Here is a 110700-nt window from a genome sequence, read left to right on the forward strand (position 1 = left end):
TATTCCGGAATTTGCCGTGTACACGCTACTTAGTGGATTCCAGTCCCGCTCAGCCCAAGGATGAAGAGTTCCACCCTGTAGTGCTGCACAGGCATACATTGCATTGAGGGTTTGAGTCCACCCCGCCTCCCCCCTCCCCATTTTGGGGTTAAAAGTGTCCACTAAATGATTAATTAAATAAATAATTTAGTAACTGCCAGGGTTGGGCATATAGTGTAAAGATGCACGGGCCTTATTATGTGACACTTCTTGTATGTGACTTTGTATGAAAGATTAAACTCTTAAATAGACATTAAAAAGTATGGAACATGTCCAACTTGTTGGACTATGAAACTGGAGAAAGATACAAGTGTAACCAATGCCAAACAATAGTGTCACCAAAATGTCCTAATCTTTCTCAACTTTCAGTGCATATGACTGTTGTGATTAACCTTGTTAAAACATAATGACACTGTTTTTAATTTAAATTTCAGTTGCAGTAAAGTTTACAAAACAAGAATAAGACTAAGCTTATTAAGTCATTTAGTCATTTAGCAGACACTCTTATCCAGAGCTCTTATCCAGAGTGACTTAGCTTATAACATGAGCTACTGTGATATTACAAAGAAATAAATAACATATATATTCATGAATGACATACATTGACTTAAGTGCTATTTTGACAGAATGCCAGAAGTATTTAACATTTTACAAATATAAATATATATTTTTCATGGGAATCCATTTGTTGTGGTAGAACTATATTCACTTTGGTCCCATTTACTTGCAAAAATCTTGACATGCTGTTTGGAAGTTTGATACCATGTGGAGTTCAAAACATTATTTTGTGTGACTGACTCCGTTTATTCCAAATCAGTTGACGTTTAGGTTCTGAAATAACAGGTCAAACCAATGAATTTAATGAACTCTCCCAGACACAAAGCATGAGTCTTGCCATTTGAACTCCAATAAAGGGCTATGGTCAGGTCAGCTAGCTCTTTCAAGGGTTTGTACACAAATGTGACAGAATGCTTAGAATGCGTCCACTTCAGCATCTCCATTGAAAAGTTGTTCAAAGTGTTTGTGGCATCAGTGATATTGCCTCTCAGCCAAGGTACCTTTGTCTCTCATTCTCTTTCTAGTCTTCATTCACACCCAAATACTCCCTAACAACAGAAGTCGAAGAATGCAAGCTACTTTCACGAAACACGTTCCTTCCCCCTTCTCACATAAAGTCTTTTAAAAAACTTATATTTGCACAGAATTATGGCCTGTAACAAGTTCTGCCTGTCTTCTTCTACTCCTCCCCCCTTTTCACTGCTTTACTTCTCGGTTCCTCCCTCTCTGCCACTTTTATCTCCCCCCAGCCTCCTTCATTGTCAGGATTTCTCTCTCATCATCAGTCTTTGCGTGTCTCACGTCTCTCAAGCTGCATCAGTCGATGAAGAGAAAGACGAAGGGGAGGGGGGGATGTGCGTGACAACGAAGGAGGGAGACCCGGAAAAGGTAAACTGGGACTGAACTTCGAAAGTTCTTCGAAATGTCATTTGTAAAAAAAAAAACGAAAAAAAAGTTTTGTGACTGTACAACACCCCGCCCCTCCCCCCCAATACATTTACAAATCAATGAAGCTTTTTTCACACTAGTACACAAATACATGGTATTGGTTTAGAGAACTACATCTTTAGTCACATGGTTTTCTCCTGAGAATGAAAGCTGAAACTTCAGGGGTTGGGGGTAGGAGGTATATGAAAACAGAGGGAGAGCCCTACACATTATTTCCAAAACATTGATTTACTTTTACATTATAATTGCAATAGCAATTGTATATTGCTGCTTATACTTACTATTTCTTCTGATTATTCAATTCTTAATTGCGGTAATTGACTTGAGTAATGACTATAGGCAATTGGTTCAATGGCCTTGATGACTCCTTGACCTTTTGTGTACCTTTCAATCTCGAACCTTATTGTCATCCGCTATTGTTATCTTTTTCCTTCCTATTTAGTTTCCTGTCAGGCGTCTAAGAAAAGTATTTTATTATTTGTATTTATTATCTTAGGTTTTGTGTTATTGTATCCTTTGTGGTGGTCTTCTAAATATGCACACCAGATATGAATATATACATAACAGGTTTCATTAAAAGCAGTATTTATTGTGGAAATTCTGTTATTCAGTTTGAGCAGTTCAATGCAGAGTACATTTTTCTGGAAGTAAAACTGTATCCAGTGCTGAAAAGAGTGCAGCTGTTGCCAAGGCGAGAGCAACACTTTCAGGGTAATGAATGAGAAATTTAGAAGACATTTGCATGCTTAAGAATAGCCCCCTGAATCATTTTCATATCCCAATATCCTCTTTTCTTCCCAAATCTCTATGGCGAGCATTGTGTTTTGGAGCCAGCTTTTGTTTACGTTTTCGTTTGATTTTTTCCCCCTTCTACTTCATTGTTGTTTCTGACTTCTCCCCCCATCCTAATGACCAGGGTGATCGTTTCCCTCCTCCTCCCCCACTCCTCTCTTTCTCCCTCTCCGCGTTTGACAGCGTAGGGCTCTGTCCCTAGCTTTTTGTCACTGAGTTATGACGTAAGCGCTGAGAAAAAGCCCAGCTCTGTGGTTCTGGGGTATAAAATGTTTGTTTTTTTGTGGCTGCTGGTGATGGGTCACTGCCCATTTCGGAGGGTCCCCAGTTTTCTGCAGATGCGCTCTATTGAGGAGGCGACACGCGGCAGGGCGCTGCTCAGGGGGGCTGCTGCTCCCCCTACTACCATAGAAACCAATACACTGGCTTTCAGCTGGCCCGGGCCAGGGGTCCACTGACACCAACCCTTGTCCTGACAGAACCCAAACGGAACTCGGAGCTCTGAATAATACCCATTTGTACCCAGTTTGTCAAACATAACAAGAGCTGCCAGCATTGCTATGACAGCCTGTCTGCAGAGATGACTTTTATAAATGAGGCCTACTCTTTGGACGACCACTACCATGATGGTCCACATGGACCACAGAGACCAAGCAAAATACCTCCAGAACCGCACAGCAAAATACTCTCATGGCAGAAAATAAAGACTTGATTCAAAACGAATCTTACCCAAAGTCCTGGTTCTGTCTGTCTGTGGTCAGCCAGGTTTTGTGTCAGTGTTTTCAATATTATGGATGATACAGTTGAAAACGACCCTACAAATGTGTATAATCTTTTGCCAGTATGAAGTATATACAATGTACTGTAAGATGAAGTGCGAAAATGCTTTTATTGGTTGTGATACAGTAAAAATATTAGCAATCGTTTTTTGTTGGGGGGGGGTTTGAATGGAAAAATTGCACAAACTTGGTTTATCCCGTTATACAGCTATTACCCACTGTAGCTAGGTCTACTGTACTTAAAATATCATAGCCTGTTTGTGTATCGTTTGAGTTGTGGTGGTCATTTGAATGTCCTTTCTTTTGAGGCCTTTTCCCCAAACCCTCCCTCCCCCCATGTGCATGAGTGTGTTAGCGTGTGCACATGGGTTTACTGTATGCACATGCTCGTGAGGGAGCACGTGACGTGGGTCTGGCCCATGAAGTGAGTAGCCCCCCTCGAGTGTACGCGCGGTCAAAGTTCACCGTCGACACCCTCACCCCCTGGCAGGTGCAGCCTCCGGGGTCCAGGGGAGGCGGCCCCCTCGTCTCTCCCACCTCTTCACGCTGCTCAGCCAGAGAAAGAGAGGGGTGTGAAAGGGTGCACTCCAGAAAGCCATCACCTGCTCCCTCCGCCCTCCAGTTCCCCACTAAACCTCCCCAGCCCAGGCCATTGCTCCTCCCCGTCTATTCTGATTGCCTGAGATAAAGAGGGAGACAGATAGAAAGGACAAGTGAGAGATGTAGAGAGTGGGTCTTGGAAGCAAAGATGACACAGACTGAGGAGCTACGTTGGGGGGGGGGGGGGGGAACCAGTGGAGGTAAAAGTCAGACAAAAATCCACTGCGGCAATGACACGGTTTTGGTGTTGGTGTGCAAGTTTCGTTCCCTGGTATGTGAATGAAGTTTGGCAGCAGAAATGTACATTTGTCATGCCCATAGAGTGAATTCGATAGGGATCTGCATGTGGACAGAAAGCCTATGAGTGGAGGTTGTGTATTGATGGATTCTCCTCCCAGCCTCTCCCAGACTACCCTTCCATTGTGAGTTGAGAGAGTGTATCCTCCGACTCAAGGCACTGGAATGCATCTCCTCCATGCCTGTGATGGATGGGGCCTTGTTCCTCACTCCTTTTGCCCCTCCCTCTGAATCCCTCTTTCTCTCCTTTGGGCTTTGACTCTTTCATGACATCCTTTTCTTCTACACCAATAAAAGTCACCGATTCTTCATAGTCTGTTGTGTTGATCTGAGAGGCTCTGTGACTTTTCATCTGGAGTGTGTCACACATCACTATTCAAACCCACACACTGCCTCCAAAGCAGATAAATGCATGTGAGCCGAGCGGCTTGGACAGCCAGAGAACTCGCAAACATAAACTAAATACTATACAAGAGAAGAAAAAAAACGGGCTCAAATGATTCACATGGTTTTAAATAGATGTCTGATGCTTCCGATATATATAGTTTTACAAACATCCTCCATCAAGCTTGACATTGAGATGTTTAGTTGGTTGGATGAAGTGAGGCATGTGGCCTTGTTTAAAGGGATCATTGGTTGGTGCTCCATCAAACAGCATTTTCCACTGATCTGTGGAGAGGCTGTATTAAAAGTTGGACGAGGGCTGTTTAAAAACTATTATTAGAGAGTGTTACACAATGAGCCACTAACAGGAGCAAGGTGGACATGACTAATGCAATGAACTCAACACCATCAGTCATCATGACCCACCTCTGTGGCATCGCTCATCTCACTCGGAAATTATATTATATACACACTCGTGAAGCTCAGACATACACTTTCAGTCAGATACAGCTTCACACAATATTGTCAGATTCTGATTGCCAGTGTCTTAATTTTCATGCCAAGACACGCTCGCAAAGGTTCAATGGACCCTAGCCTTATCAGCCTTTTTTGGCTGTGCTTCTAACACAAGCTGTCAGTGTGTCTATCAACACTGAGTGGTCATTTATTACAGGCCAAACTGCAAGTCATTTTCTGCCTCGCTGGTCAAATCCATGAAATGATCTCTGTTGGTCTGCAGTTGCTGGCTACCAGTATTCACACACATTTCTCTGGGAATTTACTGCGACTTGATTCTTTGAATTTTTTTAAATAAAAACCTTTCCATGTTTATTCATTGATCTCTGTTTCTTGATAGACCAAAATGAACGGTTTAAAAATCATGATTTAAAATCCTATCTTGCCAACTTTAAAACAAGAACACTGAGAAGATGTGTGTAAATGCAGCATGACTACGGTGTGTGCGTGTGTTTGTTGTTTAAAGATGCCTTTAAACAAATAATTGAGAAGTGAATTCAATTTGTGTGTAGCCAACTGTGATTACTGGTCTATATTTATATATCCAGTGGTAGTGTTAGTGTTTACATAGATACTGTGTATATTGAAAGTCTACACATGCATGTATTAGTCAGTCCTTGTGTAGCCACTTGAAGCAGAGAAAAATGGCAAAAACATTCAAACAAAAAAGGGAAAAAGGGCAGTAATGAATTTACAGGAAAATGAACATTAATGGCACTAGCATTACTCATGTTCCATATAACAAATTATTGGAAATTTGACAAGCACACCAAATTATCTCCTCGTGGCTGCTGGGAGTGTGTTGAAGTCCTCTCTGCCTGCCATGGCAAGACAATTTCAGCTCATTTTACTATTTATAACAATAGAACCACCCATTAAGACAAATTAATGTCATTATCAAGTCTCTATGAAAATGACAACTACCAGCGTTTCGAGCAGCTTTAGAGGCTATTGACGATAATGAAATCCGCTGTACAGGTACTGAAAAGAAACACTCCAAGTAATTATTTTCTAGTAGCTTGTTTGTCTGCCGTCCGTTCGTTTGCTTTCAGCTCAATTATCTGACTCTGTGAGCGCGTGGAGGTGCGTAGTGTTCCGCGGCCCACAGAGCGAGGGGCCTAATTGGGCAATTACCGTCCCGTTTCAGGGCTTTTAGCTCTGCCAGAGTGGATGGAGACCAGGCCATGCACAACCAGGAGGACCTTACACTTACTGAACTACACATATCTGCACTGCACACACAAAAACACACGTCCACACACACACACTCACTCACTCGTGCACCATCTACACAGCAAGCTCAGCAAGGAGGGTCTTACTCAACCACATGGCATTTACACATGGAAAATCAGACCATGTCTGTGCAGAACTATATACACTTCTTAATATTAACAAATAAATGGTGTTTCAGTTTTACAGAAACAAGTTTTAATCCCATAAAGGGCAATTTAATCGGGGCAGACCTACCTAATATGTAAATCACTTCAGTGGCTGTGAGGGAATTTCGATATGGTTTGTGTATTTTGATGCTGCGTGTAATGGTATGTCTGTCTTTGTCCAAATATGAGTGTTTGATATTAAAAAGCAGTGAAAACACAGATGGCACAACACATTGTGCTTCCAACGCACCCCCATCCCTCCGCTTCCTCCCTCCTCTCACTAATTTTCACATTATCCCAGTGCGCTCTCCCCCTCACTCTAACATTATGTCTCTTCTGTTCTGGATCATGTAGCTTGTGTTAATTAAACCCTCTTTCAGATCATTCCCTTGCTCAAGTGGCTTCAGTGCAGCACCCATTAGTCAGAAAGCTCTGTCATCTGCATTTCGAAATGTAGCTCAACATTTATTAAAGTGAAATTCAACCAGTAATTGCCCGCCTTGGTGTGCCCTGTGTCTGACTCTCACCTCTGAGGCCACCTGCCGAAAGACACCGCCAAACATTTCCCAGCATGCCGCAGGGTAATTAGACCTTTCAGACCCCGAACACTGAGAGCCCTGTAATTGCGTTAACAAAAAGATTAACAGCGACAGCACAAGGATCATTATGTAAAAATACCTGATAATAAGGCATTAGCCTTGATTTTATTTGGATTAGAAAACTGCTAGAGACATGCACATCAGAGGTGTGTCAGCTTTGTGTGCAGAGACAACATCAGTGAAGATCATTTTCTGAAATGACCGGGAGGGAGTCCAAAAGTTTTAGTAGAGGTGACTTTCATCCTTGGATAACATGCACAACAGAACATTGTCCAACTTCTTGGATCCATTGGGTCCTAAAGTCCACACTTCTCTTGTTTAAAAGTAATTTCATGTGAATGTTTCAGTTGTTCTGTATTAACTGAATTAAAAGACCGTCTATTAAGCATTTACTTATCAGTAAGCTATTGAACCCACATCTCCTGCATGCCAATCTACACGTCTCATTAGACCAAGAGACATCCTTACCATAAGGGATGAGTGCCCCCTGTTGGCCTTCCAATACCTAGTGTATTAAAGTCATATTTAACGAATGCTTAATGAACAACATATATTTGGTGTTCATGTTTGTGAATATTGTACAGTTTGTAAAATTCATAAAATGTAGGCAAGTTTTGCTTTGGGGAGTGAATTTACAAAATATTCAATGTACAAAAATCACAAAATTAAAAATGATGCACTCTGCAACAGTGAAACTGGAGGGAAATTGATTATTCAGGAAAATAAAGCATATTCTGAAACAATTGTTGCAATTGCAAATAGTGTTTTACATTACACTGTTAAATTGTGTCCTGTTTATGTTTTATTCATGTCTATTGAATGTATCTCGACTCCTTATTTTAAGGGTACATTTTATTAAAGTTATTGATATTATATTTAAGAGATAGCAGCCCTTTGATGAATGACCCTGCAAGGCATTTCTTGTATGTTCAAACCTATAGAAGTCCTGTACTACCGATTGTTTGTAATGGCATGTACCTTCAGTATTTTACAACATACGTTTCATACGTTAATACCTTCATGCCTCAAATAAATGACAAAAATATAACTAACGAGATGATACCTTGTATTGTTTTATAGGGCTATTGGTTAAATCAGCACATATTTGAAGGTGGTCTTATAGATTTTACAACATTTTGCCAACCACATACAATTTTAAATGATCTGAAAAGTATTAAGGTTAAAAATAACTGAGCAACATTTGTACATGACAGCATCTTACAAAGATATCCCTATGTAGAACATAAAAGTCGTGTTACTATTTTACATAAAATCGTAAACTTGCTTTTAAATTGAGAAATGGTGCGCATGAGCATGATGTCTTAATATATCAAAACATGGGGAGGGTTCTAGCAAAAAGCAAAAGGTGGGTATTAAGGGGCGGGTGAGTTGGCATCTTGCATTCGTGTATTGTAGGTTATATGGTTCACTGGACGTGTCCTTGGGAAAAATCCGCCTCACATGCCTGTCCTGCATTGGTATTGAGGACTAAAGGAAAGATGTAAAAGACACATTGTTCCAAATTGTAACAGTCTCCTTTGAGAGGATACAGAAAGGTTCTCGCGTGGTAACTTACCTTTTTGTTGGTGTGTCTCAACTATGCAGGGTGCCAGCACGAGGATGCAGAGTTAGCGCGCTAATTAGGAAATGAGGAGACTCGAAGTCCCAGTCTTGAATGCTCTTTCGTGGAGCGCATCTTTCTTTCGAGTCAGTCAGGCGTGTACAATCATCCACCTGCTACTCCCTATACGACACACGTTTTTGTTCGCACTTTTTTTAGAATTTTACTTAGAATTCTCTACCATGGGCAGTTTTGTACCCCATACATACGCAACTATATTTTGACATTTGTGTGAATGACCTCAATCATTATATATTTAGTTGTGTCTGCAACACAGCACCGCAAACTGCCTAAAGAATCCTTCCTATTATGCTTAACATCAGAAAGTGCTTTGGCAACTTCAAAAGAATCCAATGTAAATAAATTCACGCCACAGCTGCCACAAATAGGCTAGGGCATATGACTCACGCTCATTAAATTAAAATAAAAGTTTGCAAATAGCCATGGCTCGAGCAATAGAACAAAGTCAAGAATAAAAAATAAACTTGTTTAACTGGAGTAGGCTACTCCTTAATCTAAAACCTTTCGTGACCGTAGGCCTAACACACATAGGCCTATACACCCTAACACATTAGGTGGCATAGACAATTTTTCTCTATGTTCGAAGTTTCTTTTGAACTGTGACAGTTTTTGTCACAGGCGAAACCGTTCACATGCTATCTTCATCTCGGTCCAGCAGTGAACAACCTTTCTCGTTCTCCATTGGTTTAGTTAGTCAATAGCCTAACGGGCAAGAATATAGCAACCCTCTCCCCTGCAACCCCTGACCTCGGCTGCTTTATTCATTTTTAGCTGAGCAGCGGGACATTGTGGATGTCTGAGTAAAGGGGGTGCACCTGTGGCTAGGCAGGTGACAGTTTGCTTTTGGAGAGAGGGGTTGCCAAAACGAGCTGCACCACTCCCTGACACTGGGGTTAAAGCCATTGAAGAATGCGCAGATTAGACTCTCTTTGTACCAGCCAGCGTTAAACAAATTAATCTATTGCTGCTCATCTGACTGTAAAATCTCTCGAATTACTGTTTCTATGGACCAAGGCCTAGACCGGGGGAGAAATATAGGCTACCGCAAAACAATCAGTCACTCCTTGTTCGAAGTCTATAATGCTGATCGTCAAATATGAATCCAAAAATAACTAGTTTACCCTCATAAAGTGTGGAATGTGATGGAAAACACACATTTCCATTCCAACATTGAAAGACAGACCCATACACAAAAACGTCTCTCATCCTTTCAAACGGTTTGCCTTTGAAGGCTATTTAGACACCACTTTTGTCTCTTGGCGTTTTTTTCTCGCTGCATTAAACGTACGAAGATGGGACTGCTTTTTATGATTGACCCCTACTCCGCCTTTTTGCAACAAATTCTGTAGATTATTACAACGAAAACGCATGGGATTGGGAACGACATGTTAATACATTGGAATAGTTTATAATTGTGATTTTATATGCTTATCTAATTTGCAACAATTTAAGATGCCGCGTATGAGAAAAATACAACACAAAGACGCGCAGAGAGGGGTGTTAGGCGGGGTCAAACTGTGTCAACCCGAGTTACGTTCAGATGAGCGGCGCTGTAGCTGGATTGCACGCACTGGCGCATGTATCAGTCCGTTTTAAAGACCGTCTTTTCATTTCAGCTTCTTAATGTCATTAAAGAGGCCTATCTGATTGTTAACTTCATGAATGGAATTTATTTTTGAATGCATAGCATGTAGACTAATTTCGTTTCCTCAAAGCCCAGGCTATTATAACCCATTGTAGGCCATACTGAAAAAAGACAAAATAACAGCTTCTAATGTTATTTTGACAATATTCTAAGCTTCAGAGGTAAATAATCTGAAACAGATCAAGGAGCAGAACATTCTTTACGAAATCAGACTAAAAGCATACCTTTACCAGCTCTCTGACTATGGTTTCAGAAATGTGGCCCCAGATGACGCCGGCTCTTTCTAGTCGTGGTACAGACATACATTCACATAATCACACATTCATCATTAACCACACATTCGACAGAGGCATCAATACCATTATAACGGTACATTTTAAGTAGCATGTGGTCGAATTATTTAGGGAATGTTTGCTGTTATTTAGGTTCTATCTGCATACCAAATCAATCGCTCACATTCAAAGAAAACTACAAATCCCAATGCGTTGCGTCGACGTCATCATGGTGCGCATACAGCACCAACCCACCATGTCATTAAGAGCAGTAGCAATGTATCAAGGTGCCAGTAGTATGACATAGTTCGATTCTTGCAAATCCCGTCTCAAATCCACGTATCATTTTGCTCTCGTACCTCAATCCGGTGGACGTTGCCTACGCGGAATACATTGTACTTTAAAGCGCTATCGTTATCCAGTAAGCAAAATAAGACGCCTTGATTGTATAGCCTAACACTTGCTCCCATGCTTGTGGCCTGTTTTGAATGCCAAATGTTTACTGCTTGTTTAAATGCACGCTGGTCATCTGTCCTCTATCTTCTTGTCTATCCTATGTACTTTTGCATATTTGAATACGGCAAACTAATTTCTGTAGCCCCTCATAGATATGGGAACCTCTGATAGAGGCTCTTATGTTCAACCACAGTAACAAATAATTATTTTATGGAACTCTTAATTCGTCCCCAGGATGTCTGTAGGCTGTCTGAGGTGGGTGCTGGGTCATGCTGTCAGGGTGTGTGTCGGCAGTGTCAACCCCTGGAGACCAACATCGGTTCTACTGTGTGGCAGTGGTAGATGCACTTCTGCACTCAATTGGAGATGGGTTCAATTCGCTCCTTTAACAACCACGGTTGATGAAACTGGAGAAGAACCGCTGCCCAAAAAGAAAAAGCAAGATTCCAGAGCCCGTGCTTCCATAAGCAGTGTTGGACGGAAGATCCACCAGCGCCACCTGCAGGTGATCAGCGAGATGGGCGAGAACCTCGGCACCATGCACCGAGCAGACGTCCTAAGACTCATGGACGAGCGAGGGCTAAAGCTGGTGCCGCTCAACGAAAACAAAGACCCACCCGTGTACCGCCTTATGAGTGGTAAACAGATCCACGAGGAGCAACTCAAGCTGCGTGAGAAGCAGAAAGCCAAGGGAGGTACATAACGTTGGGAAACACTTCCCGTTGCAATGCGAGAACAGTTAACAATCCCATACAGCAGGGGTGTTCAATCCCAGTCCTCAAGGTCCATTGTCCTGTCTGCTTTCGATGTGTCCCTGCTCCAGCACACCTGATTCAAATGAATGGTCGTTATCAGACTTCCACAGAGCTTCATGACAACCCATTCATCTGAATCAGGTATGTTGGAGCAGGGATACATTTAACATACAGGACAGTGGACCTTGAGGACCAGGATTGTACACCCTTGCCGTACAGAAACGCCAAGGTGTCCGGCCTAGTTTGACAATTTCAAAACCATCCCTCCAGGATGACCTCGCCACATAGATTTTAAAGTGTGCAAAGATGAACCCTACAGATTAACAGAAGGTCAATCGTTTAATGCCATTCATTATGCGCGACTGAATAGGGCACTCAAACCTAACGTGTGTCTCCACAGCCCCAGTGGAGGTGAAAGAAGTCCTCTTTTCATCGGACATCGCTGCACATGACCTCTTAACCAAACTGAACCACGTGCGGAGCTGGCTGAACAAGAAGAACCACGTTAAAATAACTCTGAGATCAGGACGCGTTCAGCAAACACAGCCACTGGTAAGAGCTTTGTGGAAGAAAAACTCATATTTATGTTGACAGGTAAATAACAAAATGGCATAACACAAAATGTGAACAAACTTGGCCCAAGCACTTTTCAAAGCTGTCTCTGGAAAACAACATGAAATACATTTTTGTATTTGTAACACACAACATCATTTTGTGTTTTAACCACAGGACACAGCCCTGGAGCACATGGTGCAACAAATAGAAGCAACAGTCGGGTTCGTCTCCAGGCCCAAAGTCATTCGTGATGGCAAATCCGCCATGTGTATCCTTCGTCCACCTTCTGCTAAAGAGCTGTTGGAAGAGAAGAACAAACCAACTGTGGCACAGCCCGGCGTCCCCGAGTCACAGCCCGGCGGCCCTGAGTCACAGCCTCTGAAGCCCACAATGCCATCGCCTGACAGTCCAAAAGACTCCCAAGACTGAACCAGGGCAGCGACCGAAATAAAGCGTTTTCTATTGAAAATATGGTGCATTTGATAACTTCAAAACAAGCTTGAAAGTGTGAACAGAGAAAAAAAAAAAAAAACACCCGATGAGGATGTTTAATTCACCAAATCACGTAATACTGCAATAGGGAAAGTCTTATGGCTTAGACAGTCAGGACAGGGTTACACAAGTTTGTGTCCTTCAGCAGAGATGCCAGGTCAGTGGGCTCTGATCCACCGGTGCTTATTTGCTCCGGCTGACGGCTTCCAATGGACTGTGTCGCTTGCTGCTGTGGAAAGCAATCTCTCTTCCCAGATTTGTATCCACTTAATCTGGAAACAAGGGATCTCTTCGGGCGATGCTTCCTCTGCAAGGAGAAGTAGTTTAAATGTTGGACCACAGTAGTGAACTGAGTGACTGGGCCTCATGGTTGTTTTGTTATAGAGGTAACATGCTAATACTGCTAACAAGCCCAAACAAGACCATGTACAACTTCTGGATGTAGTGTATGCATTATCAATCTGCCTCTCTGATTAAATAATGGATACCGTATTGCGGGGATAGTATCAAACTGCCTCACAACATTGAATTTCCCCCCCGTCTTCTGCCCCCTCTATACATGTAGGTGTTTCAGTGAAGCTACTGACTTTACATTTTAGTCATTTAGCAGACGCTCTTATCCAGAGCGACTTACAGTAAGTACAGGGACATTCAAGTAAGTAGGGTGAAGTGCCTTGACCAAGGACACAACGTCATTTGGCTCGGCCGGGAATCGAACCAGCAACCTTCTGATTACTAGCCCGATTCCATAACCGCTCAGCCATCTGACTCCTGACTTGATGCATGAAGGAGCACAGTCCAATAAGTTGAGACATTTAGTTGTAGCTGAGCATGAGGTTTTCACCATCAGAGGCTGGAGACAGTTCTACTCGCAACCATGTATATTATATAATTGTTCATTAAATATTAAAATCTAAATCAAGATAAGCACAGCAGAAACAATGCAAAGTGAGACAGTATTCTCACAGAAAAACCTAAATGTTTTCCTATTGAACGCAAATACAATGATCTAGTTTCGGTTTGATACCCAGGAGAAGTTGCTATTTTCCGCGAGTTTGGTAGAAAAAGAAAATCTAACCTGTTTCTTGAGTTCAGGATTGTGGACAACACCATGTCGATGTAAGCTTTGCTGTGGACGGAAAAGGGGACATGGGGTACAATTACATGCAACAGTGTATAGTATACATGTACACACTGTATACATGTTTACATTCATGTGTGTGTGTGTGTGCGTGACATGAAAGTGCGGTTCTGTGCTTTCCTATTCAAGAACATTTGAATTGCTAAGTGCTAGAAATAGCAAGAGCTACTAAGCACTAGCTTAGTCTCTGAGCAGGGGGACCAATTGGCCAAATTCATCTGAAAAACGATGGGAACGGAGCAACCTGCATCTCCGCACGCACGTTTTCTGAGATTCATAAACGCTGCGTACGTGACCGGTATGCACATTTATCCTTCTAGATCCCAATTTAGGGGTCATTGCGTGCACGTGAAGGAGCTCCTTGTCTACACCACGTCCACTTCCCATCCTTACATGCAGGGTGCGAATGACCCCAAAAGAGGTCAAAACAACAGGGCGGGAGGGGGAGTGGGGTCGATATATCGTTTTTACCTGTAATCGTAAATATTACTTTACGCCCTGGAGAAGAAGTTGACCCCCCCCCCCGATTGTCACTGTACAATTCTCACTCTGCTTACATGGTTGTTGACATGAAATGCCCATAATTAGTCTGGAGTCCAAAATAATTGTCTTGAAAGTCATTCTAAACAAAGAGCTCTTCATCGTAAAAAAAGGAATAGCCAAGGCAACAAAATAAAAGGTAAAGAGGAATGACACCGAATTGTCTCAATGACAGAAATAGAATCAGAGGAGTCATTTGTAGTGGGGTCTCACAAACAGGGCCAAGCAGCTTCATTAGAGCGATATTGTGGCAGCAATCAACTCTGTGGGTGCTGAGGTGTGCACTGTCGGCGATATAAAAACAGAAAATGATGCAACTTCAAACGGGAGGCACAAAAGCCCAGTGTGTCCATCGGCCATACATACAGCCACTGTACAGGGTTACAGACCTCCCTCATCTCTCTCCCACAGATTAACATAAAACTATAGCAGTAACGGAGGGGAGCCTAGTTACATTTACATTTAGTCATTTAGCAGACGCTCTTATCCAGAGCGACTTACAGTAAGTACAGGGACATTCCCCCGAGGCAAGTAGGGTGAAGTGCCTTGCCCAAGGACACAACGTCAGTTGGCATGACCGGGAAGCGAACTGGCAACCTTCGGATTACTAGCCCGATTCCCTCACCGCTCAGCCACCTGACTCCCTAGTTCAAGTTCAGTCTGCCGCTGGAGGGCACGGATGGAGAAGAATTGCAGCATGGTTGAGCGGGAAACTCCTTCCCTCCGAAAATGACCACCGTTAAATTAATCAGACATGTATCATTCGCTAGAGGCTCGATATAGCAACTTCTCTTTCACACACACACACACACACACACACAGAGAGATAGACCTAAGATACTAATGCATTACAACCATAGGCATCATTGCTATATTAACCATTGTAGACCTGGTCAAGTCCTCATTTTGACAACAGGTATACTTTCCTACCTTCATGGCAAAGGTCTTTCCACAGCCAGCATGAGGACAGGTGAAGGGCCTCAGCTCCTCATGGAAGGAGCCAATGTGGTTCTGCAGGTTGAATGTTGTGGTGAAGGACCTTTCACAACCCTCTCTGGGACATTTCAGCACCTGGCGCACCTCAGAGTGAACCTGCTGGTGCTGCTCCAGGAACCACGTATCCCGAAACACCTTGTTGCACTTGTTACACGGCAGAAGAACTTAAAAAAAAAAAAAAAGGCTGTCATTCCACCTCCAGCATAGTAGATCGTTTTCACTGCCTAATGGTGCAAAACAGAATTTGTTTTTAATTCTCAACACCTAGGAAGTTAAATCACTTACCCCTGTGTGATTCTCTTCTGTGCTTTGTGTATTCTGTCCAGGTCCTTCCTATAAAAGAACACTCTTGTTCCACACAGGGGTAACCTGCAAATAAAAACAAACAACTGAACAGTGAGTTTCACTGTGACAGAACATCCATGATTTTCACCCACCCAGCTGAACCGTGTCAGTCTGAAGATTACCTCTGTGAACCTTCTCATGACGTTTCAGTTTGTTGGGGAAAGAGAATCTTTTCTGGCAGCCTTCAAAGCTGCATCTAAAGAGAAATTTGAAAAGAGAAAGGGTGTTCTGATCAGGCAGACCACAAGTACAAAAGTGAACCAGGTTATGAAGTTTAGAGTGTATGAGAAACCTAATAGGTATAGCCTCCTAGCCAAACAACATAATGTTACACAATAGAGTAGGTCTTGGTTAACTTACTGATAGAGTGGCAGCAGGGTGTGCTCTTCACATTGGTGAGACTTCAACTGCTTGTTCTTTTTGAAAATTTTCCCGCAGCCTTCAAAAACACACTATGACAGATTCAAATCTGGTTAGTATCTTTTAATTACCGACAAGCATATACAATATAGTGCACGCCTGCTATTAAAATGTACTTACCGCATACTGTTTCTGTTCTTGGTTGTGAATGCGACTGATGTGTTTCTGCAGATTAGCATTGGTAGTAAACCCATTTGTGCATCCGTCCAACGTGCACCTGTCAAAACATAATGCATGACAACAAATCCATGCACTTGGCGTGAAAAAAAGAAGTATTTTCTATTTAATGATACGTCGTCAGTGTAGCCGATTGAGATTTTAAACGCACACACACACACAGGCAACAACACGCTCGCTGACAGCCTACTCACCGAAAGGGTCTCTCCCCGCTGTGGGTGAGCTCGTGGCGCGCCAAGTGGTACTTGGTGCAGAAGGACCTTCCACAGCCTTCGCGGTCACACACAAATGGTTTCTAATAAACGACAGCAACTGAATGAGTGAATATGCGTAAACAAAAGACTTACAAACCTTACACACTCTATTGCTAGCTACGTACTGGTGTACACTAGTTGTCAGATGGCTTCCGCATGGACCAATGCGTCTAAACTAGTTCCATTATGCTAGGCTAATACTGGCTAGCTACTGTTGCTTAAAATGTTTCTTACCACTCCAGTGTGTTTGCACATGTGGGCTTCGAGTTTCCATTGTTTGTTGTAAATAGCTTGACAGTCAGGGAATGAACATATGAAGCTTCTGAGCTGTCGTGGCTGCTGTTTGTCCATTTTTACACAGGAAATGTGTGGTGGGACTTCTTTTCCTTTTTCCTTTGGCGGTCGACGCTAAACAATCTGTTTGACTGCGTTCTACTGCCCTCCGCAGGGCAAGCTGGTCATAGAGTTGTCAGATGATACATTTTAAATCAGGCCTATGTACCAGAGGCTTAAAATGCTCGTACACGAATCATAACAAATTACAATGTGTAATTTCAGAAAACACATGGGGGCGTAACAGCTATCAAACGTCCTGAGGTTTAATTGAATATGTCCAGTGCTTCCTTTGTGGAATGTTGTGTTCTGCACAATATTGCTATGGTTAATGAATGCCACTTGGACATGACAAAGGAGACTAGGCAATGTGGAGATTTGAGGCAGACACTGTAGCACCTATGGGTAATAGTAATAAAATAGTAATAAAATGTGGTACGATGGCACAGTGTCTTGCACTGTCGACTCACAGCAAGAAGCCCCTTGCACTGTCGACTCACAGCAAGAAGCCCCTGGGTTCGGTCTCTGCCTGTGGCACTATTCAGTGCTCAGGTGGGCCTTTCTGTGTGGAGTTTGCATGTTCTCCTCGTGGTCACGTTTCCTCAGCAAAGAACTCCAACAAAACATGTGCAGATACCTGGCCAGAACGTGGGCGAGCATGACTGACTGGCCCACCGTTGCCTTGGTATGGCTGATCACAGCTCCTGGTGTCCCTTGGAGGAAGGACAGCAGGATGAGATCAAAACAGAGAGCTAATTCTATAGGTGGACACTCGAGAATGAGTGTGCGTGTGTGTGTGTGTGTGTGTGTGTGTGCGTGGCCACTCCCAGTGTGTCACATCGCAAAGATGTTTCTTTTTTGAAAACATTTGATTTGAAATGGTTTAATTTGAAGTGTAGCCTATGCATTATCAGGCAGAATAAATTAGATAAACCTAATCATGATACACATTTATGAGTGGTTTTGCATATGATCAACTATAGGTATCAACATAGATTTGGTGAATTTCCATCTCGGTCTTGTGAATTTAAATGGTCTTAATCTCACTCAGCATGGTACCTCATTTCTTTTCAGACAACTCCATTTTGTAGCATTGGGCAACGGATTGGTTGGCACCAGCCACTTACTCAATTATGCAATTATTCCACCCACATGGTGGAGCCTGTCTCAACCAACTTCCGGATTAATTGCCCGAGCAAGATACCAAATTATTTTTATTTTGCGAGCATCAGACAATAGCCTTAGACCACTATAGTCTACAACACCAGCGCCTTCGCTGTAACCGTGGAGTTTTAGCTGGTATCCCAAAGCTTTTGCAGTACCTTGTTCCTTCTGTAGCCTAATTACTTACAATTATCTTCCTTTTTTTTACGGAAAAATCTTACTTATTCTACCTTTAATTGTTCCCTAAATAGTGTAATATAGATGCAATCTGAAAAATAAAAACTGTCAACTGCCTTTTGCACCCAGAGAATCACTGTAAATGTTAGCCCCCCATCACTACTTCCAGCCTTGCCCATCCCTCTCATGAAATAGTCCTCCTTAGTTTTGTTTTTACAAGATCATTTATTAAGAAACTATAATCTGGTTTTGAAATGGAAAATACCACTCAAGACTACCATCCAGTGGTCACAGAGGGCATTAAAACTCAATACTGTCAATTTTTTGTAGAGTTCAATTGTAACATTCTTTCATTTATTGAGGTAATATGTTCTTGCAGTAGTCTGTGTCTCGTGTGTTTTGCTCTTTAAAACTAACTGGACTTTCCATGTTACTGTTATCATTTTACTGTTCATTGATGGACAACCTAAATCAAAATTGTAATGCATTCACAGAGCACAAAAACACGTTTACTTAATAAATACGTGAAATGTCAACTAAAGAAACAGTTCAAGTCAGATTCCATTCTCTTCAAGTGGCCAATCAGAGACCAAGGAGGCTTTTGCATGACCTGAAGGCCAAGCGGGTATTACCTGAATATTAAAACTTGTTCCCCCAATAACAGAGCCTGCAGGTGGGGCATCTAATATGAACCAAATCTGTGACCATGTTGGGTGTCTGTCTCCCGTATAGCAACACTGATATACCTACCATATCTTCTCCCACCCCCACACTTACACACGATGAGATTTGTGAATGCACACGGTCACAGGCTTTTAGACACTCATTAGCCCATGTTAATACAATAAGTGCCAGATCTAATTTCATGGTGCGGTGTCTTGGAATTTTACCCCCCACCCCCAACTTCACAACACATGATTCCAGCCCCCTTCTTTAAACAGCCTTCCATCTTTCAGACATTATCTTGCTCTGGTTGCCAATATATTAACAGAACACACGCACCAGATTCCCAACTATCTCACAAATTCACAAATGCTATATTCAAACACTGATTAAGCACACTAAGTATACTATCATTGTCATGGTCTTCGGGGGATCTTCATGGGCAGGCAGCTGTTTTAGGAGCTGATTACTCCACCCCACTCCAAGCACATCTTGTTGTCTTGTGTATAGACAGCACATGCTGAGTTATAACAAAATCTTAATTAAGGCTTCTAATCCTCCATGCCATCGCCTGACCAGCGCTGTGCCATCACGTGAAATTCTGGAAAGCGCAGCAGGGAGGGGGGTGGGCGGGGGCAGGGGGGGGGGGGGAGGGGAGGAGGATTGGACAGTCCTTCTGCCATTTTTGCGGTGGTTAGGTAGGCATGGGAAGGTTGTTTTTTGTCCGTGGGATTACAAAAATGACACATGAGCAGTGGTTTACAGGAGACTAGAGAAAATTCCCTTTTTTAACCCTAACCCTTTCTTTTTTTAACATTAGTGGTGGTAATTACATCGATATGTTCACAAACATAGTCTACTGCGAATCAGGATATCCAATTCCAAAACAATGAAAACGAGTGCAGTTGGTTGAATGTTGTTCCCCCCTTTATCTTATGATGTTCTGTGCTGCAGTTTAAGGTTATTTTAACTTGCCACATTTTGAAGGCCAAAATCGATCTGTGTGAACATCTTTAGTTATTAAAGAACTAATGGGTCTCCAATCACCCCTGCAATGGTTGGTTTTATGTGAACAAATATATTTTATTCAAAAGCTCACAATCTACAGCTGTAGGAGGTTTGAAGATTCTTCATGGCATCACCTTATCCGGCGATGAAAAAGGCGATGTGGTTCGGGAGAAATCGTGCCCCACCTCTCAATGGAGCAAATGCCCTGATGGAAGACCTGTGACAGACGAGTCCAAAATGAGCGTGACATGTCTTAAACAGGCGAGGCCTCATAGCCCTGACATTTGACAAGACGATGGGCACAAGCACTGATTATTGCCTCCACTTAAGCCTGTAATGAATATTCAGCACTGGCCTTTCTGAAAGACAACAAATGTCAGGATGCAAAAAATCTGAAAAGCTGCCAGTGATTGATTGAACCTTCTGAAGGTGTCCAGAAGGTGCCTTGTGGAATGTGATATTATTTACCGGTTAATAACATAAGTTAAAAGAGTTGAGGCGAACACTTTCCTAAAGAATCGTCTCATATTAGACTGAGGGCGAATTTAACCAATCTTAATGGCGGTCAGGAAATACTCCATTGAATAGAGCACATATATTCCACATTTTCACTTACTCTCAAAACATCTCAGCCATTAGTCCTCTTGTCTACCCCGAGACACCCCAGCCCGTCCCTCTCAACTGACAAAGGTGCCAATAATGGTGGGGAAAGGCCCGGGGAGGGACATGCCAAGGAGGTGCCCCCCCCCTCTTACCCACCCCCTAGAACCATGCGGACCACAGGGGCTGGGTTAATCACATTAAAGGCCAAGGAGAGAGATGGGAAGTAGACAGCACCGTGACAGCCGGGGAGGCACTGGCACAACTAATCCCGTTAGGCCAAGGAAAAAGGGGGACGCCGTCACTGCTACGAGGCTGGGAGGGAAAAAAACTTTTTCCCAGGAATGAGTTCACCTGTATGGTAACACAGAAAAGTTGGCCTTTTGATGCCTATTAGAATGAAACAATTACACTTGGCAAATACAAATAGATTTTTTTTTCTTCTTCATCCCGGCAAATGGATTGTCGAGGCATGAAAAAAGAAGAAGAATCGGTTACAGACAGTGGCATTGCCTGGACTCGTCTTTTATGCCCGCGGCACAGCAGTTCTTTGAAACCCCGCAGTCTCTCAAACATTGAGAAGACAAGGAGGGGTGCCAGTAGAAGGATAGGGCTTACTTTATCTGTCATTGTAAGCGCACCCGAGTTCAACCTTAATGTAAACCTTACCAGTCTGGATAAGAATAGGATGCGCTCTCTAAAAATATGTCCCGCTGTGTAATCCGGCAGATGGCCACAGCCGCGGACACTGCCTGAGCGGCTGGCCACTACGGGGATAACAGGGAAAGTCCGATCACAAGGCCTTCGAAGGCCTGGGAGACTTTCAATCAAGAGTCTTTACTACCCTCAGCAATGCTGGGAAACTGAGCCGTCAGTTTGGATCCGTCAAGTTTCTACTTAATCTCACACTCCACTTCTCTCTCCTCATTCTTTCTTTATTGTATCTTTCTCTTTGTGGGGGGGATTAAGCCGAGTGGTAAAACAGTGATTTAATGATCTTTCCCTGGCTGTGTGCACCACTTAAACCATGAGACAAACAAGCAGAGGGATTTTGGGAGTCACCCCCTCTGAGCGCTGAGGGAGACTGTGTGAGGCTTTTGATGCAGCTTAAGCTTTGGTTATTTTCTTCTATCTATGGTCTGATTTGTTGTGGTCTGGTCTGGGAATTTTTTTTTGGAATTTTGATACAAGTGCATTAGAATACAGGGGAAGGCAAACAGACATCCAGTGGAACAACAATTTTAATTGTTTGTTGATTATAGTAGGAGTTCATTTTAATGAAAATGGGGTTTTAAGCATAACTGCCACCAACCGACAGGATTAAATGCTAACTCTAATTAATTATCCATCCTTTTCGGATCTAAATGGCGCAACAGCATATACCCAGTGAAATTGTAAAAGGTTTCCTAGCAAATATGAGTTGAGTCATTAAAATGTGATTAAAACCTGCATAATACAGGTTTGATAAATAACAAATAACAAACAGCTCTGATTTTAGATCTGTATGTGGGGCTAAAAGGTTATCTGCTACCATGGAAAAGGGGGATCAGGAGTCATTAGGATGGCAGGAAAGGCCAGAGCTTTCTCTGCACCTGAAGAGAGACTTCTCAACACAGCCACACTGTCTAGGCCTACAGTCTCCGGGGCAACAAGACACACAGCCTCTCAAACTTGTCAAGTGTCGTCTGAGAACTTGGCCCTGTCCGTCACTGACTGCCTTTCAATTTCCTGGCCTCGTTGAAGTGTCTACCGTATTCATTGTACGATTGATCCCTTGACGGAATTAATCCCAGATGTACTTAGCGATGGCCTTTTATCCTGTGGTGTCAACAAGTCAATCCCGATGCAAAACATCATATGATGGAAATTAAACCAAAGCTTCCAACTCATGGACCCAAATGAGTGTACTTAAGGTTTAATAGGAGATCATTTATACATTGTCTTCTTGTTCGGTTTGGCCACTTTCATTTCTTAATGAATTGATTCACTCATTCATTTGTTCAGATAAAAGTAACTCTATACTCCTCCCTTTCTACATGTTTTGCTGTTACCTCTGCTCATAGTAAACAGCAGTCTCTACTATCTCACTATGTGGTATCTAGGTGGATTCATATTCAATTGCTACTGTATCAAAAAAATCTAAATGTCCAATATGCATAACCTATTTGAGAAAGAGAAAAGAGAGAGACAGAGAGAGAGACCACAGCTGAGCAAGAGCAGACTGCCACTCAGTGGTCAGCATGTAAACCTACACATCAGGTATTCCTTAACATTGGCCAGCATGTAAACCTACACATCAGGTATTCCTTAACACTGTTCCTCTGGCAACAGTGGGTAATGAATGACCAGTAAGGACAGTCCAGTTGGCTTCATCAGTCATTTCCTGATTCAGGCAGCTTTACAATACACTATGGGGACAGAAAGAGGTGTAAAGATGAGGTAAACTATGACTTGGGAATGACTGGAATTTTATTAAGCGTCTACACTGAGGGCATGATAGTGCAATATCACCACATGACACGCGGTAACACTCATTTTAGCTGTCGGGAAAGCATTACGAATCACAATCACAACTAATGGTACAAGTCAATTATTTGCATTCAGGTGGGGTTCATCAGTGGGTTAACTTTGATGGATTTAGGCTGAATCACATTGTGTATGATGATACGGATAATACATATGAAGCACTTATCTTCTCAGCCTATGGCTATTAGTATGTGTGTGTGTGTGTGTGTGCATGTGTGTGTACAGTATGTATGTATTTTACCTGACCATGTGGACTGTCCAAACCACACTCATCTACAATTTACATTTAGTCGTTTAGCAGACGCTCTTATCCAGAGCGACTTACAGTAAGTACAGGGACATTCCTCCCGAGGCAAGTAGGGTGAAGTGCCTTGCCCAAGGACACGTCATTTTGCACGGCCAGGAATCGAACTGGCAACCTTCAGATTACTAGCCCGATTCCCTAACCGCTCAGCCACTTGACTCCCACCTGACTCCCCAATAATACAATACAATAAACAACTCTGTTCTCTGTGGGAAGGCGAAGCCTGGAGGAACCCCCGTGTCCGTAGCTTGAAGCGTCGCTAAGGAGCGTCGCTAAGGAGCAGTATCTATGCGTCGCTAAGGAGCAGTGTCTATGTTAGTCTGACCACTCGTTTTCTTCCAGCTCAGAGTCGTCCTCAGAGTCGCTGTACTCGACCGCTATGCGACGAGACAAGATGGTGGCCACGTCGTTCCCCACGGGCTCCTTCTTGGCCTGCTGCTCTTGCTGTTCCTGCACCTTCTTCAGCTGAATGCCTGAAATGCCCACCCCAGTGCACGTTAGTACCTTATATAAGCACGCACACACACACAAAGACATAGACACACAAATACATTGTGCACATACACAGACACCCACAAATATAGAACATTTCCACACACGGACACACAGGAGCACATAGAACACAGACAAAAAAAACAAAAAAACATGCAGTGTATGCACACACGTGCAGCTTTAAATCCATCAACACCCATTTCAGAACGGGCCAACTCACCCATGCGAATCGCCGAGAGGAGATCGCTCCGCGCGTCCGCGGGGGGTTGAGCGTCGGCCCTCCTCCCCTCGCCGTGTCCCGCCGACTGGAGGAGGTCAGGGGGCATGGGTGGAGGTGGGGGACCAGGGGGAGGGGGTATCATCCGTGGGCCCGGGGGAGGTAGAGGGGGGAGAGGGTAGCCTGGAACCCCAGGTCCAGCGTGGGGAGCATGAGGGAGAGCACCCAGAGGAGTGCCGAAAGCCGTCTGTGCAGAGGGGATGAGTGGGGCTGGGGTGGGAGGTGGCACACCGGAGCTGCCATAGTACTCCATAATGCTGTCACACAGAGAGGAAAAATGCAAGGCTTCAGACTTCATACACAGGTAATGGATGTTGATACTGTGGGTAACATGTTAGATCCAGCTGCTTGTAATAAGTGGTTATTAACAGCTAATAACGTCCTCATAGGATGCTTATTAACATGAATATGTGATATTATATGTATAATATAAGACTGGCTAAAGCTTTATTAACTAACGCTTAATACAAGCACCATGATCTCAAGTGTTTACCATACTGTGTAATGAAGTATAAAATTATGTATATATATATATATATTAAGCTGTTTTATTACAGATGTAAGGCCTGCAGTACACTGCAGATGTCACAGTTTCATATTTTAGGATTTATTCCAAATCCTACCTGTAATCGGCAGGTGGAAGGGTGATCGATCCGTTCAGTCCGTCACAAGAGCGAGGCAGGGGTGGAGAGTGGCGTGGGTGGCTGGGGGCCTGTCCTCTGTAGGTGACCCCTATGCTGTGGTACTCGTGCTCCGCAGAGGCCGAGGAGGACCCATCCCCGGGCAGGTAGCCCTGAGCTAGGACATGGTTGTAGGGTTGCGGCATGGACACTGGAGAAGCTGGGAAGTCGGGAAAGTCCGTTCCATACGGCCTATAAAAGCGAGACAACATACAACCTTGTAGCGATCATCGTTATTGATATGACCTTTCCCAATTCCCCCCGAGTGTGAAAGGACATGCGAGTGCTTCGAAGGGGCTCGAACCTTTGAGCCTCTGCCGTCAGGGAACAAAAAAATCCCTCATTTTATTTTGTTTGTTTCTTTTTTTTTCAAATTTGAGAAAGCACTACTACGGTGTTACTAAATATGGTTGGTCATAACTGCACTGAGGATGTACAGAGAACAGACCTGCCCTCCGGAGAGAGAGAGCCCTCGGATGACAACCCGCGGTGAAGAGAGTGAGGGTGCCGATGGTCGGGACGAAGCTCTTTGTCGAAGGCCATCATGTTCCACTCCTGGCGGCGGTTCCTGGCTTTCCTCACCTTCTTCACCTCCCGCGGAAGCGTGCCATCAACACACCTCTTCTGCTCCTGCGACAGAAGAGTGAGACGAATGATCACAGGTCAGGTGCAAATTATTCTTTCGGTTATCTACAGGATGTAAAAGTATATATCAGTGGGTTACGTTTGAGTCATTATTTGGGGGCAAGAAAAACCTGGAAGGAACGTTGACACGTTTGAAAGAGATTCCATAAACATTTCAATAAATCAAATCCAAATCCAAATACTCTACACAAACGTAAACAAATTCCGTGTTTGGAACAACACTAATTTTTCAAGCGTCATCATGACATACTGTGTATGAAATGGCATGAACCGCTGCATGCCTGAGAATAGTCAAACGGTTTCATGGGTGTGAAAACAGGACAACGTCCTTGACTCTGCTCTCACCCTCTGCCTCCTCCTCTCCTTCCTCTTGTACTCTGTGTCCTGCAGCATCTTCTCCTTCCACAGGTCGAAGAAGTACGACGGGTCCGAGTAGAACTTCATCCCGTCGACGTGGTCGTCTCTGTGTCGACAATGGTCAAGTCATTGATTTACGGAACAAATTCGTGGGGGAGGGTTGGGGAGACAGAGAAGTCATATTGAAGGTTCGAGCTGGTGTTCAGGTTGGCTGCTGTGTGACTCGCCTGTAAGCAGAGAGGATGCTGAGAGGGGGAGGCTTGTCGCTGGTGTTGTACAGCTCCGAGACGGGGTTGGCAGCACTGCCCTTGGACACCACCTGCTGGTCCTGTGTGGTGGAGCTCTTGAACGCCTTCCTCATGTTGATGTCCTGCAGGGAGACTAGAGTGCAGAATTGACAGTGGGAAGGGTAATTCGTTGAGTTTATCATGTATTTTAGTAAATGGTTACTTGCAAAGAGAAAGTGCATTAGTCTTTCAAAACTAATATTTGACATGGGTATATTATTATTTGTATGTTCATATTTTATAACCCTTGACCTATGACTCCAACTGACCCTCCTCCACAGTGGAATCCAGCTGGGTGACCTTGACAGCCAGGCGGTCTATGCGGTCTTGGAGGGAGTTGGCCCGCGTGTAGAACGTGTTGGCTTCATTAAACAGCTCCCCAAAAACATCCTCTGCATGTTTACCTGAAGCCCGAGGACAAAAAGGAGGTGTCTATGGTTAGAAGGAGAATTCAACACCTCACTCGTGAAAGAAAGACACATATTATCATGAAAGTTTACATGCTGGCCACTGTTAAACTAAAACATGGGAGTGATGCCCTGTAGGTTTCTACAACTGGGCTTAATCATGGAGGGAAATGACTGAGATTTCAGAACTATACGGAGGAAAGAGCAATTGATTGTGTAAACTGTCAGTATACTCTCTCTGTCTCTGTCCTGCCTCACTCTCTTCTTTATCTGCTTCAGTGACACTAAGCTCCACAGTAATCCCTAATCTCTTGTGACTTCACAAAGCCCTACCCCACACATACAAACACACACATACACGCTTGATGCAGCCACATACAAACTCTACGGGGCTATCTATGGGCCAGATGTCTGATAAATTTGCTACCTCTAATACCATGTCTCTCTCTCTCTCCACAAAAAAACACACACCGCAAACACGTCCAGGCAAGTCACATCTGTCATTGTCAAAACCTACCAACCAAATAGAATCACTAACCGGAGAATCAGTATTACGAAACGATTCAGTGAAGTACATATCTCTGCTCCAGCCAGAGATACGTACTCAGATTGACCGTACATCAGATTGACCGTGTAACATGGCCAAACAAATACAAGAAGATGCTTCGCGCAACTCATTTCAGAAAGAAAACCAACAAAAAAAAGATGCCCACATAGGTGGATGGAAGAGATGAGTCACAATAATAGCCTACATGGTGAGGGATCCGAATAAAGCAAAGCAGAGCAGGGTAGAGTAGAGTAGAGTAGAGCAGACAGGAGCAGAGCAGAGGAGAAAAGAGTAGCACAGAGGAAAAAGTCACGTCATTTCATATGTCGTTTTGTCTTTGCTTGGAGCCTGTGTCATACTTAAACTGCTGAGCTGGCGTATGATGGCCGACAGTGTATTGTTGGTGACACACTCCAGCTCACTGCCGATGCCATCGGGCAGAGCACCACGGCACAGGTGGCGAGGCTCAATGTTCCTCTTGACTAGTGGCATGACCTCCTTTCGGGCCGCTCCTCTACGCCACCAAGCACACCTGCTGGAAGACACAGTGGAGTCAAAGCCCCAAATAGACACATGAAAACCTACGGACAATTCAGAACTATAGTGTAGGTTTTAAAACTTATCTAGACTCTGGCACTAATAAAGCCTTGTGTCATTCATCTTCATGTGACATTAAAGAGAATGTACAGGTTTGATCTGGCAAGTACCTGAGATTTAAACCCATACTCAGCTAATTATACTCAGTTTAAACCCTTATGTGATCTATGATCTGCACTTAATTCAAATAATTGATTAATTTAAACTCTTATTGTGTTTGATGTGTGTGTGTGTGTGTTTTATAATAATAACACAGTTCAAATTCAACAAAATACAATATCTCAGAAACACCCCTCTGAAGTAAAACCATTGAATATCTTTAGATTAAAGACAGGTATGGACTGACTACACATACTATGTACAACATGACATAGGAAGAGTGAAAACATTGTAAGTAAAAGCAGACAACAGTGCCACTTGGAAACATCCTACACAGTAACATTGACAGACAGTGTAATGTTTGGTACATGTAATGGGCGGTCGTTGGAGATGAGTTGAAGGAAAGAAGTAGGAGGATGGAATTGTTGAAAGGCACTAAAATCGAATGGCAACAAAAACAGCCTAATTAAGAACAGGTACCTAGATAATTGTAGTTATAGCTGACGAAAAGGCACATAACCGCAATCACAGACTGACAACCTTTGTAAAAACAGAACAAATAAAAGCAAGCCTGAACCAGGTGATTACAGGATAGGATCGAGTACGACCAGGTCCTGCGCACAGCTAAAGTACAGAGAAATCTAACTGTTCTGAATTGACGGTGTCGCAAAATGTATACATAGAGACTACTTAAGAAAATTAACCATGACTAAGCTTATAACGTTACAGCTAACATTTCGCGATATAAGAAGTCGGTAGCCTTATCATCATTACTGCAGTCAGGTTACTGTATAGGCCTACGAGTATATTGTGTAGCCTAATTGAGCGTTTTAGATAAATTGGCTGTAGAGGCGGGGTGTGAAAATTTAAATTAAAGAAGTTGAAAAAGAACGGACGCTCACCAAAAGTGTCCTAAACACAAAATTCCGATCTTGTCCCACGATTGAGTTTCCAACGCTATTCAGTATCATTCTTCTCGAGGCGGGACTTTATCCACTGTGAGTTACAATCTCAGGCGCAAATCAGCACTCAATCCCAGAGATTAGATTAGCAGATTTTGTTGTGCCATCCAATCAGTTTCGCATATCAACATCCTCTACATCGTTAAACAATTTGACAGTAAACAACAGAAGACAAGCGTCATATTTCATGATAGTCAAACCTAATTATTATTGACATTACTCTTTTATGTTTAATAAACTGCACTGGATGATTTCTATATTACAGTAATCTGTCCTGAATGTGTGAAAAAAACAATTTTGTAGTATACCATTAATGAGACGCTTTGACCATGTGACGGTAAATAACTAGCCTATCATGTTATACATTTTTGTTTGTCTATTGTTTACGTCAATCTAAATGGTGTAGAACTGCATTGGTTTATTTTTTATGTATTTATTGTAATTTTTGGCGGTGTCATTACTCATTTCTTGCATGTGTCCATTTTTATTTGATGGCTGGATTCAGGTACTATTATCTAATGCTCAAGTGTGTGAACCATTCGCACCACCCTAATCTCTGTACCCAATGCCTACTATGACAGATGGCATCTGGAATGGGCTGGGGGGTTGGTTGGAAGTCTAAGGGCTTAAAGGCACAGTTATATCCTAGGTCACTTCATTATTTATTATCCCACCGTCTATATATATTTTTTGTAGTAAAAAATAAAATATATATACATTTTATATATGCATACATATATCAAATTAAAATTAAAATGACATCTTAATAAGGTCATGTACTTCTCAGCATAATCTTCCAAAATTATTGTAAGTAATTCAAATTAGAAATTACCATGTTCAAAAAGGAGTAGGAAGAAGTTCATAACAAACTTTTCAAGTCCTACCCCCTTTCTCTATCTTTATCCTTTAGTTAAATACGAAACAATTTGATGCTTCTCTTATACATACATCTTTACATACACCGTAAATCTACCTACCTACTGTTCACATAAACCCATGCATTCACATAGATACAGATGCATACATACATGCATACACATTCACATTTTTTTCTTCTTTCTTTTCCATCTATCTTCTTCATTTCCGTCTATCTATAGCAAATCAAATAATAACACCTCCATACTAGACTTAATAAGTAGACCAAGGAACCTGTATACAATACTGTTGTATTGTACACGTATATGTTATCATATAGTCACAGGTGTCAGATGGCTGAGCGGTTAGGGAGTCGGGCTATTAATCAGAAGGTTTTTGGTTAGATTCCAAATTACGTTCGTGCCAAATTACGTTGTGTCCTTGGGAAAGGCACTTCACCCTACTTGCCTCGGGGAGAATGTCCCTGTACTTACTGTAAGTCGCTCTGGGTAAGAGTGTCTGCTAAATAACTAAATGTAAATGTAAATGACTAAATGTAACAATTCATCCTCTGGTTAGCACTTTTTACACAGTGCACATTCACCTGGCTAGCCTCAACCTTCCCGTTACAGTAACTGCTAGTGTTGGAAGACCTCAGGGTCCAGCAGACTTCGTCACTGCGCCGTTCCTCTTCATCTCCCTGGGAAGGAACCACATCAACAAACTATCTCATTTTATAATCTCTTCTCCTGAGTTCATAATTGTCCTTGGTCACTACTGGTTGGGGTTAGGGTTTAGTTTAGGGTTAGGGTTACCACAACCCACATATTGGATGATCTTTGGTTGTCTTCATCGAGTGGGGATCCACGTGCCATGCAACCTGTTATTCTCCAGCCCTCCCCTTGAGTCTCTGTCCTCTTTCTAGCAGTCCAAAGTGCCTTGCCTGAATATACTGGCCTCAAGGAGGTTTTCTGTAAGAAGAGGGCCATGTCTCTTTCACCCCATCAACAATATAATGAGCCATTGACCTGCTTCCAGGCCCTTGTCCATGGGGAAGGATTTTTGCTCATTTTTATCAGAGATTAATGCGGAATTTCAGCTCCATTGCTGCACCTCTCACTGCCCTTTCTAAAGGGCCGTCATCACAGTTCCACAGTTCCTTCTCTGAGAGGTTTGTGAAGCTTTGTCGATGAACCCGGAGGACTGTCTGGTCAGCTCTTCTGTAGGGCTCTTGACTTCAGGGTGGCCAATGTAACAGATGCCAGAGTCTCCAGTACCTGGTGGACTGTGAAGGATTCGGGCTTGAACAGTGGTCCTGGATTCCTGTAAGGAACGTTATTTGTTCCACCTTTGTTCCTTTGATTGTGTTGTATTCAAACCCAGCACTGAGTCTTGGCATGTTTCATGTCACTTTGTTCTTGGAATGTTTACAGTAAATATACATTTTCCCTGGCTACTTTCAGAGCTCTCAAATCAAAAGTTTGGTGTGAGATTACCATACTTAAAAAAAAATGTACAAAAAAATGTACAAGAGATTACCATACCTGTCAAAGTTTGGGTACATTATCAGGTATCCGGGAGACTAGACGAGGGCGGGAGGGGATGCACACCCTTATACGATCGTTTAACGGTTTAAGTCCACATGGGAAGAAGACTAGTTATCATCGTTAGCGAGCTAGAACTGCTACGTTTCAGTATTGCACGCAGTCTGTGTCAAACGATGAATAATGTTAGTCAAATGTAGCCTAAGTCATATACCTACTTTTGAAATGCAAATGGCCTGCGTGATTCGCAACTCGGAACGTTGCGTGGTTACACGGATCAGCTGACGGGAACAAGATTATCTGAACTTTTAACGGAAGCAATGTGCTCCGAAGATCCAAATGGAGCAATTCCGCTCCAGTTTCACTTCCTGATAGTAATTCTCTTGTTTTCATTTCCTAATTTAATTTTCAACACCTCTTCGAAAAATGTATATTTGTTCAAGTTTTCAGTAGTCCATTTTTATAACTAATGACTGGTGACATTACAAAAAACATTTACATTTCCTTTTAATCACAACCAACATTCAACTGGGTGTCCAGTTGGGACATGTTTAAATAAGAATATCTTTCACATGTTGAAATAGGACGACAAAAACAAAGACTGTCGGCGAGTACAGTATCTCTGTCGGGGTCTCGGCCATGTCTGTATGCACGGCAAAACTCGTAAATTTCGATAAACCTTTGCAAAAGTGTTTCTTTTCATCACGTAGGCTAATTATAACAGAATAAAGTATTCATAGAGTTTAAAGGGCATCATTCAAAGTAGGCTATGTAATGTTAAATTGCGGAAATGTTCAGTTTTTCTCAACGTAAAGGAATATTTCCCATCATGCTTTTCGCGTGTACGCAGACCAAATAAAAAGCATTCTATTACTGGATATACAACGAACGTTGCATATCTGTCACTTTAAACAAGTTGTATCGTACTTTTCAAGTACTAGCGTGGGTATCCTGAAAAACACAATGTTGAACCATCAAATGCAATGTCATGGCCGAGAATGGGTACGTAGAGGCTTTCCCATGAGTTTATATACACTCAGGTTTCTCTTCAATCGTATAAGCCTTTCGCCTTTTACTAAAGACTTCCCTTCCCCTGCTGTACGTCATCTACCTGGAGCCTTTCCTCCGTAAAATCAGAGCTACACACACCATCCAGGGTTATCACCTCCCGGGGGCCCAGGGAGAGAGGCTTCAGGTGGTGGCGTACATGGACGACATCACCATCGTCGGCACGGATAGTCGGTCCATCGCCGCGGCAACGAAGGTGGTGGACGACTACTGTGCAGCCACTGGCGCCCTGGTCAATCGAGGTAAGAGCGAACTGTACCTGTCGCAACACTGGAAAGAAGCGATGACCACCTCTTTCCCTGTAAAAACAGACAACATCAAGCTGCTCGGAGTCACCTATCAGAACAACGGGAAAGGGACCCTGACCTGGGCCAACACCATCAGTCAAGCCAAGCAGAAGATCGCCCAATGGAGTGCGCGGTCCCTCACAATAACGGGTAAGATCCTGATCCTGAAGGCAATAATCCTCCCCATTCTCCTCTATGTCGGTAGGGTGTTTCCCCCGGACAGGGTGACGAGCAAGACCATCGAGCGGCTGATGTTCACCTTTGTCTGGGGGAGCAACATGGAGCGCTTGAAGAGGACCATCATGTACAGCGCAGAGGAGAAGGGGGGGAAGGGGGTCCCAGACATCCTCAACATCATAAGGGCACAGGGCCTCTCCCAACTGGTCACAAATATCCATAAACCGGACAGGAAGGCAGGAGCCTTTGAGAGGTACTTCGCCACACCCATACTCAGAGCACTCCGTATCACCAACACCACCATCAACCACACTGTGCCCTACTGCTGGGACCCCCCGAAAGTATACAAGGAGTGGAAGAACTTTGCCTTCAGGACGGGTCTGCCCGCAGCCGGCCTGGCCTCCTGGAAATACAAGGACATCATGGCACACATCAGAGGGAAGGACAACATCACACCACCCAAGGCCAGGCCGGCCCTGGACATCCAATAGGTATGGAAAAACATTAGCCACAAGTGCATCAGCAATAAGCAAAAGGATTTAAACTGGTCAACTGCTCACGGCTGTCTCCCCACCAGAGAGTTCATGTACAGACGGCACATAGCCCGTACCGAGCTCTGCCCCCACGGTTGCACTGACACTGAAAACATTTACCATCTGTTTGTCAAGTGCACCGTGGCCAGGCGGGTCTGGGCCCTGTTTGTTCCCTCTGTCTCCCTCTACAGGAACATCATCTTGCCTCGCTTGGCGGCGGACGACATCCTGTTCGGTCCTCCGGGAGGCTGCACGACCCCCCGCCTACAACATCAGTGGAGGATCGTCAGCGCCGTCAAGCAGGTGATATGGGAGACAAGGAACATCAGGGTCTACCATAAACAGGACCAACCTCTCACCGTCCAGAGGAGGAGAATCACTCTCCTCCTCAGGGACTACGCCATCCTGGACTTCAAACACCACCCGGACACCGCCAGAGACACATGGGGGGTTGAAAGGTGGAAGGACGTGTCCATCTAGCTCAGCCCCCCATGCCACCACATCGCCACACCAGCTCTGCACTCCGCCCTCCGTCCCCGAAGGCCAGACGGCGTTCCCCTTTCAACACCCTCATCGCCCCCAACACCACCACCTTCCGGGCAGCCACCACTTCACCCGTTCCGGCACCAAGCCCGAAGACCCAGGGGCACCAACACCTGCCCCCAGTACGAGGGTCCGGAGAGGAGAAACCCACCAGGCTCAATGGGAAGTACACGAAACATTACACCTGCACCCCAGTATCCTTCCTCACCCCCTTCCTTCCTCCCCTCTCCACCATCTCCCCCTATCACCTCACAGGGTTCCAGTTGGCCACATCAGCCCAGCAGCAACATCCTCCACCCCTCAAGGACCGGTCAACCCCCCCACTCCATCTGCTGCAGCACCTGGAACCCTCCTCCCTGGACCCCCGAAAAGGACACTACAGCCCCCCCTCCCCCCCCCCCGGCACAAGGACAAGCCCCCCCCCCCCCCCCCCCATCTCATCAAGAAGACTGGCCCCTCCGCCCCCCCCCTTTTTTCACCCATACACCCCACCCTACTTACCCGGACACCACAGGGCACACTGCACCGCACCTGGACTGGGCCCGAACTGCAGCACCCCCAACCATCCCTGGAGGAGGGGATACCCCCTCGAATGGCTCCTCCCGAGGTTTCTTCGAAATTTTCTGAAAAGAGTTTTTGTGAGGAGTTTTTCCTCGCTTTCTTGGAGGGTTTTAGGTTGGCGCAGGGAGGGCCCACACTCTGGTGAAAGATTAATGAGTTTTTGAGGTAATTGTCATTGGGTGATTGGATATGTTTTGTATTATTTGCATTGGGTGAAATGTGGTGGAAGTTATAACATGTATTTGTAAATATTTGTTTTTAATTTTGGTAAAACCAATAAATACGTAAAATTTTACTAAAGACTTCCCACACACGCCCCTGCAACCTGTGTGGGCTTCAGGGACACCTCTACAGAGACTGCCCCCAGTCCTACGCCAACAAAACCAGGAGACCGGCCACTACCACCACTACGGCAGCTCCACCGACCCCCCCCCCCCCCTACCCCTGACCCCCCCAACCCCCCTACCCCTGACCCCCCCCCTTCAGACTCCTCCACACCCCCCCTTTTCATCATTACGGATCCCGACCCGGTTCCTGACTCCCCCACCAACCCCACCCCCGACCCAAAGACCGACATCCTACCACCGGGGGCAGTCTCCCCCCCACCGACACAATTAGGCCTACTGGACCCTCAGACAGACATACCCATCCCTCTCCAACCGACACCCGTCACGACAAATCAGCCAACATTACAGGACTCTGACTCCACTGACATGACTTCCCCGATATACTTACCCATACGCACCTCCACCCCTGCCGGGTCGGTAACCGTAAGGGAGCCGGCCCTGGTAGGGATTGTCACCCCCCACGACTTACCCCCACATTCCCAGTCACTGTACAACGAGAACAGCAACAACACGCCGCCCTCAGACTGGAACCAAGTCGTTCTGAAGAGGAAACGTAAAACCATCACTGCGACCTCCGAAGACGACTCCACCTCGACATCCGACTCCCCCTCCCCCCCGGAACCACCACCAAAGCCTCCAGGCCCCCCTCCCCCCCCCCCTCCTCCCCTTCCCCCACGTCCCCGCCCTTGCCCCAAGTCCAGACGCCATCCCCCCACAGCAGTCTCTGAGCCCACACAGGATCAGACCAGCCAGCCCCGGCCCACCCAAGGACCCTCCGTGCCGGCCGAACCTCCACCACCAGGCAGACGGTGGGGGGACGACGAAGCCGTGAGCAACCAGGGGGAGGTGCCCCATCCGGACTACGCACAGGAGGCCATCAGGAACCTCCAAATCATCGCCACAGGAATCGCCGGACCCGTCAAACCATCACAATCACCATGACCATCACAATAACATCACTCAACACCCGCAGCATGTTACAACAGGAGAAGAGGGCAACCGTTTTCAGACACCTCTCAACACAACCGGCCGACATCTACCTCCTCCAGGAGTGTGCCATTCCCTACAAAGGGATGGATGCACTTCTGGAGGGGGAGTGGACTCGGGGAGACTCTCTCTGGTCAGGTTCCAACACGGCCAGAGCGGACGGGGTCGGGATGTTGGTGGCCAATCCATTCCTCCGACAAACCAGCCATCGAGTCGTCGAGAGCGGGCGGATCCTGGCCGTCGACCTGGAGGTCCGGGGTTCCCCGCTCAGGGTCATCAACATCTACGGCCCCACCAGCGTCGCAGAGAGGGTCTCCCTCTACGCCAAGCTCCGACCTCTCCTGATGACCCCCATGCCAGTAGTGGTAGGGGGCGACTTCAACTGCGCTCTGAGGGACGAGGATCGGAGCAAACCCAGGAAGGACAGATCCACCACAGCACTACAGGACATAATCAACGACTTCTCCCTGGTGGACGTCGGCGGCACCTCCCCCCCAACACACACGTGGGTGAGATCCTCGGGCTCTGCCTCTTCAAGGATCGACATGTTCTTGCTCTCGCCAGGCCTGGGAGTGTGTTCCTTCAAGACCCAGGCGACGCACTTCTCAGACCACAGGATGCTGACCGTGACCCTGCGATGGGAGGGGCCAGCCAGACCAACGAGGGGGCCCTGGAGGATGAACACATCGGCACTCCAGGACCCCTCCACTAGCCACTCCTTCTCCAGGCGCTACCTGGAGTGGAGGACCCTGAAGGAACTATTTACATCCCCGATAGAGTGGTGGGAAATGGTTAAGTCCCGGGTCAAGGGGTTCTTCGGAGGGGTGGGAAGGAGGAAGGCTAGGGAACAAAGGGCCCGTTTTCACCACCACAACGAGGCCCTACAACGCCTTAGCCTCCTCCAACTCAGAGGATTCGACGTGACCCGGGAGCTGTCAGAGACCAAGGAACATCTGGCCACACTCTATCGGGAAGAACAGGAGAGGAAGACCTTCAGGGATAAACTCCGGGGCCTGGAGGAGGAGGAGAAATGAACAAGATCTTTTTTCCGCAGGGCACGGTCCAAACAACAAGGCATCCTGTCCCTCTATAACTCCAGCGGCCAGACCGTCACGGACAGCGACAACATCAGGGAGGTGACCGAGGAGTTCTACGGCCGGCTGTTTGACACCAAGCCGGCAGACGGGGCTCTGGCGGAAACCTTCCTCGACGGTCTGGACCAAATCAAAGAGGGGGGCGAGAGCGAGGAACCAGAGCTGAGCCTGGAGGAGCTCACCCGGGCCGTGCACTCCATGAACACCCGGAAGGCCCCGGGACCGGACGGGATCCCGGCGGAATTCTATCAGGCCTTCTGGGAACTCATCAAGGGCGATCTGGCCCAGGTCCTCCGGGCAGTCTACAGGGAAAGGAGGCTAGGAGAATCAATGCGACAGAGTACAGTTACACTAATACCCAAGAAGGGGGACCTCAAGGACCTTCGGAACTGGCGCCCCATCAACCTCCTCTGTTCGGACTACAAGATTCTCACGAAGGCCCTCATGTGGCGCTTCCAAACACACCTCCCCACAGTCATCAACCCGGACCAGACCTGCGGCGTCCCCGGAAGGTCCATCAACGACAACTTGCTCCTGGTGAGAGACCTCATCTTCCACTCCCAGGAGCGGAGGTCCCCCTTCGCGCTCCTCTGCCTCGACCAAGAGAAGGCCTTCGACCGGGTAAGCCATGGCTTCCTGCAGGAGGTGCTAGGGAGGATGAACTTCCCACAACACCTCATCCACTGGACCAGGCTCTGCTACAACAACATCACGAGCAGAGTCCTGGTCAACAAACAGCTCACAGACCCCTTTCCTATCCGGTCTGGGGTCAGACAAGGATGCCCCCTAGCACCCCTGCTGTACGTCATCTACCTGGAGCCTTTCCTCCGTAAAATCAGAGCTACACACACCATCCAGGGTTATCACCTCCCGGGGGCCCAGGGAGAGAGGCTTCAGGTGGTGGCGTACATGGACGACATCACCATCGTCGGCACGGATAGTCGGTCCATCGCCGCGGCAACGAAGGTGGTGGACGACTACTGTGCAGCCACTGGCGCCCTGGTCAATCGAGGTAAGAGCGAACTGTACCTGTCGCAACACTGGAAAGAAGCGATGACCACCTCTTTCCCTGTAAAAACAGACAACATCAAGCTGCTCGGAGTCACCTATCAGAACAACGGGAAAGGGACCCTGACCTGGGCCAACACCATCAGTCAAGCCAAGCAGAAGATCGCCCAATGGAGTGCGCGGTCCCTCACAATAACGGGTAAGATCCTGATCCTGAAGGCAATAATCCTCCCCATTCTCCTCTATGTCGGTAGGGTGTTTCCCCCGGACAGGGTGACGAGCAAGACCATCGAGCGGCTGATGTTCACCTTTGTCTGGGGGAGCAACATGGAGCGCTTGAAGAGGACCATCATGTACAGCGCAGAGGAGAAGGGGGGGAAGGGGGTCCCAGACATCCTCAACATCATAAGGGCACAGGGCCTCTCCCAACTGGTCACAAATATCCATAAACCGGACAGGAAGGCAGGAGCCTTTGAGAGGTACTTCGCCACACCCATACTCAGAGCACTCCGTATCACCAACACCACCATCAACCACACTGTGCCCTACTGCTGGGACCCCCCGAAAGTATACAAGGAGTGGAAGAACTTTGCCTTCAGGACGGGTCTGCCCGCAGCCGGCCTGGCCTCCTGGAAATACAAGGACATCATGGCACACATCAGAGGGAAGGACAACATCACACCACCCAAGGCCAGGCCGGCCCTGGACATCCAACAGGTATGGAAAAACATTAGCCACAAGTGCATCAGCAATAAGCAAAAGGATTTAAACTGGTCAACTGCTCACGGCTGTCTCCCCACCAGAGAGTTCATGTACAGACGGCACATAGCCCGTACCGAGCTCTGCCCCCACGGTTGCACTGACACTGAAAACATTTACCATCTGTTTGTCAAGTGCACCGTGGCCAGGCGGGTCTGGGCCCTGTTTGTTCCCTCTGTCTCCCTCTACAGGAACATCATCTTGCCTCGCTTGGCGGCGGACGACATCCTGTTCGGTCCTCCGGGAGGCTGCACGACCCCCCGCCTACAACATCAGTGGAGGATCGTCAGCGCCGTCAAGCAGGTGATATGGGAGACAAGGAACATCAGGGTCTACCATAAACAGGACCAACCTCTCACCGTCCAGAGGAGGAGAATCACTCTCCTCCTCAGGGACTACGCCATCCTGGACTTCAAACACCACCCGGACACCGCCAGAGACACATGGGGGGTTGAAAGGTGGAAGGACGTGTCCATCTAGCTCAGCCCCCCATGCCACCACATCGCCACACCAGCTCTGCACTCCGCCCTCCGTCCCCGAAGGCCAGACGGCGTTCCCCGTTCAACACCCTCATCGCCCCCAACACCACCACCTTCCGGGCAGCCACCACTTCACCCGTTCCGGCACCAAGCCCGAAGACCCGGGGGCACCAACACCTGCCCCCAGTACGAGGGTCCGGAGAGGAGAAACCCACCAGGCTCAATGGGTTCCAGTTGGCCACATCAGCCCAGCAGCAACATCCTCCACCCCTCAAGGACCGGTCAACCCTCCCACCCCATCTGCTGCAGCACCTGGAACCCTCCTCCCTGGACCCCCGAAAAGGACACTACAGCCCCCCCCCCCCCCCCCCCCGCACAAGGACAAGCCCCCCCCCCCCCATCTCATCAAGAAGACTGGCCCCTCCGCCCCCCCCCTTTTTCACCCATACACCCCACCCTACTTACCCGGACACCACAGGGCACACTGCACCGCACCTGGACTGGGCCCGAACTGCAGCACCCCCAACCATCCCTGGAGGAGGGGATACCCCCTCGAATGGCTCCTCCCGAGGTTTCTTCGAAATTTTCTCAAAAGAGTTTTTGTGAGGAGTTTTTCCTCGCTTTCTTGGAGGGTTTTAGGTTGGCGCAGGGAGGGCCCACACTCTGGTGAAAGATTAATGAGTTTTTGAGGTAATTGTTATTGGGTGATTGTATATGTTTTGTATTATTTGCATTGGGTGAAATGTGGTGGAAGTTATAACATGTATTTGTAAATATTTGTTTTTAATTTTGGTAAAACCAATAAATACGTAAAATTTTACTAAAGACTTCCGTGGAGAGGAACATTACGAGTATCAATCAATTTTTTGATGCCCTGCTAACGCAGGGCCACTTTCTCTGTTAAAAGTAGGAGTTGGCGGAGGGAAACATAATTTATATGGTATTAGCACATAGGCATTATATTGAAGAGGAATATTTGGGACAATACCGTCAACAGGCGGCAGGGGGCTGTACCTTACATAGCCTACTAACTAGTAGCCTACATACCAAATTAAACGATCGCATAACGGTGTGCCCATAGACTTATATACAGTAGACACAGCAAGCCTGCTCTTTCAAGATGGCGTCCCCATTCATTTCAATGAAAAGAATAATATAGACATCGTCTGGACAACAGCTACTGAAACTTCACCAACTAGAAAGAGGATGTATAAGAGGGGACTAGCAAATCAGAATCAGAATTCGGTTTATTCGCCATGTAAGTTATACAAACACGGAATTTACTGTGGTAGTGTAGCCGGTGTGTGGTGAAACTCTTCAAGTATGTAACAGGCCACTCGCGGCAACGAATTGCTAGCTTTTCGTTGGCGTAGTTGGTAGGGTTAGTCTTGAGAGCTTGGGAAGTCAGAGGTGGTAGGTTCGACTCCTGGTCCGGAGCGGACAGTGGCCCGTGTACCTCTGACGAAGCTTGCAAGACCACATCTGTTACAGTAGGGAGGTGCAAAACACTAAACATATACAAATCTTAAATTAAGTAAAAATACTAAAGTTTAACTATTTCTAAGAACTAAACTAAGAATAAAACAATTTAAAAATAAAATATATATAAAAATAAGAATAAAGAATGAGCTCTGCCCATACGGCTGTGGAGAAGTGGAAACGGAAGTCCATATAATGTGGGAGTGTACTAACTACAGCAAGAGTGACATGGAGGACATTCCAACCTCTTATTAACCGTCCATGCGGTCCTCTGGGGCGCTGTACGAGCCCCCGCCTACAACACCAGTCAGATGGGAGTGGGAGTCAGATGGCTGAGCGGTGAGGGAGTCGGGCTAGTAATCTGAAGGTTGCCAGTTCGATTCCGGCCGTGTCAATTGACGTTGTGTCCTTGGGCAAGGCACTTCATCCTACTTGCTTCGGGGGGAATGTCCCTGTACTTACTGTAAGTCGCTCTGGTTAAGAGCGTCTGCTAAATGACTAAATGACTAAATGACACCAGTGGAGGATCGTCAGCGCCGTCAAGCAGGTGATATGGGAGACAAGGAACCTCAAGTTCTACTACAAACACAAACAACCATTCATAGTCCAGAGGAGGAGAATCACTCTCCTCCTCAGGGACTACACCATTCAGGACTTCCAGCATCACCCGGACACCGCCAGAGACACCCCCATGCCACCACACCAGCTCTGCACTCCACCCTCCGTCCCCGAAAGCCCGACGGCGTTCCCATCCAACACCCTCATTGCCCCCACCACCACCACCTTCTGAGCAGCCATCACCACACCACACCCGTTCCAGCACCAAGCCCGAAGACCCGGGGGCACCAACACCTGACCCCAGTGCAAGGGTCCAGACAGGAGAAACCCACCAAACCAAATGGGTAGTACACTACACCTGCAACTCGGTACCCTGTTTCACCCCCCCTCCTTTCCTCTCCTCTCCATCTCTTCCCTATCAGCTCACAGTGCTCCAGTCGGCCACACCATCCCATCAGCAGCATCCTTCACCCCCCCAAGGACCGGCCATCACCCTCCCCGGCACACCCGCTGCAGCACCTGGAACCCTCCTCCCTGGGGCCCCGAAAAAGGACACCACTTTCCCCCCCCCCCCCGCCCCCCCAGCACCAGGACAAGCAACCCCCCCCACCCTGCCGCCCCCTCACCAAGAAGACTGGCCCCTCCACCCACACACCCCACCTTACCTACCCTCAACACACACACAGAAGACACGGCACACGCACCAGTCCCGACCTGCAGCATCCTCAACTGTCCCTGGAGGAGGAGATACCCCCTCGAGTTTTTCCTCACTTTCATGGGGGGTTTTAGGTTGACGCCGGAAGGGCGAATAAACACCATATTGCCGAAGTTTCCCTACGCAAACATTTACTTTTCATAATAAGATAAAGTGGCCCTGCGTGAGCAGGGCATCAAAAAATTGATTGATACTCGTAATGTTCCTCTCCACGGAAGTCTTTAGTAAAATGTTACGTATTTATTGGTTTTACCTAAATTAAAACAAGTATTTACAAATACATGTTATTACTTCCACCACATTTCACCCAATGCAAATAATACAAAACATATACAATCACCCAATGACAATTACCTCAAAAACTCATTAATCTTTCACCAGAGTGTGGGCCCTCCCTGCGCCAACCTAAAACCCTCCAGGAAAGCGAGGAAAAACTCCTCACAAAAACTCTTTAGAGAAAATTTCAAAGAAACCTCGGGAGGAGCCATTCGAGGGGGTATCCCCTCCTCCAGGGATGGTTGGGGGTTCTGCAGTTCGGGCCCAGTCCAGGTGCGGTGCAGTGTGCCCTGTGGTGTCCGGGTAAGTAGGGTGGGGTGTATGGGTGAAAAGGGGGGGGGGGGGGGGGGGGGGCAGAGGGGACAGTCTTCTTGATGAGGTGGGGGGGGGGGGGGGGGGGGGGGCCTGTAGTGTCCTTTTCGGGGGTCCAGGGAGGAGGGTTCCAGGTGCCGCAGCAGATGTGCTGGGGGGGTGGGGGGGTTAACCGGTCCTTGAGGGGTGGAGGATGTTGCTGCTGGGCTGATGTGGCCAACTGGAACCCTGTGAGGTGATAGGGGGAGATGGTGGAGAGGGGAGGAAGGAAGGGGGTGAGAAAGGGTACTGGGGTGCAGGTGTAATGTTCTGTGTACTTCCCATTGAGCCTGGTGGGTTTCTCCTCTCCGGACCCACGTGCCTCGGGTCTTCGGGCTTGGTGCAGGAACGGGTGAAGTGGTGGCTGCCCGGAAGGTGGTGGTGGTGGTGATGGGGGCGATGAGGGTGTTGAAAGGGGAACGCCGTCTGGTCTTCGGGGACGGAGGGCGGAGTGCAGAGCTGGTGTGGCGATGTGGTGGCATGGGGGGCTGAGCTAGATGGACAAGTCCTTCCACCATGTGTCTCTGGCGGTGTCCGGGTGGTGTTGGAAATCCAGGATGGCGTAGTCCCTGAGGAGGAGAGTGAATGTCCTCCTCCTCCGGCAACTCTTACTTTTAACAGTTAAAGGGCCCTGCGTGAGCAGGGCATCAAAAAATTGATCGATACTCTTAATGTTCCTCTCCACGGAAGTCTTTAGTAAAAGGCGAAAGGCTTATACGATTGAAGAGAAACCAGAGTGTATACATGCTCATCGGGAAGCCTCTACGTACCCATTCTCGGCAATGACATTGCATTTGATGGTTCAACATTGTGTTTTTCAGGATACCCACGCAAGTAGGGCGTACTTGAAAAGTACGCTAACACTTGTTTAAAGTGACAGATATGCAACTTTATATCCAGTAATATACTGCTTTTTATTTGGTCTGCCTACACGCGAAAAGCATGATGGGAAATAGTCCTTTACGTTGAGAAAAACGGAACATTTCTTCAATTTAACATTACATACTTTGAATGATGCCCTTTAAACTCGTATGCATAACTTATTCTGTTATAATTAGCCTACGTTATGAAAAGAAACACTTTTGCAAAGGTTTATCGAAATGTACGAGTTTTGATGTGCATACAGACATGAAAATGTTATCGTCCTATTTAAACCTGTGAAAGATATTCTTATGTCCCAACTGGACACCCAGTTGAATGTTGGTTGTGATTAAAAGGAAATTTAAATGTTTTGTGTAATGTCACCGGTCATTAGTCAAACAAAATTAACTACTGAAAACTTGAACAAATGTATACATTTTTCGAAGAGGTGTCGAGAGGATTACTATCAGGAAGTGAAACTGGAGCGGAATTGCTCCATTTTGGATCTTCGGAGCACATCGCTTCCATTAAAAGTAGGGGCCACAATGGTAATGTTTTCTTCAGATAATCTTGTTCCCGTCAGCTGATCCGTGTAGTTAACCTCGCTCCTGTCCTAACCACACGACTCGATCAGACGTTCCGAGTTGCGAATCACGCAGCGCATTTGCATTTCAAAAGTAGGTATATGACTTAGGCTACATTTGACAAACATTATTCATCGTTTGTCACAGACTGCAGCGCAATACTGTATCGTAGCAGTTCTAGCTCGCTAACGATGATAACTAGTCTTCTTCCCGTGTGGACTTAAACCAAAAGCAGCTTACTGGTTAGCCAGGGCAAGGCTTGCTAGTTGTTGTTAGACAGTACAGTAAATAAGTGGCTAACTCAAACTCATTGCCTGTAACTTATGTTCTAGCTATTCATCCTTTGGGTGGGCAGAATACAAGCTGGCTTTTGTGCCTTATATGTGATATTATGACAGCAAGAGCAATTAAGGTTATGTTAATGTATGTGTGTAGACAGATGGATAGTCTTGGCAAGCCCATTGTCTATACATATGACTACATTTTTCTAAATTCACTAGTGGTCAATAGACTAGTTTCAGTCATATGGCTGTGCAAAGGTAAGCCAATGTTTTTCTCAATCTTGTGCTTCTTTAACTCGCTAAAGCATGCCTGTCTGTGTTTTCAATATGTCAGCTTGGCTGTTACGCATACTTGGTCTGACAGATTGAACTTGCAGTATCAATGTATTTATCTTATTAGATAATCCTCTCTTTCTCTGTCTCTGTATTTTACAGGTCACACAAGTTTAGGATGGATACTTCCAAGCTTCCTAAGATCCGTGATGAGGAGCGGGAGAGCGAGTTTGGATATGTCCATGGGGTTTCAGGTCCAGGTCAGTTGTCTAGCAGTCATGTTATGTCAATCTGTAGTACAGTTTTCTTATATGCCTCTATAACATGTTGTTTCTATGAGAAAATCACTTTCATTCATTTATTCCTACTTATATTATTTGACCTCTCACCCCACAGTGGTTACAGCAACGGCCATGGCAGGAGCGGCCATGTATGAGCTGGTCCGTGTTGGTCACAGTGAGCTGGTGGGAGAAATCATCCGTTTAGAGGGAGATATGGCCACCATTCAAGTCTACGAGGAGACTTGTATCTTTTCAAAATGGCACCCATACTGTACATGATTGCGCCGTTTCCAAAAGGGAATTTGTCCCATGAGAAAACAAAGAAGAATCTAAAGAAAATGTAACTGTCATATCGGGAATAGTGTCAACCCCACATTTCTTGGACGGTCTCTGAACTTGTTTAAGATTTAAAGTGCGTACTTCTCAGTCTCATATCCACCTCCACCTGACCGACTTCTCCTCCCACCTTGGTATTTTATCTAGTATTGTTTCATGATATTTCCCTGAACTTCTGCGTCAGCTGGTGTGTCTGTCGGAGACCCTGTCCTCAGGACAGGAAAACCTCTTTCTGTAGAGTTGGGGCCGGGAATCATGGGTTCCATCTTTGACGGTATTCAGCGCCCGCTGAAGGACATCAATGACCTCACTCAGAGTATCTACATTCCCAGAGGGGTTAACATTGGAGCCCTCAACAGAGACCTTAAATGGGAGTTTTCTCCTGGACAGAGCCTCAGAGTAAGACAAACTTGATTTAGGCCTTTGTGTTGTGTACGGTGGGTCTGGATATGGGGTTTTATTCGAAAAAGAAGTATCTACATTAAAGCATCCATACTTTCTTCCTATCAGGTTGGGAGTCACATTACCGGAGGGGATATTTATGGCATGGTGTTTGAGAACTCCCTGATCAAGCACAAGCTCATGCTTCCACCACGGAACAGAGGCACGGTCACTTACCTGGCCCCACCTGGAAATTACGATGTTTCTGTAAGTGGTTTACTCAGAAATATTTCTGTCCAGAGCATCGCTGACCCTAAGAATAGGCAGATCCCGTTTTTTTTGTTTCAGTTCAAGAGCAGGTTTAATAGTGTTATATTGTCAGATTGATTGCACTTCTTATGTGTTCGTATGTCAGGATGTAGTGCTGGAACTGGAGTTTGAAGGAGTAAAGGACAAGTTCACCATGATGCAAGTTTGGCCCGTACGACAAATTCGTCCTGTCACAGAGAAGTTACCTGCCAATCATCCTCTGCTTACTGGCCAGAGAGTTCTGGACGCCCTTTTCCCGTGAATATAATTCTCATTACTCCAAAATTGTCTTCTTTAACACCTCCTCCTTTCACAGTTATTGTAGTCAAGCTATCATGCTAGCTAGGATTTTCTTTTTGAATGACAAATGTTCATCCTAAAACTGGAGAAACGATTGTCTTGGTATGGTTGTCTTGGTACACAGCTGTGTCCAGGGAGGTACCACTGCTATCCCCGGAGCCTTTGGCTGTGGGAAGACTGTGATCTCTCAGTCCCTGTCCAAGTACTCCAACAGTGACGTCATCGTCTATGTGGGCTGTGGAGAGCGAGGGAATGAGATGTCTGAAGTACTGCGAGATTTCCCTGAGGTTGGTGACTCTTGGGAAATTGATTGAATTGAATTGAACATAATTATCATTACTAATCATTGTTATTGTTGTTAAATACGATATACATTTACACCTAACATATTTTACCAGTAGGTGGGTGTGAAAGGAATATAATACCAGTTTAATGAAGAATTTACCAGGATGTTCAGCATTTGCTACATCTAATCTACTGTGCTCCCCTCCATCCGACAGCTTACTATGGAAGTGGATGGAAAGGTTGAGAGTATAATGAAAAGAACAGCCTTAGTGGCCAACACCTCCAACATGCCTGTGGCTGCCAGGGAGGCCTCCATATACACAGGTATCTGTCAGTCTGTCAAACAGTTTCAAAGTGTAACAGGTCATTTTAGCTGGGAAGACATTGCACGGCCGTGACGACGACTCCTACTCTTTTTGTGACACCTGGGACTTTCCGTTCTGCGTTTTAGGGATCACCCTGTCCGAGTACTTCAGAGACATGGGCTACCATGTGAGCATGATGGCTGACTCCACCTCACGATGGGCTGAGGCCCTCCGAGAGATCTCAGGGCGATTGGCTGAGATGCCCGCTGGTGAGTCCACTGAGCCAGTGCCGACGAATGGTGACCCTTCGAAAGCTAGTTGGTAGTGTTACTCTACTCAGTTTGAACTGATCACACTTCTGTGGCATGCTGTTGACAGATAGTGGATATCCTGCTTATCTGGGGGCCAGACTGGCCTCTTTCTACGAGCGTGCCGGTAGAGTCAAGTGCCTGGGAAACCCAGAAAGAGAGGGCAGCGTCAGCATTGTGGGAGCGTGAGTAGTACACCTGTCTTCCAGCAGGGGTCATTGTTAACCAACGATTAGCGCTCTCCAAACCTCTTCTTGTGTAAATAGCATCCTGTCATCTAGTATAACTGATTTGCATAAGAACTGCGGACATAATGTGACAGGTATGGTAACAGGTTCTGATTTCATCAGATCTCGCAAACTATTCTCATACAACTGGAACGTAAGGTCATGTTATTATTCTGTCCCAGTGTGTCGCCCCCTGGTGGAGACTTCTCAGACCCTGTCACCTCAGCCACGTTGGGTATCGTCCAGGTAACAAAATATAATGGCCTCAGAGTGGCGTTCAATTATTTGGGAAAGCTGTGAACTATGACACTCTATTCCTAACGGGCTCTTTATTTTTGCACCCTTCTCTCAGGTGTTTTGGGGTCTGGACAAGAAGCTGGCCCAGCGGAAGCACTTCCCCTCAGTCAACTGGCTGATCAGCTACAGCAAGTACACCCGCGCTCTGGACGAGTACTATGACAAGCACTTCCCTGAGTTTGTGCCGCTGCGCACCAAGGCCAAGGAGATCCTGCAGGAGGAGGAGGACCTGGCTGAGATAGTCCAGTTGGTCGGCAAGGTGAGGCCAGGTTTCGAAATATGGTTTTGTTGCGTGGCGGTGGGGGTCGCGATTCGCATTCTTTTGGATGTTGTCCGTATTTGTCAACCCCAATCTTAGTGAAGGTGAGGTATGTGGAGAGTTTAAGACAAAACTGGTATTCTTGGTAGGAATCCTTCTGCTTTCTTTATTACAGGCATCTCTGGTCTTGACATGTTTCATGTCACTTTGTTCTAGTGGACTGTTTACAGTGTACATTTTCCCTGGCTACTTTCAGGGCTCTCAAATCAAAAGTTTGCTGTGAGATTACCATACCTGTCAACATTTGGGTACGTTGTCAGGTATCCGGGAGACGAGACCAGGGCGGGGGTGGCACACCGTTATGCGATTGTTTAATTTGGTATGTAGGCTACTAGTTAGTAGGCTATGTAAGGTACAGCCCTCTGCTGCCTGTTGGCGGTATTGCCCCAAATATTCCTCCTCAATTTACAGTTTTTTACGATCGCTATGACAATTTTTCCAAAACTCTCAACGCACCAACACACCTACAACACACAATTGGCAAAACGGTTAATTTCATGCTCAAAGTCACACATTGTAAACTAAACTCCAACACTAATTTTCATAACACAATCATACACTAACATAAAACACTGTCTACCAAAACACTCACATGTTCTCTTCCAACGGGAACATTTAGTCAATCATAGCACAATGTCATAAAAACACTAACATCAGATGGAACTACAGAAACGGCATTCTTTTATATATGTCAGATTTCACAGTATATTGATCATAGATTGTGTTTTGCACAGCAGTTTTTTTTAAGCCTCTGTACATTTTTGTTTTGTTGGGTTTAGGAAATGCAGCATTTTGTTTCTTTTGCTGCAGATATTCAGTACAAAAAAATGAATGACCCATCTCAGAGTAGCATTATAGAATGTACGGTTTATGAAAAAAGAAGAGAGAGAATTGCTGCAGTAAAGGCTTCATTTGCAACAGGACATTACTGTAAGATAACAGAAATATGCAATATAGCTGCCATTTACAGTATTTCATCAGTTACCCTAGCTCTGGCCCTTCTGAGCGTCACCACGCATTCTAACTCCTCTCCCGCTCCCTTGTCCTGGTACTTGTCTTCCTCTCCCTCGTGCAGGTATTATTCTTACTTTCTTTGTGTTGCTCTATATTGTTATTTTTCCACACAAGATCAGCCCAAAGAGGTCCTCTTTATATACCATATGGTCATGCGATTGAAAGAACCTCAACACCTGAGTGTTTCCTAGATGGAAATCAGCTGTGATTTATTTGCATAACTTCAACCAGCTGTTTCTAAGTAGCAATGGAATAAAATACAAGGGATGTATTTGTGTTTCAATTCACGATATGAACAGCTGTTCACTTTGACTTTAGCCAATAAGTTAGGTTTAGAACATGATATCTGTTCTGACATACAGTGTGCGCATTGGTAAATTTGGCAGTAAAAATCGATTGTTTTGGTCTTGGTTGAGCTTGTATGTAAAAGAAGTTCAAGCATTTTAAATTTGTGTTTACTGTATGCATTTTGTCAAAGCAACAAGAAATGTGTTAATTGTATAGCCTACTCAGACAGATGTTGTGCTAACTGTGTTAACAGTTAAGGAAAATTGTTAAAAGTATTGAAAAAATTGTCATTGTGACAAACTGCAATGCTGGTAATGTCCGCCAACACCGTATTGCCGACGTTTTCCTCCGGCAACTCCAAATTTTAACAGATAAAGGGCCCTGCGTGAGCAGGGCATCAAAAAATTGATTGATACTCGTAATGTTCCTCTCCACGGAAGTCTTTAGTAAAAGGCGAAAGGCTTATACGATTGAAGAGAAACCAGAGTGTAATACTGCCAATGGGAAAGCCTCTACGAACCTATTCTCGGCCATGACATTGCATTTGATGGTTCCACATTGTGTTTTTCAGGAGACCCACGCTAGTACTTGAAAAGTACGCTAAAACTTGTTTAAAGTGACAGATATGTAACGTATGTTAGTATATCCAGTAATAGACGGCTTTTTATTTGGTCTGCGTACACGTGAAAAGCATGATGGGAAATAGTCCTTTACGTTGAGAAAAACGAACATTTCTGCAATTTAACATTGCATACTTCGAATGATGCCCTTTAAACTCTCATCGAATACTTTATTATGTTATACCTACATGGTAAAAAAAAAACTTTTGCAAAGTTTGATCGAAATGTACGAGTTTTGCCGTGCATGTGTTACAGACACGGCCTCGACCCAGTCGGAGTAAATGCAGTCGCCGACGGTCTTAGTTTTTGTCGTCCTATTTCAACATGTGAAAGATATTCTTATTTAAACATGTCCCAACTGGACACCCAGTTGAATGTTGTTTGTGAGGAAAGTTTAAAGGAAAGTTTATTTTTGGTGTGTAATGTCTTAATCATCATAAAAAATGACTAGACTACTGAAAATATGTATTCTTTCTACCTGGAACAAATGTATAATTTTTCGAAGAAGTGTCAAGGAAATTAATTTAGGAAATGAGAACAAGAGAATTACTATCAGGAAGTGAAACTGGAGCGGAATTGCTACATTTTGGATCTTCGGAGCACATCGCTTCCATTAAAAGTAGAGGCCACAATGGTAATGTTTTCTTCGGATAATCTTGTTCCCGTCAGCTGATCCGTTTAGTAACCTCGCTCCTGTCCTAACCTTACGGCTCGATCAGACGTTCCGTGGAGAGTTTAAGATAAAACTGGTATGCTTGGTAGGAATCCTATTGCCTTCTTTATTACAGGCATCTCTGGCAGAGACTGACAAAATTACATTGGAAGTTGCTAAACTCATCAAAGATGACTTCCTACAACAGAATGGTTATACTCCATATGACAGGTGAGCATTGCAATATTGGAAGATGGATACAACTACTGTTTTTTGGCCTTATTTATTATATACATATGAGTGACCGGTGTGTGTTATACAGTAGACCTTGACAAACAGTTTGTCTGTTAAGTGCCGCAAAACGCAGCCTCTCTCAATCCTAGTCCGAACCAGGATTGAGAGCGGCTGCTTTAAGGATTATTCAGAATGACAAACATTCCCCTTTCCCCTCCCCGAAGGTTCTGCCCCTTCTACAAGACCGTGGGCATCCTGTCCAACATGATCGCCTTCTACGACATGGCCCGGCACGCGGTCGAAACTACATCCCAGAGTGACAACAAAATCACCTGGTCCATTATCCGTGAGAACATGGGAGAGGTCCTATACAAGATCAGCTCCATGAAATTCAAGGTAGCCAACTCGATACGATCCAGGGATGTTTGATGTTTGAACTGCTCATTTGAATTGAACTCTTGACTCCCAAACCCTCCTGTCTTATTAACTCTTGTTTCAGGACCCAGTGAAAGACGGGGAGGCTAAGATCAAGGCGGACTATGCTCAGCTTCTGGAGGACATGCAGAACTCATTTCGCAGCCTGGAAGACTGAGCTCTGGTCCTTCTCTCGACATCCCTTCCTCTCCCAGCCCTGCTAGTTCTCCCAATGCCCCAGTGAAACACAATGTGTTGCTCCAGAGGCGCCCTGTTTGTGAATGTCTTCTTTGGGCCTGTGACCTCACTACAATCACTTCAACTCATTTCTATCCTTGGTGTTCCCCTACCCAGATCCACATTCCAATCTTATGTCCCTTATCACAACACTACACTCTTGTATGTTTCTTACAACCCTACTGTCGTTTACAAGGCAGTACTGGAATCCTCTGGGTTTAAACTTGAAGTGATCGGTACCAAATGTGACACGGAGAGAAGGACCAAATGTTTTGATTGTAGCAATAAAACTGCTGCTGCCCCTACTTGCATAGATGTGCAAGTGACCACAAGCCGTGACAGTACTACTTCATAGCCCCCTTGTTGCAGCCAGCCATTTATGGCCCCAATCAGGTGCAACACTTGCACTTAACTTGCTGCTGCAACAGAATGCTGACTGTCAGTTGATTGACACATGTGGATGTATACAAGACAGATTGTTGACTGAAATTGAGACATTTGGTCAAGGGATGGAGGCCTCCTGTTTGTTGTCAGGATGTTGAGACACTTGTCGTCAACCTTACCTCAGAGATGTGAATTTGTTTTCTCTGAGGATACATTGATGTTGGTTATTTGTCTCTGTGTGTGTGTGCGCGTGTGTAAAACTGTTAGTCCCTTGTGGCAAACATGTTCTGGTATATTTATGACAAATATTCTATTTGGTTTCAAAGATAAATAAATTGATAATGACTATTTCCATTCAGCCACAGTATCTCATATGTCAACATGAATGAACAATAAGACAGAATACATGATGTATCAGATGATCGGGCATTAGCTGATATACTGACAGATTAACCAACAACCCTTAACCGTAACCCACAAATTATACAGATGTGTTATTCAACACACAATAAAATATCTTCTCTTTTTCAAATAAACCAGACAAACAACATTCAGAATATGATTAGTCATAGGGACACTGACATCCCAGTTTATCACATTTCAATTATGCTGACAGATTTAGTCTTCTATCCCCACCTATGAATAGAGGACAATTGTTTAAACTACACATACAGTTGTGTTTGTCTATCACCTGTTTTTTTCTTATCCCTTCCCTGCTGGTTTGAAAATGTCACTTCATTGGGCCGCCTGCCCTCCCTTCTACAGTTGACTCTCTGGGGTCTGCTGTGCCAATAGGGCCCCCTCTCTTGGCAGAGAACTGTAGAATGAGTTAGGGATCGGTCTCTGGGTAGTGATACAAGGGTACAGTGGAGGACTGACCTTTCGAGAACGAAGCTCTCACTCTGGTGCTAAACTCAAAACACATATGCTTCCCCCAAAAACATCCAAATATGTTTGGTAGCACTCACCAACTTTGAGGGGAATAAGAAAATGAAAAACATTGACCATTGGCCGCCTACTTCTAGTGTGTACCTGCATGGATAATACAATAATTATTCGAACATATACTTTATATGAATGTAATCATATAATATTTCCAATTAAATGAAAATTCATATTGAATGAAGATGTACAATGCCCAACTTTATTTTAAAATCCCCATCAAATGTGCTTACTTGACTACAGTTCTAGCTATACACTGCTGAGCGTGGCTTTACACATGAGACTCAACCTATTACAGTGTGCTGTCTGCAGCTGACTGCATTACTCTGCAAAAATTGGATTAGTGTCTTTCTCTTGTTTAATGCATGTGGTTTAAGCTTTCAGTACTCCTTTCTTCTGCCTAATGGTAAGCAAGCCAAGGGAACATCAGTCTCTGAATTGATCTGGATCATCCACAGAAGACCACCAGAGTAGACAGTAGGAGGATTCAGCCATCTCTGCATCTCCCTGCTTGTAATATGAGTGTGTGTGTGTGTGTGTGTCTGTATGTGTGTGTGTGTGTGTTTGTGAGAGAGTGTGTAAAAGGAACATGCAGTAATTAGTGTACAATACAGCTCTGTCTTGAGGATCTCAAATAGTCCCTTCAAGTTACAGATGCAATGGGTTCAGTCTAAGAAGTATCAGAAACCCTCTTCAATACTGTTCTATGCGGAGCTGGGGGGAAGGGTCACATGGCTGGCTGGAGGAAATATGATGCCAAAGGGTGGGGCTACACTGTCCCTCAAATACCCCGACACCCTGGTCCTTGCATAACCGCCTGTAGCCTATAAAGTCTTCCCCACTTAGTGTCATTCAATCCAGTGTGAGCTGTCAAGAGTTGTAGCTGAAGATTTTTTAACACGTTGGTGTTGTGAGCAAATGAGAGTCTGAGATAACTATGGCCTGTGTTCCGTGCAGCTAAACACATCAAACCCTAGACAAAAGAGACCGAAAAACAACCTTCCCGAAATTGCAGCAGTATAACCAAAATGCGACTAAATAGGCCTACATTATCAGACTAAATGTACAAGCCATTAAACAAGATCTAACAGCGGACTAAAGAGAGAAAGGGTCGTTTTATTGATACCAAAGACATTTAAAGTAGCCTAATTTAGGTCCAGTAGCTATACCCAACCCATGTATTATTGTAATATCCGTAGACAAAAGATGCTCTTCAGTTGTAGGCTAATTGCTTTCACTTCTACACGTAGCCTACGTTATGTCTCTACGGCACCTACCACTGAGGCACTGTGGAGAAGCTGTCCGCCTGGGAATCCTTGAAATACGAACCCTCTCTACACGCTGTTCCACTGTCGCCACCACAGCCAGACGTGACTCTCTTCAAAAACCAAGAACTCTGACTTCATTAGTTCTTGTCATCAAACCGAATAGTAGAAGAACTATTTCAATTTATTTGGACATCAACATTGAAACGTAAGTTATGATCGAATACCCTGCGAAGGACTTTGAATATTTTTGGAAATGTTTAACTTACTTGTTTTCATGGTTGTGTTTGCACTTCATTTTACAATTTGATTTCCATTAAAACTAAAGGAAATGGGAAAATAGGTTTGAAGTTTCAAAAATGTGATATCACCGGTTTTTAAGTTTCCTATAATCAACCGTAAAACGATAAGTAGCCAATTTGGCCAAGCTGGGGGTAGTACAATTAGAAGAGGGTTGTTACGAAAGAAAACTTTTTTAACACCTTGTATGCGGTAGGCTAAAAGCATAAAAAGAAGGTACATTCAAATGCCCACCTAATAATCTATCCAGTAACAAGGTTTAACACCTGTTATAGTGGTCCACGTTACAACCAACAGGCTACTCACCACTGGGCAGGTTGCTTAGGATTCTAACCTCTAAAACAGAATAGCCTTTTAAGAATATTTTTCTTTTCAACAAAGTACTAGACTTTATAGGAAATTGCCAAAAAAAAAAAAAAAAGGAAAGGGGTTTCCAAACTCGTGGGCTAGGTCAAGGAGAGCCAGTAATTGTAACTTGTGTTATGTGTTCGATAACAAAGCCAACACTGGCAGTTATTCAGATGTTTCAGCCTGCCTTCATGATTGATGCCTACGTTGAGGACCTTTGTTCTTTTTTTTTGTCCTAGATAGATTTTCCCTGTGGACATATTGGCCTTGTTTCTAAAAGTGAAATGAGTTGTACTCCTCTGGGGTTGGATCACATCCTGAATATTATAGAAATGCCTATTTCATTAAGAACCTACAGATATTTATTTTTCCAAATGGATCCAAAATTATTTTCCAGTGTTAACCAGTAAGACTGTTGTGTGTTCATTAGAACAGTATTTATAGGGCATACTATAGTCTACAATTTAATGGAGTACTCTACAACACAAGAAGCCAGTTGATGCTAGTATAACAGTATAAAAGCTATTTTAAGAAACTACAAAAGTAAATTGTGGTTAAGTTCCACAAATGAGTTATTTTGCAAAGTGGTGCCAGGTCTCATTAAGATGACACGATGTTGATGGCCTTGGTGATGAGGTGTGGGTTGGATGAAGATGTGGTTGGGTGCGTGGGGTTTGGAGAAGTAGCTGCTGACTGGGTAGAATGTTGTGGAGGAGGCTTCGTTTCAGCGTGAAGACGATGTTGTCCGAGAGGCATGAGTGGTCAGTTGTAGCGCCATTAGCGCTCTCAGAGCACCAGGAGGAGTCTGTGGATTTATCACACCCTTTTTTCTCACTTGATGTAGCCAGAATGACGACCCAGGTCTCCAGTGTAAAAGTACATTGCTTACCTCAGGCTGCTCCCATACACTTGGATTATGAGCCTTAATGCCCTCTAAATCTCCATTCAAAATGGTAGATAAAGGCCATTATCCTTTTTTTTACTTGAATGGTATGTTTTTGTTGTTCAGTTGTCTTGGCCTGCCTGTGGTACAGTGTCGCTTTCGCCAGTTTCCGATTCCTTCTTTTTGCTCCTCGTTTGAATAGATACGGTACACAGTAGAATAACAGATAAGTCACCATGAAAAAGGAGAAGTTTAAGCCCCCAGAACCGGACGATCCGATGTGCTGCTGTGAGTGTGACGTCGACCCATGCGGATGCTGCTGTGACAGTGAGGATCTGGATGAAGCCTGCAACAGGTCAGATGGTCGGAGAAGAAGATAATGGCCCCCCAAAAACATATTGTCCCATTTCTCTGTCTTTCAATCCTACCTTCGTTCTTGATCCTTTTCAATCTCTCTGTCATCCTGTAGATGTCTAAAGGCCAAGCTCCAAAACACACCACCTGTGCTGGATCACCTGAGGCTGCCCCTGCTGTCAGATGACCGGCAGGTTGAGATCTCCATGGTTCCTGCTCTGATGCTGCTGCCTGTCCTTCTGCACGTGGCAGCCTTGCATTTCTTGCTGGGCATCATCATCCTGACTGCCATGCCCGGCCTGGTGCTGTGGTACTATTACGCAACGCACAAGAAGAAGAGACGCACCCTGTTCTTCCTCACCCTGGCACTCTACTCCCTGGCGTACATGTACTACCTCTTCCTCACAGAAATAGTACCGCGTGGGGATGTTAGTCACTTGCAGCTGGGAACTGTGACCGTCGGGGTGGTTCTCACCCTGGTCTCCCTTATCCGTACCAAGAGAGGGCCTGGATTCGTGAAGCCTTCATTCGATGATGCCGACAGTCTGAACACCACTCACGGCCAAGAGCTCAATAGAGGCTCTGACCACCACGTCAATGGAGCCAGCCAGTGTGAGGTGTCTGACACCAGTGTTGGAGCTGTGAGGCTGCCGGCTGAGGCTGTCCCGGGGAAGAGAGGCAGATGTCCGGTGTGCAAAGTGACTCGCCCCCCGAGGGCGGGACATTGTCGCATCTGTGGCGCCTGTGTTCTCCGCCTGGACCATCACTGTGTCTGGTGGGTTCCAGTAAGGTTGTGACCCATGTGTGTTTCTCAACTTTTACCTCACTCTTCCAAGCTAATGCTAAATTACCTTAGCATTTCAGAGTCTTGGAAGTATGGCAGCTCTGTGGAGTAGACTCTTTGTTTATTATGCTTGGACAGTATGGCAGCTCTGTGGAGTAGACTCTCTGTTTATTATTCTTGGACAGTATGGCAGCTCTGTCGAGTAGACTCTCTGTTTATTATTCTTGGACAGTATGGCATACTTGGTTGACTTAATGGCAAGAGTCAGGACAGTAAGAAACCAGGACTGAAGTGATTCACACTTCTGGCAGGACTCAGCTGCCAGGGCATGATGGTGGTTGGAAGCTGGCATTGGTCAGACTTGTAGCCCGCTGTGTTGGCTTAGAATGGAACTAATGAGATACCACCTGTTGGATAATGCTGATGGGTCACTGACAAGAAATCAATGGATGCAAGGAATGTTTGGCCAAGAACTAAACATAACTACTTCAGTCAGTGTGCTCAGCTTTGATTAATAATACATGCGTAAAATTTTTGCTTTGTTAATTTAGAGTATTTTGTGTAGGCAGGCAAGAATACAATGTATTCATGAAGTTTTGAATACATGTTGTAAGGTGGAAATGGGTAAATCATTTGGAGAAGCAGAAATTATCTTTCCGAATTGCAAGAACAACTATATTATGACTATACCGCTACAAATGGTGGTTTATAAATTGGTCAGGATTGGTCATGTCCCAAAATGGCAAAACATGACACTCATTGAGACAGTTGAATGAAGTGTCATTTATCCAGAGAGATAAGTGCTTGTTCACTTAGTTTTAGCATACCAGTCGTGACTCGTGAGTGAGTGAGTGAGTGATGAATGTAAGAGTAAGTAACAGATGTTGGGTAGTGGAGGCTATTGTGTGGATAGAGAAGTATTGACCAAGCAGATGACCCTGTGTCCCTTTGCAGTTCTTTCGTTTACACACGTGCAACTTTCAGTTCTCCGACTCTAATCTGTTATCTACAATTCTCAGTGCACAAAAAACTCTCTACCAAATCGTTTAACTAGGACGGTCAGGCGATAGAAGACTCACTAAAGTCAGGCAGGCTGAAGAGACATATGCAAAGCCCACAGGAGTTCACCCCCACCCCAACAAGGTGAAGCAGGCTCAAACCAGAACAATCTGTCACCATTGGCCTTTAGACACGCACACACCAGACAAGGGAATGTGGTCTTGCTCTTGATTGTTCACGTGTGGACATGGTCGAGTTTGGGGATGTTTTAATTTTAGCCACAGTGTCTTTGTGTGTGTGTGTATGTGTGTGTGTGTGTGTGTCACTGTGGAGACAGGATAAACAGCTGTGTAGGCCAGGCCAACCATCGCAGTTTCCTGATGACCCTCCTGGTCTTCCTACTAACCTGTCTATATGGGATCAGTCTGGTGCTCCGTAGCGTGTGTCCACGCCAGTACCTTCTCACTGCCCTGCTCTACTGCCCAGGTGTCTACAATCACTACAGGTACACTGTCATACCGTCAGAACAGGCACACTCTGAAATCACTTCCTCGTATGTCACATCTACAGATGTTTTCGTTTCATTTAATCTGCGGACCATTTGTGGCACAGTACGTTTAGTCGTAGCTGTGGTAAGCTACAGTTAAATGTAGAGTTTGTTGGTAATGGGAGGTGATATGTGCTTCAATGGGGGTAGTCAGTAGTCACGCAGAGGAATTGATGTTTTGGGGCTGAGGTTTTAGGCGTGAATAGAAGGTACCCTACCAGTATTCCTCATGTCCTATTCACCCCCCACTACTCCCTGTGAATAAACCCCCCCAAATAATTGTATTATAGACCCTCTAAACTAGCATAACAGTAGATATGAAACAGGGTGTTGAGGTGGCTCACCTATCAAGTATCCATACCATGGTCTAAGGCAGCGGTCTCCAACCCTGTTTCTGGAGAGCTATCTGTCTGTAGGCTTTCGCTCCAACACTAATCCAGCACACCTGATTCAAATAATTAGCAGGTTGATTAGGTAACTTGTGAGGAATCAGGTCAAATAAGTGTTGTTGGAGCAAAAACCAACAGGTAGGTAGCTCTCCGGGAACAGGGTTGGAGTGTCCTGGTCTAAGGCCTTGCCGCAGGGGGCCAGGTTTGAATCCAGCCCGGGCCATTTCCTGCATGTCCTTCCCTCTCTCTCTCCATTACATTTACTGTTTTTCTTCACTGTCAGAAGTAATGGACTGATCAGCGTGTAACATTCATTCAAACAGAGTTATGTGCTTTTGAAAACTCAAAACAGTCAGGGAGACTGCTCCCGCGGTCCAAGTGTTTTAAAGGCTAATCGTGATTTTGGAATAGGAATGGTTAGAGCCCACAAACGAAGCACCTGAATGCTATCATGGTAAACACCTAACATCTTAACCCCCCCTTGAGGCTGACATGAGAAGACACAATAGTGTCCCAGCCAAGTACGATATGTTGCATTACGTTACAGTAAATGGTCTGCAGATTAAAAGGCGTTGTATCTAGAAGTTATTTACATTTCAATCCTTTACCGAAGCTGAATTTTGAATTGACAACCTTCCTGGCACCAGGTAGGAAACCAAATGGCAAATGGCTAAACTGATAATACTCTGCATATTTACAGCTCTGCCCTTTGCTTCACCTGTGCCTGGTACAGCAGCATCGTCACGGGAGGACTGCTACACCTACTCGTGCTGCAGCTGGTAAACGTCAGCTACAACGTGACGGAGCGGGAGGCACAGATTGCTTTGAGGAACAGAACAAGCCAAAGCCGCCTGTGTGGCCTGGTGGTGGACACGGGTGTTTACTCACGCGGCTTCTTGCGTAACTGGACAGAGTTCCTGACCATGGGAGAGCCTGCAATACTCTCCTCCAAACACACAAATCTGGTTTAGCCATGATTCGACAACTACCTTCAGCAGACAACCCTCTCTGAACAGTTGTACTGAAAGTGTGGCTTTATTTATGATAAGCAAATTCAAAACAGGTAGCAAGATGTGTACTGTAGATGTTGATGTACATAAGCCTACATTTTTTCCCAACAAACTCACAAATGTACTTTCAGTCTACAGATCAAATGTATAGCTGCACGTGTGCATTAATTGACTTCCGAAACCAAGCTGTTTCTGCACATGATGCCAAAACAGCCAGATGATCAAATATTTGTGTGACTTCCCAGGCTTAAAGAAGTACTGTGTATATTCACAATTAAATTACTATCTATAGGAAACTGATAAGTTCCATCCATCCACTGTAATCTCTTCTTGAACATTGAACTACTTATGTATTATTTAAATAAACCAAGACACAATGTATTTGATACCTTTACTCTAAAGATGGCACAGAAAAAAATGGTAGCTATCAAGAAGCTCAATGATGAGCACAATTTAATGGAGATTGGGATCTGTAAAGACAAAAGGTGTGTAACTTTCAAGTACACTTTGTTTAAAAAAAACATCTGATAAAAAAAGTGATTAAAATTCCCCTGCTGTCATAACATTTTCGCAAGTTGCTACTATTTTTTTCATACTGTCATCACTTCCCGGTATTTCATTGGTTAGCAGAAAAAGTATTGAACCTTGTTGAACCTACCCAAAAGCTTTTAGGGTAAGAAATATGAGTAAGATTTCTTGGGAATGTATTGCAGGCCTACAGTATTTCTCATCCCTGAGACAGCTAAAAGAATATGACTTGGTCTTTGCAAAATGATCCTGCCTGGACACTTGTCATTTCTTCAACTGAATCCCTACTCCCTTTGTCTCAAGTAGTTCAGTACATTTCACAGCATATGGATGGAATTCTATGGATGTTTTCAAGTGGATCTTCACTGCTGTTCACGCTGGACCCAATCAGCGTACCCTCCAGCATAATGACGAACCCTGTGAGAAGAGGGAGGATCAATAAAGTGATGCTAATTCTCAGCAAATAATCCAAGTGAATACTGCTGTTAAACAAACATGTTTGTGTAATCACTGACAGCAAAGCACAATTTCCTCGTACGGTGATGATTAAATGATCTTATCTGACATTGTACACAGAAGTTGAGAAAACCTCAAAGCTACCTGTTAAAGCCCAGACCCAACATTGTGTTAAGCGCGCTTGCACTCCGACGCCCTCTTTGGCAATAGAGCACAATGTTGGTGTCATCCTTCTGAGGAGGTGATACTCCAAACATCTGATGAAACTGACCTGGGCTCAGTCTCAAATCCTCCTGGAGTTCTCCAACTACACAGACAACATTATTACACTTAGAGAGTTATAATTATTTAAACACATATACATACACACACACACGTTGTAAATGATACTCACGTGGGAGGTTTACAGAACCTGGAATCCTCCCGTCAATAAACTCATCTGGATCACGGACATCAAACAGTTGGACGTTGCCACCGGACAAAATGGCTTTCAGCTGCTCATAAGACACCTCTGAATCTGTATACAATAAATTAAAGGAAGATTTTTTTGAGTGAAGTCGGTTTAAGACATGAGGTCAGTGTTCTGGGCTACTGAGACATATTTAATGACCACTAATTAAGAGATGGAAAGCAGACAATAGACAATTATTTACCAATGTAGGACAACTTAAATGTGCTTGCAAACAACTGTGATAACATGACATCGCCTTGACTAATGGTTTACACATTTTTACAATGTTATGGAAATTTGAGTCCCACAAAGACCACCCCCACGCTAACAGGATGTGGGGTTAACATCAAGACCTTTCTCAATGTTCGTCCCTGGGACCCCCTCCCCCATTTAATTGTTTCCCTCTTTCAACAACCTGATTTAAATTCGTTATCAGACTTCTGCTGAGCTAACGACCCATTCAGCCAGGTGTGTTGGAAGAGGGAAACATCTCAAACATGCAGGGCAGGGGGTCCGAAGAACCTGGATTGAGAAAGGTTGCTCTGAAGGTTTGAAAATAGTCAGCATACATAATATACCTTAAAAATACAACAAATGACATAGGCCTATAGAATGTAGGATATTGTCAAATGGTAGTTGCTTACAGTCTGCCAACTATCACAGTCTATCAACTATATTGACCAACAAAAAACATCTCAAAAGGTTTCCCCCTATAGGAAGAGACCACTGCTGCCACTGACAAAGATGACTGAAGGGTCATTGACCCTTCAGTGGGTCATCTCACGAAATTATCAGTTCAAACAATCTAGGGTTGGGGTTAGTATTAAAGTTGATATAATATGGGTGTGATAGGTTAGCAAGTCGAACAGGCAATGTAGGACAAACTGGGATAACATGACAAAGTCCAGACATGGCTATACGGTTTCGAGACATTACGATATAGACACCTTCTACACAAGATTGAAGCGAAGTGACTGTGGGGTAAATATCTAAACTTGGGCTACGTCTAAAGGATTGAAAAAGAAAGAAAAAAACTCGATAGCCTAACAGCCTACCTGTGGTTCCAAGATCAACTCCGTATGGTTTAGAACACTGGCTGTCGACCGCACCGGTACACTGCCAAACTCCATCGTGCGTCTCTTCACCTAAGGTCAGTGATAGCGCCAAGCAAGCAAATGAGCAAACCCCAAGAACGAACATTTTTCGTGTGGTCTTTGCCACTTTTCACTGTCCTCTTTGTATTCATGCGTACGTGTGAAAGTTCACGTTTACAACTCCACCCCACCAACTGCCGGGCCCCCAATTCGTTTAATACGTTCTATGATAGGCTACAGACGTGCCTTTTGTCACACTGCCTATCAATGAAATACATCGGCAGGTCTTCCCTGATAAAGCTGTAGTTAAATACAATTTCGCACAAGGGGGAGTCTGTGGCAAGATAAAAGTTTTGGAATAAGAGGAACTCTGTAGCGTACTGGCCAAGGACGATAAGACTAGTAGGCTACGACAAAATGTACAGTGAAGTTACTTTTAGGGCAGGAATAAGACTATCAGACGTCTGCTTATTGATGCCCTGACAGTGGCTTTTTGCGAATGGTGGGCGTGGCACATTGTCCTTATAATAGTTGAGCTAGACAAGACCAGACTGAAGTTGCTCATCCACTAATGCCCCCTCGTCGCCAGTCTGAACAGCATCAAAGGCAGTCAGCACCCGGCACTTTTACGCCGCCTATGTCTAGATCCCCACTAACACAACCTGATGCTTAAATCTGATTCTAAAGTGTACGTTGTTGAGTGATTCGTGTATAATTCTTTGTTTCTCCAATCTGTAAGCAAGGGAGGCAGTGGTTACCCAATAATTAACAGAACAAAAATAATGCACAACAAATATGTATGAGACCTTAGAGCTGTATTGGCAGAGACCTGAATAATCGAATCCCTTTGTCACTTGTCACTCAGTCATTCGTCTGGGAGAGTCGTTGATTTGCACCAAAAGGATTGTAATGTAAAATGACAGTCACACCCTCCAGCACTCATCTTAGAAGAGTGCTCTCAACAGTTGAAGAGGAAGGTGAACTGAGGAAGACTCAGAAATGAAGTTATGTGCCTGTAAATATTGTTCTAAATAGCTTTTCATGTCACGTGTCATGCTTTTCATTTATTATTATCTATTAAATAATCACTTTCATACATTTTCATCTGTGTTTCATAAATATACAATCATTTACTAAATGGACACACAATCACCTTTTCAACTGCACTTTCTATATGCATTATTGATTCACTGCGGTGTAGTGCCTGTTAAATAAAGACATTAAAATGTTTCCATGAAAATGCGTCTCAAATTAGCTTGAAAAGTTTGATGGTTTTAGGTCAACCACAGTACCTGTCTAAGCTGTCAAAAAAGAAATGTGGGTTGCAGCTGGGACTGTGTCTTGAACATGCTCAGACCTGTCTCAGGTGATCCTATCTGGGATCTGAGAGCTGTGCATCTTCATACCAGTCAAGTCAACTCACACAACCCAAAAATTGTGTTATATAAGATTTTAATTACTCTGTGTTACCATGCCCTCAAACTCAAACTGTGAAGAGCTGATTTGGTGATTTGCCTCTGGTACACACACACACACACACACCACAGAGTAACAGCATGTGTGTGAATTAGACGGGGGTGGAGGACTCAAAAGTGCTGACAGTTGAATTTTATTCTGTTCTGTGACCGCAGAAAGAACTGGAGGGGCAGTCACTGTTTTGTTGATTATTGTCTGTCTGCTGCTTCTAAATTGTCACGTTAATGCTACCTACACAAGAGCTTTGAGACCCCCTTTGATGCACACGTGATCACATACAGTATTATTCCATTCCATATAGGAATGGAATTTCTACCGGCAACACAAACCTTTATTGGATGTACTATCCTTGTTTCCTAAAGCCTTACTGCCAAGTTGAACCACTTTCAGTGCTGTTATATGGTTGTTGCTGATGCAAAAAGATACATGCTTAGAACTTTGAAGATAGTAAACGGGTTTGAAGGCATCTCTCCCAACCTCAGAGACTGAGGAAAGAGGACTAAGACCCCCCAACAAGTTTGTTTTCCCCTGTTTCTATTTTTATGTCTATTAGGGAAGGTCATTGTGTTTGCATACAGCGGCCAGAGTGCGGGTGTGTATGCACCTGGCCATCAATGTCTGTGTGTTATTATATGTGTGTGTGCTTCAGGGAGGGTTTGACGGGTAAAGGGAGGAGAGGAGGGGTGGAGTTACGTAACATCAGCCTGACAAACTGTATATATAGGAGTGACAGACCCCAGAGTGAAAAACCTACATTGAGGTCAGTTCTTTTTGTCCCTGCGAGACACCCTGCTCAGCTGTTTAGCGATGGCAAATCTGCTCTTGGGAGCACTGGGAGTCCTTCTCTGCTCTCTGGTTGTCTCGACGGAGGTCACTCCCCAAGGAGACTTCAACGTGCAACGGGTAAGAAAACAAGTCGAATGATAGCAGATCCCATAGAGAGACAAACTAAAAATGAACAGAAAAATAAAGCGACGAGGAATGGAACAATCCTGAGGAAATCAGGGATGCAGTGCCTTAAATGATGATAATGTTGGTCAACATTAAGACTAAGAATGACAACTTGTAAGTGAAATGCAATTTTTTTGTAGTTTTAGGTTGTGCTATGGAATAGGTTAGGACCCCATTGCTTTCCAAGCTCTGTGATACTTGAAACATTTGTATCTCTTTGCAGCGTTCATACTGCACTCAGGTTGACCATCCTCGTACCTCCTCGTACAGCTCTGTGGATACGATAGTGATGTGTGCTTCATTTAGATCACATTTCTTTCTTCTCTATAGATGGCCGGGAAGTGGTATCTGATTGGCTTCGCCACTGATGCCCAGTGGTTTGTGAACCACAGAAGTAGCATGAAGATGGGCACCGCCATTCTGACACCCACTGCCAACGGGGACTTAGACATGGCGTACGCCAGCCTGAAGTAAGTGACCCAACGGGTGGAGACAGACACAAGTCGACGCGTCGAGATTGACTCTGTGCTTGTGTGTGGGCTGTAACGGGGGAAGAGGAGATAGTGAGGATCCATTTGACTGTGCGTTCCAGTTCTGACGGCTCTTGCTGGAGAATGTCCCACTTGGCTCAGAAAACGGACGTGAGTGGAAAGTTCATCTTCAAGAGCGAACGTGAGTGTCAAATATACGAGACGTAAACACCATCAAAAATACAGTACTTCGGAGTTGGCAAAACCTCGTTTTTTTTGCCACACCTTGTCTTCTCATTCCACTCACTTTAGGCTGGAATAATGAAAACGACATGCGTGTGGTTGATGTGAAGTACGATGAGTACGCCCTCATCCACACTATCAAGACCAAGGGGGGCGTTACTACCACTCTCAATAAACTCTACGGTAAGGTCACTGTCCCATCCTCCTCCAGGTCCTGGCATAGTGAACATGCCTCCATATCAACACCTTGTTCATTGCCACACCCTTGTCAGTTTATACACAAACTGTATGTGTAGTGTAACATGGCCACATCCAACTGAACATAACAAAGTCATGTATAATCACGTACAGTTAATTGGTAGTCAGTTGCCGCAGACTAATCCTAACCTGTTTCGATTGCCCAGTGGCCCCCCACTACTCGGAGGTCATTCTATACTGGGTCTGGATGTGGTGACATGGAGAATGCTTGGCATGTTTCTCTTGACAAGTACTTGCATTGACCTGTTTTATCTTCAGGCCGTGGGACTGACTTGAGCCCAGACCTGTTGGATAAGTTCAGGCAGTTCTCCGTGGAAGTTGGAATCCTGCCAGAGAACATCGCTATCCTCCCCAAAAATGGTACTCTCCTAAAAGTTTCTCTTTTATAGTTTGACAACTGTGTGTGAAAAAAATCTTACAAATGTCTTTTTGTCTTTGTCTAGATGAGTGTAGTGCCTGAATGCAACCCACAAACAGCAGTCTCTTGATGGCCCTGGCGACACGGTGGTAAAAAGGCCAAGACGAGGCCTGTGTGCGCCCAAATTCTTTTGACAAATACCACATGGATGCTGCTGACCTTCTACCTTCCCGGATTTGTAACAATAGAAGTTCCAATAAAATATTCTCCAGTAATCTGTTGTTCTATGTTGACTGAAACTTTGATTGAAACTTATAGTGCATACACTGCACCGTGATCATATACATTTCCAATCAACACACTTGACACTCGTGAAAGATAGGGCATTCCTATCCGAGTTGGACCAGCGCTTCCCCAACATTCTGCGAGCGTGGGAGTCACACAAAATAAATAAACATGCAAAACAATTTCCCCTGATATGCCTGGACAGACTAAGCAAATACCAAGCCCCAAAACAGCACTCACAATAATTACAGCGAGAGCAGTAAAACACTTCCTGAAGCATTCTTATGCTGAATCATACACACTAGCACGGTCTACCCAGCAATGCACCATATCCGATTGTTTTGCAACGTACAAACCCAAGACCCGTCTGCAACGTGGACAGAGGGTGTACACCTGACCCCTTTCCACCGACCGGAATCAGTCCAGCTCACCTGCCGTTCCTCCAACACCCTTTAACCCTCGTGCTGCCTTCGGGTCACATGACCCAAAGGTTCATAACGAACCATCGTTGTGTTTACCCAATTTTACCCAATATAAAAAAAAAAAATTCTTTTAACCTTCGCAATGTGGGGGGTCTGAGACAGCCCGACGGTTAAAAGAAAATGCTTCACTTTGTTTTTGTATGCAGTAAAGTTGTCGCAATACAACGGTGGGTCACAATGACTGATGGGTCAGAATGACCCGAAGAGAACACAAGGGTTAAGTTGTTCGTGGCCTACTTGAATCCAACCCCCTTTTGAACCACTACTGGCTGGCTGACACATTTATTACAGATCTTAGGTGGAGCACATAAATAAAGAGACCCACAGGTAAAATACTTTAGCTTTTTATTTAGCTCCCGTTTTCTTTTTTTAACAAATACACCAAGTACATCCATAACACAGTTCAAATGATTCCTTCTCCTTCACAAATGTTTACATCTACACACTTTTTACAGATTTGTGTACAAAACAATAATTTACGTCCCATAGAATTCTAGTTACACTGAACTATACAACAAATCATGATGAAATAAATATAAAACAGAAATGATAACAGGCAAAAAAAGCCAGAACACAAATATACCACCAGCCCTCACTGTTTTAGTTCTACCAAGGGTACAACAAATACAATTTCCTTTCCAACAATAGGAGCAGATCTGTATGGGTAATTCAGTCCATAGTCATTTGAATCAGTGGTACCAGATACACCTTCCCTACTGCTAAGTGTGTCCACTCAGATGGCCACTTAAATCATTCCAAATATTTGATTGGGCCATGTAAACTGTAAGTATGGAGATATTTACTGCACTGGCATGATCTACAATTCACTGCTAACTTATTGAGCTATGACATTCAGATTGGACCACTCAGATGGACCAGTTGATTTTCACTGCTATGTGGGACGGTTGCAGCCAGATGCAGTCTCTTGACTCCTTTGGACACTGGGTAGCAACATAACCATTTTTCTAACAATTCTCCTTACAATACAAACGTATGATGACAAATGTGGGTCAGAACACCAGGAAGCACAATAGATACATATGTCTGTATGTCAAAACCGACTCAAGCACACAACGTTCAGAACTTTAATTATAGTTGTGAACTTCATAACTGCATTCATAATATTAAAACAATCAATTGGCAAGTGCTATTAGAAGTACCTCTCTTTAACGACTAAGCGTTTTTTGTCGGGTAAATCAAAGTCCATCTCATTGTTTAAATACGAACATCCTGTAAGTGATTCATTTTATATTTTATGTGAGGATACAAACTAAGCTTTATAACTTTTATAAGAACTAAATGGAGTGACTGGAGTAAAAAAAACAAACATGTATCTACAAAAAAGCACAGGGTCCAGACTCTTGCACGCTCTGCCATGCACACTGTCTCCTGCAATGGGACACATGCAGTTAAAGTGCAAGTCTTTACAAGTCTCTGTCAACCTTCACCAGAGAGCTTATACGCAAGCTGGTTTTGTGTAGGTGATACATATGCTTGATGGAATAATTATTTTTTTAAAGGAAGGAAAATAAAAAAAGCTGACTACTTGTTAATGTTTAAAATGCACGCACACACTCATTCAGACGTATAAACAAACATCAAATGTCACTGGTCTCCATTGGCGAGGCACAGTACTAAGGTTGCACTGATTATGTTGTGGTGGTAGTGGCTGCATTAGTGTTGCTGTGGTCGGTTGGTGGCACAAGAAGGAACCAACGCCTGGGAGGGGGGAGGAGGGGGGGGGGGGGGAGAGGTCACTCTCCCTGCACCAGGTCCTTGTGGTGGCGCAGGATATGCTGGTTCTTCTCCGAGGGCCTACGGAAGCCTTTGGAGCAGATCTCACAGCGGTGAGGGTAGTCTTTTGTGTGGATGGAAATCACATGGCGCTTGAAGCCCGAGGCGTCCCCAGTGCTGTAGTCACAGTACTGGCACTGGTACACCCGCCTCTCCCTCGGCCCCTTGCCCCCACTGGACACGTTGGGCACGCTGGCAATACTGGCAAAGCTGACCCCCCCGGAGCCACCCTTCTTTGCTACCGCGCTGGGGGCCGGCCCCTCAAAGGTTCGCTTGGCTTCCGGTTTTTCCGGCGAGGCCTGCTGTTCTTTCGTGTGGACCGACAGGATGTGGCGACTGAGCACGAAGGGGTCTGCGATCTTGAAGTTGCAGTGCCGGCACTGGTGCAGCTTCTTGGCACGGTGCGACGCCGAGTGCTTCTTGAGTTCCGAGGGCCGGTGGAAGCCTTTGCCGCAGACGGCGCACTTGTGGGGGTAGTCCTTGGTGTGCACGGATATGATGTGGCGCTTCAGGTCGCTGGAGTTGGAGCTCTTGTGGTCGCAGTGGGCGCACTGGTGGGTCTTGGCCTCCTCGTGGGTCAGGCTGTGTTGCAGCAGCTCCTCCTCCTCGGCGAAGGTCTGGAAGCAGCGCTCGCACTTGTAGGGCATCTCCTTGCTATGCTTGGTCTTGATGTGCGTCTTGAGGTTGGAGGAATCGGCCGACTTGTAGTCGCAGTAGAGGCAGGAGTAGGGCTTTTCGCCCGTGTGCGTGCGCATGTGTTTCTTGAGCTCCGAGGGGTGGCGGAAGCCTTTGCCGCACTCGACACAGATGTGAGGGAAGCTTTTGCTGTGGACGGCCAGCAAGTGCCGGTTGAGCAGCCCCTGTTCGGCCGTCTCATAGTCACAGAACTTACACTTGTGCATCTTATTGGTTTGAGAAGGTACCTGGCCACTCTTGGGCTCCCGGTGGTGGTGCTGTAGCCGATGCGAGAACAGCGCCGCCTGCTGGTGAAACTCCTTGCCGCACATCTCGCACTCGAACGGGGCCTTGTTGCTTAGCGTGTGGACCTCCATGTGGTTGTGGAGGCTCGCCTTCTTATTGGTGGTGAACTCGCAGTCGGTGCACTGGTACTTCTTCCTGGTCAACACTTCCTGATGGTGGTTCTTGGTGTGGCGTTTGAGGAAGCCTCGGGACTTGAACTTCTTGCCGCAGAGCATGCAGGGGTATACCGTCAGAGGCTGGCCATAGGGGCCGATGATGATAGCTACATGGTGAACGAGAGAGAGAGAGAGACATTAGACAGGGAAAATCAAGTGAACCTACTCCTTTACGGTCGGAGCTACGCTTTACGGTGGAGCAAAGTCACTGACACCAAATACAACAAAGTATATCGACCTGAACTCCCCACAAGGGGACTCTTAGAAGACACGTCACAAGCAGCGGTCCAAGGACGAATGTTCCTCACCTGTCTGGACCTGCCGCGGTTCGGCTCGCCTTTTGCTTTTGCTCCTCTGTCTGTTGAGCTTGTCGCCTCCGTCGGACTCGTCGATGTGCAGGAGAGCACTGGCGGCCCCGTTACGGTTCTCGCAACTTTCACTGTCCTCAGCGCCTGCAGACAACATGAAGGAATCGGCACACACACATGATAAAACCCACGTGTTGACACACCAAACACAAGTACAGTTCTACACCAACCGGGACTACTTATGTTTTCTCCAAAAAGTGGAAAACTGAGTTGAAAGTATATTATTCCAAATGGTTTCCTACTGAAAGCTGCTACTCACCGTAAGCCGCGGCCCACGCCACGGGCATGAAATCCTTGCTGAGAGCCGTGCCGTCGTACGAGCGCTCGTGACTCACTGGCTCCTCCCCTCCCACCACCACCTCCATGTACACATCATCGGACACCTTTGACGTACCTACGCAGGGCCACGAGAAGTGCGCGCAACGCTTGTTATTCAAACATACGCATTCCGCTGAATACATGGCCACGCGGTCTTAGCACATGACACTTTCTTACCCCCATGAATCTCCGAATCACAAGCATCAAACTTAATCTACTGAAAGTACACATCCATTAATACTCCCTCACTATCTTGATTACATTTAATTCCCCGTTATAGCTGTCTATACACCTATTTCCGCTGATAGCGTTTATTGTCGCGTTATTGCTATATTTATTGCTGCTACTGCTTATTACTGTGGCTGTTTTTATTGCTGTTCCAACTTCATTGTTGTTTCTACTTTTATTGGGTGTGCTTTGCCTTCGGCAAGGGCACAACCTTTGTTCTCTCACATATATATTATTATTATTTTTATTATTCTTTTTGCCCCCCTCAAACTCAGTCAATATTTGGCCTACATAGACAACGTAGGTGTCAAAAGTTTCGTCTTGGTAGCGATTGAGTTGCTTCTATTGGAATTTACGTTCCGTTGCATGGTTTAAGTGGAAATTAAGTGTTTGTGGCGAAAAGTGAAGCTAACGGTGGCTAATTTGCTAGCCACAGTCAATGACGCTACTTACGTCACTAACGTCACGAAAACACGCGTGACTACCTTTGCCAGAACATTCGTTTCACATCTGTTAACTTGGGGGATAGCTAGGCTAACTATAGCTTTACTGCAAGGCAGCTGCAGAAACGCCACAAGAAAAGAGGCCAGGGTGATAACTATTTACTCATTTTACTTTGTGATATGACACACAATTGTGATGTGTAATGTACAATATAAGCTGATATTATTAAGGAAGTACATCTACTTTCGGAAACAGTAGTCTACTATTTCACTGAAGTATTAGCATCATGACATTAGCCTGTGTTTCCCGGGCAACACATACTACAGTGGTCTATGATGTAGCGTTATCTGTTTTCAATCGTTAAAATAAACATTCCTCACATATACATTTTCGTTGTAGGATTTATTCTGACATTAGAAAACGATTTGTTGGTGAAATTACCATTACCTGTGGTTTCAAACCAGTGTAGCTCACTGCAACGCTGTAGCTTACGCGAGACACACTACAAAAACATCTAGCTACAGTACACAGCTGTTTAGGAAGTCAAACGGCGACAGAAAATGTTCGGTACTTAAATCAAAAGTCTATCTAACTACTAACCTGAACTTCATTGCCACAGCCTAAACGTTGTCAATCTGTTCATGAAAATAATTAATTTCAGCCCAAACCGTACAACGGAACGTTAAATCCAATTCAACCAACGCAATCGCTACCAAGACGAACACAGCAGTAGTCCAGTACTGTACCGTAGTAGTACAATTTACCGGGGCAGCTTCTCCACACAGGGCTATATCGCATTTTGCGTTTTTACTGACAATGATCGCTACCAGTGAGCTTTTCATGAATGAGCGATTTTCCACTAAATAAATGTCAAGCTTATTTACGTTTTGGGGGGCATATTTTCAGTTAGCAGATGGTACCGTGAATCGCGATTCCATCTTCTACTGCCTGGTAACGTCGTAGAATAATCTTCAAAGGGGTTGTTTATTCATGAATGAATGCAATATGAGTAGGCTAAATGCCTGAAAATATCATGAGAAGGGAAAAACTTAAAATGACGTTTAAATCATAGAGATTAGGTCAATTTTTACACCGGTCTGCACTAATGTCACGAAAACACGCGTGACTACCTTTGGCAGAACATTCGTTTCGCATCTGTTAACTTGGGGGATAGCTAGGCTAACTATAGCTTTACTGTAAGGCAGCTGCAGAAACGCCACAAGAAAAGAGGCCAGGGTGATAACTATTTACTCATTTTACTTTGTGATATGACACACAATTGTGATGTGTAATGTACAATATAAGCTGATATTATTAAGGAAGTACATCTACTTTCGGAAACAGTAGTCTACTATTTCACTGAAGTATTAGCATCATGACATTAGCCTGTGTTGCCCGGGCAACACATACTACAGTGGTCTATGATGTATCTGTTTTCAATCGTTAAAATAAACATTCCTCACATATACATTTTCGTTATATGATTTATTCTGACATTAGTAAACGATTTGTTGGTGAAATTACCATTACCTGTGGTTTCAAACCAGTGTAGCTCACTGCAACGCTGTAGCCTACCCGAGACACTAGTGTGAGTAGCTAACAAAAACTCCTCAGCTGTTCAAGTCAAACGGTGACAGAACATGTTCGGCACTCCCCTTACTCAAAAGTCTTTCAATAGTTGAAACAATCTGACTACTAACCTGAACTTCATTGCCACAGCCTAAACTTTGTCAATCTGTTCATGAAAATAATTAATTTCAGCCTTAACCGTACAACGGAACGTTAAATCAAAATGATGGGGAGTCAGGTGGCTGAGCGGTGAGGGAGTCGGGCTAGTAATCCGAAGGTCGCCAGTTCGATTCCCGGTCATGCCAACTGACGTTGTGTCCTTGGGCAAGGCACTTCACCCTACTTGCCTCGGGGGAATGTCCCTGTACTTACTGTAAGTCGCTCTGGATAAGAGCGTCTGCTAAATGACTAAATGTAAATCGAATTCAACCAACGCAATCGCTACCAAGACCAACACAGCAGTAGTCTAGTACTGTACTGTAGTAGTATAATTTACCGGGGCAGCTTCTCCACACAGGGCTATATCGCATTTTGCGTTGTTACTGACAATGATCGCTACCAGTGAGCTTTTTATGAATGAGCGATTTTCTACTAAATAAATGTCAAGCTTATTTACGTTTTTGGGGGCATATTTTCAGTTAGCAGATGGTACTGTTTGAATCGCGATTCTATCTTCTGCCGGTAACGTGGTAGAATAATCTTCAAAGGGGGTTCTTTATTAATGAATGAATGCAATATGAGTAGGCTAAATGCCTGAAAATATCACGAGAAGGGACAACTTAAAAGGACGTTTAAGTCATAGAGATTAGGTCAATTTTTACACCGGTCTGCCAAATGTATTCGTTTTGATTCAGCCTGTTAGCTGCCTCTTGCAGGGGAAATGAGAAGACATCATATTTCATTCGACACTTCACTCGTATTTTGAGTTGTAAATGAGCAGCAAAAAAAAGATGCTTTTAAATCTATGTAATCTTTATAAATAATAAGTAGGCCCGATGCATTTTTATATAAAATATACAGACCCCTGTGCAACCGACGCAAGCAAGCACACCCTACAATTTCCCCAGAAATTGTACCCTCTCTAGTTGTTATTGCTGTTTTTGTTATTTTTGCCAGCACTTTATATAAACGTATTAATATGTCCTTAGTTAACTAAATTAATATTTAAGTACTTAATACATGTAATTAATTTTTGCTTCTTACGTGGCTGTTGCCTTGTCCAAAGAACTACATTACGCACAATTACCTCTGTAACACTGTGCTCTCACACTCATTTTAATATTTCACTCGTTGACATTTACCTCTGTACAAAGAAAAAGAGAGAGAGAAAAAAAAACAACACATACCATGGTTGCCCTGATTGTGGTGAGAGTCTCCAACAGACATGTAGACCATCTTCTCTCTGACGGGTCGCCCAGAGGTATCCGCCATGGCTACACTCTCTGGCTCACCATCACTGACATCCACCGTTTCGCCTACGCAAACAGCACAGGCATAACACTTAAAACATAACTGCACATACTTCCAGACTTCTCTGAAACAGTCAATTTAGGCAACCAATAAAAACACATATGCAAAGCATACATAGAAAGTTCCAGTCAGTGTGTGGAAGTGGTTGTAGCTCTTACCCATGTCATCCTCCCCAGAGTCGGCCTTGAAAATGTACACTTTGATGACCTCCTGGCCATCTTCATCCTTCTCCACTTCCTGGTCCTCCACTGCCCCCTCCACTGTGACCTCTGTCCCATCATCTGACACCATTTTACCTGCCTCATCCACTGTGGCAAAACAAAGCAGGGACGAGAGAAGAGAAAGAGTTCAACATGAAACATCATGAGAAAAGACAAAAAGGGAGTATTGCTGTAATTACACTCTTCCCCCCCCCCCGCCCTGGAAAAAAACAACAACTGGTTGGTTGGAGAAGCTCCTATTGGCTATTGTCCGTGCATATCTAATACAACAAGGCAGATTGTGTGCTGGGAATTTGAAACTAGTAAAAAAAAGTAGGATTTCTAGAACATTAAGACATCCCTCACTCACTCACTCACTCACTCACTCACTCACTCACTCACACTTTACAAGAGCCAGCGATGGATGGTGCACTTTTCCGGCAAACATAATGCGGACTACAACCTCAATTTAAGTGAGACTGAGATAATAGGATGAGAGATTTTGCCTTAACAGAGGGGTGTTGATTTTAAGTCGAAGGGCTAAAACTTACAAGAGATCATCAGGTAGTCACCACAGCCCTCTGGGTCCTCTTGCTCCGGATCCAATCCATCTTCCTCAGGGATGTCCCCCATGGCAACCCCCTCCTCCTCTCCCTCCAAGGACATCCCACAGGTCTCCACGGCAACATCCTCATCCTCCTCGCAGTGCACATACTCGGCCACGACGTCCTCGACGGCGTCCTGAATCACTAGCTCCTCGGGGGCAAACCTGTGCACTGCCATCCCCTCGCCCTCGCCCTCAGACACCAAAACAGTCTCCTGTAGTTCCACCACAAACTCCTCTCCGCCAGCACCTCCGTCATCTGGAACACAAAGGGAAGTAGAACGTGAGTGTTCACAGGTTCAAAACACAGTTTGTAGTTTTAAAATGGCCAAAATGCAGCCATACAGAGGCTAGATGCAAGAATATCCTATGGAGTATTCCAATAAACAATGTCATTTTGTTCTCCGTTACCTGATCCATGCAATATAATTTTTGGCTCTTGGGAACTGAGTGCAAGCCTTGTCTCATCCTCATCCATTGTCCTTACACTGCATCTGTTACTGAAGAGCTGGAGACATACATTCATCAAATTATTGTCCAATAAAGCTCAACAAGACACTTGAATAATTAGACTACCATTTATTGGAGATTAACTGTGGTTTAGGCAAAGGAAGTATATACAAAAAAAGCTATTTTCTGAATTGTAGGTTTCCAACCATATGCAAAGGCAAAGATACAGTCAATAAATTACACATGGTAGTGTGATAAAATATAAACTGATGTTTGCACCGTGCTCTGTGTGTATCTGTGCGTAGGGGATGGTGCATTAGGAGTAATATTTATAGCAACGATTTCGTTTGCAGATTGTTTGCATAAAGGATGCAAGCATAACATTTCCATTACAAAATCCGTATGTGGAGACTCATTTGAACCATGCACATCGTTTTATAATCAATAATCAGTCATATCGCGATGCTTAAACAAAGGTTTCTGACATTTAGCCGTAGTGCCACTTAATTAGCTAGCCTAGCGAACCATCGATCACACACACTATGGTGGCGATTGACAGCGGTGAGTGCGCTTCGTTGTGACCCTTGTATCAGACAGCTGCGCATGATGTAATTACTAGGCGAACTGCAAAAATCGTACCACAAGAATACGAAACACAAGGAAGGTGCCAGTTCAATTGAAAACTGGCTCATATTTTGCCAAAAGGTTAGTTGGCTTCACAGATAGCTAGTATTAGCTATCTGCGGCTGCAAAATCGGGGAACTTGCAGGATACATAGCTATATTTAAACCATATCATACAAATCAATTGTAGCTAATTAACATTGAAGATATTCTCAATGAATGTCTTGCTAAGTAGTATATCTAACTAACTATTTACCTACTACAGTGTCACCCATGCCATTGCCAATATAAAATCAGGAAAACATGTTTCACAAAACACACATTTAAAGACAGCTGATCACACCCACGTACGGGCGGTTGTAAACAAATGACAGTTTAACAAAACCTGCTAGCTACTGACTGTACAACCACTGCCACTGCGGCCCTTGTCTACGAACAAGAAACCCCTAACGTTAGCGTTAGCTCTTTTGCGTCTGTTTCAAAGCCATGCGCCATTTTGTTTGAGATTGGTACATCTGTTTTCGAACAAAAATGTTAGCTACAAAGTATTTCACATATGCAAAGATACATTATGTTTCACAAAGACGACCACAAATATATTCGTGTATCATACGGATCATCAAGATCATCCCTGCAGTCCCTTGTTTTCGTATCTTAATGGCTAGCTAACTACGTTGAGGACAAGCTAATTGTGGCCCATTTGAGGCCTGGGCCCAAATGAACGGGCCTACGATCCTCCCCTCCTCCCAGCTTCGAAGGTAGAAAAACGTAAATAAATAAAAAATGCCCGTGCAATCTCACAGCTGTCGCACCAGGCAATTTACATTTTTTTTCACATGCATGAATACGAGCACAATAGATTGCATACCTGAGTGTATGGTGGGTACGGGATAGTCTTGTTTTTTGTCTCGCCAGGCCGTCAGGTTTCCCCAGACTCGGGCTGGATTCAGTCGGGAGTTTGAGCCGGTTGGGCGGGCCGCCGAGGCGCAGGGAGGGAGGGGCCGGTAGTCTTTTGGAGCTTCAGTGAAACTCGGAATCGCTACAGCCCCCAGCTCCGCCAGCACCAAGGCCGCCGTCAGCACAACACGTCACAGCCTGAGAGTTGTAGGAAAATGCGGAAGAAGTCTGGAAATCCTACCGGTAGTCAGCAAGCAGGCCATGGTCAGGATATAAGCCTCAGTCTTTGGCTGCCTGGGCCTACTACACTGTATGTTTAGTTTGCTTATACTGGGCATGCAACTTTAATTCTGTATAGGATATGGAGAACAAATTGATTTTATAAGGGCAACATTGCAGGCTGCCCATTGGTGTTATGTGTGTAATACAGGCTATTATTATGGATTTAAATGTCTTATAGCTAATACAAGTTTGTCAATTAATTAATAAGTGGACACCATATCAAGGGGTTAAGGATATGCAAAAATTACATGTGCACAGGGGTGTATCCAATGTAAAAACTGAAGACACATACCATACAAACATGAATAGCTTACAACTTACTGTACCTTCTTTAATTTGTAAAAAAGCAATTACTTTATTTACATTTAAGTTTAAATATATGATGCCATTTAGCCTTCCTCTGACATGGGTTAACCAAGCTGAAATTACTTTTCTTGTAGGCAGGGTACAGTGTCAATGTCAGAGATATCAAGTTGCTTTGTCCATGTGAAAAGCTCATCGGCCTCATCCTCCCACTCAGAGAAGAAAACATCACTGGAGCCTTTCTCCTCCACCAGAGGCACAGCCATACGCGTTGAAACAGACTCCATAAGTCCTCCAAGACTGTTGTTCTCCTGACTGTCTATATCTTGCTCTATTGTTCTCCAGTCTCCATTGTTGTCTTCTTCCTATTCAAGAGGGTAGAAACAAGAAGGCCCCTGGGTGTCTCACAACTCAGTGATTCAGTCAGTGATCAGTGATTCGAAGTGAAAGCTCTGCTAAATAGCTTGGTGGACTTGCACTCGGTCACATCCTCGGCCCGATCAGTAACACAAAGGTGTGAGACACACGAAGAATGTAGTTGTTTGAAGCAGACTCACCCCGAGTTTATTCTGTAGCAAGTGCAGCTGTCTCATGCGGTGAGTGGTGCTGCACTTACGGGAGGAGTGACACGTTGGCAAGATTGGCGTTGGATTGAGGACTGATCGTTCAGTTGAAACAATGGAAGAGGGGGGCGTGGCAGGAGACCTAACATCAAGTTAAGACCATAAAGTAACCATCATTAATATCGAATTTCCTAATAGCTGATCATAATACACTGTTATTAATATCACATTTTGTAATAGACAATGATGTTAGGCTGTTATGTAGAAACGGATACATCAGAGAGCAATAACGGTTTCCTCTGATTCTTTTTACCTCTGCAGTCGAGGGTTCTGACCCCCATCCCGCCACAGAGACAACAGGCGCTTTTGCTGAAGCCTGTCTGTCGCCGTACCCCTCTGAGGAAGTCCCTTCAGAGAGAGGGATCTCCACGTGTTCTCTCTTCCGCCAAGGTATGCAGGGAGCTCATCCACATGACTTGTATACTGTAGGCATGTTGGCAAAGGCTTTATTCCTATGGTCTATCAAATCAAGTGGACAAGAAACTGCCCTGTTGCTGATGTCACTCCTTCGCTCACCTGCATGTAGTCCCTCATACACGTTACATCAGATGTATCTACAACTGTTCTGCCTTGTCTCTGGATCTCATCAGCCAGGATATGATTTAAGAAAATCCTGCTCCCCATCATTCTGCGAGTGTCTGTTGTTCCCTGTACAATTATAGAGAACATGAGGACAAATAGAGATAGGCTTCTGTAGATTGTGTATAAAGGTATTCCCATAGGGAATGTCAGTATTTTTGCTGGATGGACAATGAATATAATAATGGTATTATTAACCACATATTGAGAGGGTAAGTGAACAATTACCAAATGATTGGGTCGAAACACTCTTTTTCCAGAAATGTACTGTCCTCCTCCCCCGAGGTGGAAAATCTTAAAGACTATCACTGGAGGGAACTTGGAACCTGAAAATCTTTAATCCAGACAGATCACTGATTGTTTTGAGATGAAATAATTACTTCTAGGCTATCCTTTTTAAAATTTTGAACCATTATAAAACATTTATTAAGTTGTGTTTGTAACCAACTGTATTTGTGTTTTTACTGTAATTTGGTGTGGAGACATCAATGTTGACAAATGTAAAGATACCTGTCACTGGTTACCTGAATCTGACCTCGCAATGCATACTCGGATCTTTTAACAGATCCGCCTCTATCGGGCTAAGTAGGCGGAGAACAGCAGGTGCCAGGCAGTTCTCCTATAAAATCATACGGTACAACTCCATTATTTTGAACTCCCATTATAACTCGGATGTTCTGAATGATTGACAATATTCACCTACAGCAGCACGCACAGTCTCCAACAGTAGTTGAAATAGTCGCCTGTCTTGGTAACACCGCCAGTATGCTTGAATCTTCCTTGCGCCAAATACACACTTTTGGTCGGTTCTGTAATATATATGCACACGAATGTTAACTTAATCTACGCATGGTATGTATGCCCATCGTTGTGTATTTGCGTTATCTCAAACCTTACCCATACTCCATAGTATGATTGTGTGATGTTGACGGCAACTGCATGGGCGCCGAAAGATTGGACTGTGCCTGTGCTGTCTTTTGAGTTATAGTTGCTAGGGAGACGACTCTTACACCTGCCGCTGCCAGTGACAAAAGTAGACTAATTCGTCGCAGCAAGAGTTTTTGCGCAAGATTCCTTGAATGGGTTGAGATATAGGCTACGTTTGGAACAGCTGCACCAAGGTGGGCAAAATGGAAAAGAGCGACTTTTGGAATTAGTGCCCGACAGATCGGTGTATGTCCTTTCAGAGACACCGTAGGAACTGTGGCAAAGGTAGCTTGGATACTTTACCCTACTTGGATACAAGGTGAGACTAGTTTACAATGTTACAGTAGCCTACATCTACTGTAGTACAGTATCTAGCTACATCCTAACCTATGTTGGCATATGTGTATATTGTAATCAGACAATTATATGTAGATCGTGGCACCATTCTCATTGTAAAGTGTCTAATGCGGTCTACTCGGCTAATAAGCTGTAAGAGGACTTTTAAGGACAGAGCTGTCAGACTGCAAGGGTACTAGAAGTAAAATGTGAGACTAGTGTCGAATTTGCTAAACAGGCCTAGGCTAGTACGCCAGGTACATTTGTAAAATATCTTATGATTTTCAGTCACATTAAGGGAAATGTCACAACATTTTCTTTAGCAATTTGGTTCTTGCAGACACAAATTTGTGTCACATGTCTGAATGTAAAAAGGATTATCCTTCTTTCGAAACGCCAGATGGCGATGTTGTTCTTCAATTGACTTTAATAGCTACAGATGAGCTCACACAAAAGTAGGCCTAGGTAATACCTCCAAAGGTCAGGACATTTACAAATGTTCGTATTTGGCCTGTTGTCTCGTGATTTTTTTGTAGATATCTAATAGTAATATATTTTAACCCTATAAAGTTGCATTAGCTGAGATAACAGTATGCAATGTTAATGATAAGACTCATAACAAAAACAATGAAATAACTATTTTCAGGTACAGTGTCTGTGAGCAACATTTTATTGAACCATGGATTCTGTGAAAGGATCAATAGAGTGAATTAAAATGACTGTGACTCAATGCCAACTCTTTCTAGGTGACTGCTGTGCCTATAGCTCTGGGAATGATGTCAGGGATTGTGTTTGCTGCTACCAAAGACAAGTCCAATGTCACTGTAGTAAATATTGATGAGGTATAAATGTGCCCAATTCACAAATTCTGAGTTTACATACCTGAGAAGAGCCAATGAAAACCCAGATCAATTTTCTAATATAATTTGTTCCCTACAGCTGTCTCTCTACACAACCCCTAAGCAGAAGCTTTTGTTTGTGAAGACAGAGAATGGCCAGTTGGAGCAAGGTGTGGCCACCATAAGACAAACTGTTGAGCCTTATGCAACTTGGTGTCAGGTAAATGAATAACTTGGTTCCAAGGTTTCTTTTTCAATAGTCTCTCCGCTTTGGTAATTCTTGGGTATGTGTGGAAATACACAATGTGAGACAACAGTTTGCATGATGCTGATGGTCAACCCTAACAACCTTGGTGTTAATAGAGCTGCCGATTTTTCTTGCCTTATCATCACAGATGGTTTGACATGAATTACTCTTTCCAAAGTTTCAGAAATTTCCCTGGGAGTTTTTCCATCTGCAGTTCTATGGGCACATGTGAAGCCCTCTGTGACATTGCTGGAAAAAAAAGGGATTTACAAATGAAATTTGATTTGACACGATTTAGAAGTCAAGTCCGCAATGTTTTGGGGCAAATACATACATTTGTTATGCACTTCAAATGTTCAGTGTCTAAGTGCAGCTAATTGTTTCTGCAATCGATGACTAGTATCCCTGCTGTGATCACATACATGTATGTTTCCTCTAACTCATCCTGCTTAGTGAGTCACACCAACCGGTAGTTGTTAACTATGTGACGCATAGATAAGTAGACACTCACCATGATTCCATGCAGCATGGCATTATTAATGACGTTAGAGATGTAATGACTTCTTGCTGTAATTGGTGCATTTTTTTAAATTGTGCTGCTTGCTTCCTCTGCCTTTCCATGGTGCTCACATGCTATCCTCCCCTTTCAGCAATCAGTTCACAGTGCAGTGGAAAAGGTCCAGGTACTCCACCAGAACCACATGCATGCACACACAAAGTTTCATATCCTGCTTTGGACACTGTCACGGTCCAGAGTTCAGATATGAATATGTCAGTCACACCATCCAACCCCCTGTGCTAGTGCCCGCTTCAGATTTGCTTTAGTTTCTTATTATGTCCATTCTGTACTTTTGGCATTGTTGCTACTTAACTAGCTACATACATCTCCAGTTGTGGCACTCTCCCGTTGTCGAACATTTACGGACAGCATCCTTGAAAAGCTTTGCTGGTACTTTGGTACAGGATCACGTCTTGACAATTGTTAAAAGTAAATCATGTTTGTTTGATGCTTTGTTCCAGTTGAAGAGGAATTGCAAAATCCTGATTGCATTGGGCAGTAAAAAAAACTGCAACCTTTAAAAAGGGATTCTAAACTGTGAAATACATTTATGTAATATAGGCAATTCTAGTCTAGCAGGTCTATTTTAAGGCAAGTTACTAATACATCTTACCGTCAATAATCAATGGAGGACATTCAATTTCACTCAAATCCTTAAAAGGTTACACAACAGTAGCAGTACTATATCAGTAATACAATTACTGAATTAACAGGACAGTACATTATGCAAATTAACAGAAAATCGACACTTGGAGCTTTGTACAAATAGGATTGGCATAATGTAATACACATTTTTTACAATGTGTTTATTTTGTTTTTTTCTTTCTGTGAAATACAAGGGTACCTATGAGAAAGTGAAGCCAAAGGTGGAAAGCATTATCCAATTTGGAACTGGTGAGAAAACAAATCTTATAATACTGAAACGTCTTCACAATTGTTCACACTCACCTTACATGACTGCACCCTTCACATAGAATCGATAGGAATTACCCACACAAAGGCAGTTATCAGATAAGTCTACTCTTTTTCAGATAGTTATGCCTACCTCAAAAACCCTCCACCTGAATTCTATCCGCGGGCTGGAATCATTGGTTTCACTGGCTTCCTTGGAATCTTTCTTGCAAGAGGTAAACACAGCAAGATTAAGAGAGGCAACAAACACTTAGGGGCATTGGGAAACCGGTTCTGTCTTTGGATGAAGTGTATGGTATTTGTCACGGTTGAATCTGTCATGTTAGATACTTTCTACTCTGAGTGAAAACCATTATGTCATTTTAACATGTGCTTTACACTGTTTATATCTTCCCCTTTCCCAGGCTCCAGAGTGAAGAGACTAATCTACCCTACTGGCCTGATGGCTATTAGCACCTCTCTATACTACCCCCAGCCTGCTGCAACAATTGCCAAGGTGAAAACTGTCTTATTTCAAGTTTACTGTAGTAGCTTACTTGTAAAAAAAGAAGAAAAGTCTTACTGCTATGAGACACACATAATACACTAAGCAGTTACAAAAGTCCACAAAGCAACAGTCAAATAGTTTGTGTATTGCACCCATTACGGGTTTCATAGTGCAGTAAAAACTTGACACACTTTTTTGTTCCTCTAGTCAAGCGGGGACTACGTGTATGATTTAGCACTGCAGGGCTATGTTGCCATGGAGAATGTGTTCAAGCCTGCCAGCAAACTAGCTGTAGAGAAGGTAACATTGAGTTCATTAAATATGGATCATATAACTAGCCTACCAGGTAAATCAGTTATTTGGTCTATATGGCTTATTTGAAATTTCCTACCTTCCCTTCTGTAGTCGGTGAATGAAGAGGGGCTTGCTCCTGAAACCAAACCTGAATAGGTAAATACAAAACTGTAGGATAACAACACTTCACTATTTGCCTTCCACACATTAAAAGTGATGGTTAACTTACACAGTACTAAACTATTATTTTAATGACTCTGATTACCTTGACCAATGTTATATTGCTATCTAACATAGTGACATCTATTTTACAGGTCTACCAACATCATGATGACAAGTACTCAAGATTAGCAGTCTTCCAGGCATTGCAGGTCCATCCTACTGAACACCATGGTTTGTCATGGGCACAATTGTTCTCATTTCGATGTTCTCATGACTCACTTTTGCACTAGCCTCTTTCTGTAGAAGATAGGGCCTGTCACCAAGATTGTATTTATATAAGGCTAAATAAAAATCTATTTTATATCCAGTTTTAAAAGCATCATGATTAAAAAATAATTATACATGCTCATTTAACGTAACAAAAAGCTTTTACTCCAGTAATAAAACTTAATTGATAGAATTATGCTGTCAAAATCCAGGATTAACTAGTAAAACCAAAGACTGTCTCCTTTTCTCTTATAGTGCCAGCATTTGACCCTCCAAACTGGGACTGTGTTGAGAAATCCAAATTAAATTCCGTCTTTTGAAAAATGCTGATGAAAGTATACTTCCTCTCACAGAAACCGAAAGCATCAAGAGACAACATTTTCCGATGACACATCCAATGTCATGGGAGTTTCACAATCCTTACCCATGTGAACCTTATTAGAGGTCATCCTATGAAACCGAGACAAGAATTGGACAAAAAACACGTTTATTGTTTTAAAATATTGGTGTGCATCCGTATAATCAAACAAACAAGGGGACAACTTCCACTGGAATCAATTACGAGTGAGAAGTCGACAGCTCTACTTGGCGTTGATCTTAAGCAGGTCTTCCTTTTCAATAGCAAACAGCCGCCAGCCCTCCTCAAGAGAGAGGTCGGAGGCTCCACGACGTTTGTAGAACTCGATAGATGGCTTGTTCCATTCTGCCACTATGAAGTGCATGCTGCTGCAGCGGGTTTTAACTGCCGTCTAGGAAAAAGGTGGAGGCCAAGATGAGACAGAGGGGGAGCAGCTCTGAGGCGTCATTTAGACTAAAACCTAAAGAAAGATGTCAATGTGGAAGGTTGGATGTACTCACCTCACTTAGAGCCTTGATTATTTTGGAACCGATGCCATAACCTGAAGGGGGTAAAAGTAGAAATTATTTTTGAAAAGCTAGTTTTAGGTTTAAATTTAGATTGTGTGCTTAATGAATCTGTACATATATATAGGAAGTAAAGTAAGCCTTGGCAGAGATTATAAAACTTAAGTGCTGCTTAAGGGATATACTTTATTAAAATGGAATGTAAGCACACCAGGAAATGTTTTGACTAGGTACTTACCCCTGAACTCCTCCATTACATAAAAGTCCTCTAGGTAGAGCAGCTTCCCAATCCACGGGTCATAAGTAAAGTAGTACATGGCAAACCCAATCACAGTATATCCTACAAAGAAAATGTGTACCATTTTAGTGCTCGCCACAGACATTTCTATTAGGCACTGCGTATGGTGGTGTGTGATCCAATGGGACAGTTTAAATACTGATGGTTAACCAATATTTCACCTAACTGGTAACTTGACAGTAGATAAACACAGCTCTCTATAATGCTTGACTAGCAATTGATGTAGGCCTATGACTTGTTTCATTATTGCCAGAAATGCACTGTAAATTGGGTAAAAACTTCCAACGGTTAGGCTGCAGTTAAACGGTATGTTACAACCTTTTTATCGCAATGGCATTTGACAAGTTTGACTTGTCAAAGCAGAAAAAAATTATTCTGGGAAAGCCTTCAAGTATTGTTTACCATCAGAGCTCTGCTTTTCTTCGGGGACTTCCGCGACTATGCAGTGGTAGAATGGATGATCGCCAAAGCCGTCCTCAAGTAGTTCTAAAGGGGAAGAAGTAGGCTAGGCCTAATTAGATTTTTTACCTAAAGCCTTCTTATGAGACATCAGGATTAACTGTGTTTATTTTGTTATAAAACATGACACATTCAAAGTAGGCTACGTCACCTTTCTCGGTCAATATGACTTGTTCTTCCATTTCTTCAAATTTAGCAAGTTCCTAGAAAGGGAAAGGTTTGCTAAAATGTTGATACGTTCTTACCATGGTTTTATAAATTGTAAAACGACGTAATAGGATTGGATAGATTTGTTTGTTTTTTATCGATACACTGTGCCTACCTTTATGAGTCGCAATATGTTTGAGACGTCCTTGGGTTCAGCTTTCCGTAATATGAAATTGGCCATTTTCTTTTTTTACTCTTTTTTCCTTTTCTCACAAGTCCTCTGAATGTAAAAAGAAGCAAAATCTGTTTCTTCATTCGCTTCAAAGGAGTTTTCACCCCACAGAAAAGTTTTTTTTTCAGCTCACGCGGAATTACATTCGCATCTAGTCGCTCGCAGCGCAGTGACCAAATTCCGGACAAGTAGACCTATATAGCACTCGCACTTGAACAAAATGTCGCAATCACGCCTGACGACCGGGAAACAATGACGTCATCAGGTCCTTCTAATATGTAGTTATTTGTGGTCGACACGAGGGGACGCCATATAGAAAAGGCACTCGGCCTTCCGTATTTTTTTCTCATGACTTTTTGTGGTGGTAAATCTCAGAGCCGCCTCTCTCAACGGCACTGCTAAATCCTAGCCCAAATTTATATGCCATAGTTTTTTTTAATGATATACATTGTTTAGAGTTTACAAAAAGAAAACATGTATATTAGTAAATACATATTAAAACAAAAGTGAATTATTAATTAGAACAAGTTTCCTCACTTGTCAGGTTGAAGTTTTATTGCAGCCAAGTTCAAATGTTCATTCTTTAAAGGAGTGCAAACTGCTGATCTAACATAATTAAGTTTCTTTCTTTCCATAGGCTACAGCTCTTTAGTATAGTGTGTTTATGTGAAATAACTTGGTCTTGTTGGACCAATTTAAGTAAAAATAAATCACAAAAAGATACACCAGAATATCAAAACTATTTTATTTTGAACTTCAACCAAAGTGTTTAACAGGCAGTTGCTTTTGAAAACTGGGTCATTCAATTCAGTTTATCAAAATACTTCAGCTTGCCCGAAGGGTCAGGGATTATCTGTGGGAAAAAAGTATCAAATTTTCTAGTTTCTCATTACACATTCCTAAACCAAGTTCCAAACTAAGTTTAGAAACTGTTTGACAAAGTGAGAAAATCTTAAAAAACAAAACCCATCAACCTGCAGTCTCAAAAACTGTGGGAGTCCAACAGATGTTAACAGCCTGGTGTGCCCACCTCAAAGGCTGACGTTAATAGACAAGTGGGAGCAGTTGGACTCAGTACATTCCCACATTGCATCAGGGAGAAGAGATTCATCATTCTAGTGTTTGCCTACCCTATACCGCATTGCTGGGTTAGATATGGAGTCATTGTTGGTCAACTTTTTGTCTTGAGCGATTCCTGCGGTGCCATTTGAAGTGTGTGGTCATTGCCATTCTTAAAGACATGAGATCTTTGATGCCGATTTCTGACACTGAGCTCATCATTGGATACTCCCCCCCCCCCCCCCCCCCCCTACTCCATGCACATCACAGCACACAAAGGGATAGAAAAACGAAAAAATATGTAATAACGTTGTGTCCTTGGGCAAGGCACTTCACCCTACTTGCCTCGGGGGAATGTCCCTGTACTTACTGTAAGTCGTTCTGGATAAGAGCGTCTGCTAAATGACTAAATGTAAATGTATGTATAATTCCAGTCAGGTTTTTGTATTTTGGGCACGCTTTATTAAATTCTGATCAAGCGCAGGTGTACCGTCTATGAATTGACTTGAAATGACCAAATACCATTGTACTGTAGTCCATTAATGCCAGGATGGGTGCATGTTAAAACAATGCATTCACTTAATAGACAAGTAATGTCTTACATTTAAACCAAAATACATTGTTCAAGACTCACCGTGTCACTGCCTGGTTTCCACCCTGCTGGGCACACTGTGTCAAAAACAAACAAAACAAAGTAAATACACATGTTGACTGCCAATTAACAAATTCTCACCAAATAGACGCAAAAAAACCCCACTTTCCAATCAGAAAAAGTAGCAACATTTATTCTGTGAATTTGCATTTGATAAATATGCCAATAAATATAAAAAGGGCTGTGATTCACTGAGGATGTCTAATATACTTCATTAGGTGGCAAAAGTGCTGTGAGTTGTTGATGAGGGGACATTACCTTCTCCATGTTTGTCAGTGTACTGGAAGGCTTGAACTAGCCGCAGTGTCTCATCTACAGACCGCCCCACAGGGAGGTCATTCATGGTGATTTGCCTCAGAACGCCTTTGTCATCGATGATGAATAGGCCCCTGAAGAAGAGATGAACAAGCTTGCTTCATCTTTTAACCGAGAAACCGTTTCCTGTTTCTCCTTAACACCATCATCTCATTATTTAGTTTGGAGCATCTGCAGTTGTCTGAGAACATAATTTAACTCTCGCCATGAACCTATGACAGATCACTTGTCTTCCAACCTGAGTGTATGACCGTGGTCTTCCAAAAAGACACCATAGTCCTTGGCTATCTGATGTGTGAGGTCCGAGAGCAGAGGGATTTTCATTGTTCCAAGTCCACCTTGATTCCTGGGTGTGTTGATCCTGCACCAAACACAGAGAGAAGACACAGAAATAATATGAATACCTTAATACCTCAGAACGGAATTGACTTGGACTACATTGCATTTAGTCTTACCAGGCCAGGTGGGTGAACTGAGAGTCAACCGAGCATGCGACCACATCTGCATTGATGGCACGGAATTCATGGACACGATCACTGAATGCAATGATCTCAGTTGGACAGACAAATGTGCTGTAAGAAGCACATCCATTAATTAAGTGACGCTTATTGCTGGAATCCTACATGTCACAGATGGCATAGTAACCAAAAGCTAACAATTGAGTACAATTTTTTATATTTAGGGTGAAATACGTACAAGTCCAGTGGGTAGAAGAAGAAGATGAGATATTTTCCTTTGTAGTCAGACAGTTTCAGTTCCTTGAACTCTCCATCAATGACAGCTGTCCCCTCCCAGTGAGGAGCAGGCTTTGAAACTTTAAACAAAAATTATGGTTATCTCATTAGAGGAATAATTAATATTGTAGAATGTTCACAAAATGTATTAACAAAGTAAGTATTCAGACCCTTTGAAATGACACTAAAGAAAACAAAATATGAAGTCATCCTTTTTGATTTGATAACCCTTTCCTGTCTAGAACAGGAGTCAGGTGGCTGAGCGGTGAGGGAGTCGGGCTAGTAATCCGAAGGTTGCCAGTTCGATTCCCGGTCATGCCAACTGACGTTGTGTCCTTGGGCAAGGCACTTCACCCTACTTGCCTCGGGGGAATGTCCCTGTACTTACTGTAAGTCGCTCTGGATAAGAGCGTCTGCTAAATGACTAAATGTAAATGTAAATGTAACTTACATTTGGGCATATGGTCCCTCATCAAGTGACAATCAGACAGAAAAAAATCACACACCTGTCTATAAGGTCCCATAATAACTGCATATACTCTTATAAGTTGGTTCGCCAACCCAAATTAGTCTCTAAATGTCCTTGAGTGTGTCAGACAAAGCCCAAACATAAACAGTAGAAATGCGCTTCTGTGACGCTCAAGGCAATAGGTGCGGAATGAAGGAATGACGTGTACAAGTCTAACGTTGCAGTTGAGTTGGGATCCCACTTTTGTTTTGCACGAATTTAAAACCGCAATGGACATTATTTCATTGTGCAGTTGGTTTCCTACACACATTTTAAACTCATTCAGCACGTATGTAATTACTAAACAGCGTGCTAGCTAGCTACTATGCCTAGTACTACGACGTGAAGTATTCAAATAGCTAGAGCTAGCTAGCTGGTGTGATCTGCTGCACGTAAGCATACTACAGTATCAAAAGGACTCTACCCATGTGAACCAGATATTTGGATGAAATGTGCAGCTGGGCGTATCCACCCACGACAGTCTGCATGATATACCCACTTTTTGCTTTGCTGAGGTGCAGTGAATGATCTGACACGGGAACACGGAATGCTTCTCCTGGATATACGTGTCCCCCAGCATAGTTATGACACTCTTGGTCGCTCTTTCCATTGGTACTTTCTTGAACAGCATATGCAAACTTGGTGAAAACACAAAATGTGTAAAACACACTAAAAATATTACTCATCCTAACTGAACTCATGACGTCCATTCTTCCGTCTTGATGGTATCAGCTTCTACTCCTGCATAGCGGAAGAAGTACAAATCCACTAAGGCGCGTACACGTGAAGGAATGCCAAATGCGCGCACTCCAGATTATGTTCTACGTCATCAAACATCGACGTGTGTTTTGCGTTACTGTCACTGTCAGTGAGAAGGACTGATCGGTGGCCAAGGAGCATGCACAAGATGCTGACAATTATATCTAACGTGCTGAGGGGTAGCGCTGGCAAAAATGTAAGTAAGGATTTGATGTGCAGGATCGGGGGAAGACATCCACAACCATTGTCGTCTTAAATATGATTTATATTTAATCTTTGTCCACATGAAACCCGTTTCCGCCCTGACCTTGCACAGACACCAAGGCCTAAATCGCCACATCTGGCCGGCTAGTTGGCAAATTGAACAGTTTTGTTAGCTCAAGACACCTGTTCTTCCTCCTCTTATGTGAAGCAAGTTATTTTGAATACACACGGCAAGAAAAGTGTATCGATCGAGTATTCCTACCGAGATAATAATTGTGTTAGCTGGTAGCTGGCTAGCTAAAATATTTTAATGTGGTGTGGAGGAAATTGTGGTATTATTCTTAAGGTTTACTCATAGTTTTCTTTGATTTAAACTGGTTTACGGTAAGTGGTGTTGCAGGTAGTCTTCTTAATTTTTATTCTGTATTTTTGGTGTACATAGATAACATATTGTTGAAAAGGCTATATGGTGTTTGCTATTGGAAGGTCACAGTATGGTTATTTTTCTAGTAAAATACTGACAGTCCAGGTTTGATGGAACAATGAAAATTCAAACAAATCACTTGTATTTGTGTCGCTGTGTCGTAAACACATGTCGCAGGTTAAACATTCCACTGTTTCAGTGGTAAACACAACTTCATCTCTATCCATGTTCTGTCTAATTCTTTTTCCTATTTGCTGCCTTGTTGGTAGGGAGCCCAGGTAGTGTCAGAGGTAAGATGGCTTTACTATAGATTGACAGGTCACCAAAAGCTCTGCCCATGTCTCTTGCTGTCTGTTTAGGCTTTCCCTTCATTGGTTTTCAGATGGCATGTGTCCCACATTCACGCTGCCTTTTATTTTGAGACCACTGGTGATTTTCTTCCATCAACCTTTTAACATTTTTTTTTTGCCTCAGATTTGGTCATTTATTCCCATCATATCAAATGCATTCAATATTTTGCATAATCTGATTAGTCTGTCCTGCTTTGCAATCTAATACATAGTGTATTTAGCTGACTGATAGAACTATTAATACTACTCTCACATGCTTTCACACAGCCATAGACAATACATCCAACGTAGTGGTTTTGCATGGTGTATCAACAACTGGTGCAATGACGATAGCAGATGTTAATGTAACACCATGAAGCTGTGTGATTCGAGGTTTCTGTCTCAGAAGGTCTATGTGTCTTGAAGACTGTACTTGTGAGCATAAGTAATAAGCGATGTGTTATTTCGGCTAGTTCTGAGACTAATCGGCTAGGTTAGCTCATTGATTCCAATGTCATTTTTGATGTTGAGCGTTAAGTGGCCTCTTTTGAGCTGGTGTTGTCGTCCGACTCCTGAGTTGGGGGGGGGGGGGGGGGGGGGGGGACATGGTTCCTGATCTGTCGATCCTGGACTTATTGATCTTGCCTGGCTCTTCTCTCCCCAGTCCTCCATGCGCAGGGCAGTTTTGCAGCTGTTGGCGGGCCAGGGCGAGTATGCTGATATCACTTCACCGCCAGACCCAGCACCAGCACTGCTACCCTGCAGCCCAGACACACATATAGGCTCACACGCTCCATCGGTGGAGAGCATCCACAAACCAAAGACTGATCTAACGTTCACACAGACAGACCATGGGGCCCTATCTGTCGTAGAGCCTACAGTTCCCAGAATTCAAATGGCAGAGGGAGATCCAGATGGACCAATCGTAGTTAATGCAAACCTTGCCTTTTGCAGTGATCTTGGAACTGGCAAGTCACTCACACAACTAACCTCACGACAACCTCTGTCACAATTGAACCCTTCTCATTCCATCAAAGAATTAGCAGAAACACAGACTGACATTTTATTAGAGACTCTAACGAATATTGGGCCGGCAATTTCAAAATTGACTTTGTCTAAACCTTCTGATGATATAAACCATAACAAAGAAGAAAACACACATACGCAGACCAAAGTTGTGGTCCCTTCAGGGTCGTCAACAGAATTCACATCACCAGTTGTTGCAACTGGTGCAACTGCTCCAGTTTCAGAGCAGCGGCCAGTCACTGACCACCAGACTACGAGTGAGGCAGCAACAAACGTTAACCCTTTAACTCTTGAATCAACACAACCAGAGCAGCCTCCTCTCAACACTGGCCCGTTCAGTTGCGAACGACACGTCACAGAACCTGACCACAGTAATACACACTCACAGACCCCTGACTCACTGCTGCCAGAGCCTCAGCTGGCAGGGAGGGGCCAGGCTAACGATAGAACAGAGCTTCAACTCCCTGAGACAAGCCTCAGCCTGACCGAAGACACTCCCTTACCAGAGCCACAGCTTGCTGTGAGTACTGGCTCACTTCCCTTATCTTACACCTCTTTCTTCACCCCCCCCCCCCCCTCTCAATCCCGGCCGTTCTTGGAGAGAACGGTGCATGCAAAGACCTTCAGCTGCTCTCTCTTTCACACTTTCGGTATTGGTCACAGCAGCATTTCTGAGATCATGTCAAGGGCCCCTGTATTATTTGCGGCCTCGAGAAATCCGCCCACCCCGCAATAACTATCATCCTCGGTCTATCAGCGACGCACAATGAATATTATACAATTACTTTCCATGATCTCAACCTCCCTTTTCATCACTCACACTTCTCTGAATATGATGATGGAAGGTTGCCTGAAAGCAGTCAAAAGCTGTTGTTGTTAGTGTAAGTGCTTGCTATGATAGGTGCTTGTTTGTGTGAGCTTCCATTGTAGTTGCCGTTTGTTGGTTAGCAGTGTAGTGAATACATGTTAAAGAAGGTAGTCATCCTTGGATTATTGGATATACAGTTTTAAAGATGGGCCTTGCAGTTGTATGTCCTTTTTAAGGCTCTGACTGGCATTTTACACTTGTGGGTGGTCCCATTTCAGGTGCTATAGGGCTACCTCTTGACTTGTCTGTGGTGAAAGGATGTGATGTGTAGTTGTTGATTGGTTCTGCCGTGTTTGACTGTGATTCAAAACTGTTCTCTTTATTCCTACAGGGAACCAGGGTGATCGTGTCGGCGCGCACATATGCTGACTTCACTCCCGAAGCCACCTTTGACATAAAGGTAAGCGCTTTGTCAAACGTGTGTGTGTGCGTTATTCAACTTTCTTTGTTTTCACATGGGAATATACAGTTTACTCCGAGGACTGTTTATCACCTCGAATTCACTCACGTTTCGTCAAACACACCGGCAAGAACAAAAAGTTCTCATCGGCGGCGTTCCCTTCTTCTAGGATTGTGTCCGTGAAGCGCAGTGATGTTCTTTGGCGTTCTCCTTTTTAGAAATGCGACGTGCACCGTCTGGAGGAGGGCCCGCCCGTGCAGGCGGTGCTGACCCGCGAGGAGGGCCTCAAGTACTATCGCACCATGCAGACCATGAGGCGGATGGAGCTCAAGGCCGATCAGCTCTACAAGCAAAAAATCATCAGAGGCTTCTGTCACCTGTATGACGGCCAGGTTTGAACACAATTTCTTTTTGGCACCAGCTGCCCAGTAGAGCAGTCAAGAAGAACAGGACTAAGAATTTCCAGTGTACTTGTTACAAATGGCAAATGAACTTGAACAGTTAATATTGTGGTGGGTGTAGGCCTTGTTTGTGTCTTTCGTAGATAAGGATAAAAATCCTCAGATTCCTGTATATATACAGATGACAGGCTCTGGCTTTTTTCTTTTTTTAAACAATACTTAATACTTGATTTATAAACTGTTTGTGTGCATGTCCAGTTGTGACCAGTGTCTACTTCAAGGTTTCCTGACTGTACAGTATCAAACAAGGCACTTTAAGGACACTAAAAACTGCAATAAAGAACTAAAATTAAAAAAATAATTAACACAGAAGAGTGCAGAGAATGGTAGAACACCCTTTTATTTTACCCACCAGACACCTAAAATAGCTTTTGTGTCCACCGTTTCTATAGGAAGCCTGTGCAGTAGGCATTGAGGGGGGAATCAACCTGTCGGACCACCTGATCACAGCATATCGTGCTCATGGCTACACCCTCACAAGGGGTGGTACAGTCCGAGAGATCATGGCTGAGCTTACTGGTGAGTACGCATACACGGATCAAATGAATGAGCACTCGCACACTCCATCAACTGGGTCACTACGTGTACTAAAGCGTTCTTTGCTCGTCCCTGGTCCGTCTTCTCCATCTCTTCCTCCTCTTTGTGTCTCTGTTTTCAGGGCGTCGAGGAGGCATTGCTAAGGGCAAGGGAGGCTCTATGCATATGTACACGAAAAACTTCTATGGGGGCAATGGTATCGTGGGAGCCCAGGTAATATAACATTATGCATAAAATGGAAAGGTTTTGGAACAAATGATGTGTCAACTCTTTGTTGAGTTGATCATTCTGTTATGTCTCGTAATTAACTTGGAATTTCAAACGCTTCCAAAATTGCACGTCGTTTTCCACCCAGAACTTCACAAACATTACAACTGCATCAATCTCTGTTCTCTTACATCCAGTAGTTGTGGTAAAAACCAAGTCTCTCTCTAAATTCCCCCAGGTACCCTTGGGAGCGGGGGTAGCCCTCGCCTGCAAGTACCAGGGCAACAATCAGCTGTGTGTCAGCCTCTATGGAGATGGTGCCGCCAACCAGGTATGAAGTTTGCCTTCTAAAAAGCTGACAGGGAAATCTCGGAAGTACACATTCACTCCCATTCAGAGATATTACCACCCTTGGCGAAAGGCATGGCGATAACTTACCTGAACTTGCCCATACTTAACTCTGACAGGGTCAGATTTTCGAGACCTACAACATGGCATCTCTCTGGAAGTTGCCTATCATCTTCATCTGTGAGAACAACAAATATGGGATGGGTACCTCCGTGGAGAGATCATCGGCCAGCACGGACTACTACAAGAGGGGAGACTTCATCCCTGGACTCAGGGTAACCTGTTTATGAAGCACCCCCAAGCAAGGCAGCACACATGCCCTCCTTTTCATTTCTTTTCCCCCTCCTCTTGTCTCACACAATACGTTTTGCTTTCCAGGTGGATGGGATGGACCTCTTGTGTGTCAGAGAGGCCACCAAGTTTGCTGCTGACCACTGCCGATCTGGAAAGGTGACTTGGCGGTTTGGGATGTTTTCCGTACGTTTATGTTGTCTTTACTCGGGATTCGACTGAACATTGGCGTACTTGTTTGTCTACCTCTTAAAGGGCCCTATCCTCATGGAGCTTCAGACCTACCGTTACCATGGACACAGCATGAGTGACCCCGGGGTCAGGTATTTACATTTACATTTACATTTAGTCATTTAGCAGACGCTCTTATCCAGAGCGACTTACAGTAAGTACAGGGACATTCCCCCGAGGCAAGTAGGGTGAAGTGCCTTGCCCAAGGACACAACGTCAGTTGGCATGACCGGGAATCGAACTGGCAACCTTCAGATTACTAGCCCGACTCCCTCACCGCTCAGCCAACTGACTCCCTCAGGTATGCAGCCAATCATCAACCCATCGTGTTGTTGTGTCAAAGACGGTGACCTTGTTGGGTCTGTGCTTATGGTCATATTGGTCACCCTCTTTTATGTAATATAAAAAACGGAGTTGACCAGTGAATGAAACGGGCCGCATCCTGCTTTGATCTTGAGTAATAAACCCTTATCTTCGACCCACTGTTGGTATAAATGACCCTGACCCCCCCCCCCCCCCCCTGTGCCCCTCCGTCCCTTGTTTCAGCTACCGCACACGTGAAGAGATCCAGGAAGTCCGCAGTAAGAGTGACCCCATCTCCATGCTGAAAGACCGCATGCTCAGCAACAACATGGCCAGTGTGGAGGAACTAAAGGTAGATATTAAGAACCAGCTCTCGCACAAACATCAACTATACTCTAATATATACATTGAAAGTATTGGTTGGAACTTTATAACAATTAAAGTGCCAACCAATAATATACATATAACACACACTTTTATATGCTAGTAATATAAATGATATATAAAATATGATTCTGTAAATTGAATAGCTAGAAATTTGAACTAGAATTTAGCTTCACTGGTTCATTTTAGGAATATGTTTGCTCACATTGTACACAGAACAGCAAGAGAGCTGGATTTAACCCTAAATACCTTGTTCTGCCTGGTCCTGTTTAATTGAAGGAGATCGACGTGGCGGTGAGGAAAGAGATTGAAGATGCTGCCCAGTTTGCCACCACGGACCCCGAACCTCCACTGGACGATCTTTGTAACCATATCTTCTACAACGACCCGCCCATGGAGGTGCGCGGCACCAACCCATGGATCAAGCTGAAGTCTGTCAGCTAAAGGATGACTGCCCACCGACCCCTCCCCCCCCTCTCATGTATACCTTCTCCCTCTCCCTCTGTCTTACAACCATGTTCCACCATCAACGCACACCTTTAACCTTGTTAAAGTTCCCCAATCCCTCTAAGCATCTATAGACTTTTATTTTTCCTCTTCTAGGCTTAAACCAAGCTATGTTAACGAAACATACCCAAATCCTTTCCACAATCCACATAAAAGAAATATAGAGTGCCGGTAAAAGTCATTTTCTTTTCAATCAGTTCGCAATAAATTGAATATAAAGATTGAAGGCTATAGTATATTAAATACATTTATATATCATGCCAAAACAAACCTGTGCCTGCAGGATGGTGTTTGTGTTCAAAAGTGGTATAAGCCTTATGTTTGTAGGTCATTTATACCAAGACATACACCTCAGATCCATCTGGTTTAAAAAGTGATTAAAGTTTATAGACATGTAATATCTGGGTAGGTTAGGTTTTCTCAATTGTTATCTGTCATTCATATTTATTTCTGAAAATGTTTTGTAACAAACAGTACTGATACTGTCCCTCAATAAGAATAGGAAATGCCCTCTGTTTGGGAATCTTGGTGATAAACTGTTACAGTTTTTATAGCTAGCAGGTGGGGGGTACACTATGCAGGGACTTGTGTTTGCCAACCCTGCTTTATTTCGATGCATTAAGACGGAAAGGGGAATGTATGTCTGTGATTGTCTTTGTACAGTCTGTCAAAATAAAGACCTCATTTAATGAGTAATACACTAAATATGTTTTTAATTGTGTGTTTGTGGCACAATTGTGTGTGTGTGTGTGTATGGCACAATTTCCAACGTTCAGGATGTTTTGTAATAACGACATGCGGAAGCAGCCTGCCTTCCCCAAACCCCTAAAATAACGACACTTTGTTGAGTTTTAAACCCCAAATCTATTTTGAATGAAGAAACACCCTGTCATTCATCACAAACTTTAAATATCTGGGGTTTCCCTCTTCACAGTGCAGAAGGATTGCATTTAATCATTAATCACTTGATGAACTGAAATGTGCATTCATGGTTTCAGCAAAGACAGAACTGTCATCTACAGCACCATTGAAGCCTCTAGAAATCAGTAGCACACAATGTCTTTGTGATTTTGATGGTGTCTAAATGACTATAGAACTGCCAAGTCACCATGAGAATATATTTGTACCCTGGTGGTGTACAGCTTTCAAGGAAATATGAACAAAGACTAGACATTTGTTTTCACTTGTTCTAATATTGGGGTCACTAGGAAAAGTAAAAATTAAAATATAAAACAATTTTCCTTTTTTTTCTCTCTCTGCTGTTACATTTACTGGCAGGTCATTTTTGACCCTTAAGAAAACACAAGGGTTCCCTGAGTAGCCCACTCCAGGACCGGTCACCAGCAACCCCACTGCCAGCTGGGATCGGATGGTGAGTCAGATAAACAGTTTGAGTTAATTGGGACGGTGTCCAGTAACACTTTTCAGAAGCTAAATTTAGTTTTCCCGATGGAGCTATGGAGTACCTGGCAAAGAAAGCGCCCAGAAATTGACATTTAATCCTTTTTGTTTTAATAACAAACTCCACACGAATTTCCCTACAAGAGGAATATATTGGCATCTATGTGTTCACCCTTCTGTTACGTGAAGTTCCTAGTTATGCAGTTATTTTAGTTAGGTCAGCTATTCTAGGTTTATGTAGGCTACATCACATTCCTAGTTTACATTATACAACCATTTCTGCGCAGAGCACGAGCACTCCGTTTGGTGCATTAGTGGATTAACAACATCAGTATGGAGTCAAACTAAACTAGCACAACAACGACAAACATACGCCCATCTCCACTCCCACCATTCGCAAAAGGCTGCGAGAAGGTGATCGAAAAACCTACAGTGGATACCATGTATGTTTCTGGCTCTATGGGGCTGTCACTGTCCCGTCTCTTTCAATGCATGACGTTGAACTGACGCATTCCTCAGCCTCGCTCTGGTAAACAGGTAAACGACAGCGCCATGTTGAAAGGACGGAAGTGATTTGCAATTTTTTGGGGGTGAAAAGTATTTGTATGCAGTTTTAACAAGATCTACATTTGTCTACGTTATAAAAGTAGTAGATATCTAAAGTTTCTATTGCATTGAAACCTTATTTCGTGACTTAATTCTGCTGAGAGTGTGTTCCCCTATAGTGTTGTAGAAACACTTCGTATCTCACCCTGGACGTCAGACACTTGAAGAGCGACTTCAACACTTTTGTCCAAGATGCCATTGGCACAGCTCGCAGACCCTTGGCAAAAAATGGCCTTAGGGACCGCTGAAACAGAGGTATAAAATCTATCATTACAGACCGGTAACTTTTGTGTAAGCGATTGTCAAGGTTCTCCACACGTCAGAAACATGACCAACTTTTTACTGAATAGGCTACGCGACTTGCAAGTGAATTGCTGTGGCAGTGGGCAGTAGCCTTTTATTGCGGAAACTATGTAAAACATGTGACAGTTATGTATGCAAATGTAAAATATTTAATTTCTAACGATCGTCATAAATTTATGACGATCTGATGAGTTGCATGTTGACATATCTGATTTGACCCTACTCTTGGACAAACAGGCTATGAAAACCACTCCCAATTTAAAAAGCTAAACGCGCATTTTATTTTTGTTGATCAGGTCATGGATGACTCCATGGGAGACGATGATCCAGCATGTGTAAGTTTCAAGAATGCTACCCATGTACTGTTGATTTGATGTGGTGGGATGACCCCTCCCCTCTCAAACGAGTGCCTAAAATGCTGATGAATGATAAATCCAAAGCATTGAGAGATAAAACGGCGTCAAACCTCGTGTCTCTAGGTGTGTGTGCTCCGTTTAATTACACCTTACACACTTCTATAGGTACTTAATAGGCATCTCTGAAGCATGTTGAGATAGAGCCATGGTGCTACTGTAGTAAAAGTAGAAAGAAATAGTTAAGAGAGGCATGTGCGGGGTTAGTGAAAGAGAAAGAAAGGAACAGTGAAAGGCAGGAGAGCATGTTGGGTCTTTTAGTCATCCTCCTCCACAGCTCCTTGATGCAGTGGGAGGGGGTGTTGGTGGCATGGTAACCAGTCGCTCGCTGACAGTCAGGAGTCCCCTCCTATGGTCTTTCGCACTGCTGCCAGCCGCTGCGAGGGAGAAGAGAGGCTCGGGCATGGGAGATCTGACCTCCACTTGGGCAGAACAGGGGTCTGAGGTGGTCTGTCCAGAGAGCGGCTTGACTGTACGTGGGTCTGTGGCTGCAGTGCGTATGGGTGGTATAGCGAGGGAGTTTGGGCTATTTCTCAATCCTCCCACAGGCTCTTTTCAGTCTGAGCACTACGGAAAGCACTATGTGCAAAGCTTACGCTGCTTTTTTCCTCTTTCATAGGCATCTACATTAGAGCTTGTCCATGCAGAATGTTTTAATAGGATTTGCTTGTTTGTTGTTTGTTGTCAGTGCTCATCTCTGTTGTACATTCCTGCTTGTTTGTGTTTGTTTACATGTTTTGGTTGCTCCTCCAATTTTCCTCAGGATGAGGTGTCAGTGAAGGAGATCAGCATTACTCACCTTGTAAAAGAAGGCTCGGAGAAGGCTGACCCACGACAGTTTGAGCTTCGTAAGGTTCTGGGACAGGGCTCATTCGGAAAGGTAAATCATTTTGGAGATTTTTTATATTCGCGCAAGAAAACGACTCGTATTTATAAGATCATGTATCATTTCACACGTGGAAAAAATTCAGCACACAGCAACATATAAATTGTATGCACATATTAATGCATGTAATGCACATAGAACAATATATATGCATTGAGGAATAATTATAGCTATTGCAGCAAATGAGAGCTAAATTTCTGTATACTAAGCTGGTGTCTTCCTTGATCTTTATATCTCTTCAGGTATTCCTGGTAAGGAAAATAACAGGTCCAGATTCGGGCCAGCTGTATGCTATGAAGGTGCTTAAAAAAGCCACATTGAAAGGTATTTTTTCTCTGTTCTGTTTAGGCATGGATTTCCATGTGTAAAATCGTATAAATGCTCATTGTCAGACTATATTTTATTTCCCTAGTGCGGGACAGAGTCCGGACAAAGATGGAGAGAGACATTCTTGTGGAGGTGAACCATCCATTTATTGTCCGAATGCACTATGGTGAGTTATCGGATATACCCGTTTCTTTCATAGAGAACAGCACTCTTGTTGACATGCCCTTTAAGCAAAGTTCAGACGGACATATTTCATTTAGTCACACCCAAGGTCATTATGGTAAAAGAGAATGTGACACATCTGGTTCTGCGCAGCATTTCAGACCGAGGGGAAGCTCTACCTCATCCTGGACTTCCTCCGTGGTGGAGATCTGTTCACCCGTCTCTCCAAAGAGGTAGGCCAAGGAGAACCTTTATTCTGAAGGCTAACGTGTTCTTAATACAACATTCTAATTGAGTGTTTTCCCCTGGATGTGTGTCTGTGCTAACAAATTCATGTGTCCCGTTTTCCCTACACAGGTGATGTTCACAGAAGAGGATGTGAAGTTTTACCTAGCAGAACTGGCCCTGGCCCTGGACCACCTGCATGGTTTGGGAATCATCTACAGAGACCTCAAACCAGAGAAGTGGGCTATATGTTGTTACATTTTAGGCATTTAGCAGACTGGTCAAGGTAAACTGTCAAATTGCAGTGATTGCCCTTCCTCATACACGAAACTAGAGTTTAACTGTAATAAAGGTGATTCATTTATTTATGAACATGTTATTTCAGAGATCTGTTTCTGTAAGTCACTGTCTTTATCAAAATATACAATTACATATTTAATATGTCTTGAGGGATCATCTTAAACGAATCACTGTGCTGTGTAGTTGTCTGAGTTTACAATATCCTATATGTGGCTTCTGGTGGACAATGTATTCCAGAAAGACTGATAACATTGTGTCTTTTTAGCATTCTGCTGGATGAGGATGGTCATATTAAGCTCACTGGTGAGTAATCATCAAGCCTACTCCTGTTACATATGTATGTTTCACATTCCACTTTCACACTCCACTTGTGAAGGAGACATCGTTTTATATCAAACGACGTAATCAGGCTATTGCAGATTTGCTGTGTGTTGTAGTTTGTGTGTGTTGCATGTGACTGGTTTGGTACAGACTACCTTTCTTATCAGTGTGCCCTGAACCAGTGCATAAAGGTTCTTATCGGTCTCCACGCTAGTTCACACCTTTTCTGCTGTGCAGTGGGTTACATTTACATTACATTTAGTCATTTAGCAGACGCTCTTATCCAGAGCGACTTACAGTAAGTACAGGGACATTCCCCCGAGGCAAGTAGGGTGAAGTGCCTTGCCCAAGGACACAACGTCATGTTTCACAGCCGGGAATCGAACCGGCAACCTTCTGGGTTGCACTTCAGAACATTCTGATTGGCATTCTGCAACATTCTACTGGATGCAAGACAACATCCGAGCATTTTTGGCCTATTGCAGAATCCCGCATCAGATCTGCTACGTAATGGGAAACAACCGAAGCTTTGTTTGATGTTTGAAGTACGACGATATGCGATCAGGGTTAGTCAAGTAAATATGGCGTTTTGTTGTTGATGTTTTCCGCAGACTTTGGCTTGAGTAAAGAGTCCATCGATCATGAGAACAAGGCCTACTCCTTCTGCGGGACAGTGGAGTACATGGCACCAGAAGTGGTCAACCGGAGAGGACACACCCACAGTGCTGATTGGTGGTCTTACGGTGTGCTGATGGTGAGAGGACGGGAGATATGAGAGAGGGAGACACTTGGTGTAATATAACAGTTTACCTTGTGAGAGGAATATTATTGAAACTACCATAACAACTTGTATCTTTTATATATTACGCTGATGGTACAATGTTAACCGAAGTGGTCCAAGTTTTCACTTTGCGGTTACTCAAAAGAAAGGATATTTCTGTCTTCCCAGTTTGAGATGCTTACAGGAACTTTGCCTTTCCAAGGCAAAGATCGTAAGGAGACCATGACAATGATCCTCAAGTAAGTCGTCAAGTGCCTTTCTCTTGAGCAGAGATGTTTGTCGTTTTTAGGTCATGTAAAGGAATAGAACAAATATTGTATTGTATTCACCTCTAGAGCTAAACTGGGAATGCCACAGTTCCTGAGCCAAGAATCCCAGTCTCTCCTACGCAACCTGTTTAAACGCAACCCCGGAAACCGATTAGGTAAACTGTTCGTCTGAATTGATAATGATATATGTAATTCGATATTTTCTGCTAGATAGAACTGTGAGCATTTGTAGGTTGTGACTTAAATTAGGAAGTTGGATAGAGAGTGTAAACAATCATCCACAAATATTAATATGTTACTGTTGCAATAGCAACCCACAAGTGCAGGGTGTTCTTAATGAATTTGTACAATACAATAAGAATGAATCCAAAACAGGGAGATATCGCGGAAGGTTTTACCGTGTTTGTAAAATGTATTTAGAACAATTTTAAGGGGAATGTAGATTTTCCACAGGCGCTCTCGTTGTTTGCTATATTTACAGGTGCTGGTCCCGATGGAGTGGAAGATATTAAGAGGCATTCCTTTTTCTCCACGATTGATTGGAACGTTAGTGTGTCTGTTTCTTATTTGTTTGTTTTTCCCTTTCTTCTACAGCATATCGATTCTTAAGTTGTGTATTTTATTTGTATTGTGCTTATTCAGTCCCCTTTCTCCTTTACAGAAATTGTTTAGGAAAGAACTTCACCCCCCCTTTAAACCAGCAAGTGGGAGACCTGATGACACGTTGTACTTTGACCAAGAATTCACTGCCAAGACTCCTCGAGGTAAAAAATAAATAAAACACAGTATATATGATAATGAATAAAGTACAGTATTGACAAGTATGTCATTTCTTTCCTTAGACTCTCCTGGTGTACCTCCAAGTGCCAATGCCCACCAGCTGTTCCGAGGTTTCAGCTTTGTAGCCATCAGCTCAGAGGAAGAGAGTCAGCTCACACAGAGCACCAACATGACGTCTGTACAGGTAAGGCTGTGCACTGTCATGGGGGGGGCGTTTGTGTCAAGTCAAGGGGGTCAGGTGGCTGAGCGGTTAGGGAGTCGGGCTATTAATCAGAAGGTTGCCGGTTCGATTCCCGGCCCGTGCGCTTACTGTAAGTCGCTCTGGATGAGAGCGTCTGCTAAATGACTAAAAGTTAGTCGAGTTGTCGTGTGCTCTTTTGGATTGTTTTCAGCAACTCCACCGAAACACCGTGCAGTTCGGCGACGCGTACGACGTGAAGGAAGACATCGGTATCGGCTCGTACTCTGTCTGCAAACGTTGCGTTCAGAAAAGCACCGCTATGGAATACGCCGTCAAAGTAAGAACTCTGTATTGCTGAAGACTTAATACAGAAGCGAGCACGAGCGTTATTATTAACAGAATGCAACAGCGTTATGTTGGTAAATGTCACTTTGACTTGATTCTAGATCATCAGTAAAACCAAGAGGGACCCCACAGATGAAATAGAGATTCTTCTGCGTTATGGACAGCACCCAAACATCATCACCCTGAAAGATGTGAGTCAAAACATCCAACACTGTCATGTCTTGATATGGTTTTCCTGTCCAAGGCCATGTTCCATAAAGTGAGTTGACTCGATATGCCAGGCTTATTTTGATTAGTCTGACTAATTTTCAGTTGATTCGGTTCCAGAAAGCAAATTCAACATAGCTCAAGCTCCGTTACTATGGCAACTTATGCTAGGAAACAAACCTGGTCCAGGCAGGCTAAGCAAAATAACCTGGAAGGTTAAGCCTGTTGTTGGTTTAACGTTGACTGATCCAGAGTGCCTGCAACACTGACCCAATGGGAAAGCTATAATTTTTATCACTGAACTTTTTTAACCACTATCAGTCAATAATTATCAACTTAACCAAACAATAAGTAATACATTTGTGAATTGATTGAACTGATGTGTTAGGTTAATTTAAGTCAGGTTTTGGATGGCAAAACTTAAGTTCACTATCTTTTAAACACATAAATGATAATGATTCCATTTGTATTTCCCTGAAACTCTTTCATCAGTGTTTCAAATGACTAGACACCTAACCATCACATGGATAAGTACTGTTGCACTGCCCTCTGTTGGTTGACTGTGGCAAGTCTGTATAAAAATGGTATGCACTAACTCTCTTCATGGTGTGATCTGTATGCTAAATTATCCATAATCCAAATATTTGTTAGTCAAGAGAATGAGAACTCCTTTGAATTATAAACAAGTATTGATTAAACAGGACAACTCTGGGTTCTTTGTTTATGAGGTCATTCAATTTAAAGTGAGCAACCATGATTTTGTAGTGAATACATGTCTTTCAAGTGCTATTTAATATCAAAACGTCGGCTGCAATAATGTATCTGGCTCTGGGTATTTTGTTTGTGTTCAGACGGACTTTGGTCTTTTCATGGTCGTCACACACTATCTGGGTTTGGGCCTTGAGTGCTGGGTCACGATCTGGGTTTTAAGAGGTCATGCTTTTTTGTCCAGCCCCAAGACTGTACTACTGACTCCGTAGCACAGAAACAGCACTGACGTGCTTTTAGATCATTTTTAGATTAAAAGGGAGTTAATACGGCATAGCATGAAGAGGAACATTTCATTTCCGTTGACACTGTCAGTCATGTGTGTTTCCTCTGTGCTGACGGCAGGTGTATGACGACGGGCGTTCTGTGTACCTGGTGACGGAGCTGCTGAAGGGCGGCGAGTTGCTGGATAAGATTCTCAGGCAAAAGTTTTTTTCTGAGAGAGAAGCCAGCGCTGTTCTTCACACCATCACCAAAACGGTGGACTACCTGCACGTGCAAGGGGTAATGATCCGACCATGCGAGCGCGTCACCCTGCTGCACTCTGCAACGGCATGCCACACAGGTGGTTCATCTGCCCAACCTGCCAGCCTTTTTTTCCCCCCTTCTACAGTTCTTCTTTGTAAACATCCCTAATATCTAAGAACCTGTCGCTTTTGGCTGACATTTTTGTCATAATAAGATGGTAATCTTTCAATGATAGGACACACATGGTAGGCTAGTTTCCATTTGAGGTTATTTTACCTAGATATATATGCCTACATTATTGTGTAATTAATATTGTGGTACGTTATGATAACAGTCTAAGGAATGTTCATCAAACAATGTTTACTTTTAGACCCATTGCCATCCAAAAATGCACCCTCCAAAACCATATACTCTATTGATTCCTGATTCCTTCTACTTAGGTGGTTCACCGGGACCTTAAACCCAGTAACATCTTGTATGTGGATGAGTCTGGCAACCCAGAGTCAATACGCATCTGTGACTTTGGATTTGCCAAACAGCTGAGAGCAGAGAACGGGCTCCTGATGACTCCTTGCTACACTGCTAATTTTGTGGCCCCTGAGGTGATCCACCCCTCAAATAGTGTTTCGTTTTTTTATCATATGTGTTATATTTAGGCTCAGTTGAATTTCAGCTGATTGCTCATCTCCACTGTACCTCTATTGACAGTATGTGTAATGCTTGCTGGTATTTTGTGCTGACTATGTGTCACCTTCATCTGGCCATTTCAGGATCATTTGTTCTGTCCCGTTCGTGATATCTTGAGGAATTTCGCCGTGTTCCAATCGGTTTTGGTCTTTATCATCCTGTGTTCTTTAGGTGCTCAAGAAACAGGGTTACGATCAAGCCTGCGATATCTGGAGCTTGGGAGTGCTTCTGTACACCATGTTAACTGGGTATGTGGACTCGTGACGCACGATTTTGAAAGGTCTCAGAGACGCCAATGATTCTAATTCGGAGATCTTCCACCTTCTCCAGTTTCACCCCCTTTGCCAACGGACCAGAGGACACCCCAGAGGAGATCTTGGTTCGTATCGGCAGTGGGAGGTTCTCTCTGACAGGAGGCTACTGGAACTCTGTCTCGGCAGAAGCCAAGGTAGGTCCTGAGCATCCGTCGCACTGCAACGCCCTTTTTTGGACGTTTGGTTTTCCGTCGTGTTCTTTTATTTGAACCCAGCATCCTCTAATTATCAACGGCATTCATAGTCTCAGTCCTTTTATAGATACCATCCCAAAGATGTGGTGCCTACATGATGCTCGGCTGACTCTTCTCGTCTCTTTAGGACCTTGTGTCTAAGATGCTGCACGTGGACCCCCATAAAAGGCTCACCTCAGCTCAAGTGCTGAGGCACCCATGGATCGTCCATAAGGACCAGCTCCCCAAATATCAGCTCAACAGACAGGACGCTCCACATCTGGTCAAGGTATTACCTTCCAACCAAAAACATCAGTTCCAATTCGACGTCGGACTTTAAAGGGAAACTGAATAAACAAAGCTGTGTCAGTAGGAAAGAAGGAGTATTTCGGGGGCGACGTCTCCTATCTTTAATAAAGAAATCCTGTATATATATCCTTAGATATATCCATATCCTTTGGATGTACCGAAGCGTCCATGCAATTGACAGAATGACGGCTTATCTTTCTAGGGCGCAATGGAAGCCACTTACTCGGCCATCAACAGGAACGTGACCCCTGCGTTGGAGCCGGTCGGCCGCTCCACATTAGCACAGCGGAGAGGAGTGAAGAAGCTGACCTCCACGGCCCTCTGACTCCCTCAACAGTGCGCCTCCTGACTTGTCATCTGTAATGGATGTCATAATATAATGTGTAATTATACCAGTTTGATCAATTGGTTTAAACCGGGTCAGTAGAACAGTGTGTCAAAACCCCCAAAAATATCTAGAATGAACCGAATCTTTGCTTTGTACAATCCTTGCTGCTGACCAATCAAGAGTTATGAGCTCAACAGTTTTATTTTATGAAAATGTGATACATCTACAATACTGTGTATTTTCTACTGGTCTGTGTGAACAGAGATAAAGAAGCACTGTTAGACCTTTCCCATTTTTCCTCTTGAACTTGAAACCGTTAGGAGCTCAGGCATAAGTCCGTTATATCTCTCTCTCTCTCTCTTCTTTGATACAAACACAACTCCTAAACACAATGTTATTGGGTCATTATTCAATTACTAAAGGGAAATATTTGAATGAGAGTTTACTTTATAGCCGTTGTGATTACTCTCCAGTGGGACTGTCTTAGAAAATGTAGAATGTATTTTTATAATATACATTACCTCGATTTTTCTATTTTGTGTGTGCATGATGCAGACAATTGAGGGATGATTTACTTAGGTGTTAGGGCTGTCCAAGAAGCTGATAATTACTGAGATGCAAGACAGAACAAACACTGACTTCTGCCTCTTTTGTTGAAAAGTAATTTGTATTCAATAAATATCTAATGAAACGACAGCGTAGCCTACTATACTTTATTTAAATAAAACACAGTGGCTTACAACAGCCCACTGCTACTCATATATAGACCACTGCTGATCCATCAAAAGCCAAAGGGCTCAAAAGTAAGTTTGTCATTAGACTATGAATCTGTAAATCAATAATGACGCTAGTAAAAACGTTTTTATTGAAGTGTATAGTTTAATTCAGAATTTGTTTTGCAACAGTCATCACAATTCATTAAATACAGTTATATAGAAAGGTCTGAAAATGCATAAAAAGACCACAATTAAATAGTGTGTATTTAAGTGTTAAAACTTAAGACTTAAGACTTCTCTTCTGCATCCTTACCATTACTTCTCTAGTCCCCTTCCCAAGTCGACCTCAGTGAGTGAACATCAACAGAACTATTCGACACCTTTTGGAACAAGAACTGTGCCGAGACTACGACCAGTTTTGCCTCCTGGATGATGCCAATTTTTCACTTCCACATTGGGGATCACTGCCCCCAATGTGGCAGTGATCAAACAGGTGTGTTTTCCCGTGGGATCTTCAAAACATTAGATTAGGTCAAATGGGACTTCAGGTTATATGACTCACAACAGATCAGATATAACTATTAGAGCTCATCATCACATCAGTCACTCATACCTAAAGTTCAAGTTGGTCCATAAAGGTATGAGGACAGGGGATGCCTGTGGTTAGTTGATGTATTTAATCTGTTGCGTCACCTGCCTCAGTTCAAGTGTTTGTTTTTTTCTCCAAGTGTTCTCTCACAAGGCATTCTCTCACAATATTGATAAGAGCCAAGAAGGATGTTATTCTCAGAATTGGATGCTCATTGTGCTCATGAGCATGTGTAATATTCGGGATTGTAATAATAATTCAAATCGTATGTCAACTAACTTGTTTCTTAAGTTTAATATTGTGCTTTATCGCTTTGTACATTTACGCTACAATAGTGGATATGATCCTAACATTGGAAGGCCAAAAAGGGTAACACACAATTTAGGCTTACTTAAATGGGCTTGTAGATGTGAATGAATTCACCTATACACTTACAAGTATCATAGAAAACGATTTGCTTTATTGGATACCAAAATATTCAGAAGCTATTTCAATTACTTGTCCTAAAACAAACCTCCTAAATAATGTTGCTGGTGACCAGTCCAATGCACACTGATCTTCATCCATTGTAGTGTACGGACACACATTCTCTTTATTTACATTTGCAAGTCAAGGGTCATGAGACTGAATGGTTGTAAAACAAAGGGGTTAATTGTCCTATTTACCAGATGATATCCTGATAACAGGGAAGTTTACACATTTCTCTCCTACCTCACTGGAATCTTCTCATACAAACTGTATTTTACCCTCCAAGTTAGTTTAGATTTGATCTCATTAGACTATTGCATATCCCTCTGTGTGTCTATAATATAAACGTATATAAAGTTCCACTTTGTTTGGGTTAAATGAACGTCTTTAAATGTGCAAAGAAGAAGTGAAAGAAGTGGAAACTAGGGAAGTTTTCATATTTGAGTCAAGTTCCTCTGAGGATACAATATTTCTCCTTATTCAACTGTCTATGGCTGGCTGCCATCTTGGAGACACACAAAAGGGCCTGTCCATATTCCTCATAGTAAGACCAGACTTCTCCAGGGGTGCATATTGTTAGAGAAAGAAATAGGTGTTATTGTTTATTATAATCTAGACAAGAGATCTTGGCATCTAAGTCTTGCTGACACATAAGTTGCATGAACCATTTGTTACAATATAAGTACACCTCCCACTCCCTTTGAAGGTCCTATTAGCTGCAAACACACCACAGAGGAACCGTTTTGGTAAAGTGCAACAGTTTACATTAGGTTGTGATATAGGCTAATACATTTCACCTAGAGTGACGGTAAGAATGCTTTGCTGGAAAGAGGGGAGGACACACCGATGTTACATGTCATTATGGACTGTACCAGCGACCTAATATGCTCACACAAACACATCAGATACACGAAAAGTGATATTATCCTTCTTCATGAACATCACTAGTCTAGTTAAATTCAACTCTAAAGGTTGCACAACCACGTGGAGACAGTAGAATATTTAAGCAATATAGTACGAGTGAGAGTGGGGTAGGTAAGGGATATCATTCTGTGTAATAGACCAATACACTTCATAAACTTCTGATTACATTTTAAACACATACTTATTTAAGTAAATCGTTTTACGATTTGAAGTAAAATATGAAGAAAAAAAACATTTTACTTACATAAAAAAGTAAGCAAAATGCACTTACTTGGGAACTGAACATCAGCTCCCTCATCAAGAAAGCACAACAGAGGATGTACTTCCTTCGGCAGCTGAAGAAGTTCAACCTGCCAAAGACAATGATGGTGCACTTCTACTCAGCCATCATTGAGTCCATCCTCACCTCCTCCATCACCGTCTGGTACGCTGCTGCCACTGCCAAGGACAAGAGCAGGCTGCAGCGTATCATCCGCACTGCTGAGAAGGTGATTGGCTGCAATCTGCCTACCCTCGAGGACCTGCACACCTCGAGGACCCTGAGGCGAGCGAGCAAGATTGTGGCCGACTCCTCCCACCCTGGACACTCCCTGTTTCAGTCACTCCCCAGGACCAATACCTCACGCCACAAAAACAGTTTCTTCCCTTCCGCTGTTGGCCTCCAATTGCAATGTCCAATTGTAGTCCTGGTTATTCTCTTGCTCCATTGAAGTCGACTTTACGATGCCATCTAGTGGCAACTCTGGGGCAAACCACATTTGCCTCGTAACTTCGTCCGTAAGCCAAACTACAAACAACCACAACCGTGATACGTGCCTGAAATAAAAAAATAAATTTAAAAAAAGCGTGGATATCGTTTTTCGGAAAATTATGTTCCAACTATAAAAAATAAACAGTTACAGAATAAGGAGTGAGTCAGGTAGATCAAGGGTTGCAAAGAGAAAGAGTGATACAAATGGTTAGCCATTAGAGAAATTCCGGATTTGGGGATAACTTTCTGGTTAGGTCCTAACCTTTAGGACCAGAGAATGTCTAATATGGGGAGAAGTTCCAGGAGAACTGCCACTCTCGGGAAACTTCCGGGTTCTGAACTGTTTGCAGTTACACCCTAGGTCTGTTTATATGGACAGTGTGCAAAGATCAAAGAACAGTGCATTTGTCTGTGACCAAATGGTGTAGGGTCCATAAAACACACCATAAAAGACCGGCCAGCCCTGTCGGAGGGCGGAGATAGCTAGAAGTGAGATCAAGGGTTGTAGTCTACAGAGGTGGGAATCTATATGTTATATAGAGAGAGAGAGAGGGTGAGAGAGGAGAGAGAAAGAGAGAGAGAGATACAAAATGGTCAGCCATTAGAGAAATGCCGGATGGGTAGGGTTTCAGATTAGTAATACGTGTTGTGTGTCTTAAGGTACATAGTCCTGTTTTGTGAACTTTTATTTTACCGCTCTTGTGAGCAGCATGAAGATAGTTTGCTGTGTTCTGTATTGCTGCAGTGGTGTCAATATAAGGTAAGTGCTCAAAAACCTTCAGTAAATTGTTTTCTAGGTTGTAATTCTTCCAGGAGTTGTATGCCAGAGATCAAGTTTTTCTC

At 43.9% G+C, this 110700-nt stretch overlaps 15 protein-coding genes and 2 non-coding genes across 23 annotated transcripts; 8 read left to right on the forward strand and 9 right to left on the reverse strand.

Moving 5' to 3' along the window:
- The first annotated feature begins 10722 nt into the window (after window positions 1-10722).
- Window positions 10723-12685, forward strand: mtif3 (mitochondrial translational initiation factor 3). Its single transcript, XM_067229223.1, has 4 exons — window positions 10723-10871; window positions 11141-11601; window positions 12062-12213; window positions 12391-12685. The coding sequence occupies exons 2-4, from the start codon at window positions 11142-11144 to the stop codon at window positions 12643-12645; spliced, it is 867 nt and encodes a 288-aa protein (XP_067085324.1). The 5' UTR covers window positions 10723-10871; window position 11141; the 3' UTR covers window positions 12646-12685.
- A 114-nt stretch (window positions 12686-12799) lies between these two features.
- On the reverse strand, window positions 12800-16932 carry gtf3aa (general transcription factor IIIAa). Its single transcript, XM_067229222.1, has 9 exons — window positions 16816-16932; window positions 16522-16622; window positions 16271-16367; window positions 16091-16182; window positions 15853-15926; window positions 15671-15754; window positions 15320-15549; window positions 13787-13837; window positions 12800-13015 (listed from the first exon to the last, which is right to left on the reverse strand). Exons 1-9 carry the CDS (start codon window positions 16930-16932, stop codon window positions 12812-12814), a joined length of 1050 nt encoding a protein of 349 aa, XP_067085323.1. The 3' UTR covers window positions 12800-12811.
- A 6739-nt stretch (window positions 16933-23671) lies between these two features.
- On the reverse strand, window positions 23672-27540 carry wasf3a (WASP family member 3a). The gene is made up of 8 exons (XM_067228648.1): window positions 27408-27540; window positions 26364-26498; window positions 26035-26188; window positions 25796-25913; window positions 25254-25435; window positions 24749-24997; window positions 24069-24382; window positions 23672-23829 (listed from the first exon to the last, which is right to left on the reverse strand). The coding sequence occupies exons 1-8, from the start codon at window positions 27538-27540 to the stop codon at window positions 23672-23674; spliced, it is 1443 nt and encodes a 480-aa protein (XP_067084749.1).
- Window positions 27541-33661: 6121 nt separating this feature from the next.
- On the forward strand, window positions 33662-35563 carry LOC136933333 (uncharacterized). Its single transcript, XM_067228649.1, has 2 exons — window positions 33662-34023; window positions 34576-35563. The coding sequence occupies exons 1-2, from the start codon at window positions 33662-33664 to the stop codon at window positions 35561-35563; spliced, it is 1350 nt and encodes a 449-aa protein (XP_067084750.1).
- A 7391-nt stretch (window positions 35564-42954) lies between these two features.
- Window positions 42955-43067, reverse strand: LOC136933832 (U5 spliceosomal RNA). The gene has a single exon (XR_010874848.1). It is a non-coding gene; the product is annotated as a U5 spliceosomal RNA (small nuclear RNA).
- Window positions 43068-44271: 1204 nt separating this feature from the next.
- On the forward strand, window positions 44272-51871 carry LOC136933433 (V-type proton ATPase catalytic subunit A). The gene is made up of 15 exons (XM_067228817.1): window positions 44272-44311; window positions 44489-44586; window positions 44723-44851; window positions 45128-45342; window positions 45454-45591; window positions 45740-45891; window positions 46058-46220; window positions 46434-46542; window positions 46670-46792; window positions 46902-47016; window positions 47241-47304; window positions 47411-47614; window positions 50385-50479; window positions 50707-50878; window positions 50982-51871. Exons 1-15 carry the CDS (start codon window positions 44298-44300, stop codon window positions 51072-51074), a joined length of 1884 nt encoding a protein of 627 aa, XP_067084918.1. The 5' UTR covers window positions 44272-44297; the 3' UTR covers window positions 51075-51871.
- LOC136933831 (U5 spliceosomal RNA) lies at window positions 49354-49466 on the reverse strand. Its single transcript, XR_010874847.1, has one exon. It is a non-coding gene; the product is annotated as a U5 spliceosomal RNA (small nuclear RNA).
- Window positions 51872-53842: 1971 nt separating the features above from the next.
- LOC136933799 (palmitoyltransferase ZDHHC23-A-like) lies at window positions 53843-59903 on the forward strand. Of its 3 annotated transcripts, none has more exons than XM_067229322.1 (5): window positions 53843-53932; window positions 55458-55610; window positions 55725-56384; window positions 57730-57897; window positions 59029-59903. In XM_067229322.1, exons 2-5 carry the CDS (start codon window positions 55492-55494, stop codon window positions 59297-59299), a joined length of 1218 nt encoding a protein of 405 aa, XP_067085423.1. In that variant the 5' UTR covers window positions 53843-53932; window positions 55458-55491; the 3' UTR covers window positions 59300-59903. The 3 variants fall into 3 exon arrangements, with proteins under 3 accessions (XP_067085423.1, XP_067085424.1, XP_067085425.1); XM_067229323.1 differs by having other exon boundaries at window positions 59062-59903; XM_067229324.1 differs by having other exon boundaries at window positions 59065-59903.
- Window positions 59716-61994, reverse strand: LOC136933801 (thiosulfate:glutathione sulfurtransferase-like). Its single transcript, XM_067229325.1, has 4 exons — window positions 61829-61994; window positions 60717-60839; window positions 60467-60629; window positions 59716-60283 (listed from the first exon to the last, which is right to left on the reverse strand). The coding sequence occupies exons 1-4, from the start codon at window positions 61971-61973 to the stop codon at window positions 60229-60231; spliced, it is 486 nt and encodes a 161-aa protein (XP_067085426.1). The 5' UTR covers window positions 61974-61994; the 3' UTR covers window positions 59716-60228.
- Window positions 61995-64094: 2100 nt separating this feature from the next.
- On the forward strand, window positions 64095-65904 carry zgc:153704 (Lipocalin-like). The gene is made up of 6 exons (XM_067229067.1): window positions 64095-64246; window positions 64625-64764; window positions 64887-64966; window positions 65077-65190; window positions 65524-65625; window positions 65709-65904. The coding sequence occupies exons 1-6, from the start codon at window positions 64151-64153 to the stop codon at window positions 65723-65725; spliced, it is 549 nt and encodes a 182-aa protein (XP_067085168.1). The 5' UTR covers window positions 64095-64150; the 3' UTR covers window positions 65726-65904.
- An 828-nt stretch (window positions 65905-66732) lies between these two features.
- LOC136933778 (zinc finger Y-chromosomal protein 1) lies at window positions 66733-76612 on the reverse strand. The gene is made up of 8 exons (XM_067229296.1): window positions 76463-76612; window positions 74933-75029; window positions 74469-74780; window positions 73876-74025; window positions 73594-73722; window positions 69948-70082; window positions 69629-69772; window positions 66733-69427 (listed from the first exon to the last, which is right to left on the reverse strand). The coding sequence occupies exons 2-8, from the start codon at window positions 74997-74999 to the stop codon at window positions 68145-68147; spliced, it is 2220 nt and encodes a 739-aa protein (XP_067085397.1). The 5' UTR covers window positions 75000-75029; window positions 76463-76612; the 3' UTR covers window positions 66733-68144.
- Window positions 76613-77108: 496 nt separating this feature from the next.
- c25hxorf58 (chromosome 25 CXorf58 homolog) lies at window positions 77109-79340 on the reverse strand. Its single transcript, XM_067229297.1, has 8 exons — window positions 79176-79340; window positions 78982-79087; window positions 78803-78897; window positions 78507-78612; window positions 78216-78347; window positions 77953-78122; window positions 77634-77781; window positions 77109-77441 (listed from the first exon to the last, which is right to left on the reverse strand). The coding sequence occupies exons 1-8, from the start codon at window positions 79217-79219 to the stop codon at window positions 77199-77201; spliced, it is 1044 nt and encodes a 347-aa protein (XP_067085398.1). The 5' UTR covers window positions 79220-79340; the 3' UTR covers window positions 77109-77198.
- Window positions 78008-83404, forward strand: apooa (apolipoprotein O, a). Of its 4 annotated transcripts, none has more exons than XM_067229300.1 (10): window positions 78009-78089; window positions 80288-80383; window positions 80481-80600; window positions 81278-81310; window positions 82026-82080; window positions 82218-82313; window positions 82503-82594; window positions 82793-82885; window positions 82991-83035; window positions 83194-83404. In XM_067229300.1, exons 2-9 carry the CDS (start codon window positions 80315-80317, stop codon window positions 83033-83035), a joined length of 603 nt encoding a protein of 200 aa, XP_067085401.1. In that variant the 5' UTR covers window positions 78009-78089; window positions 80288-80314; the 3' UTR covers window positions 83194-83404. The 4 variants fall into 4 exon arrangements, with proteins under 4 accessions (XP_067085402.1, XP_067085401.1, XP_067085400.1 ...); XM_067229298.1 differs by lacking the exon at window positions 78009-78089 and adding an exon at window positions 79221-79524; XM_067229301.1 differs by lacking the exon at window positions 81278-81310 and having other exon boundaries at window positions 78008-78089.
- Window positions 83405-83778: 374 nt separating this feature from the next.
- sat1a.2 (spermidine/spermine N1-acetyltransferase 1a, duplicate 2) lies at window positions 83779-85477 on the reverse strand. The gene is made up of 6 exons (XM_067229302.1): window positions 85252-85477; window positions 85081-85132; window positions 84873-84956; window positions 84411-84512; window positions 84167-84207; window positions 83779-84057 (listed from the first exon to the last, which is right to left on the reverse strand). The coding sequence occupies exons 1-6, from the start codon at window positions 85315-85317 to the stop codon at window positions 83890-83892; spliced, it is 513 nt and encodes a 170-aa protein (XP_067085403.1). The 5' UTR covers window positions 85318-85477; the 3' UTR covers window positions 83779-83889.
- Window positions 85478-86031: 554 nt separating this feature from the next.
- Window positions 86032-89344, reverse strand: prdx4 (peroxiredoxin 4). The gene is made up of 7 exons (XM_067228940.1): window positions 89076-89344; window positions 88031-88148; window positions 87790-87906; window positions 87573-87695; window positions 87278-87408; window positions 87002-87036; window positions 86032-86161 (listed from the first exon to the last, which is right to left on the reverse strand). The coding sequence occupies exons 1-7, from the start codon at window positions 89284-89286 to the stop codon at window positions 86111-86113; spliced, it is 786 nt and encodes a 261-aa protein (XP_067085041.1). The 5' UTR covers window positions 89287-89344; the 3' UTR covers window positions 86032-86110.
- An 89-nt stretch (window positions 89345-89433) lies between these two features.
- On the forward strand, window positions 89434-96560 carry LOC136933588 (pyruvate dehydrogenase E1 component subunit alpha, mitochondrial-like). 2 transcript variants are annotated; one of them, XM_067229043.1, is made up of 12 exons: window positions 89441-89531; window positions 90233-90253; window positions 92518-92586; window positions 92805-92978; window positions 93440-93566; window positions 93706-93797; window positions 94030-94122; window positions 94259-94414; window positions 94518-94589; window positions 94686-94753; window positions 95208-95316; window positions 95628-96560. In XM_067229043.1, the coding sequence occupies exons 1-12, from the start codon at window positions 89475-89477 to the stop codon at window positions 95790-95792; spliced, it is 1203 nt and encodes a 400-aa protein (XP_067085144.1). In that variant the 5' UTR covers window positions 89441-89474; the 3' UTR covers window positions 95793-96560. The 2 variants fall into 2 exon arrangements, with proteins under 2 accessions (XP_067085145.1, XP_067085144.1); XM_067229044.1 differs by lacking the exon at window positions 90233-90253 and having other exon boundaries at window positions 89434-89531.
- A 1121-nt stretch (window positions 96561-97681) lies between these two features.
- Window positions 97682-107105, forward strand: LOC136933477 (ribosomal protein S6 kinase alpha-3-like). Its single transcript, XM_067228901.1, has 22 exons — window positions 97682-98117; window positions 98462-98500; window positions 99342-99458; window positions 99707-99788; window positions 99877-99957; window positions 100107-100186; window positions 100311-100417; window positions 100744-100781; window positions 101411-101553; window positions 101749-101819; window positions 101916-102004; window positions 102331-102395; window positions 102511-102613; window positions 102692-102813; window positions 103022-103147; window positions 103257-103346; window positions 104476-104634; window positions 105039-105200; window positions 105457-105533; window positions 105616-105733; window positions 105921-106061; window positions 106284-107105. Exons 1-22 carry the CDS (start codon window positions 98055-98057, stop codon window positions 106404-106406), a joined length of 2196 nt encoding a protein of 731 aa, XP_067085002.1. The 5' UTR covers window positions 97682-98054; the 3' UTR covers window positions 106407-107105.
- The last annotated feature ends 3595 nt before the right edge of the window (window positions 107106-110700 follow it).

Source organism: Osmerus mordax, chromosome 25, assembly GCF_038355195.1.
Source record: "Osmerus mordax isolate fOsmMor3 chromosome 25, fOsmMor3.pri, whole genome shotgun sequence".
In the NCBI taxonomy this organism is placed as follows: domain Eukaryota; kingdom Metazoa; phylum Chordata; class Actinopteri; order Osmeriformes; family Osmeridae; genus Osmerus; species Osmerus mordax.

Coding starts and splice junctions, on each gene's coding strand:
- LOC136933477 (XM_067228901.1), top strand. CDS start 98,055: ATGCCATTGGCACAGCTCGCAGACCCTTGGCAAAAAATGGCCTTAGGG. Junction 102,005..102,330: donor CAACCCCGGAAACCGATTAG/GTAAACTGTTCG, acceptor CTATATTTACAG/GTGCTGGTCCCGATGGAGTG. Junction 102,396..102,510: donor TCTCCACGATTGATTGGAAC/GTTAGTGTGTCT, acceptor TCTCCTTTACAG/AAATTGTTTAGGAAAGAACT.
- sat1a.2 (XM_067229302.1), bottom strand. CDS start 85,317: ATGGCCAATTTCATATTACGGAAAGCTGAACCCAAGGACGTCTCAAAC. Junction 84,957..85,080: donor AGTCATATTGACCGAGAAAG/GTGACGTAGCCT, acceptor CTTCCCCTTTAG/AACTACTTGAGGACGGCTTT. Junction 84,208..84,410: donor TGTAATGGAGGAGTTCAGGG/GTAAGTACCTAG, acceptor TACCCCCTTCAG/GTTATGGCATCGGTTCCAAA.
- gtf3aa (XM_067229222.1), bottom strand. CDS start 16,932: ATGGACAAACAGCAGCCACGACAGCTCAGAAGCTTCATATGTTCATTC. Junction 16,183..16,270: donor AAGAACAGAAACAGTATGCG/GTAAGTACATTT, acceptor AATCTGTCATAG/TGTGTTTTTGAAGGCTGCGG. Junction 15,755..15,852: donor TCATGAGAAGGTTCACAGAG/GTAATCTTCAGA, acceptor TTTTATTTGCAG/GTTACCCCTGTGTGGAACAA.
- zgc:153704 (XM_067229067.1), top strand. CDS start 64,151: ATGGCAAATCTGCTCTTGGGAGCACTGGGAGTCCTTCTCTGCTCTCTG. Junction 64,765..64,886: donor ATGGCGTACGCCAGCCTGAA/GTAAGTGACCCA, acceptor TGTGCGTTCCAG/TTCTGACGGCTCTTGCTGGA. Junction 65,191..65,523: donor CACTCTCAATAAACTCTACG/GTAAGGTCACTG, acceptor TTTTATCTTCAG/GCCGTGGGACTGACTTGAGC.
- wasf3a (XM_067228648.1), bottom strand. CDS start 27,540: ATGCCACTAGTCAAGAGGAACATTGAGCCTCGCCACCTGTGCCGTGGT. Junction 25,914..26,034: donor AGCATCCTCTCTGCTTACAG/GCGAGTCACACA, acceptor TTGTCGACACAG/AGACGACCACGTCGACGGGA. Junction 23,830..24,068: donor CCTCTCGGCGATTCGCATGG/GTGAGTTGGCCC, acceptor TGGGCATTTCAG/GCATTCAGCTGAAGAAGGTG.
- LOC136933588 (XM_067229043.1), top strand. CDS start 89,475: ATGCACAAGATGCTGACAATTATATCTAACGTGCTGAGGGGTAGCGCT. Junction 93,798..94,029: donor ATGGTATCGTGGGAGCCCAG/GTAATATAACAT, acceptor AAATTCCCCCAG/GTACCCTTGGGAGCGGGGGT. Junction 94,415..94,517: donor ACTTCATCCCTGGACTCAGG/GTAACCTGTTTA, acceptor TTTGCTTTCCAG/GTGGATGGGATGGACCTCTT.
- LOC136933801 (XM_067229325.1), bottom strand. CDS start 61,973: ATGTTCGTTCTTGGGGTTTGCTCATTTGCTTGCTTGGCGCTATCACTG. Junction 60,840..61,828: donor AGTTGATCTTGGAACCACAG/GTAGGCTGTTAG, acceptor TATTGTATACAG/ATTCAGAGGTGTCTTATGAG. Junction 60,630..60,716: donor AGGTTCTGTAAACCTCCCAC/GTGAGTATCATT, acceptor TTGTCTGTGTAG/TTGGAGAACTCCAGGAGGAT.
- prdx4 (XM_067228940.1), bottom strand. CDS start 89,286: ATGGACGTCATGAGTTCAGTTAGGATGAGTAATATTTTTAGTGTGTTT. Junction 87,037..87,277: donor CACTGACAAACATGGAGAAG/GTAATGTCCCCT, acceptor TTTTTGACACAG/TGTGCCCAGCAGGGTGGAAA. Junction 86,162..87,001: donor GGAAACCAGGCAGTGACACG/GTGAGTCTTGAA, acceptor TTTTTCCCACAG/ATAATCCCTGACCCTTCGGG.
- mtif3 (XM_067229223.1), top strand. CDS start 11,142: ATGTCTGTAGGCTGTCTGAGGTGGGTGCTGGGTCATGCTGTCAGGGTG. Junction 11,602..12,061: donor GAAGCAGAAAGCCAAGGGAG/GTACATAACGTT, acceptor GTGTCTCCACAG/CCCCAGTGGAGGTGAAAGAA. Junction 12,214..12,390: donor TTCAGCAAACACAGCCACTG/GTAAGAGCTTTG, acceptor TTTTAACCACAG/GACACAGCCCTGGAGCACAT.
- LOC136933433 (XM_067228817.1), top strand. Junction 45,892..46,057: donor GTTCTGGACGCCCTTTTCCC/GTGAATATAATT, acceptor CTTGGTACACAG/CTGTGTCCAGGGAGGTACCA. Junction 46,221..46,433: donor TACTGCGAGATTTCCCTGAG/GTTGGTGACTCT, acceptor TCCATCCGACAG/CTTACTATGGAAGTGGATGG.
- LOC136933333 (XM_067228649.1), top strand. CDS start 33,662: ATGCCACCACATCGCCACACCAGCTCTGCACTCCGCCCTCCGTCCCCG. Junction 34,024..34,575: donor CCTCCACCCCTCAAGGACCG/GTCAACCCCCCC, acceptor ATTTTACTAAAG/ACTTCCCACACACGCCCCTG.
- LOC136933799 (XM_067229322.1), top strand. CDS start 55,492: ATGAAAAAGGAGAAGTTTAAGCCCCCAGAACCGGACGATCCGATGTGC. Junction 56,385..57,729: donor CTGGACCATCACTGTGTCTG/GTGGGTTCCAGT, acceptor CTGTGGAGACAG/GATAAACAGCTGTGTAGGCC. Junction 57,898..59,028: donor GGTGTCTACAATCACTACAG/GTACACTGTCAT, acceptor GCATATTTACAG/CTCTGCCCTTTGCTTCACCT.
- apooa (XM_067229300.1), top strand. CDS start 80,315: ATGATGTCAGGGATTGTGTTTGCTGCTACCAAAGACAAGTCCAATGTC. Junction 81,311..82,025: donor GTGCAGTGGAAAAGGTCCAG/GTACTCCACCAG, acceptor GTGAAATACAAG/GGTACCTATGAGAAAGTGAA. Junction 82,595..82,792: donor CTGCTGCAACAATTGCCAAG/GTGAAAACTGTC, acceptor TTGTTCCTCTAG/TCAAGCGGGGACTACGTGTA.
- LOC136933778 (XM_067229296.1), bottom strand. CDS start 74,999: ATGGATGAGGATGAGACAAGGCTTGCACTCAGTTCCCAAGAGCCAAAA. Junction 74,026..74,468: donor TGACTACCTGATGATCTCTT/GTAAGTTTTAGC, acceptor GTTTTGCCACAG/TGGATGAGGCAGGTAAAATG. Junction 73,723..73,875: donor CTCTGGGGAGGATGACATGG/GTAAGAGCTACA, acceptor CTGTTTGCGTAG/GCGAAACGGTGGATGTCAGT.
- c25hxorf58 (XM_067229297.1), bottom strand. CDS start 79,219: ATGCAGTTGCCGTCAACATCACACAATCATACTATGGAGTATGG. Junction 78,898..78,981: donor TGGAGACTGTGCGTGCTGCT/GTAGGTGAATAT, acceptor ATGATTTTATAG/GAGAACTGCCTGGCACCTGC. Junction 77,782..77,952: donor CAGAACCCTCGACTGCAGAG/GTAAAAAGAATC, acceptor ACTTGATGTTAG/GTCTCCTGCCACGCCCCCCT.